We start from the raw sequence: 144,179 nt of genomic DNA, 5'->3' as shown, positions 1-144,179 counted from the left end.
CTTACAAGTATGTCTGATAAGGGGTTAATGCCTGAAATATATAAGAAACTTGAACAAGCTCAATAGCAAAAAATACTGAACCAAGAATCTGAATGGACATTTTTCCAAAGGAGATATATTGATGGCTAAAAGGTACATGAAAAGATGCTCAGAGTGACAAATCATCATGGAAATGCAAGTCAAAACCACAATGAGATATCACCACACACCTGTCAGAATGGCTATTATTTAAAAAGAAAAAAAAAAACAAAAACAATAAGTGTTGGAGATGATGTGGAGAAAAGGGAACCCTTGTACACTGTTAATGGGACTGTAAATTGATGCAACACTATGGAAAACAGTATGGAGGTTCCTCAAAGCACTAAAAGTAGAACTACCATATAATCCAGCAATTTTACTTTTGGGTATTTATACAACAAAACAAAAACATTCATTTAAAAGATATATGTACACCCCTGTTCACAACAGCATTATTTACAATAGCCAGGGCACGGAAACAGCCTAAGTGTCCAGTGGCAGATGAATGCATAGAGATGAGGTATATATAGACAATGGATATTATTTAGTCACAAAAAATAACGAAATCTTACCATTTGTGACAAATGGACTTTGAAAACATTATGCTAAGTGAAATAAGTCAGACAATGAGAAATACCCAAGGTCCTGGCCAAATAGCTCAGTTGGTTAAAGTCTCATCCCAATACACCACCAAGGTTGCAGGTTCAATCACTGGTCAGGGCACATACTAGAATACAATAATCAACCAATGAATGCATAAATAAGTGGAACAACTAATCCCCTTCTCCCTCCCCTTCCTCTCTCACTCTAAAATCAATAAATAAAAAATATAAAAATATAAATATCCTATGATCTCACTTATACATGGAATTTAAAAACAACAACAATAAAACAAGCACATAGGTACAGAAAACAGATTGGCCATTGCCAGAGGCAAAGTGTGGGAGTGCAGGTGAAATGGATGAAAGGGTTAAAAGGTACAAACTTTCAGTTATAAAATAAGTTATGGGGATGTAATGTACAGCATGGCAAATATAGTTAATAATACCGTATTGCATAATGGAGAGTTGCTGAGTGGATTTTAAAAGTTATCACAGGGGAAAAAATGTATAACTATGTATGATGATGGATAATGGGTAGACGTATTATGTGATCAGTTTCACAATATATACAAATCATTGTGTTGTACACCTGAAATTAATACAGTGTTATGTGTCAATTATATCGCAATTAAAAATCAAGATCAGGTGACTATATTTATGTGATCTATTTCTGGGCTTTCTATTCTGTTCCATTGATCTGTTTGTCTATTCTTTCACCAATACCACACTGTTTTGATTACTGTAGGTTTATAGTAAGTCTTAAAGTCAGTTAGTGTCAGTTCTCAAACTTTGTTCTTTTCCTTTAATGTTGAGTTTGCTATTCTAGGGTATTCTTCCCATATAAACTTTAGATTGCACAAAATGACTTAGGGGGATGATTGGGATTTCATTGAGTCTATAGACCAAGTTGGGAAAAAATGACATCTTGATAATCTTGAGTCTTTCTCTTCATTTATTTAGATCTCTTTTTCTTTCCTCAGAGACTGAAATTTTCTTCATATAGCTCTTGTACATATTTTGTTAAATTTATACATAAATATTTAATTGGGAGGTGGGTGCTAATGTAAATGGTAATGTGCTTTTACTTTCAGATTCAACCTTTTCATTGCTGGTATATTAGAAAGTAATTTTGACTTTTGTCTGTTAACCTGATATACTGCTATAGTCACTTACTAGTCCAGGAGGATTTCCTGTTTTTGTTGTTGATTTCTTTTTTTCTACATGGACTGTTTTATTTCTTCCTTCCCAGTTTGTAGAACTGTCATTTCCTTTTCTTATCTCACTATATTATCTAGAACTTCCAGTAAGATATTGAAAAACAGTAATGAAGTAGGGGGACATCCTTTCCTTGTACCTGATCTTAGCAAAAAAGCTTCAAGTTTTTCACCATTAGGTATGACATTAGATGTAGGTTTTTTGGTATTTTTTTGTAGATGTTCTTTATAAAGTTAAAGAAATTTCCCTTTATTCCTAGTTTTCTAAGAGTTGGGTTATTATTGTTTTTTTTTAATAGGAAAATAGCATAGCTGGACTGACACTCCAAAATTTGTCTTACCTATGGAAGGCAGCAGCTGAAATCTCTGTTTAAATTTTTTGAATTTACCTGGGTTACTTTAAATATTCCCTGGTGTAGGGAGAGTTCAGAGAATTTGAAATTCATCCTCCCTGGACCTCTCCTTTATGAGACTTTTTTTTTTTTCCCAGCTATAGTGGTCACTCCAACCTCTGTGCTTTGTTTTTTGTTTCTTTAAAGTCAGTATGACTGTGGGTTTCAATCCAAGTTCTAGCTCCCTCACTGGAGCCTACCTTCAGGATAAAAACTATATATATATATATAATTTTACTTATATTATTTACATATATAATATATATACATATATTCACCTCAAACCTGGCTGGTTTGGCTCAGTGGATTGAGCGTCAGCCGGCGAGCTAAGTGTCGCTGGTTCGATCTTCCAGTCAGGGCACATCAGAGAAGGAAAACTCTGATTCCAAAAAACCTCCGCTGCCTTGCGGCATACCTCTTCAGGGGAAAGGCTAAGGGAGTAAACCCCGACAGAAAATCCGGAGCCGGAGTCCCTAAGGCGGTTTGACGTTGTAGTCAACACCGGCAACTCCTGCGGCGCACCTGAAGCCAAGCTGTATTGACTCCGTCTTTCCCTTGGATCCCTCAGCTGCGAAGAGAGGGGGGGTCTGCTGCATGGGCAACAGCAGACCCTCCATATCACCCTGCCCAGGCTCTGTAGCTTCAGCTTCACTGGAGAGGACACTCCAGCGTCATCGCAAGATGTCGATTCAACACGGGAGGAGACAGATACCGTGTCACTCCCGAGTCGGACTGCACAGCCATTCTCGGCGGTGCAGATAGACTCTTAAGAAGCTACACCATCGTCTCTCGAGACGGACGGCTGCCGACGACGATTCACCTCTTGCCACTTCTTTCAAAGGTTGACTACCCTCCAGCTTCTGCCTGATTTGGGTCACTCTCCGATTCATTTAGATAGTTGTTTTCTAAGCAAAATTTTAAAATCATGAACTATATTTGAATGATTACTCTGATACAATTGCAGAGAATTGGGTTTCATGAACAAACATTGGATGCAAGGAGCCCCAGGTAACAGACTGATGATGACCTAAAATGGAACAAGGATCATAAGAATATAGAATGCAAAAAATCGATGACATCTACAAGCTGATAGTGGTGAGCTTTGTGACTCTGACTGCCACATTTCACCCATCCAAAATTTTGAGGGGAGAATTTTGTGACTTGGCTTCCCAAAATGTTGCCAGTTTGGTTTATAAAACCAAGTTTTTTTAAAAAATCATAAAATTTTGTTCACCACATAGGGAGAATCAGGAAAGAGGTTGAAATAGTAACAGCCAGAATTATCAACTGTTTGTCACCTAAAATTTATAAATGAGGCAAATATGAAAAGAATTACTTATAACCTTAAGCAAAAATATTCTTGTTCCATTTCATCTCATTTTCTTTGTTTAATTTTTTTTATTGTACTTTTTTTCTAGTTTTCCATTCACAGAAAATAAATCCATTCATATCTTGAAGTACCATTCATATTCAATTACAGATTTTTATATATATCTGTGTGTAGGAATTTTGTCATCTACTAGCAATTAGAGACCTAACTACAAGGACTTAAACATTGAAGAGTTTATTCTCTCACATAAAAGAAGTTCAAAAGTGGGCTCTCCACAGACAACAGGAATTCAGGCCTTTCTATATTTCCACAGCTCCTTTCTCACCATGGTTTCCAAGGTCACAGAATGGCCACTGGATTGCAGCTATTATATATCCATTTCAGGTTGGAATAAGTAGAAATGGTGAGGACTAAAAGGACTCAACCAAGCTTTATGTCAGTAAGATCCTTCTAATAAATACCAGCCTATAACTTCTGCCAATATTTCCTTGACCAGCACTTAGTTGCAGAGTCATTCCTACCTACAAAGGAGGCTAGGAAGTACTTTTTTTAAAGCTGGAACAATTGGTACCTTGAATAAAACTGAGATTATGTTACTAAGGATAAAGGGGAAAATTGATACTGAATGAGCAGCCAAGTTTCTCTGCCACAAGTACCAAATGATCTCATTGGATTTCTCTCTTTCTTTCTGTGTGTCTCTCTCTCAAAAAAAAGGAGGGGTGACTATAACGACTCATTAGCAAACTTCAGGTATCTCTATATAGGCATACCCAATCTAAAACCTCAAGTGGATTGGAAACAGGCCTAGGCCACTGTCCTGCTCATGGTGGCTAGACAGCTACTAGAAAGACTGGGCTTACAGTCTCCCACTTTAGCATTCCCAGTGGAAGGACACCATCTGTTTCTTAATAATTTTAGAATGAGTCACAGGAGGGACTCATGGTCCTTGGTATCATGTGCCTATTCCTTCAATCATTGTAGACAAAGCATGTTCTGCTCTGATCAATCAGATCTGCATCATAGACCCCATCCTCCAACTAAACCACATGAACTGAGTAGGGGCAGGCATATTTTCCTATATTAAACTCAATGCCAGAAATAAGAGTGACTGGATGCCAGGGAGGCAAAAACAGCAGGCCTGGTGCAGAGGATAGAAACTTTGAAGGAAAGAAAGTTATTTAGACACTTTTAGTCTAGAAATAAAAATATAGGCAAAGTTCTGGTAATCTATAAATCCCTGAAAATCAAGCCAGGGATTCTATTTCTGTTGTTTTTAATAATATTCAATAACACAATGTGCACAGGAGAGAAGTATGCTACAAGCCAATGCTGGTAATACTGTGAGCATTATGAAAGGCTTTCACAGTTCTAAAACAACTACCAAAATATCAAGAGGATTTTCCTAAGTATGCTATTTATAGGGATATTTATTTGTGGTAACTTCTTTAATACCTAAGTCATGGAGATTCAAAGTGATGCACAATCTTAAGTTAATCCTTTCAACACTCTGTAATAAAAAAAGATTATAAGGAGAATGGAACACAAAGCAATGATGCGTGACATTCCAAGGTCACCAATAAATCAGTGGCCAAACAAAGCCACAGACACCAAAAATATATGACTCATTCTGCTCTGTATTCCAATACTTTATTTTAGTTTATCAGAATAATTGGTCTTTTCTTAGCATTTTTTTTGTTGGTGGTGGTGATTGGCAGAAAATGAAAATGGCCATATGTTTGAAACTCAACATCAGCTTCCCTAGGGAAATAATAAACAAAAGAGGACAGTATAAATACTCAAATGAAAAAAGCAAATGGGCACAGCAAGAAATCTATGGAGGAAATTTGCTAGTAGCTAAAAATAACTAATAATGGACTGTAAACTGTGGTATCAGAACTTTCAATATTTGCTGTGTGAGTACACTTAGAACTACCTTTTACTTTGCTTTCTTTTAACGTAATGTCATACTTACAGAAAAGTTTTAAAAATAGTACAAAGAATTCCAGAATAACTGCCATCCACATTCCCTAAATATTAACATTTATTGTACTCACAATCTTCTTCAGTCTGTCTACACATGTGCCCATGCACACACACACACACACACACATTTCTGAACCACTTGAGTTAGTTTCAGATAGGATACCTCTTTTCTGCTATATGAGGTCTGTCCAGAAGATATCCAACCATGTAATATGAAAAATAGAGACATTTACTGAAGAAGATACAGGATACAAGAAACATTGCACATAGGACAATGTGGCTATGGACACCTTGTAGGTACCTTGGGACCTCATACAGTTCTCTCAATTGTTATCAGCTGCCCCAATGTTTTTCTCATTGACTGTCTAAAATCTCTTCCCTTTCAAAGGTGATTTTAGTTTTGGGAAAAGCCAGAAGTCACAGGGTACCAAATCTGGGCTGTAGAGGGGCTGAGTCACTTGGGTGATTTGATGTTTCTCCAAAAAGTCTGCATAAGATGAGATGCACAAGCGGGTGCATTGTTGCGATGAAGCTCACAATCACCAGTTGCTCACCGCCTTGGCCTTCTGAATCCTCCAAATAGTTTTTGTGGAGGAACGTTCAAATCTAATACAAAATTTGATGCAGGTTTGCTGCTCTACTCACTCATTCATTTTGAATGTGACAGCCACACAGTACACATGCTCACTCGATGGTGTCTACCACCCCCACTGACTAGCACAGTGAAGTCGTCATTGTTCATGCATGCTCATTCCAGTCCACTCTCTTGAGCTGCCAGGTTACATTGATGCCACACTAACCATTCTTGTTTTATTGACAATGGCTGGATTTTTTTCTGGAAAGACTTTGTACACTTCAGTGTGCATTTACTAAAAATGAGGACATTTTCTTACTAACTACAGTACAATTTTCAAAATTAGGAAATGAATACTGATACAACACTATTATTTACTCGACAGCCCGTATTCAAATTTCACTAACTGTTCTGATAATATCAATTATAACAAAAAAAATTTAGGATCATGCATTACATTCAGTTGTTGTATCTCATTACTTTTCTTCAATATGGAAGTCCTGAGACTTCCTTTGCATTTCCTGAGGCTGACAGTTTTGAAGAGTACAGGACAATTGAGTGTCCCTCAATTTAGGGTTTATCTGATATTTTTTCATGATTAGATTCAAGTAATGCATTTATGGCAGGAAAACAACAGAAATGATGCTGCGTTCTTCTCGGTGCAACCACATTAGGAAGAATATGCTGCTGATAAATCTCAATATGAGTGAAGTTAACCTTGATCATTTGGCTAAGGTGGTTTCTCTACTGTAGCAATATTATGTTACCTCTTAAATGAATAAAAGACTTTGGAAAAGATACTTTGAAGTTATGTAACTATCCTGTTAATCCTCAAGCACTTACATGCTAGTTTTAACATCCTTTAATGACTACAGCCTGAATCAATTAGAATGAGTATCTTTTAATTAAACTTGTTTCTAAAATGTATACTAGTCATGTTATGCTAAATGTTAGCATAGTGACAGGGGGATTAAAGTGTTCCAAAACTGACTTATGGTGATGGTTGCACCACTCAATAAAGTCACTAGTTGAATCACTGAATTTTACTCCTGAAATGGGCAAATTTTATAATATGTAAAATATCATAAAATTAAAGGGATAAAAATAGGTAAAAAATAGTTAAGGAAATAATAAAAATGATTTGAGTCAGAACACAAAACAAGACCAATGACTAGTCAATGTCATGATTTACATAAATAACAAATAACATTTCTAAATCAAGGGTTCTTAACCTTCTTTTATATCATGGGCGTCTTTGACAGTGTGACAATATAGGATTACAAAGGAAATCAGTTATATTGAAACAACCATAAAATATTATTTTTGTAATATGACAATATACATGCTTTTAAAAATATGCTAAATAAAAATAGGTTTTAAATATAGGCAAGACAAAGTTAAATTTTCTTTTTACAACACTTACCAGTGTGGTGGCTGTCGTTGCTTAGTATGAATCAGAATGAGAAACTTTTCTGATGGCAATCTGCATGTTATATGAGACATCTAGTTGACTTCTAGAGTTTGGGTTTGTTTTCTTTTTGGTTACAAGTGTTGATGATCTAGATTTTCCAAAATATATTCTCATACGTTTAATTAAATTTCCCATAGCTTGCTTAACAAGAAATGAATAGATTCTCTTAAAGAATTCTAAAATTCTCTAAAGCTGTTTGAGTTAAATTTGTATTACGAGGCTATATAAATTTACCATATGGAAGCCCAGAGTTGCACTGAAGTTGACTAGTTCCAGTGCAAGAGTGTCTGTGGACAGGGAGGCTGAGAAATGATACTGATACTCAAGTGTTTTTTTGAGGAATTGAGAAACATAAATGATACTTTGAAATATCTGCCACAACTTCATTGTGATTTGAAAGTATCTGTGATTTCTATGGGTGACAAGGTCAAAGGTATTAAGATTTTTGCCAATATTCATACTTAAAGAATTTTCTAAATTTAAGTGTTACTGAAAATAAAAATGTATATATTTTTTACTCATCAAATTCAAGCACACTCTGAATTCTATTCATGGCCATTTGGGCATCCAAAGACTTCAGGTTAAGAATGTATGATATAAACAGATAAATAACCCTTATATTCTGCCTATTTGGTACAGTTACAGAATGCCCAAAGACAACATAATACCATCTATAAAGGCAGGATGTTTTGAGTCTAAAGATTCAAAAATAGAATCCTAATTCAGTTTCTTTTAAAATTCTTCCTCACAAAATGCGGTCAAAATACTTAGTGCTATTAAGAAAAATTCTGGTGATGAGACATCTCTTTCTACTCTTTCATTTCTAGGCATTAGTCCAGCCCAAGGCTTTTCTGCCTCATCATTTGTGATAGGAAGTAATTGATCTTCCTTTTTCTTGTGTCCAGTTTGGGGCTGCCTTTTTCTTTGTTATTCTCATCTACACTCAGATGTTGAATTCTTTTTCTTAAACTCATTGCAAGCAGGAAAAGTCCAGTTATGTGTTTTGAGCAGTTAATTCTTTCTTATTACAAAACTCATTTAGTCCTAAAATGTTATCAGGTCTTTCAGTTTTCTGAAAGAAAAATATTAGACATAAGGTTTCTGTTACCTAAATATGTTTTTAAAGATTTCATTTATTTATTTAGAGAGAGGGAAAGGGAGGAAGAAAGAGAGTGAGAGAGACACCAATGTGTGTTTTTGGTTCACGGGCAGCACTCAATGCACTGAGCCACACCAACCAGGGTTGTTATATGTATCTATATATTAATCAAACGAAAAATTTCTGGAAATAGGAATTAGGGTATAATAAAAGTCATACTCCATGGCAGTCAGATTTGTGCTTTAATCCATTTTATGCCAAACTGGGCACTTCTAACACTCTCTCTGAGCCTCAGCTCTCCTTAGGTGGAAAATGAATGGCAGGTAATCTGCTGTCGAGTCTCTAAGGTTCTTTCTATGGCAAAAATTAAACAAGTCATGACTCTATCTACCACTGTCATCTACTGCCCAACAGTGATGCCCTTTCCTCACCGGCTGGTCTGTCCACTCCTTAGCCATAATGAGTATCTGTTGTTAACAACACAGAGCTGTCCCCACTAGGAGACTTGCCCTCTGCTCTTCAGTAGAACAGAACACTGAATCAGCCACATCCTGAGGGTTACAGCCCCAATCCAATAACTGACATGGAGCACAAAAATTGCCCCCCTTTCCTCAAATTGGGGCCAGAATTTCCTTGTGGCACTAGACAAAAGATGGTGTCCTGGTGAGACTACACCCTGCTAAGTTTCTTTCCTCTGTACTATCCTGCCTCCTTAACCCTCCTTCTCCTGAGATCATTCCCTTAACTCCTCATTTTAGCAAGAATCCCCACCTCAGGCTCTGTTTCTAGGGAACTTGACATGTTTAGAATCCTACAGTAGGCATTCAGCACATCTTTGTGGAGTGACTGAAAGAATGAAGTTCATCTGGTTAACAATAATCGTAAAAGTTATAGACAATGCCTGCGAGTACTTCACATAGTTTTCAGCATAACTATGTCTTGGGAATATTTTTTTCCCCTTGTTGAGTTTTTGTTTATTATTTTTTAATCCCCACCCAAAGACATGCTTATTGATTTTAGAGAGAGGGGAAGGGAGGAAGAGAGACAAAGAGAAACATCAATGTAAGAAATATTGATTGGTTGCCTCTCATACCCTCCTTGAGCCAGTACCAAATGCGCAACCCTGGCATGTGCCCTGACTGAGACTCAAACCCAAGACCTTTTGGTTTACTACCTTTTGGTTTTGGGGAGGATGCTCCAACCAACTGAGCCACACCAGCCAGGGCTGCCTTGGGAATATTTCTTAGCAAGTACTATAAACATGACATTTGTTTGTGTCCCTTTCTAATAAAAATAATTAAATATTTAATAATTTCCAGAAGGAGTTTTCCCCAAATGTTTATTCAATGTTCAGTAGAGAATGGGCTATTCCCAGCTACTGTAGTAAGTGATTAACGTAATGAACTCAATGTTTAGGGAAGAAAGGAAAGCTGACAGCTCATATTCCCAGGGTTCAGTACCGTTGATTAATTATTTATTTCTATTATAAGAGATACATTATAAACTTATTAGCAATACAGTATTAAGAATGTATGAGAAGACAATGCAGTAAGTGCTCAAATGTGAAGCTAACTTTCAATTATTCAATGATAAGAGATGGGTCGGAATAAATTATATAGTTTGTAGCAAACCACAGAGAACAGACAAAATTCACATTTATCAACAAATCTTTTAACTAATAATACAGTTTAAGTGGAAAAGCAGTTGTGTGAGTTTTGAAACTTCTTACTGAGAGAAATTCTCTATAATTACGTCTCAAAACAATCACAAATACAAGAGCTACTCCTGTTTTGTAAGAACAGTAAAATCCCAATACCACAGTTTGGATTCTAGCTCCATTGTTGTGTGGACCCTGTTCTCAGTTCTAGTTATCAATCTTTTGGCCTCAAACTATTTTCTTTCGGTGGGTATTTGTTGTTAATGAGCACGTGTTTGGAGATCATTAGGACATTCTCAGTTAAATGTAGTATGTTTTACTATTTTTGCTTTTGTACTTCTTGTGATAATGCTGGACAGAGAAAGGTGTTTTCCCTTAATAATTTTTTCCTGATTAAACTGCTTTTATACGTTATTGTGGAGTTTTATGTATTATAGTCCAAAAAACACAATAACATTTATTTTAGACATTCTGAAGAGAACACTCAATTTTCTCTTCTGTTTATTAAAGGATATATGTACATATATTTGCTTGTTTATTTCAGAATACAGGATCTACCATAGTGGTCTTGAACTCAATTGGGTCTGAATATTCTAGACTTCTTTAATGAAACAATTATTTCTTAAAACAGTGCCTAGCATACAGCAGGCATTTCTCAACACATGTTGAAAAATATATTAAAAACCCCTCTGTTTGTTTGTTAGGTCTGTTATGACAAAGTAACACAGAATGGGTGGGCTTAACAGCAGAAGCTTATTTTTCAGTTTTGAAGGTGAGACGTCCTAGATAGAGGTGCCAGCAGGTTTGGCTTCCTCTGGGGCCTAGCTCCTTGGCTTGCAGTTAGTTGCCTGCTTTCTCTGTTGCCTCCTTATATAGCCTGTCTCCAATAAAGTACTGGAAGTTAGGACTTCAACATGAATTTGGGGGGCACACAATTCAACCCATAACATTTCTTCATATTGGTCTTAAAAAGTGTTAATTCTTATCAAGTTTATATACTAAAAGGAAACAAAAATAAGTGCTTACATTATTTTAAAATAAGAGTTATAAATTATAGAAATCAACCTTTTTCTAGTCATTTGGAAAGTTATCTATGCTAATTATAATTTAGTAGTTGTTATAAGCTAGATTAATGTTCCATCTGAGCAGAAGCAATTATTAATGAGGCTGATGAGATAAATTGAGCTTCCATTTCCCAAACTCTTCACATGAATAGAATATAGACCTCTAATTAAAATACATCCAGACCTTTTCATTAATATCCCTTTTATAAAGGAAACATCTAACAGGTAAGAATTTGTATTACATTACATGCTGTATTGTAAGATAATTAAACGAGTATTATCTTTCAAGCATACAAAGTAAATTATAAAATCACACGCTTTTCATGACTGAATATTTCTTGACAGTCCCTTCTAGACTGCAAAGTTTCTTTTGCGATCTCAGCTGACGTTATGGGAATTCCCCTGTAGGTAAGTGACTGCTTTTCTCTTGCTGCTTTTAGAATTCTCTCTTTATCTTTAATCTTTGGCATTTTAATTATGATGTGCCTTGGAGTGGGCCTCTTTGTATTCATCTTGTTTGGGACTCTCCGTGCTTCGTAGACTTGCATGTCTATTTCCTTCACCAAATTAGGGAAGTTTCCTTTCATTATTTTTTCAAATAAATTTATAATTTCTTGCTCTTTCTCTTCTTTTTGGCACTCCTATGATGTGAATGCTGGGATGCTTGAAGTTGTCTCTGAGGCTGCTTATACATTATCATTTTTTTAAATTCTTTTTTCTTTTTGTTGTTCTGCTTGAATGTTTTTTGCTTCGATATGTTCCAAATCATTGATCTGATTCTTGGCTTCATCCACTCTACTGTTGTTTCCCTGTAGATTGTTCTTTATTTCAATTAATGTATCCTTCACTTCTGATTGGGTGTTTTTTTTTTTTTAATGTGTTTTATTGATTATAACTGATTGGGTTTTTTTAATGCTGTTGGAATCTTAAGTTCCTTGAGCATCCTTATAACTAGTACTTTGAACTCTTTATCTGATAGATTGCTTATCTCCATTTTGTTTAGCTCTTTTTCTGGAATTGTGATCTGTTCTTTTATTTGGGCCATGTTTCTTTGTCTCTTCATTTTAGCAGGCTCCTTATGTCTGTTTCTATGTATTAGGCAGAGCTGCTATGACTCCCTGTCTTGGTATCAGGGACCAATGTAGCAGGTGTCCTATAGGGCCCAGTGGCACAGCCTCCCCTATCACCCAAGCTGGGTACTCAAGGTGTGCCCTTCATGTGGGCTGAGTACACCCTCCTCTTGTACTTGAGCCTCAGTTTCTGTTGGAAGATCAATGTGAGGGATTACTCAGGCCAGTCAGCTGCAAGGATTTTCTGTGACCACTGCCCACCAACCACTGCCCTCCATGGAGGATCAGCTGTGCAGGGGTAGGGTGGTGGTGCTGCAACGTGGTCTGTAGCTGTCTATTTGGGGCCGAGATTTCTTTTTAATAATGAATAGATGTTGAATTTTGTCAAATAATTTTTCCATATTAACTGGTAATGACAATGTGATGTTTTCTTTAGACTGTGAGTATGGTGAATTACAATGATTGAATTTCTGTTACTGAACCAGCCCTGTATTCCTGCATCCCCACTTGGTTGTAATTTATATTCTTTTTGTATATTGTTAAATCTTATTAGCTAACATTTTGTTGAGGATTTTAGTGTCTGTGTTATTTAAGGTATGAGTCTGTAGTTTGCTTATAATGTCTTTGTCTGGATTCGATGTAAGAGTAATGGCTGGCCTCATAAAATAAGTTGGGAAGTATTCTCTTCTATTTTCTGGAAGAGACTGTTATTACTTTTATTTCTTTTTTAAGTGTTTAGTAGACTCTCTAGCAAAAAGAACTCTGGGCTGGATATTTCTTTTTCAAAAAATTTTAAGCTGAATTTAATTTCTTGAGTAGTAGTAGGACAATTCAGGTTATGTATTTTGGCTTAGATAAGTTTTGGAAGTTTGTGGTTTTCAAGGAATTAAGTCTTTTTTATATTATGTGCATATGAGTTATTACATTTATGTGCATACAGTTATTTATAGAATTCCTGTATTATCCTTTTATTGTCTGCAGTGATATCCTCTCTTGCATTCCTGTTAGTATTTTTTGTGCCACTCATTCAGTCTTGCGGGAAGTTTATTAATTTCACTTATTTTTTTCCCAAAGAAGTAGCTTTTTGTTTTACTGACTTTGTCTATTGTTTTCTGTTCTCAACTTCGTTGATTTCTGCTCTAAACTTTATTATTTCCTCCATTCTCCTTGCTTTGGGTTTATTTTTCTCTTCTTTTGATAGTTTCTAAATTGGAAACTTATGTTATTGATTTGAGACTTTTCTTCCTTTCTAATATAAATATTTAATGCTATAAATACCTTAGTAAGCACTACTTACCTTCTATTTTTAAATTTTAAGGTTTGCTATATATTAAGATTATTAGTCCTGCCCTTACTGGTGTGGCTCAGTGAGTTGGAGACTGTCATGTGAGCCAAAAGTTCCCCAGTTTGGTTCTTGGTCAGGGCATATGCCTGGGTTGAGGGCCAGGTTCTTGGTTGGGGGTCTGCAAGAGGCCACTGATGGATGTTTCTCTCTCACACTGATGTTTCATTCCCTCTCTTCATCTCTCTCTAAAAATAACAAAATAAAATCTTTTTAAAAAGGTTATCAGTCCTTTGTCATATATGCGATCAATATTTCTCCCAGTTTCTCTGTTATACTTTGTTTTTGTCATACATATTTTTAAAATCTTTATGAAAACAAATTTATTATTTTCTTATTGCCTCTGATTTTAACTCATGATTAGAAAGCCTTTGATTATATCAAGGGTAAAGAGGAATTCACCTATGTTTTAAGCACTTTTGTGATTTTTTAAATTTGTATTTAGATTACTAACCCATTTGGAGCTTAATTTTGTGTATTATATAAGATATAAAACTAATTTTATCTTTTTTCAAGTGGCTGCCCAGTTGTTTCAGCAACCATATATTAAAATGTCCATCTATAACCCAGTGATTCAAATAGGTACCTTTCTCATATATTAAATTCGATAAGATTTTGAATTCCACTCTGGCTGTTATATTTTATGTAACTGTCCTATTTGTCTATTCATGTCCCAATACCACACTTTTAATTATAGAGGATTTATATGAACTATGTTTTTAATATCTGGTAGGACTAGTTCCAGCTTGTGGTGTTTCCTTTTCAATGTTCTCTTGGTTATCTTGTCTTTTTATTTTTCTGTAAGAACTTTAAATCAGCTTGTCTAACCCCCCAAAAAGCTTATTAGTATAGCTATTGATTCCTTGTTAAATTAAATCTTGTTCAATTAAGTCCCAAATTTAAGGTCTATTTTAATATTCTGACTCATTCAGTTTATTCTAATCCTTTCCAATTTTGTGTCATCGCAGATTTGAAGGGCATGCCCTCAACATCATATAATGATCCATGCCATTTATCAGAGTGTGATACATTAGTGGGCTAAAAATACTATTGTGCTTTAATGTCTTAGACATGTCCCTCCCAAGTGACATTGACCTGTTAATTTTCTGGGTTGAGTGTTTAAGCATTTTCTAATCAAGCCATCCAATCAACCCATATTTCCCTAAATGGTTTGTAAGTGCATCGTGATCCATTTGTCAAATCTTTACTGTGGTTCAGGCCACCCTGAATAGGTCATTTTCATTATCTGCTCCAAAAACAAACATGTAAGTCCTTCCTTTTAAAAAAATTATGAACTCAAAGGCCTAGAAGCAGTTGGCTTAATTGATTAGCAAATGGCTTATTAAAAAATCAAATTATGGTTCCAGTTTTTGGGGAAAAAGATATCTTGATATGGGATCTATCTTACAGAATACAGTATATACTATCTCCCCCGTAAAATATGACAGTAGGAATCAAGGGGTAGAAATAAGCATAACTTCTCTTATTACAAAACGTAATATCCCACTTGCAGAATTTAATTTCATGTCTCAGTTTTGAGTTCCACTGGTTTGGAGGTTTTAGTTCCAGGATGGAATGCTTCCACCAGAAGACAAAATAATGGTTCTATTGAATTGGAAAATAAGATTGTCAACTGGTCATTTGAATATGTTATGCCATTAAATAAACAGGGGGAAAAAATGTTGCTCTACTGGTTGGAATGACTGATTCTAATTACCAAGGGGAAATTGGGTTGCTACTATACACAGAGGCAAGGAGTACTATGTCTAGAACCCAGGGAATTCTCTGGGCTACCTCTTAATACTTTCATGCTCTAAGATAAATGGAATATTCACTCAGCAATCAAAAATAAATAAATAAAAGATGACATTATTGAGAATACAGACTCTTCAGGAATTAATTCTGAATCATTCCATCAGGTAAAGAGCCCTAACCAACTGATGTTTTCCCTGATAGCAAGGGAAATATGGAAAGAATAGTAGAAGGAAAAAGTCATAGATGTCAACTACAGCCTCATGACCAATTACATGGACTGCCGTAGCTTTGTATAATTTCTATTTGCTTGCTTTGTGTATGCATTTATTTATATATATTAGTGATTTTCTCCTCTCTCATTTATTATTTTACATACAGTTTTCTGAAGGTTAAATTTATAATTTACCCTTTAGATAACAAATTATTCAGGGGGCCTATGGCTGAATTACAATACAGTAATTACAATAACCCTTAAAACTTCCCATTTTGGGGAAGAGAGTGAGAACTTTACATGTCTGAAGAATAGCTTCATCTTGTGCTGCGTGGAAAACCTGAGCTGTTTTGTTGTTGAGTGGAAGTCTAAATTCATGTAGAAAAGTGTATATGGAAGTTAAGTAGCCAAATGGTGGACTTTACTGTTAGCAATTTGTCTCTCTCAGCTCCAAACCCATCGTTTTTTGCTCAGCTTTGTGATAGGATGTGATGCCCAGCTGAGCCCTCTAAACATATCTTATTCTTCTGTTAGGAGAATTTTAGACTTTGCCAATAAGGAGCACTGGTGTGATCCTCCAGGCTACAGCAGTAGAAATACACTTTTCTTCTAGATTCCAGTTCACTGATGTTATTATTCAGAGCAGGAGATTAGCAGATGAACTCCAGCCATTCCCTGAGGCCACACTCTCCCTACCAGAAGCCAAATCTGAGCAGCTCTGGCCTGCCTACACCTTCTGGCAATGGTGTGTCACTTCTAGAGACCAGCTCCAGTCCACTCACAACCTCCAGCAATAGTGGGCCCCTTCTTTGACAGGTGCCAACCTATACTCTGGAAACTTCTTCAGCCACTCACAGGCTGGGTATTACTAAGGTAGCTGCTTCCTCTCTGAAGAGATCAGAATCTCAGCCTGGGGTCAGGGACAGCCTTCTCCTAGTGCTTAGTTCCTTTGTGTCTGTGTTTTCACAGCCTACAGAGAGTAGTTGCTTTTCTTTTTCTTTATTCTTTTTAAGATTTTATTTATTTTTAGAGAGAGGAGAAGAAAAGGAGAAATAGGGAGAGAAACATTGATGTGTGAGAAAAACATCCATCTGTTGCCTCTTGCACACGCACTAACTGAGGCTGGCCTGCAACCAAGGCCATGTGCCCTGACCGGAAATCAAACCCGCTACCTTTTGGTTTGCAGGAAGACACACAAACAACTGAGCCACACCAGTCAGGGCTAGTAGCTGCTTTTTTAATATCTGATATTTTTGGACTTGCTTTGGTAGATGAGCACCTTCTATTATTTAACGATTCTTTGTATTGAGCTTTTCAAGTAACTGGTGTGGTTTCTGTCTCCTAGATCCTGACTCATAGACTTTTTGAGAAGGAAATCATTTATTTTTTACCAATTAAATAACCTTTTGTTCATTGGATTTACTAGGAGGGGAATCAATATCCTAAATCAGACAGTAGTTTGCTTTATAGTGTACTTTTTGTTCCCTGAGCTTCTGTGCCCCAAAAGAAGACAATGTGCTATGGAACCTGATATTATCTGTTAAAAAATACATCATAAGAACCTTTGCACTTGAGAGGATCAAGATTTGTGAAGCACTGTTGTAAATAATTGCCTAAAGTCCTGATATAACAGCTACAGTGAAATTTATGATGGTTCATAAATTTTATTGGTTGGTACAAATGACTCAGCAGCAAGTTCACTAAGTTTCTCTTTTGATCTTTTATTTTCGGAGCTATTTTAAGAGATTGTTGTAACTCTTAGTAGTTAGAGAAAAATTATATTCTTTTCTGCAACAGGTCCTTTTAACAAAAGGAGTTGTGACTGATCTCTGAAATCTAAACAATGCAAAAATTTTGGATGACTTCTTAAAGAAAAACTTTTAGCATATAACAATGAATATAGAAGCTGGTCCCTTGGGGTAAGACTGAGCTTCCTCTTCCATTAAAGCAAGCTACAATCTAACTGGAATACTAGGGTAGTGGTCCTCAAACTTCAGCGTGTGCCAGAATCACCCTGTAGACTTGTTAAAACACAAATTCCTAGGACCCCATCTAAGAGTTTCTGATTCACTTGGTCTGGGGCAGTGCCTGAGAATCTGTATTTCTAACGAATTCTCATGTGATGCTCATCTGGGTTCCATAATTTAAGAACCAATGTTCTACGGCAGCCACTCAGGACTTATTTCCTCTGTCATCTCCCATTTCTCTCCCTTTCCTCCTATTTAATCCCAAACTGTTTGCACCTGCAATTGTCTTGGGCTTCATCTATTGGTACTATATTCTGCTTTCAATTTCTGTAACTCATTTTCTAACATTTTTTGAAACTTGGCACATTTTTTTCTCTTTCTTTCTTCAATCATCTGGCCTCAATATCTCCCATTGCTATGCGTTTCCATTGCTGGCTTTAATGCCCAGTGTTGTTATACTAATTTCATTGCAGCCCCCTTAGTCAATGCCCCTCTTTTCCTTTCCTCTCCTCCCTCTCCTTTAAGCACACAGACACTCTTTGCTGCTGCCAGTAGTGAACTAGGTTGTGGGATTTGGAGAGATCAGTTTAGAACGTGTTGATCTTTGCAAGCTAATCCATGCTGGGAATGAGAAAGACGTGAAGTTGTTCTTTAATAATCCAATTTAGAATCCTCCTTGGGATCAACTGTTTTAGAATTTGTGGAATGATCTTTTCTCTTCTGAATATTGTATAATCTTTATTTTACTCCTGCCCTGAATCCATGTTTCACAGCTGCTCAAGCATCACTTATACCCATGCAAGTTCTTGTTCACACTGCTTTGCTTTTCTTACCCAGCCTTGTCCACCTACAATGTTCTATTCATTTCTGAGATTCAGCTCAAGCATTGCCTTTTTTTAAGAGTCCTTCCCAGATGTCTTCTCCTGGAAGCATAGCTAATATGTAACTATGCTTTATGTCCTGCAACTGACATGGAACTTACCCAACTTAGGAGACATCATCTCATTTAGAAGGTTGGCATGTTCTTTGAAATCTCTTCTTTAATTGTGGGTTTCTATTGTTTATTGATATTCATTTCATGATTGTCCATCAAAAGATTGTTCTCCTTGAGGGAAAACATTAGAACAGCATAGGAAAAGAGTATGCTTTCCCTGGGTCGTCTGCATATCGGTTGTGTTTAGATTTGATATCTCCTCCCTGACTCCTATGGTTCCTGATGCTTTTCCTCACTTCCAGTTTATGACCTCACCTTTGTCTCTTGGTCCTAATTATTGGTATCACTTCTCTGATACTAACTAGAGGAACATATTTGCTTATATAAGTCCACTCTGAGTAAGCCTATTTCTGGGACCATAATCTAGAACGATAAGTTAGTTCCATAGAAATTGGCTTTCAAGAGGCCAAAAGTGTGCACTCTGACATATTGTATGTTATATATTTTGTGTAAGTTCCCGTGATGCATTGTCAGCAAAGAATAACAGAAGATATGAAGCTAGGGCAGCCTTTCTCAAGAGAGAGAGAATTAGGCTTTATTACATGAAGATAACTATTCATGTAGTGCATTAACTTCTTTGCTGTGTAACTAGATAGAGTGGTACTAATTATGTAATCATCTTGGGAGAACTGAGAAAATTGTCATTCCAATAATCTTTTCATGCTCATGTGACCAGAGAATGTGGCCTCCTGACTTCCTCAAAAGAATGTGTTGGGTGGTGGCAATGGCTTTGTGATTGTCCAGGGTAAGGTCCAACCATGTCAAAGAAAGTACCCCTGGGGCAAAAACAAATTCAAGCTCAAGTTTTAGGGTCCCTTACTTGCATAAGCCTTTCCCAAGGCCTTGGAAGAAACCAGAAAAGTTTCGAATTGGTCAGTTTTATTTCTTCTTAAGTAGGGGCCTCCTCCCAAACCGAGTATGTTTCAACCCCACAAAACCTGGATCTGCTGCTGCTCTTAAACTGCATCTACCTGAAACTCCAGGATAATTACCTTAGATGGCTTCCAAAAGTGCCTTAAGCAAACTGTATTATATGAACCTCATTTATGTTCTAGGTACAGTTTTTCACTAGGTCACATACACCATCTTGCTACCTGGTCTATAGGTTATATAAATATGACTAGTGCTTATCCATGTACGGTGGTACCACAGTTGTGCCTCATTGGCACTATCTAACAATGACCACTCTGCAAACATGTGTGAGGAGTGGCAGACCTGGCCAGGACCCGCCATTTATAGTTCCCCGACTCAGGAGCTGGCCTTGTTTATTTATTTATTTTATTTTATTTTAATTTATTTTTTTCAAATATAACAGAAAATGAAGAAAAGAAAGAAAGGAATGGGGAGGAAGGAAAGCAAGGAGAAAGGGAGAAAAAGAAAGAAATAATTTGCTAAGTATGGTATTTTAAAAATAATCTTAGCTCCTTCTTTAGGCATATTGCTGTCCTTTGATGGTGTCCTTTGTTAGGTGTTTTTTATTTCCACTATATGTATAGACATACACACATGCACATGTGTGTATGGAAAATATCACATTCAAAGCTATATATATAACTTAAATGTGAGATTACCAGAAAACTCCTTGTGAATCACAGTTTTTATATTTCCCATTGACTCATGCATATACTAAATCAATAACACTATAGTGTAGAGCATCTACTCAGCATGAGTATGATTACCAGTGCCTTTCGAATTATGTAATGAGAAGTAGATTTCTGGAGTTTTAAGCCCTCTTGAACTATATAGGAGCCTTATATATTTTCCTCTAAATTTTCTGAAATATTGTTTCTTGAACTTAGGAAAATTGATGTAATTTAGATTTTAGTTTTGCTAAAATTAGATTATACCCAGCTTTTCTCTCCAGACCTATGACAAACTAAAATAACAAATTCAAGCTCTCTAACACTGTCTCTCTTACATCATCTCCTGCTATTCCCACCTTCACACCTTATGTTCCAACAAAATTAGGTTGCTTAAAATTGTCTAATCCAGTTGGCTCCAGGGCTAGTGATAGGAGTTAAGTACATACACAAAGGCATATCTTCCACATGGGTTTCTCCACTTTATGGGAGTTTAAATCACTAATGAGCATGCCAAAATTTTTAACATAAAATATTGGTAAGGGGATTTTCAAGTCTAAGAAAAGGTGAAGGACATTTAATTATGATAGCAATTTTAAACCAAAACAATAAAATAAAATGAAGAAATATATGTGCTGGAATTAAGATTCTTTAAAAACATCACTTGACATTGCAGACTAGTGCAAAGATCAGTTGCTTCTCCCTGACTGGTGTGGCTCAGTGGATTGGGCGTTGTCCTGCAAACCCAAAGGTCACCATTTAGATTCCCGGTCAGGGCACAAGACTGGGTTGAGAGTCAGATCTCCAGTTGGGGGAGTGCTAGAGGCAACCAATCAATGTCTCTCTCCTTCTCTTTCTCCCTCCTTTCCCCTCTTTCTAAAAATAAATTTAAAAAATGTTTTTTTAAAAAAGATCAGTCGCTTCAACTTTGCTTGCACTGACAATCCTTGTCATTCCAGGAGATGTATTATATGTAAAGCTAAAAGTAAACAGATCCTAAATAGAACTCCTAGGATTGCAGTTCTAGATCTTATTTTGGACAATCACTGATAGCATTTAATGGGAAATGCAGTCGACTGTCCCATAAGAAATAAGATCCTCCTGTACTATTTTTTCTACCAATGTAAAGATAATATTTTAACTGGGAAATAGAATAGAAAAAGTTATATACATTGTGTGCAAAACAAAGTTATTGATTTTAGACTTACTTATAGCTCATGTTCAAATAAAAGAGGCCTACAGGAGAAATGGTAAAAAAAAAAAATAGAGGTTATTCCTGTCTCTTTAAAAGGTCACTAAGGAGAAAAGAGGATGAGTCATAAACCACCTTAGCAGAGCTGAAAATTGGGGCAATTCCCCAGAACTCTGTGTGGGGAAGTGGGGGTGTAGTGTGTTACTACTTAGCAAACAAGCACCTGGCAACAGCCAGGCAGTGACTCAGGACAGTGACTGTTCTGAGGGAGGAAGTGGCTCAGTCACTGCTGGAGATGGGCCTGAGACCTGAGTCTGTGTGATCAGTATAGGCCAGCCTCCATTGTCTTCCAAAGAAAAGGTCAGACTGTTTACCCTTTATTCTTCTTAAACAACACTTCAGTCACTTCTGATTCTCACAGTAAATGAAATTCCATCTGCATAAATATGTTGGCTAACCAGCTGGAGAGAAGGGCGAGGCTGTGATGTTTGTCCCTGATCAAACTGTTCTAGAACTTCATGAAGGGAAGTTAATAGAGTTAGATTATCTTAGGGACAAAAAAAGAGAGAGCGAGTGACTAATCTGAGGCTAATTTGACAGCTAGATAACATGCAAAGATTTTTGGCTACTTGGTTGATCTTTCAAAAAAGACCTAAAAACCAAAAAAACTGAGAGAACTACAAAATGTAAGTTTAGCCCAGTTAACAGAAAGGGTCATAAACAAGAAAGATACTGAAAGAAATCATTTCAAGTGATGAAGTGTGTGGAACTCAATTATTATTGTACATAGTATCAAAACAAACTGAGCAAATACCTATTATCTCTGTGCAGTACTTGGATTACTTCTGAACCTAAGGAATCCTGTAGCCAGAAAATTAGAAGACAAAATGAAATCTAAATTTATCTCTTGGTATTGGTGAGAGCTCAATAATAAGAAGATAGTCTTATTTTGTTTGAAATCATTCTCTGTCCATTAGATTGTCTAATGCCTACTGTAACCTAACCTACACATTTGGTTTTATCTGAATTCAAAAATTGTTGTTTCATAGATTTAAACAAGGGCAGTCCTAAAGCTACTTTGAGAAATCTGATCTTACATTATTTCTGGCGATCTTCTTAGAAAGTGTGTAAGTGTATCAGTTTCTCATATTTCTCCAAAGAAAGTTGTTAACCATCTTTTCCTGACTTGATGCCCAAATACTAATATCCTGGTGCATACTTAACCTCCCCCAAGATATTGAATCCCTATGTTACATGAACTGAAAAAAATTCTGTAGCCTTTACTGGAAATAAATAATAGAGGTTTATTCAAGGGTCTTAGAGTTTGCAAATGGAATACACAGCTAGGCAAAACCCCAGAAGTGTTCCAAATAGAAAGAAAAGTTTAAAAGTTCTTATAGTAAAAGGTACATTCTTGAGAAGTATCAGTCCTGCATTCTTAGCCCCAAGATTGGTCCAGGATGGATATCAATCAGATATCAGGCAGTCAGGATGATGAATGCCAGATGGTCTGGAAGATGGGTGCCAGAGGTCTGGTCAGTCCCAGCTGGTCAGTCTGGATAATGCATGTCTGATGGATGTATACGTGAGTACTTCAGAGGGGGTAATCAGAAGGTTGCCTGGAGGTCCAGATGTATAACCAGGCACTGACACAGACTGGAAAGTTCAGAAAACTTTTAAGTTTCCAGGCCAGTTAAACAAGAATGAAGTTTTCCCACAGGACTCAAATTTCATAATGTTAATTATTTTAGCAGCTCAGTTAAAATGACACCATTTTATATGCTTCCTATCTTCACTCTTTTTTCACCTAAAAAGGAAAAACAAAAACAGAGTAAAATGAAAAATGACAAAGAGCTCTTAGAAATTAACAATATGATAGATAAAAGAGATGAAAAATTCCCAGAAAATAAGACAAAAAGACAAAGAAAAAGGCAAGTGAAGAAAATGTCACATCGATTCTAGGGATTAACATAGGAGAACATCTGAAGCAAGAGGAGTTCCAGAAAAAGAGAGCCAGAAAACTTCCTGGAACCGAGGCCATGAGTCTTCAGATTGAAAGGACTCTTTAAGTGAAAAAAGATGTCCACACCAAGGCATATGGTCACGAAATTACAGAACACAAGGGACAAAAGAGTCTTGAAAGTGTCTTTCAAATCAGTTCACATGCAAGGGAATCGGCACAGCATCCAACTGGCTAGCAGCCACTTAGCCTCTGAGAGAACAGTGAAGCCAGTCTTCAAACGTTTTTGAGACGATGATTTTTCTCCTAGACAAATTACTAGTTAAGTATGAGGGCAAATAAAAGCATATGAAGACCCATGAGAAAGCAAATATATAACTTTTGTAGGAAACTACTGAAGAATATACTGCAACAAATGAGAATGTACCTGTGATGGCAAACTTTAGGGACATCAGAAAGCGATTCAGCACAGGTAGGAGGCAAGGGAAAGTCCCAGAGTAATAGCGAAACGACACCCTAAATGATAGTTGAGCAACAAAACCAACAATGAATCAATCAAGATTTGGGCAGAAGGATGGCTGCAGCCTCTGGGAAAAAAACAGAATTGACAGATTATCTGATATGTTTGAGCACCTGAAAAATATTAATGTTAGGGAGATATGATGGAACATGTATAAATTTTTTTCACAAGAAATTGAAAAATGTGCCTGCTATTAATGTTCAGAAGTGACAAAATATGGCAATTATGGATGCCAGGAAAAATAGTGTTTTACAGGAAAGAACATGACTCTGAAGTGTCAGCAGTTACACAGACATGCAGATGTAATACCGAATACAAATTCAACAAAAAATTGCATTATAACTATCTTGGGAAAATGACAGATGTAAGGAAAGTACGATTGGTGGTAGAAGAGATGTAAATCTTCATTTACTATTACAGGATATTAACAAATAAATTTGAAATTGATAAATAAGACAGATTACTTAGAAATATGGAGGTAAATACCGGGGGGAGTGGGGGAGAAAGATAAGCATTAAAAAGTTTCATCTGGGAAATGAGATGAGCAAGGGATTATAGTAATCATAGTAAGAATACTGTAATTTTATTTTATTATTATTTTTTTATTCCTCACTCAAGGATATGTTCACTGATATTAGAGAGAAATTAAGAGATTGAGAGAGAGAGAGAGAGAGTGAGAGAAGCATTGATGTAAGAAGGGAACATCGACCAGTTGCCTCCCCTATGCACCCTGAACAGGGATTGAACTTGAAACCAAGGTATATGCCCTGACAGGGAATCAAATCCACAACCTTTTGGTGTACGGGACGACACTCCAATCAACTGAGTCGCCCGGCCAGGGCTACTGTATTTTTAAATGGCTATTACTTCACTTAATTTCTCATCCCTTTCTCTTACATGTACACCCACGCGTGCGTGCACGTACTCACTTCTATGAATTAAGACTTTGATTGTCCAAGTGTGTCTTGACAAGATAGAAAACCAAGAACAAAGACTAATTTCAATTTTTATCATAACTTAGCTTATGGACTTCTTTACCTTGACAGTTAAATGATAGCCAGATCTTGAGTGGAGATGATAGTTAATCATCTCCATTGGAAGCTCTCTCGGACATGGCTTGCTGGGTCAAGGTTAGGATGTGAGCGGGGTTGGGGCTGTTGGGGGGTTGTTGGGGATGTTTTGGGTAGGAGATTACAACTTAGGGTGCCCAGAGTAGAGGAGCAGAAGCACATAACCAGCCTTGCCACTAGCCCAAATAGTGTGCAATTTAGAAAAAATCATTTTACTGCCACCTGCCAGAAAATTGTGGAAATAAATTTATAAATCAATAATGACTATGGATGTGAACAGAGCTCTATAAAATCCTGCAACAGCTCTGCCTCTAACTAGAGGTGAGAAAACTGATACAGATTTGAGGGCTCTTCCTGTTTCATAATTTCCTTAAGATTATTAATATACCTAGGAATTTTAGATGACTCCTTTCCCCTAAACTAGAAGCTATAAAAATGGGATATGTGTCTTATTCATTTCTACAAAGCTTAGAATAAACACAGATAATTTCACAAATGAATGACTGATGTATTAAAATTTATAAAATCTTCACATTATGTTAACCAAGATTGTATTCCTTTCACCTTTGAGAAGTATAGAACCAGGGCTCTCATGACAACCTGTCTGGGTTTTTCTCTTTTAAATTAAATTTATTGAAGTAACATTGGTTAATAACATTATATAAATTTTAAGTGTAAATATTATAATTGAATATCTGTGTACTCTACTGCATGCTCACCATTCAAAGTTTAATTTTGAGTCCCAATGCAACCACTTTCTGTAAGTGACTTTAAACAAGTAACTTAACATCCCTGAGCTCAGTTTCTTTATATAAAAAATGAAATACATACAATACCTACTTCATAAAGTATTTTGATAATTGAATAACATAATATGTAGAAAGTATTTCAGAAGTTGGTACATAGGAACCACTCAATAAGTTTTACTGTTCTTACTAATCCAACCAATATTACCTCACCTTTACATATGTGTGTATTCATAATGAACAGTTCTATCAGTTGGGATTTACATTTGGCAGCTAGCCACAAACAAGAAAAATAACAGGACCTTTAACCATTTTTCTGCTCAGGTAAAACAAGTTTGGGGCTGGGTGGTCTACATTTCATAGGGTGGGGCTGTAGTCACTGGAGAACAAGCCTGTTTCAGTATTCCTACCATGCCTTTCATATCCATGGCTTCTATTTTCACAGTTTTCTCATGGCTCAGGGTGGCCACTGAAGCTCCAGCCACCATGTCTGAGTTTCAGGCAAGAAGTAAAAGGAAGGAAAGAAAGTAAAAAGGGTTCATGCCAGTGAGCTGTCCCTTTCTTGAGAGGCCTTTGTAAATTCCACATCTAGCTGCAATCGAGAATGTCAAAAGGAGTCTTTTTATTGGCCGTATTGCTACTCGAAATAAAATCAAAGTTTAGTTATTAAATAATAAGAAAAGCAATACTGTTTTGGCAGCTAGCCTCTTTTATAACTGTAAATTAGGACCCTAACATTGCCATTATAATTACGGTTTTAATTGATTTAAGCACTACTCCAAAATCATGTTGTTTTTGTTTTTGCCCTGTGATAAAGATATGCTTGGGCCAGTAGAATGCAAGGTTCCTTGAAGTTTGTATGAAGATAATTCACTTCAAGGTACAAACACAAGATTTTTGTATTCCAAAAGTAAAACAGGTTGCCAGTCATTTATATTTTGCATTTCTTTCTGCCTTCAGGAAATATATATATAGATCTATACATGTGTTGTGCCATTCTGTATTATTCATGGATCGTAGGATATCTCTAAATTGGCATATAAATGATAAAGTCAGCCTACATATAAGGATCAACTCTTTTCGTGACCCAATCATTTAAAAAAATGGCATCTCTAATACTAAGCCTCAAAAATAAATATGATTTATAATTGACATACTTTTCCAGTGAGAATGTTCTAAGAACTAAAGTGTGATAAAGCATAAAATATGAGCAATTTACCATTTTCTTTATAAATTATTACATTTTATATAAAAGAGAGAGAATATAAGTAATGAAAATGAGGATTTTTGAGGAGAAAAATTATCATTCTCCTGGGAGAATTAAAGCTCAATAATCAACACAGACGTCACTGACTTAAAAGAATCTACTATGGTCAAGGCAGGTAAAGAGCCATCCTGGTTTGCCTGGGACATTCCCAATGTTAGCACTGAAAAATCCTAAATCCCGGGAAATCTTCAGGTCTGAGAAAACCAGGACAGTCGGTTACCCTATTTTTAGCTAGTATCAGGGTAGCTTGCTTAGTGTAGTGCAAGAGAAACGATTAGGATTTTTCAAATCTGGATGACAAAATCCTAACATACGATTCACTGTTAGGAAACACTGATTCTGAGTCAGAGGTGAGGGTGGATGTTTCTGGAAATGGGACAGAAGCAGACATAAGAAAGAAGCAGCTCAGCAGTTATAAGCTAATCAATCTTGCTTATAGTTTGTGCCCTGTCTGCTGCTGACAGTGAGTCTTGCTTGCAAATAAATATTAATAAATGAAGAGGATTTTCATAGTAAACTTCAACCTTAACTTTAGATATTAGAGGGTTACCAGATAATATATAGGATGCGCAGTTGAATTTGAATTTCAAATGACTTTTTAGTTTAAGTATGTTCCAAATATTATGTAAGGCATACTTATACATAAAAAACTATCCATTGTTTGTCTGTAAAAAAACAAAATTGGAACGAATGCTTCACAAATTTGTGTGGTGTGTCATCCTTGCACAGGGGCCACGCCAGACTTCTCTGTATCGTTCCAATATTAGCGTACGTGCTGCCAAAGTGAGCATTCCATTATTTATCTTCAATTTAGCTGGGGTTCTTATATTTTTATTTGCTAAATCTGGAAACCTGACCGGAAGAAAATCATACAGTGTGTCCATGGGCACCAGTGCAAACACAGTTTCTTTCCTTAATAGGGCTCTCTGAGAGGCAATACCACTTTTATCTTTCTTTTGTGAGCCCCATCGTATCTCCATGATTCTTACTGTTCTTTTCATGCATCTTAGCCCTCGCAGAAAGGTCCTGGGAGCTCACTACCTGCTTTGCTGAGAAAAAAAGAGGGAGTTCAAGGTAGAATTCTCAGCACTGTTCCTATCAGTCTCCCCCCAAATGTCTGCGGGTACGTACCTATCCTTTCTTCTTTAGCTCCTCTCTCAGAACTAAGATCTTCCTTCTGTTGACATCTTTCCTCTGCAACATTCCATGATCTCGGCTCCTTCTGCTTCTTCCCTCCTGCTGGTTCACTTTCTTTGGCATGTAAGCAGAGGAGTCTTTGATCTATAACCAAAGGCTCCCCTTGGCCCTCTAACTGCCATCCTCTGTCTCCTCCTTTTTTTTTTTTTTTTTGACATAAGCTCGTTGAGAAGCGGTCTGCACTGGTGGGTCCCACACCTGACTGATCAACAGCCTTACCTGGGAAATTTTATTGAACTGTTGGTTTCAAGATCCCGCTCCAAGGCCTTTTAAATCCTAGGGCGCGACCTTTACCACATCTAGCCATTTCTACCTCCTCAATATCTCTGGGCTCTATTCCTGCCTCTGAGTGCCCACTGTCCCATTTTTTTTGGTCTAGATAAGGGTGACTCATGCCAAAATTACTACCTGTCTCAGCTTTCCTGTGTGCCTCTAATCTTCTGAATACACTTCCACATAATCCTCAGATTAATTGATTTAGATTTGTATTTTAGCATTCCTGGTTGGAGTGCTTAACTGACTTCCCTTTACCTTTAGGATAAAATCCAAGTTCTTAGAATGCCAAATAGAGTTGTTAATTATATGGCCACTCCTAACTGTGCAGCCCCATTGCTCACCGCCCCTTTCCCCAAGAATACTTAACTACCTGCAATTTCTCCAGGCACTGTGCATCTTTCTCCCACGTTTTCCTTGTGCACCTTCAAAAGCCCTCCCGCCAGAAACTCATTTCGCCCACTTCTTTACCTCATTCATCCTTATCCTTTAAAATAATGAAATTACCTGTATGCCTATTTGCCTTGCTATGGATACTGAGCTCCTTGAGAGCAGATATCTGATCTATTTTTGTGACCTCACTATATACCACAATGCCGTAAGATATTGTTGTAGGTCCTTTATAAAAGAAAGAATGCCTGGATGAACTACTGAATGATTGAATTAACAATTTTTTTTTAAAGCCAACAAGTTATTTCCCAGAGAAGAATTAGAGTCAAATTAAAATTTCAAAAGACAACTGAAACTTAGAAAACTTGTCAAAACTTATTAAACTTAGAAGTGGACAGGAGCTCGGAGTTCATGTAGTCTATTTATAAATGTCTATCTCGGCGGTGCAGATAGACTCTTAAGAAGCTACACCATCGTCTCTCGAGACGGACGGCTGCCGACGACGACGACATATTTAAAAAATTTAAAATAAATTTTAACTCAAATTCACCCATACACCTTATCTCAAACAACTGAGTCAGTATTCAGCTATGTTTCCTGTTTGTTTGCTTTCTTAGCTGTTCCCTTGATTTTTGGCCTTTCCTTTGTTTATCTTTCTATTTACTATAAAACTTCTACAATGGCTACCAAATTTCCCAATGCATCCAGTAAGTCCAACTAGTAACCTCAATTCAAATGACAGTATGTCTTGTCTATTCATGCCTGTATCTGAGCCTCTGCTAAATTCTCCATCTCTTCTGGCCTATGAGTAGAATCTTTTATCTGAGCAGAACAATTTCTTTTTATCCATCAGTGCAGAAATTTATCATCAGCTGTTTATGTTTTCTTCACACTTATACTATTAATGATTTTTTCCACATTAACTAGAAATTACAAAATCTCCAAGCAAAAAGTGAGTTTGTATGTCAATAATACTTTCCTTCAAGATATACAGGAATCACTCACTATTTGTGCAAGCTAGGTTTGCAAACACATGTGCTAAATACTTGTTAGTCCTATTAAATCCTATGCTATTTGCAACAGTGTAGTGTGTTAATTTGTTTTTTCCCAAACTTTTAAAAATGTGTTAAAATACATATAAGATAAAATTTACCATTATAACCATTTTTAAGTGTACATTTCAGTGGTATTAAGTCCATTCATATTGTTGCACAATCATCACAACCATCCATCTCTAGAACTCTTTTCATCTTGCAAAACTGAAATTCTATGCCATTAAGCAATAACACCCTCCCCTTTTTTTACCCCTTCCCCTAGGCCCTGACAACCACCAGCCTACTTTCTGTCTCTATGATGTTGACTACTCTAAGTATCTCATCTAAGTGGAATAATACAATATTTGTATTTTTGTGACGGGCTCATTTCACTTAACACAATGTGCTCAGTGTTCATCCATGTTGTAGCATATGTCAGAATTTCCTTTCTTTTTAAGGCATATAATATTCATTGTATTTATATACCACATTTTGCTTATCTATTCCTCTTTCTATGGACACTTGGGTGGCTTCCATGTTTTATCTATTTGGAATAATGATGCCTGAACATGGGTGCACAAGTGTCTCTTCAAGACCCTGTTTTCAATTCTTTTGAGTATATACCCAGAAGTGGAATTGCTGAATCATATGATAATTCTATTTTAAATTTTTTGAAGAATCATCATACTGCCTCCCACAGTGGCTGTACCATTTTACATTCCCACCAGAAGTGCAGAAGGTTTCCAATTTCTTTACATCCTCACCAACACTTATTTTCTGTTTTTTGATAGTAGCCACCTTAATGGGTGTGAGGTAGTAACTTATTTATATTATTAGGATTATTTGGTCTGTTTTGAATAATTTGATAGCCTAAGTACTTTTGTTTCTATTGATTATTTTTTAGTCTATTTATAAAGCTTTGTTTTGTTCTTAGCAAATAATAGATAAAAACATACTGCTCTCATTTCCTGAATATTGATCTATAGTGTTTCTGACACAAAATGATTAGTGACCTTGAACTGATGACAATTTCAGAAGTGCTTTCAACCTTGAAATTTGATGTAAAAGTTGGAAAAACTAACTGGTTTCTTTTATTTGTTTAAGGACTATATATTGGATAATATTAAGAGTTCAGTGAAGGGTAAGGGGTGAGAGCAAGTAGGTTTTAGATGAAAAAAGATTGGTTATCAATTGATAATTGTTGAAACTGGACAATGGATTCAGGGAGATTTATTATATTAGTTTCTCTATTTCTGAGCAAATTGTAATTTTTCATTATAAAATGTTTTTAAAGCTGTGTTTAATCTGTTAAATTAAATTATTAAGTATTTAAAAAGATAACATTTGTTAAGTATGGTGAGAGTTTTTCAATTAATGCAGAAAAGAAAAATGTGAAATGAAATGTGTATATCACACTTACACATTGCTTTTCTTGTATTTGATCCTTAACAATAGATGATTGATCTAGTCCTCAAATACTATTAAATTTGGTCATATCAGAAAAATGTTCATTACTAAATATTGCGTAATTACTTAAATTAAGTTGAATCAGAAGCACATTACTTTTGTACTCTTGAATTGATGCATAGTCCAAACATACCACTTTCTGCCTCGAGACCATAATACAGCTCTGTCCAGTAGAACTTTCTGCAGTGATGGAAATATTCTGTGTCTACTCTGTCCAAGGTGGTAACCACTAGCCATATATGGCTATTGAACTGGTTGATATGAGCAAGTGGCTAGTGGGAGTGGGGAATGGAAGTTTAAATTTTATTAATTTTCATTTGTATTTTTAAGCATGTTTCATTAGAATATCTGATAAATTTTGTTTTTCAGTGAAGATACATCTCCCTCTGACAAGTGGAAAATAAAATCACAACAGGGAGGACTTGGAGTAGCAGGAATTCTCACTCACAGCTTGCGGGTGTGCAGATGGTACAGCCAATTTGGAAGACAGTTTGGTTGTTTCTTGCAAAAGTAAGCATAAGCTATGTGACTCAGTAATTGTGCTTCTTGGTATTTAGTTAGCCAAATGAATTGAACGTTTATGTCCACACAAAAAATAAATTAATTAAACAAAATCACAAAGTTATTCCATAAATTAAAAATTAGGGATTAGAATTCATACTACTTGACTTGATATACTTTATAGATGTTAACATTTAAACTGAGAAAGCATTATAAATAATTTGTCTATAAATAATGTTACAGGTTTCAAGTGTGGTTGGCCAATTATTATATGCATCTTGTTTTAAGATTTCAGTAGCATACCATACTAAGGAATTTTAATAGGTAATCAAAAAAAAAGTGATATTTATAGAATGCTTAGCATGTGATGCACTATTAAAGCATTTATATGTATTCGATAAATGTATATGAATTAATGTGTTAAGATTAACTCATGTAATAGTTATACCAATCCTGTCAGGTAGATACACTATTAATATTCCCATTTTTCAATGAAGAAACTAAGACACAGTAGTAGTAACTTACTCATGTTTATGCAGGCAACTGCTGTGACTGGGATTTGAACCCAGAAATATAGCTTAAGTCTGCATTCTTTATTGCTTTGCTATTTTTCTCTCTTGCAATGTGTTAATAGAGAATTTTTCATCACTTTGGAAAAAATCCTATGTATAGTATTATAAGACTAAAGGAAAAAAGGATATAAAATCAAATATAGCGAATCATTCACTATGTTTACTCCTCCAGGCCCCCAAAAAACTATGCTTAGGAAAAATAACCAGAAAATAAACATTTTTGTCTCTTTTTTTGTATGTTCAAAATTTCTAAAATCAGAAAAAAATGTTTATTATAGAACTTTAGCTATTTAAATAAACTTATAAAGCATATTTAAAAGTTGTCTATGGTTTATATTAATATTTTATATTAGAGGCAATCTAAATCTAGATTTTATAAAAGTTCATTAAAAGTTCTCCTGAGAAGTTTGGCCATTACTTTCCCAGATGCTCACCCTGAGAATTACATTGGTCTTAGCTGAATCTGAAAATGCTTTTGTTTCCAGTAAGTTATTAAGCCCATATTCCTTACAGATATGTTATTCCTTATTAGCCAGGTAAATAAAATTTAAAATTTTTTTCCTTGAAGAGACAAATCATTGGTACTTCCTAAAACTGAACTCCTTGAACTAACATTTTAACCTGAGTTTAGCAAATAGATTATGCGTGACATAATAAAATACAGGTTTCACAAATGATTCTTGTCATCCTTTAATAATTTCAGTACTGTAGACGCTAGAATTATCTTTTGGATGTGTCATGAATGACCTAAAGTGACATTTTGTGAAACAGGAGATACATTGCATACATCAGTCTAGATTCTCCTGAAAGTCATGAAACAGATTCTTGAATTGTCTTCTACAAACTTGAATCATTAGGTTACTAGTTGCCATTTATTGAATATCTACCATATGGCAGGCACTATACTAGGTATTTTGTTGTCTTATTAAATCATCATTCCAGTCCAGTGAAGTGGGTAATTTTATTTGTATTTTACAAATGAGAAAATTAATGTGCAAAGAAAGATTTAATTTGGCCAGGGCTGGTAAGCTACAGAGCTAGCTATCAAATTCAGGTCTGTCAGGGGTAATAATTGTAAAGATTAAACATTCTGATATGACTATTGACCTTTTCGAAAGAGAAAATTTGGAACAGACATGCACAAAAGGAGAATGCCATGTGAAGATGAAGACAGAGATTGGGGTAATTCTTCTACAAACCAGGAAATGCCAGAGATTGCCAGAAAACCACCAGAAGCTAGGGGGACGGCATGGAACAGATTCTTCCTTACACGCCTCCAAAGAAATCAACCCTGCTGACACTTGGGCTCTGACTTTGAGCCACCAGAACAGAGATAATAAATTTCTGTTGCCTACTCCACTCAGTTTGTGATTCTTTGTTACAGCAGCCCTGGGAAACTAATACAAGTCCCAAACTACAAACAACTCAAATGTCAATCAGGTGCATATATTCAGTAAAACAGGTTAAAAATATATGGTATATTCACACAGTGGAATATGTTCATGTAAAAAATGTACAAAACTGTAGAGAATTTTAAAAGAGTTTATTTGAGCCAAACTTACTACATATGCAAGAGAAAAAGATCTTAAATGTTCCAGAGAATAACAATTTTGCTGCTTCTTTTACACACTTGAAATTAAGGAGGGAAGATTACATGGAGGCAAGAGAAAACACTCTGGGGTCTGTATTACAGGATCACTGTTACTACACAGCAACAGATAAGAACTAACTACAACTACAGTCAACAACATCAATAAAGCTTTCAAATGTAAAGTTAAGTAAAAAGAATCATACTTGCCCTGGCTGGTACAGCTCAGTGGATTGAGTGCTTGCCTGTGAACCAAAAGGTCGCTGGTTCGATTCCCAGTCAGGGCACATGCCTGGGGTGTGGGTTAGGTCCTCAGTTGGGGCATGAGAGAGGCAACAGATCAATGTATCTCTCACACAGCCATTGCTTTCCCTTTCTTTCTCCTTCCCCTTCCTCTCTCTAAAAATGAATAAAGAAAATATATTTTTAAAAAGAATCATACTTAAAAGTGTAAATATAGTATGATTCCACATACACAAAGTCAAAATTATAAATTAGCCAAAACTAATTTATGGGGCTACAGTTGCTCTTTGTATGGGAGTAGAGACAGGAAATGAGCAAAAAGCTTTTCTAGGGCTCTGGAAATATTCTGTCTTAATTTATAGGTGCTGGTTGCATATGTTTGTTCAGTTTATGAAAAATCTTTAAGCTGTACAATTATAAATTACATACTTTCCTGTATGTACGTGTGGACGAAAAGCAGTTCTACAAAAAGCAACCTCACAGGGTAATCTGATCATAAATTCCTAACTGGGCAGGTCATATGAGTAGTCATGCTTCAGGCTTATAACTTTTTGAGTAAAAGGTTTATCTTTGCCTTAAACAAGCCTTGTTCATTTTTTTTCTGTTTCTCTAGGTTTTCACTCCTTTTACCTTGCCTTTTTCCAGACCCCTCAGAAGCAAAACCACTAAATTTAACACCTTTGAAATAATTGAAACCACCCTTAAGAGAACATATAATCTACTATTTTGTAATCCAATCCCCACCTTCCCTACTCCCATCTTCATGTAAAATCTTACTTATATTCTTTAATTCAAAATGTGTAAAAGAAGAAAACAACAACAACAACAAAAGAAAATATGCATAAAAGAAACTGCAAACTGACATTCTGAGAAGCATTTTCTCAGTCTGTTGAAATCTTGCTTCTGGGTGTATCCACTGTTTGGCTCAAATAAATTTCTATAAAAATTCTCTACAGGTTTTTCAGACATTCTTGCCGTAACACTGCCCATTGGACAGTGATCTTATTGCTACAGGATTCTTTCTGACAGAGCTGTGAAGAATTTCATCCTAATGTGTACATTTTAGTTGTTCAGGAAACATTTATTAAAGAACAAATTAATAAATATACATGTGGGTTTTTAGAATGAGTTACTGCAAGATGTGCCTCTGGTATACAGATTGTTTTGAACTAGAGACTAGCAAGACCGTGTGGGTTCAGGAGAAACTTCTGCTCCTTCCTTAACTACCTAGAAGAACTGGAATTAAGGGCCTTGCTCATAATTAGAGATTATCAGAGATAACCTCTTTTGACCTATATATAGGGCAGTGCAAACTTCTATTTACTAAGCATCTCTTATCCTCATCCTGAAATGACCATTTGGAGTCTCCAGGTACCTTACCTCACCCGTAGCTCAGAAAGTCATTTATACCCTTTTTTGGGATCTGTCTTTGAACTGGTCCAGTATGGGGGGTCTCTTATTCTTTCACGTATGTGGAGTTCCCGTATATATGTATGTAATTAAATTTGACCATTTTCTCTTGCTAATCTGACTCATTCTGTTTATTAGACCAGCTGAAAGAACCTTGAGGGTAGAGGAACATTTCTTCCTCTCCCAGACAACTAATGTTAGATATCTACTGTATTTCAAAAACTACAGTGATTCCTCTTATCAATGGGAGTTATATTCCAAGATTCCCAGTTGCAGCTTGAAACTGTAGGTAGTACCAAACTCCATACATATTGTACTATGTTCTTCCTATACATATATACATATATACTTATGTATGTATGTTATATATACCTATATAAAGTTTAATTTATAAATTAGGCACAATAATGTATTAACAACAATAACTAATAATACAACAATTATAACAATATATTGTAATAAAAGTTATGTGAATGTGATCTCTCTCTCTCTCTCAAAATATCTTACCATACTATACTTACCTTTTCACTTAAATGAAACACTCCCAGGCTCCTCTTTGGCATATCTGAAGTGCCAGCAACACTCTGGAGCCATTATTAAGCAAAATAAAGGTTACTTGAATTCAAGCACTGTGATACCTCAAGTTGATCTGATAACCAAGCTGGCTACTAAGCAAATAATGGGTGGGTAGCACATAAAAGGTGGAGACACTGGGCAAAGGGACGATTCATGTCCCAAGGCACCATGGAGTAGGACAGGGTGACATTTCTTCATGCTGCTCAGAATGGCACACAAGTTAAAACTTTAGATTCTTTCTGCAATGTTCTTTATTCTTTAATATTTTTGGACTGCATTGACCTAGGGTAACTGAAATGATGGAGTGAATTTGCTGATAAAGGGGGGCTACTACATACTTTTTGAGGGCCCATCTGTTTTTTTTGTTTGTTTGTTTTGTTTTGATGACGTTATTTACTTATTTTTAGATGGAGGGGAAGAGCAGGAGAAGGAGAGGGAAACACTGTGTAGGTGCCTCTCGAGCACCCCCAACTGGGGACCTGGCCTGCAACCCAGGCATGTGTCCTGACTGGGAATCGAACCAGTGACCCTTTGGTTTGCAGGCTGGAGCTCCATCCAATGAGCCACACCAGCTAGTGCTGTTATATTTTTTGAAATGCATGTTTTACTTGTCCCAAAGTAGCAACCCCTGAGAGGATTAGCAATTATATTAGAATTTATCCTTTTTGATGATAATACATTTAACTATAATACTTCTTCCAAAAGAAATTTTGACATGTTGAGTTTATGTTATGTTGTAGTTCTATATTTTTTATATTTATTAGTACTGTTTTGGAGAGCTGTTTCTTATTGGATGTGGTGAGAACACAAAATGTAGTATTTTGGATTTTGTGTATTTTGAGTTACCACATTTGAACAAAGCTGGAAGTAGAGTAGTAGGTAGCTTCATAGATATTGCTGTAAGGTTACACTTACCTCTCTGAACCTCAGTTTCCGTATTTGCAAAATGAAGGTGTTGGGATGAATGATCTGGAAGGTCCCTTCAAATGCTAACATTTTAGGAATCCATTAAATTCTCTTTTACAGACAATTGGGTTCTATGGAAATTTCAGGGGCCTACAGTGAGAAAAATCACCTCTCCTGTTCAAACAAAAAATAGTAATTTTGATATTTTACTCTATGTGCTATATATGTGTATATGTGCATTTTTGTAACATTTATGCTTTTGTTTTTAAAAGTATCTTAATGCTATGGTCTGAATATGGTTTGTGACCCTCCCATTTAAATGTTCAAAATATAATGCCCACATGGATAGAAATGCCAGAGATTGCCAGAAAATCACCAGAAGTTAGGGGAGAGGCATGGAACAGTTTCTTCATCACATCCCTCCAGACGAATCAACCCTGCTGACACTTGATCTCTGATTTCTAGTGTCCAGAACAGAGAGATAATAAATTTCTGTTGCCTATTCCACTCAGGAGGTGAGGTCTTTGGGACACGATTAGGTCTATAGGCACAGCCCCCATGAGTATGATTCCTGCCCTTATAAAAGAGTTCCTAGACACATACCTCATGGCCCTTTCTGCTATGGGAGAATACAATAAGAAATGGCAGTCTAATACCAGGAAGAGGGCCCTCCCTCACTTGAGCCCAACCATCCAGGCACCTGATTTTGGACCTCCGGGCTCTAGAACTGTGAGAAACTAAGATACTGGATAAAGAAGATTTGAGCTTGATGTCTTTATCTCTCTCTCTCTTGCTCTCTCTCTTTTTTTAAATGCCTTTATCTTTATTGTGGAAATCATGCCAGATTTCTCAGTGTTCACTCTTCATAAGCAGAATTTATAGACATTTCATGAGAACTTTACATATTATATTGCCAAGAGATACAGTATAAATATATTATTTTGTCTAGGATATAACAGCCAGATCCAAAAGAAACTCTCCTTTTTTTCATTATCTTGGCTACTTTGGCTCTGCCAGGCCATTGGTATCTTTCCCCATTTGAATCTTAAGGGCAGGAAATGGCTATGAATTTCTTTTTAGTTCTAGAAGAGCAGCATCTGGTAAGTCACTCTGATTACTGTCATTATTTTATCCCTTCAGTTATTTGTGAATGAAAAGTGGGCTATATAGTAAATCTGACAAGCTCAGTGACCAAAAGTAACCTCACAGGGTTATCTGATCATAAATTTTTAAAAAAATGTTTTTATTTATTATTTTGAGAGAGAAAAAAAGAGGAATAGAGAGCTAGAGAGAGAAAGAGAGAGAGAGAGAAACATCAATCTGTTGCTCCACTTACTTAAGCAATCGTGGATTGATTCTTACGTGTGCCCTGACTGGGGATTAAACCTACAACATTGGTGTGTCAGGATGACATTCTAACCAACTAAGCTACCTGGCTGGAGCTGATCATAAATTCTTTTTACTTTACTTTATTTTTTACACTTCTTTATTTTTATTTTTATTTTTCTGTCACCATTAATCCCCCATATGCCCTCTTCCACCTTCGCTCATACCATTCCCCTCCAAAGCCCCCCACCCCCATAATCACCACACTGTTGTCAGTGTCCATGAGCTTTTTCTTTTTTCTTCCTTTTTTGCTCAATCCCTCCACCCCTCCAGTACCTCACCCCCTGCCAACAGCTGTCAGCCGGCTCTCTATCTATGAATGTGTCTCTATTTTGCTTGTTAGTTCAGTTTCTTCATTCCACATGATTGATATCGTATGGTACTTGTCTTTCTCTGACTGGCTTATTTCACTTAGCACAATGCTCTCCAGTTCCATCCATGCTGTCGCAAAGGGCAGGAATTCCTTCTTCTTTCTTTCTGCTGCATAATATTTCATTGTGTAGATGAACCAGTTTTTTAATCCATTCATCCACTGATGGGCATTTAGGCTCTTTCCAAGTCTTGACTATTGTAAATAGCGCTGCTATGAACATGTGGGTGCATAAGTTCTTCTGAATTGGTGTTTCAGGATCTTAAGGTATATTCCCAGCAGTGGAATCACTGGGTCATAAGGCAGTCCCATTTTCATTTTTTTTTTTTTTTTTAGGAAATTCCATACTGTTTTCTACAGCGGCTGCACTAGTCTGCATTCCCACCAAGAGTGCACTAGGGTTCCCTTTTCTCCATATCCTTACCAGCACTTGTTTGTTGATGGCCATTCTGATTGGTGTGAGGTGGTATCTCATTGTTGTTTTAGTTTGCTTTTCTCTGATGATTAGTGACGTTGCACATCTTTTCATATGTGTATGGGCCACCTGTATGTCCTCCTCAGAGAAGTGTCTATTCCGGTCCTCTGCCCACTTTTTGACTGGATTGCTTATCTTCCTGGTGTTGAGTCGTGTGTATGCTGTTGTATAGGTGCTGCCAAAATAAAGTAAAACAATACAAAATGACACCAAAACAAGCAACACCCACCTCCCCTCTGCCCAGCCCAACCATATCAACAACAAGAGAGCACAGAATAATGCAAGTGAAGAGAAAATTGGAAGAGTAGGAAAAGGGGAAAGGGAAAAAGAATATGAGAAGACCAAAGAAAAGAAAAGTGATTATGAGAGGAGAAGGGGGAAGAGAGCCACTCCTCATAATGCATTGAAAGAGGAAAACAAGGAAAAGAAACACAATAATGGTAACAAAAATAATAAATGAGGAGAATGTTACAGTGGAGTAGTCTAAGGTAAGAGTAGAATAGGAGATATGAAAGAAAAATTGGAGCACCGAAAATAAAATAAAAATAGATAAAAAGCATAAATAAAACAACTATGTAAAAGAAAAAATAGCTAAGATAATGAAAAAAGAACCAAGTCGATTTATCTCAGCACAGTTTGGATCTTGCCTTCTGGTTTCTCCCTTTGGATCCTGCTCTGATGTCTGAGTCTGGGATAAGCCAATGTCTGGTGCTGTCCGCATCTGGCCTTTGGCCACCTTTTCAAAGCTATAGGCGGTCCATAGTTTGTGGCTGATTCCTCCAGGCTTGGCTGCTCCCAGGTGGGGCCAAGCTGCCCTGCAAAGCTGGCTTTTATCGGCACTGAGTTCAGGGGTGTGTCCGCAAATGTCCCAAGTCGCCACACGATCCACCTCTGCCAGTCTTTGCCCTCCGGCCTGCTGTCAATCTTAGCCTAGTTGCAGACCAGACCGTATCTGGGAGGGCTTCTGGCGGAAACATGGGGCTTATAGTTCCTGGATCTGCCATGGCAGGTGCCTTTCAGACTTCAGGGAAGATGGTGGGTTTGTTCCCCTTCCCTTGAGCCACTAGTCTGAGTCTGCTTGGGATTATCTCCCTGTACTCAGCAGGGTAGGGCCCCTGGTAAGGTTTCTGAGCCTAGATTTTGGGTCTTCCAGATGCCAGAAGGGTGTTTCTGTGGCATTCTTGTGAGAGGGAGCACCAGTCTGTTTCCCAGATTAGTGTATGGATTGGCCGCACCTTACTGCCAGTTTCTGGCAACCCCTGAAGTCTGTTTATGTTGCTGTCTCCTCAGCAAGGATTAACATGCAGGATGGGAGAGAAGGCAGGGGAAAAAAAGAAAAACCAAGACAAAACAGAACACCAAGTCAGAGCAAAACTGACAAAAAAGAAAGAAAAAAAAAGTTCTGAGTGGAGCAAACAGGTCTACAAAGGTTGTGGCGAGGGGATTTCCAGAGGGTGGGGGAGCAGTATCCCACAAGGTAAGGCGATTGATTTTCCCCCGGGGGAGGCTAACCCTTCTCAAGGAAGATGGTTATTATGGAACCCAGGTATATCCCGGTCCCCAAAATCCCACAGTCGCTCCCCCAAGACTCTCCCCAGTGCCTTCCACTCCAGACTCTGCTCTTGCAACTCCAGATTGCCCCACCCTCCCTTCATGGGGGCCCAAGGTGGGTAGCCACGTACACAAAATCTGTGCTCTGACCCTTAAAGGGGGAAAAAGAAACAAAACAAAACAAAGATGGTGGGTTTGTCAAATCTTTCCTAATTGTTGCTTGGTGGTGCCTCTTTTTCTGTCTCTCTCTGGCCCTATCCGCCCCACCCAAGTATATGTAACAAAGCCAGTAGGAAATAGTTAATATGAAAATTTATTTTAATTTCTAGGCTAACTCTCTGGTACCACCTTCCTTTTCCTCCTTTGCTCCTGTCTTTATCCTTTATTATATAGAAACCATTTTAGTTTGTAGTATTTAAACAAGCATGTGATAATTGTTTTTCTGTGTCAGCTTGGTTAGGTATGGTCCCCATTATTCAATCCTGCACTAATGTAAACATTGCTGTGAAGATAAAGTATAGATATAGTTAAAGTCCAAAATCAGTTCACTGATCTGGGTGGACCTGATTTAATGCGTGGAAAGGCCTTGAGAGCAGAAGTGAGCCTCCTTGAGGAAGAAGAAACTACCTGTAGACAGCAGCTTCTAGAACTCTTCCAGAGTTGTAGTGGCCTGTGCTATGGATTTTGGACTCACCTAGCCAGCCCTGATAACAGTGTAAGCCAATTCCTTGCAATAAATTTCTTTTCTTTTTTTTTTCAAATTATAAGAGAAAGTTTATTTAGAAAGTTACAAAGATAATAGACGTGAACCAGCTGGGCTGTGTAGGCTCAGGAAACAAGTTACAGAAGCAAAAGAAGGGCCCTTGGAGCTTAGGAAGGGGAAAGGCAAAGGTAACGTGTCTGGATGGGGAGCGGAAAAGAAGGGGGTGGGAAAGGCATGGGCATGTTGCCAGGAGGGAGAACCTGCAATGAATTACTTAAAAAAAAAAAAAAAAGATTTTATTTATTTTTTAGAGAATGGGAAGGAAAGGAGAAAGAGAGGGAGAGAAACATTGATGTGTAAGAGAAACTTCAAGCAGTTGCTTCTCAGGAACTGGGCCTGCGGTCCAGGCATGTGCCCTGACTTGGAGTTGAACAGGCCACATTTTGCTTTGCAGGATGATGCTCAACCAACTGAGCTATGTAGGTCAGGGCTAAATTTCTTAATATATATCTTCTATTCATTTAGTTTTTGGTTGAACCTTGACTGATTAAAAAAAAATTAGCTGTATTTTAGAGTCTTCCAATGCACTGGACAAGAACAAAAAGAGGGAAAGAAAGTAGTACTTGATTATCAAATTGCTCACATTAGATTTTCTCCTGTAATATAGAACTAAACAGAAGACAGAAATCTGGACTTCCGGCCAAGATGGAGGCTTACACGGACACGCTCGGTCTCCCTCTACAACTAGAGAGGAATACAACTACTTCAAAACAAAAGATAACTAGAAATTCCAGAAAATAAAACTACACAGAAGCCCAACGTACAAAGTTATAAACCAGCGGCGGCCTTTGGGCAGGTAAGAAGAGCGAAAGTGGGTGGTGCTATTTGCGGTAGCACCAGGGACAGTGGCAGGGAGAGCAGTCTCAGCTGCAGTCTAACCCTGGCAGCTTGCGACCCCAACGCTGGGAAAAGCAGCCACCGCATCACCTCCAACGGTGGGGCCCAGAGGGCGGGAGGACGGATCCCGGTCTCCTAGCGGAATAACTGTGGGAATCCATCTTGGACCCCCGCCCCCACACAAAGCGCCACAGCGCTGTGAAATAGGTTGCGGATAGCCACTGGTCGCTGGGCAGTGAAGACAAAGTGCGACAGTGTGGCAAGAAAGGTTGCTGGACCACCGCCGGTCGCTGGGTTGTGATGAGTACACAGGCACTGCCCCCTTTAGCCAGCCCAAGAAAACAAAATGCATCTGTCAAAATGAGGCAGACAACTATAGAAATCCCAGTGGCGCAGCTCACCAGGCAACAGATGAAGAACCTGACAGATGAACAAATAAGAAACCTGTCAGAGGCTCAGTTCAGGGCCATTGTTATCAGGTGGCTTACAGAATTAACAAAAGATCTGGAAAAAGATGAGAAAGAATTGAAAAACACTCATACTGAAAGGAACAAAACCTCATATGAGACAGATGGTGAGGAAATAAAATCCAGAGTTCAAATCAACAAACCAGAACATAGAGAAGGAGCAAACAGTCAACCAGTGCAGAGAGAGGAAACGGGAAGCAAGGATGAGAGGATCAGAAACCTCTGGGACAGCTATAAGAGATCGAATATACGGATTATCGGATTGCCAGAGGGCGAAGAAGAAGAACTAGAAATTGAAAAATTAAGTGAAAATATAATAAAGCAGAACTTCCCAAACTTGGGGAAGGAAATAGACTTACAGGTCCAGGAAGCACAGAGAGTTCCAAAACAACTGGACCCAGGGAGAACCACTCCAAGACACATTATAATCAAAATGTCAAAAGTTAAAGATAAAGAGAGAATCTTAAAGGCAGCAAGAAAGAAGAAAAGAATCATGTACAAAGGGGTCCCAATTAGACCATCAGCTGACTTCTCAAGGGAGACCCTGCAGGCAAGAAGGGACTGGCAAGAAATATTCAAAGTAATGAAAATCTAAAACCTACAACCACGAATACTTTATCCAGTGAAGCTGTCATTCAGAATAGAAGGGCAGAGAAAGTGTTTCCAGGACAAAATAAAACTGAATGAGTTCATTAGATCCAAACCACTGTTATATGAGATGTTAAAAGGACTGGTTTAGAAAAAGGAGGATCAAAACTATGAAATCTAAAATGAAAACTGCATCACAAGAAACAACAACAGAAGCTAGGGAATTGAAACAAAGGCAAACTAAATAGGCAATGAAAGTGGAAAAAAAACTATAGGTACGGGGAACATATTGGGGGGAGGTCAACAGGGAGGGGGAATGGGGAGAGGGAGGGAGATGATATAGGAATTAAGGATCATGGTAGGAGGGAATGGAATAGACAGAGAGAGGTTGAGAAGAACTATATGCACAACCAATGGACATGGTCTAAAAGGGGGGGACAAGGGGAGGGAGTGGGTCCACCGGGTGGAGGGGAGCAGAGGGAAGGGAAATTGGAACAAATGTAACACTGTAATCAATAAAACACATTTTTTAAAAAAGGAAAAAAAAAAGAAGACAGAAATCTCAGAATGAGTGAAATAAGATTATGTGACGCTGAATTGAAGTGCAAGTCTACAAATTCTTAAAAGACCCACGTACATGGTAATAGAGATAAATAATAATTATGTTTATTTTCATTTACTAAAACAAATAATAGTTTCTTGTATTTTCTAAATATACTTAGGAATTTAATGTATAAAAAAATAGCTATTGAATTTTTATTAGGCAGAGATAGAAATCTTCAGATAATGTAATTTTACCTCTTTTTAGTCTTTCTACAATTACAAAATCATACATTCCAAATGCAATTAACTGTTAGGATCTATGGCTACACTAACTATCAAGAACTACAGTATTCCCTCACTTATCACGGGTATTACGTTCTAAACCCCCCGTGATAGCTGAAAATCCACGAAGTAGGAACCGTACATTTATCTTAGTATTTATATATATTTTAAGGCTTTATAAACCCTTCCCACACACTTATAAACTGTTCCCAGTCCCTTACTAATCTTTTCCACTCCCTTATTAACCTTTTCCACACTTTTATAAACACTACTTATGTTTTTAAACATATTCTACACTCTTAAACCTACATAACTAACAACATACGTTTACAGTACCGCAAAAATCCCACAATATAGCGAAAAATCCATGATAAATAATTGAATATAACATTTTTAAAAATCCTGCGATACAGTGAGGCTGCGATAAGTGAACCACAATATAGAGAGGGAGTACTGTAGTTGAGTAGTACTTCTATGTTGTATGATTTCTGTTGTATAAGAAGTGATAAAAAAACTAAAAAATCACTGAAAAGGTAAAATAAATATGGAGCATTTGCCTGTGACTTAGGCCTGGTAGGTGGCTATCTGCAGGAAGTGGTATGTCTACTGCTTTTTAACTAATGGGAATCTCAGCAAAGATTCCTGGTGCATGCATATGCAGCTTAGCATATCTGGTTACAAGAGGAATATATGGAGGAAGATGAGAAATCAGTTTACTTTGGAGGGAATTGCTCTGCTCTGGGAAGGTAGGAGGGATTCCCAATGGGAGGCATGTCCCAAGCAAAGGGGACCTATGACCTGGTGGTATCACTCTACAGAACAATATTCTTAGTGGGAGGCTGTAGATACATTATATCTGCATGAGAAACTACTAACAGTGGAAGGTACTGAAAGTTATTCTGGAGATGAAACATCAACATATAAAAGGACATTTGTAGTCATTTAACACAATTTTGATAATATTAACAATGTTCTCTCACTTTACATCTTGGTACCTATCTAGGTTGGTTCTCCAGGAAGCAGATGCTGGAACAGAGCTATGAATTTAGGAGATTTACTGGGGAGTTAACATCTGTGAAAGGAGAGTTGTCACAACATACTGCAGAGCTGACAAAGTCTCTGCCAGTTCAGCAGGGGGCTCTGAAACAAAGATTACCCCTTAAAGCGCTCCAGTGCCAGGCAAGTGGCTAGACCTGTACCCCTACCTGCTCAGTCAATGACCAGGTGTCACCCTGAGAATAGCAGGTACTCAGGCTGAAAGCTAAAGGAAAACCCTACAAAAAAGCTAGAGTTTGTTGGTGGTACACCACCATCAGTTCCTTAGGTAACTAGAGTGGTCTCCACCAACAGATTAGGGATTAAAAATATTGGACATCATGTAAGGCCCCTAAAATAATAGAATATTATTATTCCCATTTCATCCCAAATAAATTGTGCCTAATGGGATAACTCTGGGCCTCTGCTTGTGATGGCCCATTACAGGTCAAACTGCCTTAGTTGTGAAATAGGCAAAAGGAGCTTAGAATGGCTCTTTTGGGGATGGTGAGAAAGAATCATTTGTTTCATAGAGATCAAGAAGGTGAGATTTAAGAGTCAGATTGGCTCTTTTTAATATGCATCGATATTTTATTTATTTATTTATTTTGTCTTCTGTACAAGTTCCACAGTAGTGATGGACAGAAACAACCGAGGGGGCTTCTTTTTGGGAGGTGGGGAGTGTTCGAGTTGGGTGCATTATAGCATGGTGCTCGACATAGTAGAGGCTCTGGAGTATTGCCACTTTCTAGTGATTTGGCTTTAGACAGGTTCCTCAACCCTCAGTGACTTATTTCCTGATTTGTTAATCAGGGATTACAATGGTGCCGGCACCATGGAGTTGTTGTGAGGATGCAATGATATAACACGTGCTGTCCCTGGCTTGGGGAAGGTCCAATATCCGTTAGGTATCATTCTACTTCACTTCTGCTTCTTTCTCTTTCTCCTCCACTGGGGGGTGAAGGGGAGTGTTTTCTTGTTGAATTTTTTCATCTGCTCTCTAGATTAGCAGAACGTTCACAAAATTTGGGAAGAGGGTAGTATTGAAAGAACCTATAACTCTAACAGGATTCAGCATGTCTGCTTTCAGTCAGGTCTTTGGTTTTCACTGCTGTGTTCTCAGTACCGTTCTGGGTGAGCTGGGTGTAAAAAATGGCCTCTGTCCAGAGCAGCAGCCTATTTGAAAAACAATATATAATGGACATATAAATGATTAATGAAAATAAAAGCACATATGAAATTAAATTCTAAATGACCCATACAGACCATAAGTGATGTAGAAATCTAATTTATTTTGCTGACATTTGCTGTTGGGTTTTTTTCAAAATGATTTATGCATTTTATTTTTTATTTTTCTTAATGATTTTTTTTTTAATTCAGTGACTGTTGTTTTGATCACTGAAAGGTGATATCATATGGGTGAAATTGTGAGGGTCAGCTCTTGTACAATAATATAATAAAATGTCATGTTTATCTTAGAATTTAAAATATGTTGTTAGCTCAAAAGAAAAGTTTAAAGAAATTTAAGTATATCATTACCTCTTAATATTGTTAGCCTATTAATGCTCTCTGCCACTAGATATTTTAAAATGGCAAAAATAGAAAGAACTGATGAATGCTTTGAATAAAACTATTAGGAAGTGTTAATTTTTTTTAGTTGTTGATCTCAGTAAGTTTGTCTTTACTGTACTTTTTCTAATTTAAGCAGCTAATCAGGCACATCCACTGGCCTTCTTCATTCCAGAAATCCCCTTTGGCGATTTAGGAGTTAAAAAAAGACAGCTGGGCCAAATCATGTGGGATCATATTGTAGTTTCAGCATATAGAAGGCAGGTTTTGGGGTTAAAATGTCCTCTACAAGGCCTATCATATTCTTCTGCTCCATAGAGAAACATGCTCTGTGCCCTGTGGGAGATCCATATACAGTAGGGGAGGCTTTCAAAAAAACAGGGTTCTATGGAAAGTAACCTCACATGTGACCTGATCATAAATTCCTAACTGGCCAGGTCATGGCGGGTAGTCATTACCTGGGCATACAACTTTAGTGAAATGTTTTAAGCCAGCCCTGCCCATTGTTCCCAGGCAGCTAGTTAACACACCTTTGAAATACCATAAGTAATACCCTTCAAAGGACAGGGAGAGCACATACTGTCTGTAATCCAACCCCCACCTTGTTTTCTCTAATTTTCTTTAAGCCCCCTTCCTAATACCAAATACATAAAAGGAGACGCAAAACTATTATTCCCGAGTATTTGAGATCTTGTTAATCGGTATATGTCGTCTATTAGGCTCAGATAGTCTCATAAAAATTCTCTACAAGTTTAGATATATCTTATGCCGACATAGGTCACAAGTGGTTAACCCGATACTGAGAGTGTCTTACAATGGCACACACGAAGTGATTCCTTGCTGTTAAACTCTTCCGAATTATTGATGTATAACCACAAAGACAGTTCCTATCATTATTTTCTTGTGTCCTTCCAATAACCTAGAGACCTAGAGGCCTCTTTCCTTGGTGAGATATACGTGTATGGCTGAAGGGTCCTTGTTTGGATTCTTAGATCTTTTAGTACCAGGAGGAAAACAACAACAAACAAATATTTTAAAGACCTCTCTCATGATGAGTGTTTTAGCAACGTCCTGGAGACGGGTCTCCCTGCATCGTCCTAGGCTGGGTGAGTAATACGAGCAAATGTTGGTAAAGGGGCGGCGCGTCCCCAGGTGTTCCAGAATTGCGCTCCCTCCCTCCTCCACATCTGTCTCTGCCCTGTGTGACTGTGCACCAGCCCCTGCCTGCGCGAAAACCCTAGAAGAGAAAAGGCCAATCAAGAACGGCGATCACCACATCCCCGCCTTTTGCCACCGCCCACTCTCGACAGGCTGACAACCTACACAGCTCCCAGCGACTGCTCTTACTTTTCCATCGCCTCCCACCCAACCAACGCCCCCTGCGCTCGCGCCGCGGATGGGACGCCGGAGGACCCAGCGAGCATGCGCGACCGTGCCGAGCATGCTCAGTAGCGCGCGCGGCGCCCCAGAGCTTCACCGAGGCGCCGCTGACGCTGACGCGGAGCTCTCCGCGGCGGCTGCGGGAGCGACAGGAAGTGAAGCGGCCGGCCCCGGTGACCGCGGAGGCAGACACAGAGGCGGAAGGACCCCTGCGGCGACGTCGTCGACGGGGGTGACGGAGGGGGCTGAGCACCTAGGGGACTCGCCGGCTCGGAAGCCGGATCCCGAACCGGCCAGGATGGATTATCACCAGCCGGGGACCGGCCGCTATCAGGTGGTGAGTACCTGGCCCCCCGCCCCGGCCTCCTGCGCCTCTGGGGGCCGCAGGGCTGTCTCCCGCCGTGCCCCCGAGAGTCCTTTTTCTCGGATTATTCCCGGGGGGAATGTGCGGTCCTTTTTTTGGGGGGGGGCTCTTATAGCAGGTCTAGCTTTCTTCACATCTCCTGTGGAGCCTGTCTCTGCACCCCTTCGAGACCCTAACTTCCCAACCCATCTCCTACTAGCTCCCCACCCCTCAACCACACCCTGTACGCCTCTGTACCACACCTCCTTCATTAAAACTTATATCTGTTTTATTTCTCGCTTTCTCGATCATTTTCTCATTCTCTGACTCAGACACTTCTGCGACATTCCACTGGATTGTCTGCTGGGAATGGTACTGAGTTCACATACCTGCTGGGGAGGTGATCGCCATCATAAATGGAGCGGGGGGAGGGGGAGGAGATGTAAGCATTACGTAGGTCAGATGTGGACTTGGCAAAAAAAAAAAAAAAGTGGATTTAAAAATCGGGCCACTGTAGAGAGTAGTCATTGTGCTGATCTGTTCTCTGAGCTCTAGTTAACCATGGCATTTTGTCCTTTTCCATGTTTTTTAGGACATGTTAAAAGTGACTATTCTGTTTTTCTATTCCCACTTTTTTTTTTTTTTTTCTGAGTGGGGAAACAGGAAATTTTATTAGAAAAACGCTAATCTTGTTAGAAAAGTAATTTTTTATTAAGTACAGAGTTTTCCAGTTTAACCGTATAAATCTTTGTATGTTGAAATGAATGAAAAGTGTTCCTCTATATATTCAGTGTCAAATTTTTAAATACATTTTTCCCTCTGTTATTCTGGTGGTGTCGTTAAAAAAATGGACTCAGCAGTAGTTGACTATTTTGTTCCAGCTGATGGGGCAATTAATAGTACTATTTGCGACTTTTTTAAAAAAAATATGCTTTATTGATTATGCTGTTACAATTGTCCCAATTTCTTTTCCCTTTGTTCCCCTCCACCCAGTGACCCCCCTCCTTCCAGTTGTTCCCCCCTCTTAGTCCATGCCCATTGGTTGTGCATATAGTTCTTGTTTGTGACATTTTACAAGTGTATACCTGTTAGTGGAGATTTCACCTTGAAAATCTATTTGCACGTGTGAAACTTGTTTGTGAACTAAGAATTTCAATTAATAAGTGCATTTTGACAAATATGAAGACTACTGAAAGATGAAATCCCAATGTAAGGTTGCATTTTTCTACAATTAAAGCTCGCGGTGCTTCTGTTTCATCTGGTTTACATCCTGTAAAACCTCCAAATGATTCATACTCCGAATTCTTTGGAAATGTATCAGGTTTTTGTTTTGGGTTTTTTTGTTGTTGTTCTTTTTCAGGACAGTTTGGAAAATATTGTTGCCAATATATAAGGTAGTTTTCGAGTTGTCAGTGTATATGGGTTTGGTGGCTTTATTATTTTTTTAAAAAGGCATTCTTATTTTTGCAGACATTAACAGAAATAAAATGCATTAAGTAAATATTGAATACTCTTACCAGTGGGACTTTTTTCTTTTATGTAATCTGTTTTCTTTCCTGTTCCTATTTGTTTTTCTTAATGGCATTAGCTGATTTGAATTCTTTCTCTTTGGGGAGTTTGCTTATCAGAATTAACCTTGTTCTCGTACAGAAGAGAGTACTCAAAAAACATTTTTATCTGATGCAGCTATACCTTAAAATAATTTGTTATATTGTCACATTTGCTTTCAGCAGTTATGACAAGTTAAGACTTAATTATTAGTTTTAAAAAGTTTCTAATACGAAGATATTGAAATTTGCTTTCTTAGTTTTAAGGTTTTTTGTTTTTTTCTCAAACTCATTTCAAAATAAATGGACAATATTATATCTTATTTACTTATTTTTTTCAAACTTGGAGATGTGTTCCAGCTTTGAATGGGTGGAGGTGTTCCTTCAGGGCAGAGGGCAAAATCAGTTCTTCTGAGGATACTACTCACTTTAGGTATGACATCAATTTGTTTTTTTTTGTAAGGCAACGTATTTGAGAATCTTAGTATAATTTAAATTTGGATTTTAATTCTTGTTTCTGCATAGTCATTTCATCTGGTTTTGTTGAAATGGCCTGATCAATAACTAGGTATATGCTGGAGAAGCAGCTGAATTGGTTTCCAGTAGAAACCAATTTATCTAGGGACCAGTCTTTAACTTTGGCTTATAAAGTGAACACAACTGTATGGCTTCCTTTAGCTCAATCTGTTTTTCAAAAAAGGAAATTCTGGAGAGATTAATAAACTTGAGCAATAATTTCACCTGTAAAGTTGGAGATGGGCAAGCATGCTTAGGAGTGAAATGGTATGCACTGTTAATTTATCACACATTGAGAGAGTTTGAATTTAGCTTTCCGTGTTGGAAAGTCATTCGCTGTTTGATGCCCAGGACCATCAGGATGACTTACTACCATTAACTGGTGGACAATTTTTTTGTGGAAAATAGCGTTTTCTATGGTCTCTTGCTTCCCGAGTTAAATGGGTCTGAATTTTGTTAAGTAAAGCATTGGATAACTACAAAAAGCCTTGGTTGTTACCCAATTTCAGAAAAAGCAGGGTGTGATAGGTAGTTTCATTGTGTTATGGGAAGTTGAGTTTTGTTTGGTAGGAAATGGGCGATGTTGACAGGGCTTGAAGCTGTTAGGCCACATTCTAACTTTGATATGTATTTTAAAGGATTGTGTGCTTGTAACAAGCTGACCAAGATTTCAAAGGTATTCTATGTAAAAGATAAATTGGCACTATATTTTTAGTAGTAGTTTCCCAAACTGTATTCCAGAATGATGTTAATAGTCTTAGAAGATTTGTAACATATAGTAGCATAATAAAACATACATTTGCATATTGAAACCATGAGAAAATCTGAAAATGATGGTTTGGACTTGGCTTACCTAGCTCTCCCTACACCTTGGCCACAGATTTTTAAAGAACATTTTAAGATTATGTTAACATTTCCATAATGTCAGTTTTCTATAAACATAATGAAGTATTCATACTGTGAACGTCTATGTACTTTGTTCTTTTTTTTTTTTAATTGATTTTATAGAGGAGAGAGACGGACATCAATTTGTTATTCCACTTATTGGTACATTCATTGGTTGATGCTTGTATGTGTCCTGACCAGGAATCAAATTTTGCTCTTTTATCTGGAGAATTAGAGTTAGTTACCCCTGATAAATCACCTGGGAAGGAGATTGATTATTAATGGTTAAAAAACATATTCAAGTAATCTGGGCTTATATTTAGGATGTGGTTTTTACAATTTGGCTTAGTTACTTAAATTCTTAAAGCCACAGTTTTCTCTTATTAGTATCTACTTCATTAGGATTATTATGAGAACTATACAATGTAGTATATACAATGTAGAGAGACTGGTACAGGAAAGAAAAATATGAATAATTAAACTATGGAATATTAAAAATATTCCAATTTTCACTGATGAGCACCTTTGTGTCTCTTGTTTTATTTGCCAACTTGAATATCAACTAGTTCTTTGTTATTCGTATGAAGAACTGTGAGAAGTCTTTAAGATTTTATTTTACCGTATTTCGTCGTCGTCGTCGGCAGCCGTCCGTCTCGAGAGACGATGGTGTAGCTTCTTAAGAGTCTATCTGCACCGCCGAGAATGGCTGTGCAGTCCGACTCGGGAGTGACACGGTATCTGTCTCCTCCCATGTTGAATCGACATCTTGCGATGTCGCTGGAATGTCCTCTCCAGTGAAGCTGAAGCTACAGAGCCTGGGCAGGGTGATATGGAGGGTCTGCTGTTGCCCATGCAGCAGACCCCCCCTCTCTTCGCAGCTGAAGGATCCAAGGGAAAGACGGAGTCAATACAGCTTGGCTTCAGGTGCGCCGCAGGAGTTGCCGGTGTTGACTACAACATCAAACCGCCTTAGGGACTCCGGCTCCGGATTTTCTGTCGGGGTTTACTCCCGTAGCCTTTCCCCTGAAGAGGTATGCCGCAAGGCAGCGGAGGTTTTTTGGAGTCAGAGTTTTCCTTCTCTGATGTGCCCTGACTGGAAGATCGAACCAGCGACACTTAGCTCGCAGGCCGATGCTCAATCCACTGAGCCAAACCAGCCAGGGTTTTTACCGTATTTACAAGCTAATAAATTAGTATGATAATGTTTCATGATTAATGGCAGAAAAGAGGAGACTCCCCAGGTCAGAAACAAATGACATTATTATTACTCATAGCATAGCAAGCTGCATGATCATCAGCATATTTGTGTAGGTTTTCCTTGCAACCAGGACCCATGAGGGTGATGTGTCTAGATGGATGCATTAGTGGATCACAGCTGAGGACTCAGGAGCAAGGGTCTCTCACTTTTTAGCAGGTGGAAAACAATGTAGCAAACAACAAACAAGCTAGTTCACCTTTCCCTGGAAGGGCAGTTAATGTATTGTGGGAACCTTGACCTTCTTTGTTACTTAATGTGACTTACTGCAAGAATTCACTCAGTATCAGGAAATAGATAAGCTTTGTAGACTGTGACACTCACCAAGAATGTGCAGGGTCACTCAGGTCCATGGTGGACTGTCTTGCCCAGTGGAACATGTTCTAGATGAGATAATAAATGTTGATTATTAAGTGCAGTAATTTACTTTTGTTTTCCATTTTAAAGACGTTTTGTAGTCTTTTACTGTATGTTGTTCTCTAGTTATTCTTTTCTTGGCACGGCTCAGTTCCTTTGATCTTCACTTGTTTGTCTCCTTTGAACTTATCAATATTCTTTATCTGGTTTATATTCTTACCACACTGCTTTTACATCATCGAGGTTGCCCATTGCTTAATATAATAGATACTTTTCAGTTCTTGTTTTGCTTCATTTTTTGTTACATTGACACTTTAAACTTTTTCCTTGAAACTCCTTCCTTATTCCTGATAGGAAGAAACTTTCTCCTCTTCTTTGACTTTTCTTCTCTTGGTGAACTTAATTTGTACTTCTTAAATGTTGACTATTGCTATTGCATGGACTGTTGTAATAGCCTATTTACTACTTCATTCCTTCATCTGATCGTTTTCCAGTGTCTTTCATTTACACTGCGTGAATCATACTCGTGACCTCTTATTGAATTCCTCTACATTTAATATTAAATCTTTCAGATATGTAGAAAAGTTAAAAGTACTGTACGGTTGGTTACCAAGTAGGGTCTACAGTTACTAACAGTTCTATATTTGTGTTACTGTATATCTGTCAATTCCTCTTATTTTTTGATGTTTTCAGTGTAAGTTGCAGGTATACATGTACATCACTGTAAACCACATGCTTATCATTATCGTAGAGTTTAAAGTTTCTTTATGGTTCTTTCTCTTTGGCGTAAAGCTGACGTATAGTGAAATGCGTAAGTCTTACATGACCTGTTGGGTGAGTTTTGACAAATGCATACACCTGTGTAACCCAAATGACTTTCAAAATATAGAGAAGGAATTAACAAATGGAGTTCCAGGTTTTGTTTTGGTAAATAAAGTTTTATTGTAACACAGCTAGACCCATTCATTTACAATGGCAGGAGTATTTGAGGCAGAGCCCACAAAGCCTAAATCAATATTTGCTATTCTGCCCCTTATAAAAAAGTTTACTGACCTCCCATATAGAACATTACTATCACCTAGAAAGTTTGCTTATGGCCCCGCTCTTACAATTACTACCTACCACATGATCGTTATTCTGATTTTTTTTTTTTCACTTCAAATTAGTTTTGTCTATACTAGAATCATATAGCATGTCATCAGCAAAGTTTTTTTCACTCTGCATGAAGTTTTGGAGATTGATCCATGTTATTGTGTATATCAGTGGCTCATCTCTTTTTATTGCTGAATATTATTTTAGTGTATAAATTGTATGAATATGCTACTGTTTGTTTATACACAGCTCTGTTAATGGACATTTGGATTGTTTTAGTTATTGGTTATTATGGATAAAATGTTAGGAATATTCTTATACAAAATTTTGTATGTGTGTGTGGACATCTTTTCAATTCTCCTGTGTGGAATTACTGGGCAATAAGGTTGATGTATATTTAGTTATATAAGAAACCACTAGACTTTCCCCCAAAGTAGTTGTATCATTTTGCACTTCTGCCAACATTGAATGAAAGTTTTGGTTGCCTCACCACCTTTCCAAAATTTTGGTATAGTCGGTCTTTTTAAGTTTAGCCATTCTTGGAGACTTATTGGATTTTTGAGGTATAAATTTCTGTTCTAAACATACATGTTCCTTGAATTGACCTTCCTCTTTTCTGCAGTGCCATATCTTAGCAATTCCCACTCCCCCTTAATTTTTAGGCACTAACTGATGGAGCCCAGGACCTACTTATTATTAGTTCTTCAACCATAATATATTCTCTCTTACTCTCCAGTCTCATTTTTCAGATTTATCATCTAAAGTTCTGTACCATACCCTTCTGGTTTGTTTGCTTCATAAAATCCTGTTTTATTGTTTGTTTGTTTTTAAGATTGTATTTATTTTTAGAGAGAGGGAAGGAGAAGGAGAAAAAGAGGGAGAGAAACATCAATGTGTGGTTGCCTCTTGCACGCCGCCAACTGGGGACCCGACCTGCAGCCCAGGCATGTGCCCTGACTGGGAGTCAAACCAGCACCTCTTTGGTTCACAGGCTGGTGCTCAATTCACTGAGCCACACCATCCGGGGCTAAAATCCTGTTTTTTAATGTAAAAACTCCTATGAAACTGTACTTGGAAGAAGGAGGCATGGCAAGTTTCTTGCATTTGTCATTAACATCAAGGCAGAGGAAAAATAGATAATCACCGTATTAGAGAACTTGTCATACTGGATTATGTTTTTGTGTGTCTTTGTACTTCTACACTGGTGCTTTTTCTCACAGCTGCTTCAGCAGGGTTCTGTGAATGTCTCATTTTTATTTCATCCTCAAAGCATGTTTTAAACTTCTAAAAACTAATTGAGGAAATTCAGATGTGTATTATACTAAGTTTTCATAGTTTGAAGACTAGTATTTTGTTAATTTGTGTTGCCAGTGTATTTTGTTTTTGAATGGACCTCAGATTAAAGTTTCTTTGGCTTTTTCTTTGCATGTACAGGTAGTGATATTAATTGTAAGGATGTCTTTGATTTGATTGATTGAGTGCAGCTCATTTAAAAAAATCATACAAATGAGTAAACTACACTAACATACCTGAATGATGCTGAATCAAACGCAGGCCATTGCTTAGGAATATTTAAGCAGTATGTGATCTAGTTATATTCGTGCAGTAACAAGTTAACGCATTGTCATTATATCATGAAAATACCACAGTATAGATAGTTCATATGCATATTTTATGTTTCAGGTACCCCTTGTCAGATTTATGCTTAAGATAATGACTGTATGGGAAAAGTTTTTAAGATATCATTGATTAATTGTGGGACAAAGGTCCTATAAGTCATGTATTCACTTAATACATAGTAATTTATGCAGCATCTCAATCTACCAAATTCTGTTTTAGGTGCTGGTGAACAAGACAATTAAATTCTTGTCTCATGGCTCATAAATTGGTGGAGGGAGAGGCAAATAAATAACTAAGCATAATTTCAGATAGTGATAGTTTGTTTCAAGAAAATGAAGGAGTTTCATGGAATAAATAATACATTTTATGAATACTAGTTAGCAATAATACAACATTAATGACTTTGGTTATGTCAGGAATACGCTGAGAACTCATGCTAAGTGCTTTACACTCATAAGCACATTTAATCTTAAGTTTAACTTAAGTTTAAATAACTATGGAATACATTCTGCTTACATTTACTAAGTGTAAATTTACTGACAAGATCATTGCAATTAAGACTAGTCTACCTGCCATGTGATTGTAAATCATCCTATGTCTGTGTTTTCTTTTTGTTGTTGTTCTGAATTTTTTATTTACTTATTTATTTTTAAAGAGAGGCAGAAAATGAGGGAGAGAAACAGCAGTGTGCAAGAGATATTCAGATTGGTTTCCTCTTGTTTGCCCTCAACTAGGGACCTGACCTGCAACCCAGGCATGTGTCCTGACCCAGAATCCAACAGGTTACCTCTCAGTTCGCAGGCTGACGCTCAATCCACTGAGCCACACCAGCCAGGGCCATGTCTGTGTCTTCATGCCATGTTGTTATGGTTTCTTCAAAAGTTGGATCACTTAGCTGGAATTAAGGTGTGGGTAAAATTCTTGTTAAAGAGTTGCTAAATGCAAGTTGGGAAATGTTGCAGTAGTTTTAAGATTTACTATCAGATTATTTCAAGATTTTGACTTGCTTGCTTTTAAGATTTGTTGGAACATGCACAATTTAATATTTTAAAAGTTTAGGAATGTGCTGTGATTTAGATTGTCTATGATCTCCAGACATAGACCCAATTTCTCCAGAATTAGCCATTACATTATATAAAGAAATTGTGCTATTTGGCAGAGGCTTTGAGAATAAGAAAATAAACTGAATGGTTTTTACCTCATTACTAACTTTGAAGCTCTAAGCACTTGTCTCCTGTTTGGATCTTGGACTGAAGAAGTCCAGTAGTGACAGTTTTTATAGAACATTTATTCTTACTTGGGTGGAGCTTTCATTTATATCAGCATGACTTTTTTTTGTAATTTCCCCAAAAGGGGAAGGGTCTTGAAATAACACTTGCGAACCTTTTAAGTTTTTGTTTGTAACCTTTAGAAAACAACACAAGCCTGTGCTTAACTCGTCCCTTGTTTGATTTATTATTGACTGCACATGAGCTATAAATATTTGCTCTGTAATACTTTTTGTTTTTCTGCCCCACCTCTCTCCATCCACTGCTTTAAATCATGGTCACTCTTGCCTTCTGTCTTTCGAACATATTCTTCCACTTTCTCTTTTCTCCTTCCTTCCTCCAGGACTAACATCCATTCTTTATTCAGCTCTGTTTAGATGTTCTTTCCTCCAGAAAGCCTTTCCTCACCTTCTGCCTCCCTACCTCCATTTCCCACCCTTTCATACCAAGTTCTGGGTTCTTTTAACACTTCATTATCTCTGTCACAGCCCTTATTCTGTGGCATGTGTTTTGTGAACTTAGTGGGCAGTAGGGTTTAGTTCTCTCCTCAAAAGAAAACAATCTTTAACTGTTTATAACTGCTTTAATTCTGTATTTTTAAAAAATCCTCATCGGAGAACATATTTATTGACTTTTGGTGAGAGAAGGAGGGAAAGAAAAAAACACTGATGTATTCCATCTGTATTTTTAACATATGCATATATGTATATTCAGCTACTTGTTGATTTATTGATTTTACTTTTGTTTCTTACATGTCCTGCTTTCCCTTCTCAGATCATGATCTTCATAGTCTCATCTATTGGGTTCAAATCTTGGCTCCTCATTTACAAGCACTGTAACCTTGAGGCAGTTTACCACTCTGAGCCATATCTTCCTCATCTGTAAAGTAAGGATAGGATAGGTACCTACCTCATAGTATTGTGAGGATTAAATATATGAAAAGCGTCTAATTTGTAGGTAAATCAGAAATTCGTATTTACATTTTATGACTGAAAATATTGTTCACAACTGAGTCAGGTAATGTGTTTTGTACAATATTTTGAATTTATCATGGAGTTGCCTAATTTTTAAGGTTTTATTTTTCTGTGTATCTGTTGTTAATTCTTTGCATATCCTCTGGTGATTTTCAAAAGTTACTCTTCAGCTTTATGTTTTACATGATCAAATGCATCAGATAATTTTAAGTTACTCTGTTTTGTTATTTGAAGACATTCTTCCTAGAGCCCTCCATTCTCACTGCTTCCATCTGTACTGTCCTGTAGGCCTGGTGCACTTGCCTTCATCACTTTGCTTGGTGGAGCCTCTATTTTTTGAGTTCTTAGTCTTTCTCCATTTTTGGTTTATACCCTAATATTAGTGGGACTTATTTTCAGTAGGTTTCTTAAGAAAATATGCCTGGGAGTTGAAAAAAATAAAACTAAGGTTTGAATTTGTTGACATCAAGTTCATAATCTCCTGTTATTTTAATATGTATAGGTCTGGTGATAACCCTTTTTTCATTTAGGGATTTGCTTTCTCATTTTTTTCTTTGATAGTCTAGCTGTAATTTTTGTAGTTAATGTAATCATTGGTATGGCTGGTTTCTGCCATTGTATTATTTGTTTTCTGGGGCTTTTTTCTTTTCTTTAAACTTTTTCTATGGCCTTTTGGATCATTTGATTTAATTTTTTTTTTCAGTGCCCCTACCTTACTATTTCCATTGCCTTTTTAGCTATTCCTCTTTACATTTTTTGTTTTTTCGCTTGCTAAGATGACAATAAACAGTGAAAAGTCAGGTTGTATATTTAACATTAATGTCATATCGCTTCATGTAAAATGTAGAACTTTATAACTGTATAGGTCTCTGTACCCTCTACACCCTCCCAACCTTGATGTTATAGTTGTCATAGGTATTACCTATACAGTCATTGCAAACCCCAACAATGTTACCATTTTTGTTTTAGATAGTAACACATTTTAAAATATTTAGGAAGAAAAAAGGTTTTTTTGTACTTATCATTCCCTATGCTGTCTTCATATCTGAAGAAACGTTTCTCTTTATTAAATATTTTCAGCCTAAAGAACTTCCTTTACCATTTCTTAAAGTGCAGATCAGCTGCTAATTGCCTTATCTTACTCTTATCTGAAATGTCTTTATTTTGCCTTTATTCCTCAGTATATAGATAGGTAACTTGGATGCAGAATTTTTGACTTAGGTTTAAGATACTGTCCCAATTTCTTCTGACAGCCATGGTTTCTGTTGAGAAGGGTGTAGTTACTTGAATCATTGTTTCTCTGAATGTAATATATTGCTTTTCTGAGTCTGCTTTCAATAACTTTTTTAATCTTTGATTTTTAGAAATTTTATTCTATTGTACCTAGGTGTGGTTTTCTATGAATTTGTTTTGTTTTAGCTTCACTAAACTGAATTTATGAATTTATTTCCTTTACCCCTTTGAAGAATTATGGACGTTATTTCTTCAATTTTTTTTCCTGCTTTAGTCTCCTACTTTGTTTCTACTTTGTTTCCTTTAAGCCTCAAATTAATGTTTTTTTTAATCTTTTAAATTTTTATAACGTTCATGTGTTCTTTGTTTGCTTATTTAATTTTCAGTCCTTCTCTGTTCTTTAGAATGGTTAAAGTCTATCAATTTAAATCCACTGGCTCTTCCCTCCGTCATCTTCATTGTGCTATGGATCCCATCCATTGGATTTTTTTATAACACATTTTTTTTTAATCATTACAGAATTTCTATTTGATTCTTTTTTTTTTTCCCCCCTATTTCTCTGTTGAGATCCCCTGTCATTTCATTGATTTCAAGGTAATTTTGCTTTACTTCCTGGAGTAGCAATAAAAGCTGCTTTAAAATTCTTGTATGGCAACTATAATCTGAGTCATTATAGAGCTGGCATCTCTTGATTGCCCTTTCCCTAGGAATGATTTATATTTCCTCATATTTTGTATTTCTAATAATCTTGTATTTTATCCTGGATCTTCTGAGTGTTGTGCTATGATCCTCTGGAGGATATAGAAATTTTGTTTTAGAGGCAATCAACCAGCGTTAGATTGTAAGCACTGTTCAGTGGTTCAAATCTAAGCTTAATTCTTGGATCTTTACTAATCTGTTTTGGGTAAGTCCTACACATGGCATTGTTCAAGGGTTAGTGATTGCCCTTCACCTTCTGGGCTGCCCAGGCTTCATTCCATGCTTCCTCTGGCTAGAAATAGCGAGGTTTTTATTGGGGTTTTAGCAACCTAAGCTGCGGTCTCTCTCAGCTATGGTTCTGCCTCAGAGCAAAGCTGAAAAGTGAGGGGGCAAAAAAAAAAGGAGAAACTCATCTGTGCAAGTTGCTTTTCTCTAAGTTTTAACTTCCCTCTGCATCCCCATTTTCTTGAGAAGTTCAGAATGGTTAAGGTAGTTGTTTTATTTTTTATATTTTATTCTACATTTCTAGTTGCTGTCAGTGAGAGGGTTGGACTGTAGGGGCCTACACTGTCGTGATGGAACTTGAGCTAACTGTAGATTTTGAGATTTTTGTTTTTCTATTCCCTGTATTAACTTTCCTCCTAATATTTTTGTTTTTGTTTTGTTTTTTCCTGTTGGAGGTGGGGTTTTTTGTTTAATTTGCATGTTTATTCTCTGCCTGTTTATGTGCTATGAGGTGTGCTTTTGACTTATTGATAGGTGGGCTTCAGTGTTGTGTTATTTCTTGGTAAGCCAGCCTTTTCATCGAGGGCCTCCCAAATGCCAGTGTCTACAGTTTAGTTAGGAAGCTATGGCAGTAGTTTAGGTAAGGGACAGTGGTGGCTTAGATTAGAGTAGTAGCATTGAAGAGACATAGATGTGTAGATTCAGAGGTGTGTGTGTAGTGTACTTACAGCATGAGAAGTAGTCGTGAAGGTCATCTTGTGGCAGGTTAGGTTACTACATGTAAGTCTTCGTTGGAGGCATCTTGAAACAGCCTGAATTTAGCCTGCTCACCCGTGCCCTTTCCTTCCCCCTCTTCTTTCCCCACAGGCGTGCATCTCCTAAACTCTTAACAGATCTCACAAGACTTGCAACCAGGAGTGCAATGGGCCGTGGCAGCTTGTCCTGGGTTAACCCACTGAACCTGTCTCCAAGGCTCCCATTTCTCTGACTTCTCAGCGAGCTAAAAACAGCCCCACCTTGGCTTATTCTTTCCGATGGCATTTCTGGAGAGCCAAAGCTGCCCCGCGTAGGCCGTCTCCTTTGGCTTCTATCCTAAGCCCTTCCTTGTTTCACTGTCCCCTCCTTTAATAAATGTACTCTCAAGATTAAAAAATATATGTAAGAGAGAAAGAAAAGAAAGAGCCTGAATTTAGAGACAGTAAAACCTGATTTGAATCTTTCTTTACCCCTGACTAGGTGTGTCAATTCAGTTATTTAAAGTTTGTTCCATCCTACTCACCTCAGAGGGTTTTTATAGGGACTAAAGTAGATGGTACGTGTAAAGTGCTTTTTTTTATTTTGTAAAAAAATTAACATTTATTGGGTTTGTACTATATCAGGCATTCTGAGTATGTACAGTGTTAATTTTTGTACTCTTTAGAAAAATTATATGAGAAAATAGACCCTACTTTATGGTTGATAAAAATAAGGCTCAGGCAGGTTACATAGTAAGTGCTGGAACCTAGGTTTGAATCTAGAAAAGTTTATTCCAGTGCCTGTGTACATAACCAGTATGCTTCTTACTCTTAGCCCAGTGTTAGTGATTCAATAGACTCAGAAGTATTTGTGCCAGGGTTTTGTTTTTTTCATTTCTCTGTACATAATATATTCCTACACAGTGCTGTTTTTCAATGACCTTGTTAAAAGCAAAATTAATGTATAGTGAAACACTTTCACATTGTTTTCAGTGTATTAAGCATGCTAAAGATTTCTCTTTAAAGCACAATTGTCTTTCAAAATTTTAAATTAAAAATTTAGATTACCAGGTTTTTTTCCTCCTCCAAAACTCCTTGGTAAATTTGTTTTATTATGTATGTTGACAATTGGTATTTGAATATCATAGAAAACTATTCACTCAGCTTCTCTCTGTGTAGTATTTTGCTCTGGTTTCTTCAAAGGCACACGGTGTAATATATTTTTGTCTTGTGCATCTTCTAGTGCAAATCAATGCAGTAATGGAATTCACGTGTGTACATTTTTACTGGACAATGCCAATCATGTCAAGTTTTATGGAAAGCCTTGGTGTAACAGTGTTCTTGTATTGACAAGTACCTTTAGAAATGAGGCATTACAGTGGTCATTGTAATATGACAATAAGTATCATTTATACTGGAATAAAGAAACATTTAAGTATTTATACAGGAATAAATATATATGGGCACATGATTGCTAACATTTTGAGAGAAAAACTGTGTGTGTGTGTGCACGGGTGCACACGCATGCGTGTATTTGGCTTCTGATATTATGAAGTTATTCAGCTTATGTGTACACATTTATCAGCCAACTTTTGAGGGTGTGTTTTGGCATATAACCCTTTGATGGATGAGCCCTTTAACTGTTGCCTGCAATGGCATGTTGGCATTTGTTATGCTTCCTGGATGAATCATCAACAACAGCATGTCTTAGTAATTGATACTACTGTATATAGTTTTGAATGAGGATTCTTTTCTTAGCTTTTCTGTGTTTACTGAGGGAAGAACAAAACTTTCTCTGAAGAAAGGTGGTGTTTCGGGCCTGGTCCTCGCTGATCTTGGCTCCCTGGTTTACCTATGATAGAATATGTAAACTTTTATTTTCCTTTATTCCCCCTCTTGCAGCCCATGCCTCAGAGCTCCTAGTTGTTAGACGCTCAAAGTTCTAGGGATTGATGGGTTGGGATTTATACCTATTTTCTGTACCCAATATAGTAGTTACAACATATTAGTAAACGGGTTGAGTGACTGATGACTGACTGACTGAACGAAAATGAATGAATCACAGGAAGATAAGGCTCAAAGACCCAATCAAGGTTATGCAGCTAGGAAGTGCTGGATCTAGATTTTAAATTTAGATCTGGCATCAAATCAAATTATTTTCTTTTCTAGTCATATATAGCAACTACCTAATCATCCAAAAGAATGATACAAACAAGAAAGTACATCATACTAATTTTTTAAGTGACAAATGAATGCTTGTAATAGTAACTTTAAAAATATCACATGGAGTTAGTTCCCTTATGCCCTTGCAGAGGAAACCGGTTATACACCATTTAGCTTCTATCCAGCCTGTGTGTCAGCAGCAGTCTCCACAGCTCTGGATTCTATCTTCTTACACCACAAACAAGAATAAATTCTAAGTGGATTAAAGACTTAAATGTTAGACCAGAAACCATAAAAATCCTAAAGGAAAACATAGGTAGTAAAATCTTGGACATTGCTCATATCAATATCCTATCTGATATATCTCCCCAGGCAAGGGAAACAAAAGAAAAAGTAAACAATTGGGACTGCAACAGATGAAGAAGTTTCTTGCACAGCAAAGGAAATCATCAACAAAATAAAAAGACAACCCACAGAATGGGAGAACATATTTGCCAGTACATCTGTTAAGGGGTCGATATCCAAAAATTATAAAGAACTTAAAAACAACACCAGAAAACCAAACAATCCAATTAAAACATGGGCAAAGGACCTGAATGGACACTTCTCCAAAGAGGACATACAGATGGCAATAGACATATGAAAAGATGCTCAATGTCACTAATCATCAGAGAAGTGAAAATGAAAACCACAATGAGATGTCACCTCACACCTCTCAGAATGGCCATCATCAGTAAATCAACAAACAACAAGTGCTGAGGAGGATGTGGAGAAAGGGGAGCCCTTTTACATTGTTGGTAGGAAAGCAGATTGATGTGGTCACTGTGGAAAGCATTGTGGAGATACTTAAACAATTAAAAATGGATCTGTCTGCCTTTTGACCCAGTGATCCCACTTTTGGGAATATACTTGAAGAACCACAAAAGACTAATTTGAAAGAACATAAGCATCCCTGAGTTCATTTCAGCGTTATTTACCATCACCAAGATACGGAAGCAGCTCAAGTGTCCATCAGAAGATGAGTGGATAAAACAATTATGGGTCATTTACACAATGGAATAGTACTTGGCTGTAAAAAAGAAAATTTTACCCTTTACGACAGCATGGATGGACCTGGAGAACATTATGCCAAGAGAAATAAGCCAGTCAGAGGAAGACAAACACCATATGATTTCAGTCATATGTGGAATCTAATGAACAAGCTGAACTAACAAGCAAAATAGAGACAGATACATAGCAGGACAGCTATGGGGTGGGGGAGATTAGAGGGTGGAGGGATTGAGCAAAAAGGAAAAGGACTCACGGACAAACAACAGTGTGGTGATTGTAGGGGGCGGTGAGGAGGGTGTAAGGGGGCTAAATGGTAATGGAAAAAATACAATAAAAAATAAAAGAATGAAACAAACAAGACAGTACACGATACGGATTTTTTAAATGACGAATGCTGTAATTGTAACTTTAACAATATTACGTGGAGTTAGCTGCCTTATGCCCTTACAAATGAAACCAGTTATACACCATTTAGCTTCTCTCCATTCTGTGTGTCAGAGACGGTCCCCACAGCTCTGGATTCAGTTTCAGGTAAGACTAAAGTTGACAAAGGAAAATCAGGACCCCTAGAAAAGAAGCAATGAGTAGTCGAAGGTGGGAGGAAAAGCAGAAGGGAATAGTTCTCTGGAAGCTGAAGAAAAACCAGTTAGAACACACTCAGTTGTGTTGAATGTATTAAAGATTTTTGGCAGAGTGAGGGCTGAAAAAAAGGTTTTTGGACTTAACAATTAGAAGGTCAGTGTTCTTAGCAAGAGCTGTTGGACTGAACGCCAAATGGTAATGGATTAGAGAGGAAATGTGCATTGGAGGTGCACAGAATGATGATATATTTTTCCCCCCCCTCAGGATGTTTGTTACTGAAGGAAAGAGAGAAGGATCAAAATAGTTCAAAAAGCACTAAAAATGTTTCTTATTTTAGCTGGGTGCAGGTTTTTCCTTTTTTAAGTATGGCGTGAACAGAATATATGTGTGGGTAGAGAGAAAGAAGTTAGTGGAGAAAAGGGAGAGATGTTATTTAAAGGAAAAACGATCCTTTGGGAGGCAGGATCTTCTCGGTACAGTTGTCTGGCATTTAGAAGCAAAGAATATAAGTTAGGATGGGTGCCATAATGATAAATTTAGAGACGAAGGGAGAGGAGGAATTTTGCTTGAAATCCTGTTTTCCTCTGTGAAGTAGAAAACAAAGATTTTAACTGAGTTTGATGGTTGGAAGTGGGGACTAGGAGAGAGGTGGAGCTGAAACACCTGCCATGGTGATGACGCGTTCTGACAGTCCTGTTGGGATCAGAAACTAAATTTGTACTGGCACCAGTGTACACAGTTATGGATGTTTTCCTCCTTCTACAAGGAAATAGTAGACAGACTTGTCCCAAATTGGGTCTCAGTGGGGTAGATGTGACAGAGGATATGGGCGCTAGAAAGTAACCAGGTGGCAGCAAATGCGGAGCCCAAAGAACAGACATAATAGAAGCAAGTGCGTGAGAAAAGTAAAAGCCAGGAGATTGTGACCAGGAAGTAAACTGTAGAAATATAATATTTTCTAGTAAAAACAGTTCTAGTTCAGGTCAGGAAAGAACTGATGTAGTTACTGGACCACTCAACTCTGGATATTATTACTTCCTCTCTTATAGTTGAGGCATTAAGTTGCTTTATACATCTTGTACTATAAATAGCATGATTTAAAGTAGCGGGGGTAATGTAGGTGCTATGGAGCTGGTTTGTAAGTCTTCTTCACGGGGGATTGTTTGGACCCTTGTAAATATTAATAAGATCAGGATGAGAGAGGGTCAGGCAGGCTGTATAGGCAGTATGAACTTAAGAGAGGCTTGATCTAGAATTGACAATTTCAAGAAAATCTTCCTTGTCTTCTTGTTTCCAGATAAGGGGGATTTTGTGCAAGGATTAACATTCTTGTTTGAGAGGCCTTTAAGGAGTATAGTGCCATCCAGGGAAAGTTGGATTTTGATTAAAAGTGTAAAAATCAGTTTGTAAAGTTACTGAGGGTGTAGAGGTTTTTAATGATCATGTTGGGCTTCTAAACAATAGAATGGAACTTGTTAGAAGCTGTATTGTAGAGTTTTCAGTTAATCTGTTTGTTTTTATACAATAAATTTTGGTTCCTTACCATGTTTTTTCTTTAACTTTACTTTAAAAATAATTTTAAATTTATAGAAAAGTGTGGGGAAAATAGTACAAAGAATTCCTGTATAGCGTTCACCCAGTTTCCTTAAATGTTGACATTTTATTACATTTGCTTTGTGATATTCTCTCTTTATATATACATACACACACACATGCACATACATATGTGTATATACATTCATACACACTATATATATATTAAACTTTTAAAAATCCTTACCTGAGGATATGTTTTTATTGATTTGAGAGAGAGAGAGGGAGGAAGAGAGAGAGGTCTCTCCAGAAAAAGTCCAGCCATAGTTAATATAACAAGAAAGGTTTGGGCGACATCAGTGTAACCTGGCAGCCAAGGAGAGTGGACTGGAATGCACATGCATGAACACTGATGACTTCACTGTACTAGTCAGTGGGAGCAGTAGATGCCATTGAGTGAGCATGTGCACTGTGTGGCTGTTGCATTCAAAATGAGAGCGTAGAGCAATGAATCTGCATCAGATTTTGCAGTAAGCTTGAACATTCCTCTGTGGAAACTACTCAGATGATTCAGAAGGCAACAGCTATGGGCAACAGGTGATTGCCAGCCTCATCACGAAATGCGCCCTACTCCTGCTTCATGTCTCCTGCAGAGTGTTTTGGTGAAACATCAAATCACTGAGGTGACTCAGCCCCCCTACAGCCCACATTTGGCATCCTGTGACTTCTGGCTTTTCCCAAAACTAAAATCACCTTTGAAAGGGAAGAGATTTCAGGCTGTTGATGAGATTCAGGAAAATATGATGGGGCAGCTGAAGGTGATTGGGAGAACTGTGTGAGGTCCCTAGGTGTGTACTTAGAAAGGGATTAAGACTCATTGTCCTATGTACAATGTTTCTTGTATCCTGTATCCTCTTTAATAAATGTCTCTATTTTTCATAGTACATGTCTGGACATTTTCTGGACAGACCGTGTATACACACATACACACGCTCTCTCTCTCTCTCTCTCTCTCTCTCTCTCATATTACTTGGCCATGCAAAAGAATGAAACTTAACATTTCTAATAGCACATATGGACCTAGAGGGTATAATACTCACTAGTCAGTCAGAGAAAGACAAGTACCATATGATTTCACTTATATGTGGAACCTAAAGAACAATATAAAGGAGCAAACAAAACAGAAACAGACTCATAGATGTGGAGAACAGACTGATGTTTGCCAGAGGGGTGGGGAGTTGGGGGGCGAGGCCAAAAAAGATGAAGAGATGGAGAAGTACAGATTGGTAGAGAATAGGCATGGGGATGTACAGTATAGCACAGGAACTATAGTCAGTAAGATTGTAATCTCTATGTATGGTGCCAGGTGGGTACTGGAAATATTGGGGGAAACACTTTATAAAGTACTGTATTTTTCACTCCATAAAACAAACTTTTCTCCCCCCCAAAATGGGGGGAAAATGTCTGTACATCTTATGGAGCAAATATTGTGTCACAGACCTGTCAGCGGTGGCAACAGCTGTGAGAAGAGGAAGCGGTGGGCGCACGCAAAACCGCTGGGGATGCTTAAATGTCCCACTTTATTGCTGAATCTCAGGGCATCTGGTCAGTATGAAGGTAGCAAAGAAAGTGATAACAGTGATTGTGAGCAACTGAGCTTCATAAATTCTGACACTAGCGATGATGAGTTCTTGGGGTTCCCAGAAAACTAGAAGAGTACTTGAACCTTAAAGTCGCTCCTCATTTGTTAATTACAGTGATAATGGTTCTTAATACCGCTGTTGACTGCTGTTCACTTTACATGGTTGAAATAGCATTCTGTTATATTTCATTAAATATTTTAGTACAGTATTCTCTCACTTATTGTGGGTAGTACGACTAGGGGACCCCCCCCCCATGATAGGTGAAAATCTGCGAAGTAGGAACCTTACATTTATTTTAGTATTTATATATATTTTAAGGCTTTATAAACCCTTCCCACACACTTATAAATCATTCCCAGTCTCTTATTAACCTTTCCCATTCCCTTATTAACCTTTTATACACTTTTATAAACACTACTTATGTTCTTAAACATATTCTACACTCTTAAACCTATGTAACTTTAACAACATATGTATACAGTACCGCAAAATCCCGCAATATAGTGAAAAATCCGCGATAAATAATTATGAAAAATCCTGCCGCAATATAGAGAGGGACTACTGTACACCATTTGGTTCAGAATATGTTTTTCCTTGTTTTCCTCCTCTAAACCTAGGTGTGCCTTATGGTCAGGTGCGTCTTATATTGTGAAAAATACAGCATATGATTCTCTAACCACAGTGCTGTATACCTGAAACTAATACAAAATGTTGAATTGAAAAAATAAATATTCTTTTAATTAAATGAAAAAAGTGACTATGGAAGTTCTATGCTATAATGGGCAGAGACTGTTAACTTAGTTACTGGGTTTTATTGTTGGCATATACCAAATGTTCGCTGTAAACTACAAATTTGTAAAAATAAAACTGAAGTTGCTAGGTAGGGCATTTGAAATAAATTGGTATATTCTACTAATTCCAAAGCTTTATTTCTGAGGTCATTTGTAAAAGTATCTGTAATTATTTTAGTTATTTGAATAAATTGTGAGAGGTTTTAAAAATGAGTAGGCCATTCTGGAGAGAACATTTATGTATTAAGGAATTGAACTTGTGAGGAACTAGAGGAGAGCTGTTTGTAATACAGGATTGTTTTCCTTAGTATAATTCATCTACACTTGCAGCATTAATAGATTGGAAAAGTGGTTTACTCTTTTTGAAAACTTTGTTACTTGTTTTAGTTGATGTTGCTTAGTGTGTATCTGTACTTTACTTTTATTTGTCTTTTCTTGCTCATCTGACATTTTTCCTCTTAAAAAAGTATCATTATAGGTGACTAATTAGGAATTCTCTGGGTACCTTGTAATGGGAAACATTACACCAGGGCAGAGCGCTACCGGTCAGGAGCGTGGTCATCTAGTGCCTGCTTGGTATTGTGTTTTTTTATCATTAGGAGTTTTACTTTTCTTTGTAATACACAGTGATTGATACATGGTAGACAGTATTTACTGTGGGATTGGATTAATCACAATCTATTTGTAATCATGAGTATTTTTTTATAAATTCTTAACAAACTGAAGTTTGTTTTTATTGTAAAGGAAGTATAAAAATTCTAAAGTTCTTACTGACTGATTAGGTCTCTTTAAATTTTTTGTTCATCTTTCTAAATGCTGTATTATTTTCTTTATAGCTCGACAAAGTCTTTAAAAAATGAGTGTAAATTTAAAAAAAATAAAAGAATCTTATTAAAATTTCTTGTATCCTTTGTTCTCTAGCTTCACAATGAAGAGGATAACTCAGAGTCGCCTGCTGTAGAGCAACCATCAACTTCCAACCTAACACCACAGACCGTGCGGACTGTTCCTTCAGCATTAGTACTCGAAACGGACTCTTCTCCTCCACCTTATAGTAGTATTACTGTGGAAGTACCTACAACTTCAGGTATTGTTGTTTTTATTATGAAACAACTGGTAATGGTTTTAATAGCACAGGGTTTTGGTTCATTGTTTTTTACTAGTATCATTTTGTGTAATAATCTTGTCTGTTAATAAGCTTCTTTAGTTTTATGATTTAAAAAAGTTTTCCCAAGAAGAGTTTGTAAAATATTTACATTATACATTACTTGTCTCATATTGTTCTTTTAAAATCTAATTTAGCCCTGGTCAGGTAGCTCAGTTGGTTAGAACGTCATCCCGATATCCCAAGGTTGCAGGTTCAACCCCAAGTCAAGGCACATGCAAGAATCAACCAGTGAATGCATAACTGAGTGGAACAACAAATAGATGTTTGTTTCTTTCTCTCTTTTCCTCTCTCTAAAACTATTAACTAAAAATTTAAAAATAAATAACTAAAAATTTAATTTAAATGTGTAGCTATTTAAACTTTCTTATGAATCTATTCCCAGTGGACTAGCATATAACTTTTGGAAGAAATAAACGTATATAAACATACATATATAAATCACACACATGTATACATACATACATCCATATATATGTGTGTGTAACTACTTATATAGTCATAAAACAAGGTGTTACTGATCATGAGTGTGAGTTGTGGTATGTGTTAATGGAGGTATAGGCTGTGTGCATGTTATCCCATACACATGGTAATAATTCTTGGACACAAGGCAGTGATTCCTGCTTGCTGCCGTTCATCTTATCCTTTCAGGTCATTCTAAAGAACCACCCTCATTTATTTCTCTGGTCACAATTTGCATTTTCCCCAGCAGCACTCATTTAATCATTATAAGGTTTTAAATATGATTTTGTAAACTATTATAAATAACGTCTAAATATTTTATATTATGAAATATTTTAATCAGTTATTGAAAAACGTTTTAATATAAAAACGCTTTCATCAGAGTATATCGTCTTTCTTATCCTTTATTCTATAATTACTGTCATCTGCTTCTCTCAGACTCATGCTAGCTCTCTGTGGGTATCATTTTTGCTTGTCCAGATTTTATTTAGACCATAGGGAATGTGTAAAGACCCAGTATTTTTAGACTAATTTTATTTGCTTTTTTGTGCAATTAATGAAAATTGTCTCCCTTGCTCCTGTTTGTATGTTCAGCACCTGGTTTGATGTACAGTTTTTATGTTGATTTCTATCAGTTTTATTTATGTGGCTATAAGATTTAACAGCTGGATTGGTGCTTTCTAAAATTTATTATGGGCTAACTCTTCTTCATTATTGTATATAGTACAATGAATTTGTTATCCTAGATTTTTTTTAAAAATCTGGAAGGTACTAAAAGTGAACTTGCAGCCGCTTTGTTCTGACTACCATTGCTATGCTGTGTATCAAACTACCTCAAACTTACTGGAATAAAATAGCAGTCATTCATTATTATTAATTCTCGTGGTTTGGGGGCTAGACTGGGCTCTGTTATGCAGTTTTTTCTCTCAGGGACTCATGTCATTTTCATTGGTGGTAACTGGGCTTGGAGGTATTTTGCAGGCTTTCTTATGCCACGTTTGATGATTGACTTGGACCTTGACTAGGGCCTCTGATGAGGCTATCACCCTCACCTATATGTGGCCTTTTGTGGCCTGAGCTTCCTTACTTTTTTCCTCATTTTTTAAAAAATCTTTTTTCTTTGTGCTGCTCTGCTTGGATGCTTTTTCTACCTTGTCTCCCAAATTGCTGACTCAGTCTTCTGCTTCATCTAACCTACAATTTATTCTTTCCATTGTGTTATTTTATTTGAGATACTGCATTCTTTTATTTCTGAGTGGTACTTTTTTATGGTTTCTAAGACTTTTTTCATGCTGTTGAGCATTCTTATAATCATTACTTTGAACTCTATATCTGATAAATTGCTTTCCTCCATTTCATTTAGTTCTTCTGCTGTGGAATTCTCTTTGTCTTCCCATTTTGGCTGCCTGTTGGTGTTTGTTTCTATAAGGTAGATCAGGACACACTCGGGCGCAGACCCATGTCAAACACTGACTGGGGCTGGCCCTGGGAAACCTGTTTGGAGCTATCAGCGATTCACCATTTGTGGCTTCTTCTGCTGGGCCTGGGTGTGTGCAGAAAGGACCAGGCTGCACACGAAGGCCACCAGGCCCCAGGGAGGGTGTGTTAAAGTTTCATCTCCCAGAGATCTGCCTCCACATGCAGGTTGTCGTTAGGCTTAATCATTGAAAGAGCCCCCAGCTGTACTCCTCAGCAGGGCTTTAGCTCAACAGGATCAGGTGAGTGGGATTCCTGCAAGTGGGGCTATTGCTTTCTCCAGACTGATACCCCATGGAGGGGACTGCCGTGCCTGAGAAAGATGGCTTCTGCATTCTGGGGAATGACTCAGCACAGGGATCTTGGCAGCTGAACCTTCAGTTCTCTCCCCAGAACCACCAGACTCTCCTCACATGTCTCTAGTCCACTCTGCCCTCTCTTAACCAAAGCCCAGGGTAAGTGGCTGCCAATGAAATTTTGCGCATTATCCCTTTATGGTAGTGTCTGCGTCTCTAGCCATCTCTCCCTGGTGGACAGAAACCCTGCTGCTTTTCACAGCCGGATGTTATGTGGGCACCGTTCCTAGTTCTGGGGGTCCGGGCTGAAGAGCCTGGTGTGGCATTTAGACCCCACACTTCTCAGGGAGAACCCCCACCCAACTCCCCAGCTGCTGAAATATCCCTTCGTTACTTTAGCTGCAGCCGGCCCTCTCATGCCTCCGGACTTCCTGCTGGTCTCCATGTGGTGATACGGTTTCTCTTTTAAGCCCTTGGTTATATGGCTGGCTTCTTTCTAGCTAGTCTTAAGTTGGTTATTTAGGATGATGGGTTTTTTTTTCTATAAGTTAGTTGTAATTCCCTGTGGTCCTGGGAAGAGGTTAGTGTACTTCTACCTACTCCACCACCATCTTGAACCCCCTTATTGTTATATTTTAAGCATGGGGAGTGCCAGTTTTCTGTGGACGTCATGTCCTTTGATAGGTTACTTTATGGCTCATTTCATCTGAGAGCAGTATCAGTAATGGGTGACATTTGTATACGTAATGCTTCATAGTTTACCGAGTCCTCTAGAATACCCTTCTATTTCATCCCTTAATAGTTAATAATAGCCTTGCTGAGTCAGGTTTATTGATTAGAAAGTGGAACTTCATGGTTTTAACTGATTTGCTTGAGATGACATACATATAAGAAGGTGAGACTGGAGCTCCCAGACTTTAAATCCTCTGGTTGAAAACCCCTGCCTTAAAAGATAGAAGAAAAATAAGTAAAATTAACAAGTGAAAATTAAAGCTCTTGTAGTTTAATGTTTCTTCCCACCTTTCATCTATTATTGGTGGGAATGTATTTTCTATCTTTGATATTAAAACGTCTCAAAAACTCACATATCTTGTTAATATAAAAGTTCTAATTTCCTTGGATAATGTTTCTTTGTTCTAGCTTTAAAAATCATTTTATTACTACTGCCTTAAAATTCATAACTATTATTTTCACTTAAATTTTACTTCTATTATAGTCTTGGGAACTAAAGAAATCAATTTACTTGACTACTTATTGTGTTTTTACATCCTAATAATTAGTCTTTTCTAAGAATTTATGATTCTTATTCCTTTTGGTAGATAACATTCAGTATTATATTGTTACTACCGCTTTTTCTCATTAGATTAGAAATAACCTAACTTCAGATCCTTACCTATTTTAAATAGCATTAAAAAACCTTATTTTAAAACCTATATACATAAACACAATGGGAAAATTTTTGCTAAAGTAAAATGTGTTTTCATGTTGTAAATGCAAGACATTATAGTAAAGATCGAGAATATTATGAATCAATTTAAAAAGTGTAAATACTATAGTTATAATAGAGCAAAGCACAGAAGTGATGCCAAACATTGTGGTACTATTTTTAGAATGTGCCTGTTTTTTCATGTCAGTAATTTCTGGCTTAAGTCTAATCAGCTGATTGACCTTATCATTTTACTTATATTACTTATGTTGGTAATAAGTGATAACTGTTTTCATTTTTTTTAAATAAGTGGTTTCTACTTACTATTGCCGTATATTCCGGAGATCATATTTTAAAAATAGTTTAAAAATTGGGGGGATTATTCATAAAAAATAAATTACTGAAATAGGTCAATATGGGAAAAACGAGAGGAGGAAGGGACAAGAATAAAAGTTAAACATCATCAGTCTTTGAGCAAAGTAATACTGAATTTGCTTATGAGATTAGGGCAGTTGCTGAAACTGATGTGTAGAAAATTAACCTTTTACATGAGCAAAGTATTTGTAGTCAGGCAATCCCAGGGTTCTGCCACTCACTCGTTGTGTAAAACAGGCAAGTCACTTAACTTTCTGAAACTCCAAGTTGCCAGTGTTAACATACATAGAAGTGGTAGGTTAAATGGTTAGTACTATATGTGTTTATTATTATTTATGGTACATCTACTTTTTTGTCTGTGAGATTATGGGCAAGTAAATTAAATTCTTTGAGGATAGCACTGTTGCTTACCTCTTACCTTGCACTCCTATCCAAAATCTTATTTTTAAGGTGCTTGTCTTATGTGTCAGCCTTTAGATAATATTTATCACTCCCTTTTCTTTATAATAAACATAGGACTAAAATAATATATATGGTTGTAGTAATTTCTGTGTTATATTGCTTATAACATAGGACTACAATCGCAGTAGTAGTCTTTAGTGGCCTGTTGTAAATTATTAAATTATGTTTTTGACTATAAAAATTATATCAAGTAGTTCCTTAGAATGGTTATCCTTTTCTAATTCATTTTCTTCAGATACAGAAGTTTACAGTGAGTTTTATCCTGTGCCACCTCCCTACAGCGTTGCTACCTCTCTTCCTACGTACGATGAAGCTGAGAAAGCAAAAGCCGCTGCAATGGCAGCTGCAGCAGCAGAAACAGCTCAAAGAGTAAGAAAATTCCCTTTCCTTTGGGGATATTCAGATTTTAAAAAAGACCTGATTAGCACTTGAGTATAGGCATACCTTGGCTATATCCAAGCCACTGCAATAAAGTGAGTATCGCCTATAAAACGAGTTGTAATCTTTTTGTTGGTGAAGAGGTTTGTCTTTAATTGGGGTTTTTTTTTTTTAAAGCAACACCTGTGAAGCACAGTAAAGCAAAGTACAATGAAAACGATGTGAGCCCGTTTATTCTGTTGTAAATGAATCTCAGCTGGGTGAGCTGAAGCCCATTTCCTGAATCTGTTCTCACAGGAAAATTAAGTGTCCAGACTTGGAGATGCTATTTTTCTACTCTTTTTTTCTATTTCTCATGTATAGGGTTGCATGTATATTATGGAATAATTACACAGGTTTATTAAAATGAGCTGATTTTTAATATTTCTATGAAAAATATTTGAATTGCAAATAATTCACTTTATAAAACTAAGAATATGGCTTGTTCTTGTTTATCGGTTTCATGTTATAACCTTGTAGTGGGTAGAGTTTGTTTTTTTAAACTTGTTTTAAATTGTGTGTAACTTGTCTTTTGACATAAAAACTGGCATTTGATAAATTGTGAGCAACTCTAGGACAAGGAACTTGGGTTTACATTTCTAGCACAGAGCTATTATCTGGGGCGTATTTGGTATTTGATAAATGACAATTAGTTAATGAATGCTTCTTTACATTAGCCAATGTGGGAAATTGAGAAGAAAATACCAGAGGTTTTCTATTACAGCTCTTCATTTTAAAATATTTTGGTGTCTTTTATCAATAGTAGGATTTTTATTTTTATTTTTTATTGTATTTTTTTCCTTTACTCTGTTGTAGGATTCTTAAGTCAGTGTTTAGCATAGTTGAAATTATTGCACAGACACCATTTTTATTTTTAAACATTTTACCTAAGTATGTTTGTTATTTTATTTGTTGAATAAAATTCCATGGAATCAATATACTACAGTTTAGTGGCCAGTTCTCTCTAGTGAACAGTTAGATTATTTTGAAGTATGTATGTGTTTTCTGGTATAACCTTGTAAGGAGTATCTTTGTGCATATGTCTCCTGTCTTTTTAAAAATGATGTCTTATGATAAAATCTCTAGACTGGTGTTTCAAAAGAGGATGAAATATTTATATCCTTGCCATCACATTTACAGTTTTCTTGAGGCCGGAAGGGGTGGGATGGAGTTGGGGGTGGTGGTCAGGGCTCATACTATAGTGTTTATTTCTTGAATTAACTTGGAATTATATAAAATTTTATTAATTGTTGCCACTCATTGCATTCACCATAGGAGAATTGCCTAGGATATATGAATGCAGAGTTTAAGGAATCTTTTTGCCCAAATACGAGCAATATGTTTTTTAAAACATTTTCTTGCAGGAAAGTAACATATGTAGTAAAACTACCATGATTGGATGAAAAGAACATCGTTTTCTGGATTTAACCCCTGTCTTGACTTATGTAAATATGTGATCTTGGGCAGGGCACTTAGCTTCTCTGATCCTCTATATGGACTAACACAAAATTAAAACATCAACACCCAGCTGAGGTTATGTATATATAACATGGAGATAATGTGTATGTATATCAGGTCCAGCCACTTATTTGATCAAAACTGGGAGACCTCTCAGTTTACTCAGTAAATATGAAGTCCTGCAGTGGACTCCCTGACCTCTCATTTCTTCTATTTCTCTCTCATTCACTGAAGTCGAACCACTCTAGCATGCCAGGTGTGATCCTGTCTTAGGACCTTGCAAATAAGGTCCTCATGAGGCACTGGCTTGTTTCTTTGCAGAGTGTTTTGAACAGTGGAAGACTCTGGGAGAACTGTGTGAGGTCCCAAGGTGCCTACTTTGAAGGGTACTGAGGTGTTACTGTCCTATGTACAGTGTTTCCTGTATCTTGTAGCATCTTCAGTAAATGTCTACTTTTCATATTACATGGATGGATACTTGCAGGATTCGGTGTATTTGAAGAGCTGGAATTGCTGGGTCAAAGGGTGTGTACATTTTTCTTTTTGAAACATATTGCCACCATTAATTATGAAAGTTACTGTTTTGCACTTGACACTAATGCAACAATGTCACATCTATCTTTCTTACTATTATTTTAATTAGTTCATTGTTATTCAACTTTGATCTTTTTGTATTTACCTTTGCCCATTAAAAATTAACACTTGCCAGACATACACATTATCTTATTTGACTATACAGCAGATTGAGGATATTACTTTATTTAAATTCTTATTTTTATATTTAAGATAAAGTTGTGATTATTTTAGTGAGCTATTCTTACATCAGATGTTTTACAAATTCAGGAGGAAGAGTGTCCACCAAGAGATGACTTCAGTGATGCAGACCAACTCAGAGTGGGTAATGATGGGATTTTCATGCTGGCGTTTTTCAGTAAGTGATCTTCCCTTTCCAAAAACTAACTGCAAAAACTAACCCCTCCCTCTAAATATGTATTTTATATATATATGTAAATATATATGTTTCTTTTTTGCATATGTTGGCTATGTGTATTATAACAGTGAAGAAAGACAAATATTGTTAGCATGTGTTTGCCTTGTTTAAAATGTTAATTGTTCCTGATACTAGCTAGCTAAGTGTGATCATGTGTTACAATACAAATCCTAGAATTGGTTAAATACATTTCAGATAACTATATATTGTAATCATCATTACAATCAGCTAGATGCTGATTTGCTGATTGTAGGATGATATATAAGCATGTTTAAGCTAAATATGGTTTTGTATGAGAAGTGCTGTATGTTTATTCAATATTGTAGGAGCACGTAGAATGAAACTTTTGAGGCAGAGGCCTTCCATTTGAGTGTCTTTAAGCCAGAAGAGAGGTTGGAAAAGGAAATATTCTGGGCAACTCGAACAATGTGATTTGAGACACATAAGTATGAAAGTTTAAGTCTTATTTGGAGGGAATGATATTTAGAAGCCCAGAAACCTGAGTTACATTTTGTAACATCTTGCAAAGTTCTTAATTTAATATTTGACTTGGAAAGTAGACTTAAGATACTTGAGGGAAGACTGTGTTTAGTCTTTATGTTTTCAGTTTCTTATTGGCACATTGTAAACTCAGTAAATAAGATTGTGAAGCTCAGCAAACTATTTAAATTGCTAAAATATGTTTTGGAAACCTGTATTCATACAAGTAAATTTATTAGTTAATGATATAGCTAATTTCTGCCTTTAACTTAGTTAAATGACCAAATTTTCATACATTCTTTGATAGAATGCTAATTTAATTCATTTTAACATATGATTTATTTTCATAATAAAACCGAGAAGTCGTTTCCTTATTTAAAGTACCACATTCAACTTTAAAAATAGAAAATATACACTTTTTGAATTGAGTTACTTTGGAGTCTGGAAAATCACTGACCTTTTCTTTCATTTTGAAATGGTTACTTGCTTCCTTTTATTTCATTTTCTGAGAAATAGAAGTAGATAACCACTCAGAAGTGGGTGGGTAAATGGGCTGGCTGTTATATTTTTCTCTTCAAATTTACTAAATTATATTCAGGTTGGCGCCAGCTAATGTAATGCAATACTTAAATCTCGTGGTTTTAGTTACGGTGTCTAGTTAAATACATTGTTAGATAGAAATGAACGAACACTTCGGCTACAGGTAACTACTGTTATTCACTGTTAGGCTAGTGAGCCTTATTTTTTCCCTTGGCTTTAGAATAGCATACTTCCCACATATTTTGATTCCAGGAGTCATGTAAGTACTGGTTCCTTAATTAGAAAAAAAAAGAACTTAAATTTATTGTATACTGTGTATAGTACAAATACCTGTTTCTTAGGAATAAAAACATGTTATCTGGCACCATCTAATTATTTGAGCTTAGTTCTTATTTCTCCATTTCTGTAGTTCGCTAAACCCTGTTCTCTTTTTATTTTTTACTTTTTTAGATTTGAAAGCATTTCACTAGTGTTACAGTGTTATAAATGTGTGATAAACTAGATACTTGATTGACTTTGTTTTTGGCCAGTGGTGGCATATTAATTAATGTAAATAAAGTTTATAGTTAATATATTCATGTAAATTATCTTATTCTAAATTTTGTCTGAGTTATGCTTTTACACTTTATATTTTTAGACTATTTCATAGCCTAAAAATATTTCATTAATATTATTAGAGTAAAATTATAAATTATTTTATATCTTTATTTTTTACATATTTTTTTCTGGTGGGCTCTAGGCCAGAGCTTGAGTTTATTTGCTTTATTGAGCAGAGATTTATTTGTGTTCACTACCACCTAGTGGCTGTTCTACGAATTGTGTTTTGCTATATTTTCCATGCTCCTTAGACTGTCTAGCCAGCTATATTATCTAGTAGTTTCCATATAACTTTTATCCAGCTTTTCCAGGACTTAAACTTTATATAACTCCAGTTCAATAATTAACATTTGCAAATTAATAAGTATATACAAACCTGCCTGCCTTGTCTTACAAAGAAGGGTACTCTGAAGGTGAACATGGAGACGTGTAATCGGAGCAACACTAAGCATTCTTTTCCAGCTCTCTGAGTTTACTGCCTTCCTACCTTGCTGCTTGCTTCTCCAAATGTTACCTACGGAATATAGGCTTTGTAAGCTTGTTGCTTCTCTGGGTTTCGTCTTGGCCTTGCTGCATGGGGAATAGGTGCCCTATATATTTTTTAAGCTTCCTTATTTACCCTAGGTTTCCAGGGGAACATGCATGAATGCAGAGTTGGAAGAGAAGTATTGTCTTTCCTAAGCATGTGTAGTGTTCCCCTGCCTCTGCTACATGCTATTCCTTTTCTAGATATTACAGGTGTACACTTATTAAGTTTTCCTTTCTGCCAGCTCTGACATATCATAGAGGGTCCATAGTTGAATCCAGAAATAATTCTGCCCTTAAAGACCTATTCGGCTTTACTTTCAATCTTACAGGCTAAGGGGCATAAAATGTGAATTTATCTATGCTCAAGTGGTCAGCGACCTCACTGTTTTCTTAGAGGTTAAACCAATTAGAGATAGTTAAGTTATATATTTGCCTGTTTGGTCTGTCATAACAAAATATCACAGACCTGGTGACTTACAAATGGAAATCTATTTTCTCCGAGTATTGAAGGCTGGAATTCTAGTTCAAGATCAGGATGCCAGAAAATTTGGTTTCTGGCTCAGTTTTTCTTTCTGGCTCGCAGATGGCTGTGTTCTTGATGTGTCCTCACATGGCCTATTCTTCTCTACATGTATGTGGAGAGAGAGCTCTCTTGTGTCTCTTTCCTCTTCCTGTATGGACACCAAGCCTATCAGATTAGGGCTTTACCTTATAATCTCATTTAATCTTAATTACCTCCCTGAAGCCCCTGTCTAAATGCAATCACGTTGGGAGTTAGGGCTTCCACCTGTACATTTGGAAGGGGCGCAGTCAGTCCATGACAAGTTACGGCACCTGAGCACAGCCTGTAGTCCTCCATACCACTGGCAGAGAGCAAAAAGGAGACATGATGGCTCAGTAAATACTTTTTCTTTCAGACTTTATTCCTCGTGTGGGTGCAATGATGTGTGCAATAGATTTGAAGAAATTAATTGGATGGTACTTGAATATATACTAAGAGGTTAAATATATACTTATGGAATATTTTGCAATTTTGGATGTTCTCCATCAATGCTTCCTATGTTTTAACAACATGGCATGCTTACAAAATGATAACAAGCTTACAGCACACTGAGATGAAGAAGAAGGTGCTCAGGGCTGGTGACAGTCTGTCCTCTGCCCCAGACCTCCCCTGCCTGCCCTGAGGCCTGAGGAGAGAAGTAATTCAACCTGTCACGCATATATGGCATACCAGCTGGGAATCTGCTGCTCGGTGTTGATGTAAATTCTTTATTTTAAAAAGTATAAAGTTATTTTTTTGATTGGCTGTTTTCTGTTTCCCCCGACAGCTAACACAAATATTAGCCAATTAGATACAGAGCAGTTATGTCTAATATAATATTCTGTGATGATGGAAATCTTCTACCTCTCTGCTATCCAATAATAAGACAGCTACAAGCCACATGTAAATCTTGAACATTTGAAATGTGGCTGATGCAACAGGGGAACTAATTTTTCATCTTATTTAGTTTTGGTTAATTTAAATTCAAATAACCACCTTTATAGAGGAGGATGAGTTCCTGGGGCACAAGGAACAAGCAGTGTGGCTAGTGGCATTGAATAGCACAAATATGGAGAAGAGCAAAATACTGATTGAAATCTAGGTTTAAAAAAAGGAAGTTGAAAGTTAAACCTTATTCCCAATAATGTAGCTGAAATTTTTTTCTAGGAGAAGATAGAATCTACTCTGTATGGTGAAGAGATCATTTTGTATGGGCAGTAACAATAGCTAACACTTCAGCAGTTACCGTGTGGGAGGTTCCCTATTGTGCTAAGTTCTTTACTTCATTATCTCACTTAATCCTCTTATCAACCTTGTGAAGTGGGTACTCAGAGATCAGAGGACTCACAGAAGTCAGCAGTGAGTCCAAGGTCACATATCTAGTGAGTATATTGCAACTCAAATATGGGCCTCTTACTTCAAAACTTAATCTATTGCATTGTTTAAACATAGATAATCAAGATAATCAAAAAAGCTGAGACTCTGAAAGCATTAGGAAGGAAGAAATTATTAGAGTAGGGAAATGTTTCAGAGAAATAACTTTCATTTAAACTTATCCTAATATGCTTCCTCTTTATCTTCAAAATTCTAAAAAATCAGAATTCTCTAGGTAATGTACTTTGTGTCAGTTTGAAGTATATAGAGGAGGAGGATGGGCACTGAACAGAACCAAACCTAGGCTCAAATTGATCTTGGGAAGTTTTATTATTATCACTATTATTTTGATAATGCTGACATCTTGGACACAAGTAGGGCACTCTGATTCTCTCTCAAGGACCTACATCAGAATGATTTCAGGACAAGTAATAGAAAATCATTACTCAACTGTTGTAAATAGTTAGGAGATCATCTCACAAGACAAGAAGTTGTGGATGAGCAGTCTAAAGGCACAGAAAGTATCAGTGTTGTGGCTCTGCTTTCCTTTGCTTTTCTTCACTTGCCCCGCTTGGAGGGAGGGTTTATTCTCAGACTGGTAGCAAAAGATTACAGCAGTAGTTCTAGGTATTATATCCAAACATCCAGAGGAAGAAGAGGGGCCATTTCTTCTTTGGTTCTTACACAAACGTAGGTAATAGTATAATAAATTCTTCCATGTAGCCATCATCCAGGTTCAGCAGTGGCCACTTAAGAGCCACTGTTAGTTCCTTAACCTATATTCAATCCTCCCTCCCCTTGCTGTGTTTTTAAGAACCAAGGAATGTTTTTCAGAAGTCCTGTTTTTAAAAAGGAAAGAAATTTCGTCCTCCTGTGATTTTCCCCAGACTACTTGGGACCCATCCTTTGGGGCTAAGTGTGGGATCCAGCCTTCCCTGTAGTCTGAAGAGGTGGGTGGGTTCCTGGGGAGAGGTAAAATAGGTTTTGTTAGAGAGGAGGAAGAGGTGGTGAACAATATCTGTTCCTGGAACTTTCTTTTATAATTTATTTGGCTCATTTTTAATACTAGCTGTTTGGCTGACTAATTGCTTAGGCTAGGCTTCTTGGGTGAGATTACATGAAAGCTATATTATGACCTGGTTTTTAACTGGTTTAAAAAGTGTTCCACCCATTGGTGATAAGCTCTAAAGAATTGATTCCTGTTGATTAAACTGACAAGAAACCAGCTTACCATTTGTTAATGTCTAGGAAATTACTTCTATTTACAAAAAGTAAACTATAGTCTATAAAGAAGGCTTAATTGGTACAGAGATAAAAATGAAAGGGAACTGCTGTTACCATGAGGCAGTGAAGAATTATTAATATCAAGGCTCTGTTAATTTGTTTCTAAAGTATGATGTTTTAAAATAACTATTTCTCTTGCTTTTAGTGGCATTTATTTTCAACTGGCTTGGATTTTGTTTATCCTTCTGTATCACCAATACCATAGCTGGACGGTACGGTGCCATCTGTGGATTTGGCCTGTCACTGATCAAATGGATCCTTATCGTCAGGGTAAGTGTCTTGATAACCACTACCACTTTTATCTTTAAAATTAAAATATATGAAGTTTCCTATGAGTTCATGAATGTTCATTTTATGCATATGAATTCAATTATTTTGAGACTTATTCTTAACTTTTTCTTCTTAACTTCTAGACTTAATTATTATAGTGATCTCTGTGGTGTAAACATTTATAATTGTATTTATAGGAGAGCTTGTTAGTATAGTAGTCTCCCTTGCGGTCAGGCACAGTCTGAAAATATTAATTGGAAAATTTGAGATATTTTCAAAGAGAGAGATGGAAACATTTACCTAAGTTTTATTGTACTATAGTCTTATAATTGTTCTGTTTTGTTATTTTTGTTATGTCTTACTGTGCCTAATTTATGCATTAAACTTCATTATAGCTATGTACGTATAGGAAAAAACATAGTATACATAGAGCTCGGTATATCCACAGTTCCAGGCATATCCCGTCGTGATAAGGGGGCACTACTGTGTATGGAAGGAACTTTGAAAGCGGAAGAACTTGTTTGGATCTCATCTTTTTTGTATCAGTGTTCTAACTTGGTTTTGAAATGCTTCTGAGTATCTTCATAATCTGACAATAGCTGTCTTTCAAGGTTTTTGTGGGGTATGGAAATAATATAATTAAGGTACCTTGCCTAGTTGCAACACACATATATATGTGCTCAGTAAATCACAGCCACCAATATTGTTACATAGTACAGGCTTTTCTAAACTTCTGTTGGTTAGTAGAATTGTCATGGACTGAAATATCTTCTATTCTTTATGTTTTTTTTTTTTTAATAATATAAGAGCTCAACAGTAAAGTATAGGCCTTTGAACTGGCTATCAGAACTCATCTTTTCCCCTTATGTTTTTCTAAGCCTTCTCATTTTCCTGTTGTTCCTGGATATCACCCTCTGTCTACCTCTTATGTACACGATTGCGTAGGAAGACAACAAGGATAAATCCTTTTTTTCCTCCTATCAAGAATTTTTTTATTACTTTTATTAGCATAATCTCCCCCTAGCTCTTTACCTTTGCTTCTTGAAGGCCTATTTTGGGTTTTTATAAAGCTTTTCCTAATTTTCTTAGGATAAGACATAGGAGAATGATCAAAAGTGCCTTTTTATTGTTTTAATAAGTCTTTTTTAAAAGTTACCCACACATTTAAATGCTACAATATACAATTAATAAAATATATACTTTCTATTAATCGTACTTATTTAAACATTGATTTCTAATTGAATGAGTCAGATCCTCTTCAAATTTTCGGTAGAATCACAAACCCAGTATGTCAGCTGCTCTTAAGTGATTCAGACACTTCAGTTATGCACCTACATTGTCAAATTGATTAAAACATTACTCATCACAAAAATATTTTGAACTATGGATTTAATGTTTCTATTTTAAAATTAAATTTATTGGGGTGACATTGGTTAATGAGATCATATAGGTTTCAAATATACATTTCTGTGCTGCATGATCTGTATATTGCATCGTGCACTCACCACCCACAGTCAGATCGTCTTCCATCAGCATATAGTTGGCCCCCCTTACCTTTGACTACTGCCCCACCCCCTTCCTTCTGGTAACCACCATACTATTGTCTATGTCTGTGAATTTCAGTTTTACATCCTGCATATGAGTGAAATCATATGGTTCTTAGCTTTTACTGATTTATTTCGCTTAGCATGATATTCTTAAGGTCCATCCATGTTGTTGCAAATGGCAGCGTCTCATCTTCTCTTATTCCATTGTGTATGTGGACCATATTCTCTTTATCCAGTCCTCTGTCGAAGGACACTTCGGTTGTCTCCATGTCTCAGCCACCATGAATAATGCTACAGTGAATATCAGGGTGCGTATATCTTTGCAAATAAATGTTTTCGAGTTTTTCGGGCAAATACCCAGAAGAAGGATTGCTGGGTCATATGGTAACTTTATTCTTAATTTTTTTTTTTTTTTTTTTTTTTTGAGGAATGCCATACTGTTTTCCACAGTGACTGTACCAGTCTACATTCCCACCAGCAGTGAATGTTGGTTCCTTTCTCTCTCCTACCTCTCCAACACTTGTCTGGTTGATGATAGCCCTTCTAATAGGTGTGAGGTGGTATCTTACTGTAGTTTTGATTTGCATTTTCCTAATAACTAGTGGAGTTGAACATCTTTTCTAATATCTGTTTTCCATTTGTAATCTTGGGAGAGGTCTCTGTTCAGGTCCTCTGCCCATTTTTTAATGGGATTATTTGTTTGGTGTTGAGTTGCATGAATTCCTTATATTTTTTGGATATTAACCCCTTTTTGGAGTTGTTGTTTACAGATATCATCTCCCATTTGGTTGGCTGCCTTTTTGTTTTGTTTTCGGTTTCTTTTGCTGTGCAAAGCTTTTTAATTTGATAAATAGCCTCCTTCATTTAGTTTTGCCTTTATTTCTCTTGCCTTTGGGGTCAAATTAATAAGATTTGACCAAGGTCCATAAGTTTAGTACCTATGTGTTCTCCTATGTGATATATTGTTTCAGATCTTATATTTAGGCCTTTGATCTATTTTGGATTAATTATTGTACATGGGGGCAAACTGTGATCTAGTTTCATTTTTTTGCATGTGACTTTCCGATTTTCCCAGCACTATTTATTGAAGAGGCTTTCTTTTAGTCATTGTGTGTTTTTGGTTCCTTTGTCAAAAATTATTTGCCCATATACATGTGGTTTTATTTCTGGGCTCACTTCTGTTCCATTGATCTCTGTGTCTGTTTTTCTGCCAGTACCATGCTGTTTTGAGTATCATAGCTCTGTAGTATAATTTGAGTCAGGTAGTGTGATACCTCTGACTTCGTTCTTTTTTCTTTGGATTGCTTTAGCTATTCGAGGTCTTTTGTGGTTTCACAAAAATCTGATTTCTTTTTAAATTTCTTTGAAAAGTGATATTAGGATTTTGATGAGGATCTTGTATTTAATCTGTATATTGCTTTGGATAATATGGTCATGTTGATTCTTCCAATCTATGAACATGAGATAGCTTTCCATTTCATTGTGTCTTTTTCAATCTCTTTAAATAATGCTTTGTAGCTTTCATTACACAGGTCCTTCACATCCTTTGTTAAGTTTATTCCTAGTAGGTATTTTATTCTTTTGGTTGCAATTGCAAAAGGAATTGTTTTACAATAATTTCTTTTTTTGAAGTGTCATTGTTAGTATATAGGAAAGCAGTGGATAATGTGTTTCTTCATTGTTTTAAAACTTATCACTTCTCAGGGTTTCAGTAATCTTATCACAGTTTTTGGTTATTAATCAATTGACCCTTGGTTGGGACCTGTGGATTGGTTTCTTCTAGGATGATTAAAATTTGAGCCATTGTAAAAATTGCCTTCTGGCAGAATTTTGTTCTGATTTTATTTTTAAAAATGTGAACTGGGTTCCCACCATGAGCCTAAATCTGTTAGGTGTTATGGAACATACAAAGATAAAGAGAGAATACCTGTCCTTGCAGAAGTTATCATGAAAATAACCTCAAAAGAGTTGAAGCCAAGTCCAATCTTGGTGATATTAGTAATAAAGTTAGTTACTGTTATTCAAATGGTATTTCTCATCTAAGTTATAGAACCCAGAAAATAATTTGAGGACTGTTTTTTCAATTCTCCTAAGGTTGTAAATTTCTAATGTCATTCTAGATTCATACAAAAGAAATTAGTCCATTATATTTAATATATGCCATTAGGGCATAGATCCTAATTCTCTCATAGAACCCTAGGTTAGATGATCTAGTAATCAACTGCAGTTAATGTGATAAGATGGGAACTTCAACTTAAAGACTGGAGTTTCTCAGAGTTTTGAAAGGATGTATTAGCATCAAGTTTGATCACCAGGACTATTTAGTTTCCCTTTAAAATATCTTTGCTGCGTTAAGGTTAATATTATACCTCTAGTACTCAATATATATTGAGAACTAAACTAAACATCAGAATAGCAAACAAGCAAACAAGCCCCCAAAATGAGGATAGTGTAAGAAGCCTCTGGGACAACCTCAAGCATATCAATATTCTCATCGTGGGTGGGTGCCATAAGGAGAAAAGAATGAGCAAGAAATTGAAAACCTGTGTTTTCAAGTGAGAAATGATCTAAGAAAAAAATCTTTAAAAATCTTTTGTATTACTTTGTAAAGTATATGCTTGTCTACCCACTATGCCATACACCTGAAATTAATACAAAATAATATTGAATGTAAACTGCAATTGAAAAATAAAAATTCAAAAATCTCTTATATGAAATAATAATAGCTGCCATTTATTGATGAAACTAAAAATAAAGAGTCTTAATAGCTTGCTTAATGTCCTACAGTTCGTGTGTGGGTTTGAATCCAGCTTGTTCTCTCTCTTTTATAATTACAGTTGACATACAATAATACATTAATTTCAGGTGTACACCACAGTGATTAGCCATTGTATAAACTTAATGTGTTTATTCTATGAACTATCATACCTATCTGACATCATAATGGTTATTAGAATATTACTGACTATATTTCCCATGCTGTACTTTACATCTCCATGACTATTTTTAACTACCAATTTGTACTTCTTAATCCCTCATCTTTTTCACCCATCCCCCCCCACACCCCTTTCATTTAACAACTGTCAAAATGTTCTCTGTATGTATGAGACTCTTCTGCTTGTTTGTTTTTTAGATTCAATTGTTGATAATTGTTTTATTGCCATTTTATTCACTTTTTAATTTTTCTTAAAGAAAACCTTTAACATTTCGTGTAATACTGGTTTGATGGTGATGAATTCCTTTTGCTTTTTCTTGTCTGGGAAGCTTTTTATATGTCCTTCAATTCTAAATCATAGATTTCTTGGGTAGAGTAATCTTGGTTGTAGGTTCTTGCTTTTCATCACTTTGAATATTTCTTGCCAATCTCTTCTGGCCTGCAAATTTCTTTTGAGAAATCATTTGACAGTCTTATGGGAGTTCCCCTGTTAGGTAACTGATTGCTTTTAAGATTCTTTCTTTGCCTTTAACCGTTTGCATTTTAATTAAGATGTGTCTTGGTGTGGACGTCTTTTGGGTTGATCTTGTTTGGAACTCTCTGTACTTCCTGGACTTGTATGTCTATTTCCTTCACTATAGGGAACCCGTCCGCATGGCAGTGGCGAATGTAGCTCAGCCCCGGTTCAGAAAACCGACAGGCATGAGGTGGCACACAAGAGCCAGGCACACAGGAGCCAGGCCCGCAAATCGGCTTTTCTGTGGGAATCAGGCCTGCTTTGTAGCTGTACTGCTTAAAACTTGCTTTTGCTAAAAAACTTCCTTACCTTGAGCTGAAAAACCATAGATGTTTAATATATAACTTCAAAGTAACTTCTCAAGGTCTACTCTGAACTGTTTTAAGGACAGGATGTGGCCAGATCTCCCATCCTTATTGTTTCCTTGCATGCGCAACATTCTTTTCTTTATTATCTATAAACAACAACTATCTAAAGCAACCTTAGAAAGAGATTGGCAACTTTGTTTGATGTGATCTGCCCAGAAGGAATAAAAGCATGTCCAGGCAAGGGTTGTGGCGCTCTCACTGATTTAGTGGCCGTTCTGTCCCTTTTCTCCACCGGGTTAGTGCGGTCTGTGTGATTTTGTTCGTTGCATCCACAATGCCACGGACACTGCTGGTCGGAGTCCGCGACACTTCACCATGTTAGGCAAGTTTTCTGCCATTATTTTGTACATAGGTTTTCAATTTGTTGTTCAGTCTCTTCTCCTTAGGGCACCCCAATGATGCAAATGTTGGTGTGCTTGAGGTTGTCTCAGAGACTCCTTACACTCTCCTCATTTGGGGGTTTTTTGCTTTTGTTTATTTGTTTGTTTGCTGTTCTGGTTGTGTGCTTTGCTTCCATATAGTCCCAATTACTCTTGATTCTCAGCTTTATCTACTCTACTGTTGATTCCCTGTAAATTATTCTCCATTTCAGTTAGTGTGTCTTTCATTTTTGACCGATTCTGTTATGGTTTCCATGTCCTTTTTTATGTTGATGAAATTCTAAGTTCATCTACTCTTTGCATGAGTTGATTGGGCATCTTTCTATCCACAGTTTTGAACTCTACATTTACTAGATTGCTTGTCTTCATTTTGTTTTGTTCTGCTCTTTTATTTGGAACGTATTTCCTTGTCTCTTCATCTTGGCAGCCTCCCTGTGTTTGTTTCAGTGTATTAGGTAGAGTTGCTGCATCTCCCAGGCGTGACAGAGTAGTCTAATGTAGTAGGTGGGTGTCCTGTAGGGTCCAGTGGCACAGACACCCTGTTCACCCAAGCTGTGCACGCAGATGTCCCTCCCCACCCCAGTGTGGGCTGTCTGTACCTTCCTGTTGTAGTTGAGCCTTCATTGTTGTTTTTGTCACTTCAGTGGGAGAGGTTTACCCCCACGTCAATCAGCTGCGACAACTGGCTGTGACCGCCATGGAGGATCAGCCGTGCTGGGGCCCACCCCACAGAATAGGACTTGACTTCACTGGGATTCTGGTGCCCGCTGAATCTGCCCCTAGAATGTGTTGCTTGTTGAGGTGTTTTGGGTGATGCTTCAGCGTGGTCTGAACCTGTCCACCGGGTGCACTGGCTATGGGGCCTCCTGGGAGGTGCATGCCAAGATCGGCCACTGCCTGTGTTCTGCCCAGGGCCGCCCAGCATGAGTTACTAGGTGATGTGCAGATGGCTGCTATTTGTGCGAGCTATGAATCAAGGGCTGCTGCTGCAAGTGCCAGGCCTGTGGACACCGAGCGAGAGGTATGGGGCGTACCGAGGCCAGATGCTGCTTGTCTGAAGGATTTGGGGAAAGTCTGAAGCATGAGCCAAGGCCAGGGCATTTATATGGAAAAGCCGCTGGAAGCAGCTTGGGTGAGTCTGCAAGTTGGATGGGGCAGGATCTCAGGAAATAGCCAGGACAAAGCGAAGAGTGTAAGCCAGGCCGATGAAGACTTAGACATGGCACCACTGTGCTGGCTCCATGGGGGAAAGGCTCAAAAAAGGAGCAATGGCCTCTGCCAGCACTTCTGCCTGGGAGAAAACTGACCCTCCAGCTCTCATCTTGATGCCAGACAGGTCCATTTTTTCCGTGTCTGTCCCTGGTGGCTTTTGAGCTGGTGCCCCAGTGCTGGAGCTCCGGGAGAGTGAGTCTAAGTAAGTCTGTGTGTGGGCCCCTTAAGAGGAACTGCCCGGGCTATAGCAGCCCTTCCTCTCCTGCAGCCTCCATCCCCACTGGTTTTTACAGCCAGAAGTTATGGGGACTTCTCTTCCTGGGGGCCCTGGGATCCCTTGCTCCTGAGGGGGTACTTATGCAGCTGAGATATCCCTTCTGATATCTCAGGAGGTGTGAGTCCAGCCTGTTCTTTTTCTGACACTTCTGCCAGTCTCAGTGTAGGATTCTGCTTGATTTCAGGTGGTTCTGAATGATGGCTGTTCTCTCTTTTAAGTTGTAATTTTGATGTGGTTGTGGGAGGATGCAAGTACTGCGTTTTCTAGCTTGTTCTCAATTCAGTGCCTGTTCTCCTAATTCTGTACTGACTCTGTACTTTGACTTTTATTATAATGCTCCGAGCAATAAATATTCCTCAGGAGGTCAGTGCTGAGAGACAGCTTTTCTCCTGAAAGCCTGGTCATTTCCTTTATTAGACAATAAGTAATTTATAAATTGTACTGCTGCTTGCTTTTTTGTTTCTGAGGTCCCATGAACCTCAGATTTAGTGTGAATATCTTTAGCCCAACATTCTGATATTATTTTTGCCTAAGGCTGTGATGTTTTTATTGTTTCTTTTAAAATGCATAAGTGTTTTACTAAAAACAAGTCTATTTTGAAAATCCACAGGATGTAAACAATAAAATACTGGTATTATATTAATAAAATAAAATTAGATAAATTCTTGCTGGTTAATTTATTTTTCCAAACTTTAATTTCTGCTGCCTGTGTTTGGCCTGTGAACGTGATTGATTCACTTATTTCTTTCTTTTTTTTTTTTTTAAACAACTTGACTCAGACCTGTGATTTTTAATATTTTAAGATATTTTTGATAACTCAATAATGAGTCCAGAAGCTTATTTATCTTTTTTACATAATGAGTCTTTTTTACTTCAAGGCAAAGGTAATTATATTCTTTCCTTGCAAGTAAATAAACAATAGCTTTAGGTAAATACAGTGGGTGAAGAATGAAGAACCAAAGCAATACATGTATTGCTTTGTGTTATAGTCTATAAAACCTACTGAAGCCCTTTTATTTCTAATTATTAATCTCTGTATTAAAGGTAGTAAAGTTCAATTCAACTTTACAAGCTATACTTCCCCAATTTTCTACTTCTCCCTTTATTGTACATATTTTAAAGGTGCTGGCGTTTGCGCGAACTGCATCTTTAATGATACTAGGAACTTCTAAAACTTTGAAATTTCTAAAACTGAGAATTTATATCATGGTTCATTTATAAATTATAAATACCTCCCGTTGAAATACTTAAAAGGCTTTATAAAGCAGGTTTAGATAATCTTTCTTAGATATCTTTCCTCAGTAGTATCATTATTTACAATTTGTAGGCATTTTTGTTACAACAAAGCTGTAGGATTTTTAGGCTTTTATGGAAATTACCAATGAATAGTTGGAGATAATTACATATAAAGTTGGAAATGGATACTTTTAATTAATTTCAGATTTGAGGACAAATCTGCATTGAACAAAATCATTTTTAGTTAAATCAGATTCAGTTTGGAGGCCAGTGGAAACAGAGTAGATGAAACAAGCTAATTTTTAGTGGTTTTAGAGTAGATTTTATAGTGAACACTTAAAAAAACTGTTATTTGAAGCATTGTTCAGATACTAAAGGATAATCGGGAAGGATTTTCTGAAGTAGCTCTAAAGAAAATTAGGATTAGAAGAAACCTTTAAAATAATAAATCTTGATGACTATAGAGTCTAATCAAGTAAAAGTACCTGTGACCAATATTATGCAACTCTGCCTTCCATCTGTTTGTTCATATTATCATTTCACAGAGAATGTAAATCTGCCCACCATGGCCACTGATGAGAACTGTGGAAATGCCACGTCAAGGCTCAGTTAGCTGCTCTTAGCTCACTGTTGGGAACTGAGTGCTGGAGCATCAGTTTGAAAATAAAAAAGACTCGTAATGAGTTGGGGTCTTTATGTGCCTGGTATTCTTGGCAGTGATTAACAGTAGAGGGTGTACGGAAGGTCAAAAGCTCTTCTTTTTAGGGGTCAGAACATATCCATCTGATAAGATTAAACTAATGTGGCTTTTGGTGTTATATCTCAAGTAGCAGGTTGCTGTAGTGTATTTGGGGTGGTAGTGATGGTTTTGAGAGATTGTGAAAAAAGAACTGACATGAGAACTCTGTAATGAGAAAATGTTGGATTTACGTATATAGCATTTACCCTTTTTCTTACAAGCAGATGGAAACTGAATTTTGTTTCCAAAGTATTTTACATGTTAGTTATGCATAAAAGGTTTTTCTCTTGGTTTTATATGTATGTCATGAAGTAATTTTTCTTCTCTTTTTCTTTTTGTGCTATTTTTAAGTGCTAAAGATTATTTGAAGTAAGTTATTCTGAAACATGCTAATCTACAATTTTCAGATTTAAGTAAACATGCGATTAATATATTTATGTTCATTCCATAGTTTTCTGATTATTTTACTGGATATTTCAATGGACAATATTGGCTTTGGTGGATATTTCTTGTACTTGGTAAGTTTATTTTTAATGCATTTTCACTTCGATTAATTTGCATTTAGTTTAACTTTGGTGTTTCCTAAAATTATAAGATGTAAATAAATTGTGTTACAACTTATGTGGAAATAAATATTCTATTGTAAAAATCTCATATCCGAACACTTTGTATCATTATCTCTGCTATTCAAATAATTTTACGTAAGTCCTCCAGATTTCTTAGATTGAAAATCCAGAGCCATTTATATTAAACAATCACTGGTTTAATAAGAATTAAATACTACAAAACCTGAAAATCCTAATATGATTTAAAAATAATTGCCTTTAGTATTTATCTTGAAAATATACATACATGATTTCTTTTAATGTCTTTAGAAAATGTTGGGAATAGGATAGTCTGATATTCTGTCCATCCTGTTACTTTTGGATCACTGAAACGTTCCTCGTACCTTTGAAATGTGCCCTGCATTAATCATTAATCTGCTAGGCATAAGGAAAGGTTTCGTGCCTAATGATCATACCGTACTTCTGTTGCTGTCTTCTTAACAGGGCATGTCTTTTTATTAATATTGATGAATTTTGGATACCCAGTTTTTGTTCCCTTGTGTTTTTTACTTTAGATGTATTATAACTAAGTTAATCTTAAAATCACATTATACCTTTAACCCACATTTCAAATTGATTTACCTGCATGAAGTATATACATTTTGATTCTACTTAGGTTTAAAAGCCCACATTCTCAAATAGAATAATTGTACTAGAAAAGAATAACATTTCAGTAGGTGGCAGTCTTCTCCTGAGTTTTTATTTAGTCCTGCTATTGGATCTTTAGGATCTTTTTAGACACAAATTTGTAGTGGTCAGTTAGGGTCACCAGTTAAGGTCAATAAAGATTCTGGATTCTTTAATAATTATAATGAAGTTATTCGAGAGTTGTGATTCTGTTAGGGAGTAAGATTAATACAGGGGTCAGCCAGGTTTCATATTGTTAGTTGTATTCTGACTGCCTGAATTGTGTTTTTTAATTGAGTTTCTTAAAAGTGAAAAAATGTATAAAGTTTATTAAGTAGTTAAGCATTTTAATTGATATTTGCTTACATACATTATTAAGAGATTGAGGAATCTTTAGAAGGCAGCTGTGAGGCAGAGTGGAACTCAGAGGACAACCCCAGTTTCACATCAGAGCCATCAGCTAGAGTTTAGGGGAATGTGAAGATTTAGTCCATGATAAAAATGTTACTCTTACATATACTCAAGATGATGAGCACATCATAGAATTCAGAAATAATAGCTGCTGCGTGATTGGTTTCTAGATATGAACTGGCTTATTTTAGAAAATTCCATGAGCAGAACAAAAATATGTCTTAGAAACAGTGGCTTCATAGACACAAGAAGGGGCTTCACGAATAATTTTGGCTTATATGAGTCAATAATACTTTTTTACATTTGGGTCACAATGTCCATTATCTTTGAACAGCACCTGGAAGGATATGGGGTGAAATTCAGAGTGAGAGGCACCAGCGGAAGGAGATGCGATGGGGTTTAGCTGAAATGTATACTGCTTATTTAAGTCCTTGCTTGTACCGCTCTTCTGTCTGTCCTCTTTTTAGTGCTTTGATTACTTGGATTGGGCTACAAATTTAGTTTGAGACTTTGCATTTTAAACTGACAAACGCTTCCTCCTTGTGAGGAAAGTTGCATGCATACATATCTTCTAGTTTTGTTTTTGTCCCTGCAGTTACCTGGTTGAAAATTTACAGGAGTTAATGTATGTTTTCCTTAGAATTGTTTGCTTAAGTATATCAAAGACTTAAGTCTACTAATAATGTTACCGCTTTTTATACTTAGCTAATAATTATTAAAGATACCTGTGATGTAAGTGGCTGTTATTTAAAAATATTGTTTTACCGAGGAGAATACTTAGATATGAGATATATCCCAAATCTTTTAAGAAATTACTAGAATGGCTGCTTCCCAAGTCTTCTTTCCTGATTCTTCTTAATTCTTGTTATAAATTATAACTAATAATAACTAATAATTAAAATTATTTACAGAATGCACACATCTTCAAATATAGATTTTACCGATAAGCACTTGATATTGCTAGACAGGTTTATTCGTTTTATCCCACAGTTGTTAGCATTAACATGCATATATTCTCTCTTGAACATTATCTTATAACAGTGGGCATGTTTCCTTAGTAGCTATATTAATTGCAAATTTAGTAAAATGGGATTTCTAGGAGTTGAATCAGTTTAAGGGCATCAGGTAGTTTTGCGAGTTAAAGAAATCATTTAGTAAATTATATTTTTTTCTAATTCTGGGTTTTCATGGCTGGATTTGCTTTAGTTTTTACTTTAGCTATATCTAGGATTAATAAAATGAAATAATTTTTAGGTAACAGTAAAATTTTACCATATTTCCCATGATGAAGCTATCATTGTACTGTACAATATACTATGGAATGAATGAAATTCTACAGATAAATTTCTTAAGCCAAGAGAATCGTGTTTATTATTGTCTATTTTAAATATATTATGCCCCTTACTGTATAAAACAAAATATAGCTGTATTATTTCAACCTTCACAGGCCTGCTCCTTTTCTTCAGAGGATTTGTTAATTATCTAAAAGTCAGAAACATGTCTGAAAGTATGGCAGCTGCTCATAGAACAAGATATTTCTTCTTATTGTAGAGGTAAGACATAGTAATATATTAACTTTTTATTCCTTTTATTTATTCAAATTCCCCAGATGCATATTAAATGATTAATGTGTATTAACATTATTTACTCAAATGTAGCATGTTTAACATTTTATACTGTGAACAGTCAGCTTACTGAAATGTAATAAGTTATGAATTGTTGAAGATAACTGAGATTTGTAAAATTGAATTTCATAAATTTTAATTTTTTAAATATATAATGAGTAAACTGAAACTTTGACCACATGATATATATGAAGTAAGCACAAGAACAAAATTTGAAAGCTTTAAAAACAAAATATGAGGAAGCATGTGCACAGAAGGGATGGGCATTTTGCATAAAACGATGTGAAATCCATATAGACATCTGGTTAAAAGGACAAAAAACAAATCTGTGATTGAAAAGCAATTTGCCATGCACTGATCTTGACAAACTGGATCAAGGAATGAAAGTTGTATGAAAAAAAATAGGAACTCTGTTATTGTTTTTTTAATGTGTGACGTTTGTATCAACGATGAAGGCTACACCTGGAATGAAGGGAAATATAAAGAAATGAGCAGAGGTTGTCTTTCTAGTTATCCAATGAATTTCTGGAGACTGTGTATATAGTAATATCATTTATTTATTGTGCAGCTAGTAGTATCTTCACATAAAGAGACCTCACATCTCTACTCTCTATCCTAGCTGTTAAAGCAAGTACCATACACTTCATATCTGTAAGTGATTTGAACTTTTAAAGTATTTGAACAGCATAATCAGAATATCTGCCAAAATACTTCTGTATATATCTATGAGTACAAAGTGTTTCAAGGTTGCTTATACTAAGTATATTCTTTTAAAAAATTGTGCAGTTTGTGATTTGGTTTCTTAAATTTTATTTTAACTTATATGAGTTATGTAAGCTAACATAATTTACTTATTTCCTAGATGGTCTTTTATATTCTGATATATACTATTCTCTCATTTTTATCACAATAACATTGTATATTTGCTATAATATTGCTATAACATGGGTTTTTATTGTATAATCATTTAGACAAATGGCAACAATATATTTTAAGACTAATTCTTTCTTTGTCTCTAGACTACATCAACCAGACATTCCTTTCTTACACCAATGTGAAATTTCCAGATCATCTTGTAAATCTACAACTTTAATAGGATGGAAGACTACTAATAACAGAAGACGAATTAGTTAAGAAAAGATAGAGCTTCAAAATTGAATGGCAGAATGGTTTATGCTTAAAAGCCATTTCTGTTCATTCTCTTAAATATTTATATTTCATTTGTTTTGTGCGTTTGCGTATGTGTCCCTTTGAAAGATTTGCATATACTTGAAAGACACCACAAAGTTGTATCAGTAAAGTCCCCTCGCATTTGGTTAATCAGTGTTTGATATAATTGAAAGAGTTGAGTGATAAACAGTCTTCTAGCATGTAAATGCCATTGACTTCTGACCTGACGTTTAGTGTAATAAAATTGAAATCATTAACCATGTCAAATGCTTTAGTTTCTGGCTCTTAGATTTATCTAGTAACTACACATGAAACATCCTTTGCTATAAAATTTTTTAAAACCTGCAGTGCTGACTATTAGAAAAGCTTTGTCAGATTTCTTAACATGATTTTACATCATTATTTAGCAAAACTCTTTCCGTAAATAACCATGCATAAATTACTTTCTGCATTGTTTTCTTAGAAATTGTGTCTAGATATCTTTTCATTATTTTTAAAATGAGTGAACTTAATATATAGAGAACATTTGGGAATTAAAAGATAGTTTGTTTTAGGACAGATTTTAAGAAAATATGGGTATTTCACATATCCTTGACAGGAAAAAATTTTTGAGAGACATGACAGTTTTAAGGGTTCTCAGATGAGAAGCTTGGGTTTTAGCATTGCCCATCTTAGAGATTCTTACAGGAAACGATTGTATTAGACTATTATATTTATTTCATTTAACACATTTTTGAAAATTAATGTTTGAATAAGATATTCTCATTTGCATTTGTCTTTTAAAAAGCCAATAAAAGTATCTTTTCAGTATCATTGTAATAAATTTTAGATGTTTAGTTTGTTAAATTTAGCAAATAAAACCTGTACTATTAATAACTCTAGCTTTGTGATTGTAGGATTAACTTGTAAAAATCATATCCTGATAATGCAAATATGTTTTAAATTTATGGAAATGCGTCTGTGGAGTGTAGGGCTGTGGGGTGTGTTTGTGTGTGCAAGAATGTATGTGTCACCATTATTACAACTGGAATCTACATTCATAAGCTACTACATTTGCAAATCATTATATGTCTCATTTATTTTTCTTTTCAGTTATATCTTTGCTTTTGAGTGCCAACATTATAAACGATCAGAATTATGTCATCTTTTAAACTTAAATATCATTTAATACAGCTAAATAAAACATATAAAATTGATTGTTTATTATTAGACACTGACTACTACTAAAAGATATACCTAAACATATTCAGGGACATTTTTCCATTTCTGGAAAAAAGTTTATTGTGCTTTATAACTTCTTTTGTATTTATCTGTATTTTCTGATTTATTTCATTGTCTTTGATAATAAAACATACATTTTTGTTTTTGCTAATTGTGCCTCCTATTTTTTGTTTGCTCTCATTCAGTCTCCTCTCCAGCATAGAATTTTATTGTTGATTTAGGTACCTGTGTTACACTCCTTGACATAGAACATTGGCATAGAGTAAAGAAAACAATAAATACTTAATTTAGTTGCCTGATCTGGAAATTAATTAAAATTAGAATGTACTTATAAGAAATGTAAACTCACACTAGATCCCTTCTTTATCTCATATTAATTTTCTGTAGACCTGTACTGTTCTTTTAATAATTTTTAACTGAATTAAGCTATGATGCATGCTAATTTTAAATTATTAGATCATATATTAAATATCTATTTATTAAAATTGCATTTTAATTTTTGTGTTATTTATTCTTGGTTTCTGAATATGGGTATGTCACTTTTGATCCAACATCAAAATTTCACTTTTTGTTTTGATTTTTGTTCCTCAAATCTATAAGATTCAAGTGTGTATGTATTGTATGTTATCTAATTCTCTATAATTGGTACAATTCAGTGGCAGCCTTAAATCTCATCATCCAAGCAGGGGAATTGGAATATTATTTTTTAAAACTTAACACCCTCTTTTAGATTTATCAAATCCTGCATGTTTCCCTTCTATTTCCTGTGAGCTTGGATAGAACAGCTGCTAGTGTGTTTTGGGGACACATCCACCTTTGCACTCTGCCTTAAAGATTGAAAATCAAAACTCTTGTTAGGGTATCTAAATTTTTGAGTGAATGTGAATTTGGGCTTGAAAGTTAATGAAAAACAGTTTATTAAATTATTTCTATTATATTTGAATAAGCTAGCTATGGCCAGATAGTCCATTTTTATTTGTTTATATAAGCTGATACTAAGATAAAAATATATTTTCTGTGTTAAGGATAGATTTTAGAAATTTAAAAGGACCTCTATTATCCCCAGTAAAAATGAAAATTCTTGTTTACTAGAAAAAAATATTAATCTATCCCTTTTTCTGAGTCTATAAGATATATCCCATGCCTTTGACATTGTTTATGATTTTCACTGTTAAAACAGTAATTACTAATATTTTCAGTAAAATCTCTCCAAACAGTAAAAGTGGAGTCCAGAAAATTCAATTGCAGAAAAATTCAAGGTTCCTTAATTTTTTTTAAGTAGTCTGTACTGTCCCCAAAAGCACAAAAGTAATGATAGTGCATCTGGTGCCATATTTAACTAGATCGACAGAATATCCTGAGCTTGCTGAGAACAGTCTTAGTTATTTCATTTGCTCAGCTTAATAGGCATCTTCTCACTCTCAAATTGTCCTAATTTGGAGGATTAACTATATGATTATATATATATATATATATAAAAATAAACTGTACACTGGACTGACAAGTGACTACCTAAACCCTCTGCCCTTTGAGAAAAGGAACTGGAGTATTACAGCAGGAGCCAGTTTTCGTCACAGCCTTTCCTAGCTAAATCATTGGTTTGGTTTGTAGGATGTGTGTAGTATTTTTTTTTAAATAGAAATTGTATTTGAATGATTCTAGCTTATGATAAATAGTAAGAATGAGCTTTATTTTTAAACTGCTGTTACATGTTATTTCAGTTGCTTATTATTTCTTCAAATAGTCATATGAAATATTAGTGTATCATTTTTTAATACCTCATCTTGATAAAGTTCAACATTTAGATGATATTGTGCCATTCATTATTATAGGAATGTCCTTGCCCATATATAAGATATGCTGATGTGTTTTACTTATTAATAAAGTTCTATAGATGTGGAAATGTGAACCTGTCGATGCATCCTTTTGAAAATCAGTTTGATTCACAATATATTACAACCACCGTGGCCTCACTTAACTTTATATGGCAAACCACCCAAGATTTGCGATGAAAAAGGTAGCATGAAATGAGGTTGGAGTGTGCAACATTAACTTATTCACTGTAATTTATATGTTAGAAGATAGATTGAAGTTAAATTTTAATCTATACAAGAAATCCAGCTTTAAGAAAATAGTTTATGTTCATTTCAGCTTTTCAAAAGATCAGTGGTTACTGTAGGTAACACCTGCTTTGGGGGACTTGTAATCTAATTTGGGACATGACACCTGAAGTGTAGAAATTTTCCTCAAGTTGTTTTGTGTTTTTGTTTTTTTTTTAAAGAAATCAAAAAGCTTCTTTTATACTTCATAAGAGTTAAAACAGTAATGTTTATCTTGAATGCAGCATGTTTGCTTGTTTTAACTTTTCTTTCTCGATATTTCCAGGTTAGCTTTTGTTCAAAAACCATTTAAAAAGTCCATTAGCTAAATAGGGAAGAGGTTATAGTAAACTGATATCACACACTCCTGTTTCACAGCATCTGTTGTTTCCCTCTCTCAGGCTTGTTAAAAAATACCACCTTCCTACTTCCCCACACCCCGTGTGTGTGTGTGTTTAATTAAATCAATGGTTTACATTCAGTGACATAAGAAGGGGCTATCATTAAAACATACTGGAGTTTTTTTTTCTTTTAGCTTTAACCAGAAGCATAGCAAGATCAGCAAGTAAAACAAAAGTTTGCCCAAAGCTCAGAAGAAATTTGAAGGGTAGCCTCTGTGTCCTAAATAGGAAAAGTTGTAAGTAACTTTGTTGGAAAGTATGAACTCTTCAGAGGTGTAAGAATAGTACATGTGTGTAAAGAACTGGTGTGTAAATATATTCCTTTTGCATCAAACTTAAGTTTCTCAACCATTTAAATTTCTGCATAATGATTGGGTTTGGCTTTGTAATCTATGGTACTTGGGCTCTAAAATTTTGATGCCCATCTTATTCATTCAGAGGTAAGACCTGAAGACTCCTCATTGCTAGCCAGCACTGGTGACCACTCATTCTAATATAATCGGTGGTGATGACGTAAGTGTGAAGTATCACTTCCTCAATCCAGATTTTTAAAATGATGAGCAGACTATGGAAAGCATATGTAGGTAGGGTCAGTTCGTTGAGTTAGGAACTTTTAAAAGATTTCTGAGTCTCATATCTCCTTAATTCTATGGGATTTCCTGGGATGAATCTTTGATTGAATGACTCTTGGAAATCTCCAGAGCTGTGACTGTCATTCAATATGGTGTGTCATAATCAATTGGAGTTCAGGGGAAAATTAACATTCCAGCTCCAATTTCCAGTGTTTCAATGCAATGCATCTTACATCTGCCCCATGGCAGCACATTTGCTTCTCATAGTCTGAGGTTCCTGATAGGTTTGGGGGGTCGGCAGAGGTAGAGAAGGCCAGCAGCCAAATGCTGAACAAGACGGTTTATTGAGTATGTGACAGGGCGGGCTGGGGTCTTAAGAGTCAGACGCCAGCAGCCAGGGGTAGGGCAGGGTGAGTGAGTTTTAAGGAGTTCTGAGGCTTGGAATGCAGAAACAGCACAGGATAGGCCAAGTTGCCAGGGGTTTCCCAATATGGCCAGTGGGTCCTGGGCAGCTTATGGGTTTTCCTCTTCCACAGCCAGCAGGTTGGCAATCGGAACAGCTGCAACCTCCAGATAGCAGCCCAAGGCTTGGGCTGTTAGCTGGCTCACTGCTACTTCTACCTCCCAGTTCTGGGATTCGGGTCTCAAAAGTACGGCTGATTCGTTTCTCATCATCTGTCTCTGTATCTAGCTCCTGGCATTCACACGATAGAAAGTTACAAGTGTTAGGATCAGTGTGTCAGTCAGACTTCTTGCAGGGAAAGGAAAAGGCACATAAAGTGGGTCTTGTAAGAGTTAATGAGCATTTCTTTTTATTTTAAAGATTTGATTTGTTGTCAGGAGGAGAAGGAGAAAGAGAGGGAGAAAAAAACATTGATGTGAGAGACATCAATCAATTGGTTTCCTCTCCCACGCCCCCTACTGGGGACCTGGCTCACAACCAAGGCTTGTGCCCTGACCGGGAATAGAACTCATAACCTTTCAGTTCGTAGGCCAGCGCTCAGTCCCCTGCACCATACCAGTCAGAGCTGAGCATTTCCTGAGTGCTTTCTCTCTGGCCTCTGAATGAGAGCCCTTCCAGTTTTCATGTCTTTATACATGTAACACGGCTCTGCACGGCTGTGTCTCCAGGGCAGTGTGTGTGCACGGGGAACTGTTTGAGCTGGGAAGTCACCTATTTCTCCACAATCCTGTAAAGCAAGCAGAATTGGATTACCGTAGAGGTGATTTTTCTTGTCTGAAAAATAATTTCTTCTCACTAGCATCTTCCCTTCTCTGCTTGAGGGATCTGTAGATTTAATATTAAGAGAGGCAGCTTTGTGTAACAGAAAGACCGAGTTTTGAGGCCGGATTAACCCCGGACTCAAATTTCAACTTTAATGCAAGCTGAGGCGATTTGCTTAAGCAAAGCCTCAGTTTCCTCACCGGTTTTTTTGGGAAACACCGGATGTACCTCAGGATTAGGTGAGATTTCTGCGAAAAAAAGTTAGGCATTATCATCACGTCTACCTGAGTGCGTTTCCGCTCTGCCTGTTAATGTTAGCAGATGCCTCCAGGGCTTGGAATGAGCCTTTGCCTGTTGTGGGCATTGTATGTGCCAGCCCCTTTGAAAAGCATGATTATAGTAAGATCATGTTGACCTAGCCTTGGCCCCTTAAGTCTTCTCCGTGGCAAGTGGAATTAAAGCAAAAGTTGCTCGGATGACAATTGGTATTAAGGGACACAGTCATGCAAAGAGAGGAAGGGAGTTGCCTGTTTGCCGAGCAATAAAGCAAGCACATCAGCTCATAGGAAGCTCACATGTGTCTCTCCTGGTCTAAGTCGGAAGGCCTGTAGGCCAGTTCCTCAGAGTTGAATTGCGAATGGATGAGATTCTGGTTGAGAAGTGATCAGAAAATAAATCAGTGGGCAGCCCAGTGGCTCAGTTGGTTGGAGCATCATCCCATACACCAAAAGCTTGCGGGTTTGACCCCCCAGTGAGGGCGTGTATGGGAGGCAGCCAATAAGTGTTTCTCAAATCAATGTTTCTCCTTTCCTCTCTCAAAAAAAAAACAAAAACATTTTTAAGTTGGTGGGTGGGTTGTTTCGGATTCTAGGATAAATTACTTCACCAGCTTTCTCCTATAATCATGGGATCTTAATCTTGGATTTATTTTTAAAACTGTCTATTACTATGAAAGGGAAGTACTTAGATGAGAGTTAAGTCCTCTAGACTCTACCTTAATCATCATTTGGGTCAGTTAAACTTTTTGAGTGCCTGTTCGTGGTCCTTAAAGGGGTGATGCTGTTGCCTCTACACGATACGCCTCTCCTACCCTATTCCTCTTTGCACCGTCTAAAAGAGTGTAAGTTTCAGGTCTTTGGAGAAGCCTTTCTCCTCTTGGATTCTGGTCCTCTTGGTTCCCAAAGCCCTGTGCGTGATCTCTGTCCTTGATTTTGGTGTTACTAGCCTCAGTGGTAGATACATCTTACTCAGCTTTGTGAGCTTCCCCCACACCCAGCACTGAAGTTGAAGAGTTGAGTGGATGGATGGATTGGTGCTGGCGACTGTCTCTGTGTGAACCGGGATGTGTAAAATGCATTCTCCCCTTTCCCTGAGTCTAACGGAGGAAGATTCATAAACAGGAAAATGTGCAGTGTGAGGTAGGGACAAAAGTCATGTGTCCAACCAGTTGAACTCTGGGAGAACCAGGGCATCCTTCACTACAGAGGTGACATTAGAACCAGATCTTGAAGAAGAAGTAGAAATGTGCAAGAATGTTTAAATGTGTCATATTTTGCCATGTCTTGCCTGCATGATGCTCTGCCCTCCTTCATCCTCCTCAGAAGGAAGTAACTGTCCTTTTAATTCCCATGTCACTTCACCTAAGCCTTTTTTTTTCGTCACTTCACCTAAGCCTTTTTTTTTCAACCACTTCCTACCGTGTGTCACAGTAATTGTATTCATGACTCATCACTCAGCTTGAGACAGGATCCATGTCTACTGCATAGCCTCCAACATGCCTTCCACATAGCAAACACCTTTTAAAAAATGCAGTCCGACATTTTTCTCATGTCATTGTGAGCCATTCACTTTGCCACTGCGGATACTATTATACTAACTTCGGAAGTCAACAGTGGAATAGCCAGCCACCCTTTTCTTCAGTTGCAAAGATCTCCCATCTTCTCCCCTATCTCCTTTCCATGTTTTTCAGCTCCTGTTCTCTCTCCAGGAGCGACCACTGTTAACAATCTTTTCCTTAATCTTACAGACGTTTTCCACATAACTTTTTTTCCAAGGATGATTCTTGTGTTCTATGATGTCAGCATGACTTCTGGTCCCATTACAATGTTGGAGATGGTGTGCCTTTTTCTCTGTATCCCATGAGACAGTTCTCAGGAGAGAGGACTAGTTCTTCTTGCAAATGTAGTTTATTTCTCCGGAGAAACCAACATTTATTTCCTGGGTTCTTTAGTCTCTAGATGAGGGTGACTTGTGGCTTCAAGGCCTTTGGGAATGGGGCTATTTCAGGATTTGATATTTGCAGCATTTAAATATCCTGCTTTATGATCTTATAGCTACATTTTGGTGAGAAGTTCTCTGGAACCAGGTTATTAGGAGGTAAGGATTTGGGATTGACAACATCTAGCCTGAATAGGTTTATAGAAGTCCAAAATGATTTTGGGTTTAAAATTAATTTCCCTTGTTTCAGAACCTGAATTGTGTCCCAGGGTGTGGCAATTACTGTTCCCTGGCAAAACGGACAGATGTTTAGAAGCCCTCCTTGCCTTTTCCCAAATTCTTGCTGCCTTGAGCTCAAGTGTGACATCTAGAGTGGAAGCAGCTATCTTGTGCCATTGAGGCAACAGTTGAGAGACTAAGAACAGAGGACTGCACCAGGCCTGGGCCTGCCCACCATCAACTTTTTGCTCAATGAGAAAAATAAATTCCTATTTACTTATTTATTCTTTAAAATATATTTTATTATGTTGTTACTGTAGTCCCAATTTTTTTTTCCCTTTGCTCCCCTCTGCCCAGTAACCCCTTCCCTCCAGCAATCCCACCCTTCTTAGTTCATGTCCATGGGTTGTGCATATAAGTTCTTTGGCTTCATCCTTTCCTATATTATTCTTAACTTCCCCCTGTCTATTTTGTACCAACCAATTATGCTTCTTAATCCCTGCACCATTTCCCCATTTCTCTTCCCCCTCCCAGCTGATAACCCTCCAAATGATCCCCATACCTATGATTCTGTTCCTATTCTGGGGATTTTGTTTTTATTTTTTAGATTCAGTTGTGAGTTTGTTGTGATTTTCATGTTCATAATTTTAATCTTTTTCTTAAATAAGTCCCTTTGACATTTCATATAATAATGGCTTGGTGATGAACTCCTTTAGCTTTTCCTTGTCTGGGAAGCACTTCATCTGCCCTTCCATTCTAAATGATAGCTTTGCTGGATAGAGTAATCTTGGTTTTAGGTCCTTGCTTTGCATCACTCTGAATACTTCTTACAAGTCCCTTCTTGCCTGCAAAGTTTCTTTTGAGAAATCAGCTGATAGTTTTATAGGCACCCCTTTGTAGGTAACTCTCTTCTTTTCTCTTGCTGCTTTTAAGATTCTCCCTTTATCTTTCACCTTTAGCATTTTAATTATGATGTGTCTTGGTATGGTCCTCCTTGGGTCTAACTTGTTTGGGACTCTGTGCTTCCTGGATTTGTATGTCTGGTTTTTTTTTGTTTTTGTTTTTTTTTTTTTTGCCAAATTTGGGAAGTTGTCCTTCATTATTTTTTCACTTATGCTTTCAATTTCTTGCTCTTCCTCTTCTCCTTCTGGCACCCCTATGATTCAGATGTTGGTATGTTTAAAGTTGTCCCAGAGATTCTTAAGCCTCTCATTTTTTTTCATTCTTGTTTTCTCATTCTGTGCTGGTTGACTGTTTTTTTCATCCTTATGTTCCAAATCATTGATTTGAATCCCAGTTTCCTTCCCTTCACCATTGGTTTTGTGTGGATTTTCCTTCATTTTATTTAGCATAACCTTCACTTCTTCCCTTATGCATCTGCCATACTTAAGCATATCTGTCAAGCCTGTGAGCACCTTTATCACCAGTGTTTTGAACTCTGCATCTGTTAGGTTGACTATCTCCTTGTTGCTTAGTTCTCCCACTGGAACCTTGATCTGTTCCCTCTTTTGGGCCATACCTCTCTGTCTCCTCATCTTGACAGGGTCCTGTGTTTGTTTGCCTCTGTGTCTTAGGTAGAGCTGTTGCACCTGTTACATTGTAAGGAGTGGAGCCTTAGGTATTCATCAGTACAGGGCGACCCGTTTCACCACGTTGTGGCGCTGTGTGGGGGGGAGGGGCCTGCGAGGGAACAAGGCCGCTTGCTCAGCACTCACCCCTTTTCCAGGAATTTCTCCCACTTCTGTATGGGACTGGTGCCCCTCTAGCTGTTGCCCTGGCCATTGTTCCCAGAGTGGGTGGACCTGTGGACGTTCTAGGATCATGGGGGCCCTTTAAACAAGCAGACTGCTGAGAGACCAGCAGTTTCTTCCCTGCCCCAACCCTCACTGGTTTGCACAGTCAGAAGCAATGAGGCTTTATTTTCCCTGGTGCTGGAACCATGAGCTGTGCGGTCTGGTCTGGTGCTGGGAGTGCTCCCCAGGTGTTCCTCCCCACTTTTTAAAATGACTGCACTTTCTGCTGCCCTGCCACTGCCGCCGCTGCTGCCACCACCACACCGTGTCCTCTCTGCCCCGACTCCACCCCTCCTACCTGTCTGGATGAGTATTCCTTCTTTATAGTCTATCTATGTTTGTTGGACTTCCACGCAGCTCGGTTTTCTGGAGCTTCTGGTTGTCTCTAGTTTTGAGGTAGTTGTATTCCTTCTTAGTTGTGGAGGGAGATGCAACATGTGTGTCTAAGCCTCCATCTTGGCTGGAAGTCCCTATTTGCTTAGTTATTATTAGCCAGGTTTTTAATTATTAATATTTAGGAGCAATCTAAATTGACACATAGGCATAACTATCCATTTCCCCAGAATTGACAGGAAAGCTGTTCAGGCCATCAGAAGCCCACAACACGAAGAAGAAGGGCTGCAAGTCTTACCTGCCCACAGCAGTTGCTGACCATCCCAGCTCCTCACTCCTGGTTTATTGATTGTCAATCAACTCATTACAGCAGCATTGTATAAGCAGGGGGTTTATAATTATATTATTCGCACCCTTTCATTCTCTTCATTTTTCAATTGTGAGTCCCACTGAGAGACTAACTTCCCAACGATTGCTTCTAGAGATGAGCTCAGTGAATATGTCAGCAGCCACACGTCAGCTGCTGCCTCAAAGATTACTCAGTGCCACCTATACTGTCCATCAAGAAAACATTGCCAAGGGAAGCAGGTGCCATTTTCCACTCTTTTCTTGGGAAAAGAACAAGAGAATGAGCCAGGTGAAAGAGTCACTACAATGCCAGCTCCCAAATGCATGACCTTGTTTTTTTATTTTTAGAAATGAAACAAAATCTTTTTCTTCTTTTGCACCCAGTAGGGTTCTAGGTAAAGACCCTGCTGCTCATATAGGCCCAAAGAACACACAGTCTCCCCTCCCACCTTCCTGGAGTTCTGCCCTTTGGAGGTCTAGTGCAGAATAAAGGATTTTCACATGCATCCGCTGTCCACGCCACGAGAGCCTTGCACAGACACTTCCCTGTAATGTGTTTGCAGTGATTACTTTGAGTGCTGCTTCATGCTCCCCTTACATATTTTTAGAAATACTTATCTGTCCGCCCCAAACTCTCCCCCAAGGAAAAAAAATTTTTTTTTTTTTGCTTAGAGAAGAGTTAAAAGAAAGAAAATATAAAGAAGTCCTACAGAGATAAATACCTCTTGCTTGTTAAGGTTCTAACAACCCTCTTAATTCTGTGGAGCAGAATGCTGTAGAGATGGATGGAAAAAGTCTGGGACTGGTAACACCTGCTTGTTAGCAGGGATTACAGCCTCCTTTTCCCTCTCCCTCTCTCTCTTCTTTGTTCCTACCTCCCGTCTTCCTGCTCTTCCTTTTTCCCATCCTCTTTCTCTCACCATTTCTTTGCTAACATAACCCTAGTTTATCATTGTCTGAAGTCCAGAGTAAAGACCAAATATAAAAAGTTCTGGAAGAGAAATTACTTGTAAAGTGAATTCCAGCCTGTGTATTAACTTCTGCCATTCATCTACATTTGGCAAATCCCTGGTCTTCAAATTCTAGGACAATGTTTCCAATAAAGCTAAAAATCTTACCTAATAGTGAACTAGAATTTTTCTTCATTAAAAAAAAAAGAAATTAACATACTGTTGGAAGATGAGGAGGAAGTTCCTCTCCTAGTTTTGATGTTAGTGGGAATTTAATTAGCGTTAACTCCTGACTGCCCTCCATCTCTTTATTAGCTCTTCCCCATGGGAGTAATATATTTGTTAGACAAATTTGAAATGTAAACACTCGAGTATGCTGTGCTCCGCTTCTCTTCTTCCTCTGGGGAGCTAGCCGCTCACAGGAGTTCCAGCTGTGCTCTGTTCTCCAGGGCAAACTCTGCTTCTGCCCAGGGAAGGCAGCCAAAATCACAATACCTGGGTAGGGTAATCCTGCCCAGTGCTGGAGTTCATTTTACCAAGTTATGTCTTTCAATATAGTTTTATTAGTAATAAAATTAATAGCTTAGTTCTTCATGTGCCACTTTTGTTTTACTTCTTATTTGTACATCATCCAGGTGGGGAAGAGAAGTGCTTTACTGGGATGCTCAGAAACTCACAACATTCCATTAGATCCGCTGTTGACTAGATGATTCATTAACCATCATCGATAACACATTACTGAAATGCAAGACTAACTCTTATAGGAGGATTTGTGGACAATTCCAGTAGGCAGGAAATCATTAAGGACATACTTGAACTCACGAACACCATCAACCAACTGGATAAAATTGATATCCATTAAATACATCTGGCCACAGGGCACACCTTAATGCCTGCTATCAGACCACAATAGAATTAAACTAGAAATCAATAACAGAAAGAAAACTGGGAAAGCCCAAAATATGTGAATACGCAACCCACTTCTAAATAACACACAATTCAAAGAGGAAATATCGAGAGAGATTTACAAATATTTTGAACTAAATGAAAACACAACTTACCAAAACTCATGGTGAAATTTTGATGCAGAATGTAGCAAAAACGGGTTTTATTTGTAAGAGGAACAGGAAAACCATGTCTACTCCATTTCCTAGAAACAGGAGTCCTCTGTTGAAAACCTTTAACCAGTCTTGTTTTTCCTAAAACAAAACATGAATAGAACTGTACCACTATGAAATTACCATAATTTGTGCTCAAAGTCCATTTAACTTCAAGCCCAAATATTTCTCTATCAAAGCAATTCTGACCAAATATGTGAAAGTCTATCCTAGATGAAATTGCATTAAATCTATAAAGTTGGGCAGAACCAATATCTTAATATTAATCATCCTATCCATGAACATGGGCAATCCCTCCAAATATTTAGTTTCTTCTTTAGTTTTATAATTTTCTTCATATAGATTTTGTACATATTTTGTTAGATTTATATATGAGTGTTATATAATACAGACCTCAGGAAAGATGGAGAAAATAAGGCAGACGAGTTAAAGACCCCTGGACTCAAAGAGCAACACAGGGGTGCGTTCCCTGACTTCTCTTGACCATGCATATCCCAGACATGGAACTGAAGAAACCAGCAACTTGGAAACAGGCCCAGACACAATTAGTTTCCAGAAAAACAGATCTTTCTACCAAAAGAAGAGAAAGAAGTAATCTATTTAGACAATAGCCACTCTACCGTAGCCAAACACACAGAAAAACTGTGGTCTCATTCCAGCCTCCAACAACAGAGTGGGGAGCCTAGGATTCCACACTCTCCAGGCTATAAGAAGGCACCCAACCCTCTGCTGGGTTGTGAAGGGCACACTGGGAGCTTACACTTGGGTGTCAGAAGTGGCCTAGTGGGGAGCCAAGGTTTCCTCAGTGTCAGTAGACACCACGTGGGGAGCCGGGACTCTCTTCCCTCCTCAGCAGTAATGAGGACGCCTCCTCCATAATTGTAGGCCAAGTGGGGAACTGGGACTTCTACTCTACCTGGCAGGAATAAAGCAGCAACTCCTTTTCTCCACCAGAGAATGGCAGCTAAAACAGAAGGCTTAAGTAAGATCCAGAGTCTCTTAACACAATATGGAATGTCCAGGATTTCAGTTGTGCGGTTACTAAAATTTAAACCAGAACAACAGCTACAAAAAGTTAAGAAATACTCATATGATTGTTCAAGTAAATATTTAATCTTAACCTACGCTGAAGAAAAATCCAAATGATGGCAGTCATTGTTGGTTAGTTATTTCAGTGTATTGCAAGAATATTAATAGAGAGAAGCAGGTGAAGCCTTACGATTATGAAGCCCTGAGCTTGATGCTGTGCTGAAGATATAAAAGATAGAGCTTTGGTGATAAGAGCACGGACAGAGAATAAAATAAAAGGAACAAGATTATCCAGAGAACCGTGAAGTACTGCAGTGGTCTTGAGTTAGGAGGCTAGAGATTCCGCATATATGATGGGACCTGTATACTCTGAAATTTATTTAGAAAAATCTGGAAAATAAAGCTAGCAAGATTTTTGGAGGAAAGGATATTTTTTAGCTTTTACAAGAAAATAGTTTTTCTAAGTAAATAATCTATTTAGTTGCCCATGTCAGTAGAAATTAAAAGTGCTCTTAGAAATCTTTAAAATGTTCATCTTCATTATACAGTTTTGTTAATTATCTGCAGATTTTTGGGTAAATTTTTTAAAAAAATTTTAAATGGGAAAGATGACATTCCTAAATTTAAAAAGTACTACTAAATTTCTTAATTTATTCTACCTCATTCTCATTCCTCAGGTCTGGAATTCTTTAGCATTCCCATATCTGTAAAGAATAGTGAGAAATAAATAACTTTAATTTTGTGACCAAGCTTGTCTTCTTTTAACGGCTGAGAAGAAGAAAAAATGATTACATGTTTTTACTTAAGGGTAAGTAATGCTTGAATGGGTATCTCACAGAGTAATGGCTTACGTAAGCTTTGGGCTCTGCATCGCGCTTCTCCCGATGCACCATGCTCTACAAAACCTACCCTCTTGTTCATCCCAGGAGGAGCCTTCCTGGGTTTACCAACAGACGTTTAATGAGTGACCTATTTGCAAAGCTCCCTTCTGGATTGGCACATACAAGTTGACAGAGAACCTTTCCTTGTAACTTCACTTTCTTTGTATTTCCCCTGCTGAATCTTACCAAGGAGGGAAAAACACCACAGAGTAAACTCTTAAGCAGAAAACAAACAACACACACACACACACACACACAATCCTAGCATTCACAGCAACCGTCCATAGCATTTTGTACAGTCATTTCTTGGTACCCATGGGTAATTGGCTCCAGGACCCACCTCAGATACAAAAATTTGTAGGTGCTCAAGTCCCTTATATAAAATGGCATCGTGTTTCATTTAAGCTATGCACATCCTCTCACAAACTTTAAATGATTTCTAGATTATTTATAATACCTAAAACAATGGAATTTCTCTGTAATGGTATACTGTATTGCTTAGGGAATAACGATGAGAAAAAGTCTCTACGTATCCGTTCAGTACAGATGCAGCCCTCACAGACCTAACTGCATAGCATCACTTGAGCAACACCGAAACATTTTTTCCTGAATACCTCATTTTACTGCACTTTGCTTTATTGTGTTTTACAGATGTTGCTTTTTTTTTGTTTTTTTTACAAACTGAAGGCAAGAACCTCCACCAGCAAAAAGATTACAACTTGCTTTATTGCGGTCCTCGCTTTATTGTGGAGGTCTGGCACCCAACCCCAAATATCTCTGAAGTATGCCTTGATTTTCCATGTGCAGTTGGTTGAATCCATGGATGTGGAACCTGTGAATATAGAAGGCTGACTATACAGTGATTTCAGAATGAAATAAATTAGACACATTGATTTTTTTTTTTTAAACCAGTGTCTGCTTTAGCCTATGTGGAAATTTTTAGACATAGAACAAAAACTTCTGGGAGCATATGAGATCTTGCTCCCCAGCATGTTTGACTCTAACAGATTCTTATAAAAATTCTCTAAAGATAAAATGAAAAACGTTCTCACTCAATGCTAGAGCTTGCCTAATTGTTGAAGGGTCAAGTGATACATAATGATACTTGGAAGCAAAAGTAAGAACAGGTTGGGATCGCCTATATTTTGATTTACGGTAGACAACTAGAAGGCACTAATGCTACTGGCCATCTTTTCAGACAGTTTTTAAAGAGGAAATATTGTATTACTTGTGCACACACAGCAAATCCATGTCCTCCTCAGTGTTATTTCCTTCTTACTGTCCCCCACCCCTGGAATTTACATACAAGATGTAAATTAAATTCAAGTCTCAATGAATGAAGATGAAACACGAACAAATTATTTAATTCTGTTTAATTAGATCAGCCATTATTACAGCCTCCTAAATGTGCATGGGACTGGACTGGATTAAACTGCATTGAAATGCTGGACGCAGGCAGCCTGGGTGGGGCTGGTCCAATACAGATCAGAACGTTCAGCTTTCAGAGGAAATTGCAGCTGTTACTTCAATGGAAAGAGCTAAGATTGTGGTTGAGGCCATCAGAATTCTTGCAATTCTGATCAATATCTACAGGCAGGGCAGACTGGCCAAGTGAAATCGTGACTTTGGATTTTTTATTGAAAAATAGTTGTCCCACTCGAAATTTATTTAAGAAATGTGTTAACTAACATCATTATCTTTAACAAAGGACCCTCATAATATGTCAAAATTAAAGCTCCAAATAAAAATGAATCAGACATTTCACGAATAAGTTTGCAGTTCATTGATGCATCATTACTAAATATTCTATATCACTTATTTATGGTAAGTTAAAAGAAAAATATTTTATATATTTAATACCATACTTATTTTTAAATGAAATATAATTGCAAACTTTTCTTTAAAGCAATGAGGTAATAACCTAAAATATTAATCTATGTTTCTTTCCCTGGTCTTCCTGTGAATCATACCACACACAACCCCACCCCCGCCCCCAGCGAGGCAACTGGGGAAGTAATATTAGCAGTTCTCAGTGTTAAGTTATTAGAACAACAATGCAAGGACTAACTTAGTAAGGGGAGTGGCTAACAAAAAGTAAGTGCTCAGTTTCATGTTCTCAAATGCACATCTGACATTCATGACAGGGATAATAGTTGAAGAGCAAAAGGGTTTTGAAAAGTAAGAAATCAGAACCAAAAACCATCACTCAAAAGAACTGAAGTGTAAGACTGCACCACAAACAGGAGGCAAAGAAGAATCTCTGACAGGTCCAGGTAGCCCATCGACTAGATCACATACCATGATCTGGGGCAAGAAGAGAGAAGACCAGAGAGCCGTGGTTAGCGGGTGATATGAAGAACGAAGGAATCCATACACATGCGCGAAGGTACGGAAGTGCATTGTAACTCTGTTTCCTGGGTGGCAACTGTGAGAAGGCCAAGGCTCCAGATTTCTTCCACATTATGGTGTGGGTCATAGCGTCTAAGCAAGATGGCAGGGAAAACATCTAAAGCCTTGCCTTGTCCCTGAGATGGGCACCGGATCAGGCGGAGAGGACTGTTTGACCTGCAAAGTCTCAAGGTTAAGACGAGAGACACTGACAAACTGCAAAAGAGTTTAGACTGCAAACTAGACGGGGCTGTGACCATGAGATTATGGGACTACAGCTGTCCTGTACTAGTGACCGGTGTCAATGAGAACTAGCAGGAAATGCCAGCATCAGCAGATGACAGCAGGGTCCAGAAGCCCTCGGACCCCCATTTCCTATGCCTGGTTACTGTGGATTATTCTGAATCTTGGATGCAATCTGAGAGAAACAGAAAAGGGATGCAAAAAAAATTCTAAATTGGCCAAGGAAATTCTTCTTGACTAGCATTAAATTTATGTCATTAATGAAATGAGGGCTCAAAAATGAAATAGTTTTTCCACTTGAATTTGTAGCCTATGGGATTCAATATCTTTACATAACTATTGGCATAAAGACCTAGTCAAAATTTTATATCAGAACCTTACACATTCACATAAAATGAAATATCTTAAAATACTCACGTATAAAAGTTTAAATATCAACCTTTGGAGAGAGGTTTTCCTTTTATAGATCAGTTTCATCAAGATTTAATACATTTGGAAGGAGTTTCCCCTCAAATTTTAACAGCATTCTTGTGGCATAAATGTCAGTGCTGTTACATACAGTAGTTTCCTTTGTGGAGGAAAAAAAAATATTGCAACATAAAACTAAATTTAAAGGACCTTGGCTCAAAGGAACCAATAGATTAGAATTGTGCTTTTTCTCCCTTTGTGAGAAAATTCATATCCCAAATACTGAATCCCTCTGTCTGTTTCTTAGAGAAGAGCTCTCCGCCCATACTGGAGAGATGCTCTTCCAGCTGTCATGTTTCTACAGTCCTCTGGCCACAGCTCATTGGTCCAAAGGTGCACCACTGACCCAGGCTGAGCCAATCAGATTCTCTCTTCCAGAAATTCAGAACTTAAAGAGACAGAGGCTAGGAATTTTGGGGAATGGGGACACTGTGAAGTCATTTGGTGAGGTTTCCAGAGCAGCCCTGAGTGGAGCCTTGAAAGCTTTGGATGTCAGAAGCTTTTCTAAAACCTTTCCGTTATTTCTGATAGATTGGTTTCTGGTACTTAGAACTACAAGTGTGTTTTAACTGCTACCTATAACGATATCTTCACCTAATGAAAATAAATAAATCTACTTTAGGCAACAAGACCTTCCTTTAGTATTCTGCATAGAAGTAGTGGTTCCTGTCTTAGGTTCTGGCCTCTATTTCCCTGACTGAATACACAAGGATGTACAAAACACACCCAATAAAAATCACAATGTGCTTTCTGAAATCAGCTCACAAGGATTGTTAAGCCACCCCTTACCCCTGTTTTGTTTGGTTTTTAAGAAAAAAGAATTTTAATTTTTTAAAACTTTATTTCTTAGACAATCACAACTACTTACCAATGACATGTGTGCATCTGTTGGGTACTACACAGCTCCTCAAATCTCAGAATCAGATTTGACACCACCATCTTTATTTCCTGTTCCATACTGATTTCTCAGTGGTGCTTCTTCCTTCCTTCCTTCCCTCATTCTTTCCTTTCTTTCTTCCTTCCTCTTTCTTATCACAGAAATCACTGAAAACTTAGCTTCACCAAAATCTGGCATTATGGAAACACATGTGTGACCTAATGCAGAAGCTGTGAAACTACTTTGAATGACTAGTTTGTGCATTGTCTCATAAATGTTGCTGTGTTTCTATCAAAAATTTAAACGAGCCTGTGGTTTCCCTGTGCATTGGCTGAATGCAGTACCTGGGAATTTAGTTCTGCTCATTTTTGTTGCATATATGTTGAAGCTAGGCCCCCAGGCATATAGCGTTATAATTGTTATAGTTGCTCATAGTGGTTTGGATACTTTATCGTTATGAAAAAACGTGTCTCTAAATATGTCCCTTGCCTTAAAATATATATTGCTTGAGATAAGCATTTCTTAAGGTTGTACCTGTGTTTTAGTGAAACTGTTCTTGATAGCATTTTAAACCTGCTCTAGGGAATATCCATATTTGCTAATGTATTTCTTTATAAGAAAACAGTAGGACTACTTGAGAGTAAAATTAAGATTCCAGGGTACTCTTTTATTGCTTATTCTGTCAATTCTGTGAAATGCTATTTAAATAAAATAAAACAGAGTTTGGAGATGGCATAAGTGCACCCTCCTGCACAGGGCCACTGTTTGGTTCCCTGCTCTGATCCCTGAAGTGACCTGTCTGAGATCAGTGGCCCAATTCTTACTCCTTTGGTGGAAACTCCTCACTGTAGTAATTCTATTACTTTGGATTTTTCCTTCCTTTTTTTATTCACCAGAGACTATAAGCATACTATTTAGGTAGATTACAAAACAAAAACAAAAACCATAAATGTCTTACTTATAAAGTTCTATTTATAAAATTCAAAAGTTGCAGACTGAATTGTGAGCTGCCTGTTTCCTGTACAGCATCTAAAGAACGTAGGTTTAGGTTTTTGTAAGAAAATATCTTTCCTATAAATATTATCAAATTATTTCAGAAAGTGGCTTTGAGTTTAGATTTTAACTTTTTTTGCAAATATTAACATGATATAAAAACTTTGATGACAAGATCCATTCATACGAAGTCTTTTGAGGAAAATTAACATTGATTAAATAATTTGAACAAAAGTATATGTAGTAATTCTATAACTATTAGTTGATTATCAAAAGATCATTATATTAAGTATAATAACCTTTCTAAATATTTATATTGTGTGATATTTATTGGTAAAATTAGAGAGAACTTTAATTTTAATAAAGAGATATGGTTTAAAGATTTAATTTATGTTACATACAAATATATGTTATATATCTACTGAGAGTGACTATCTTCTGACAAAAGACATTTTTTACACATTTCTTATATCTCGTACTTAGAACTGAGCTTTTGGACTTGACCATGTTATTGCTAATATTATAAATCCACAGACATTTTAATTTTTTTTTTGTTTTGTTTATTGATTTTAGAGGAAGAGAGAGGAAGGCGGGAAGAGCGAGAGAGAGACAAAAGAAAGAGAGAGTGAGAGAGAGGGAAACATCAATTTTCCCCCCACTTATTTATGCATTCATTGGTTGATTTTTGTATGTGCCCTTACTGGGAATTGAACCCACAACCTTGCTCTATTGGGACAACACTTTAACCAACTTTGCTATCTGGCCAGGGCCTCCACAAGACATTCTGATGCAAAAGTAAAGAATGAAAAAAAAATTAAAAAATTTATAATAGAGTTTTATAAAAGAGTGATGGCTGGTAATGTGGGGTTGTGGTAAAATTGAGCATACTTATGTAACTTGTCCATGTGCTGTGTGCATTTAAAACTAAAGATCATAAAAATAAATAAAACCCTCTCCTCTGTTAGGTCCATAGATGTTGATTTTTTTTCTTTTACTGGGGAGAAGAGGTAGAGAATTACAGACAGAAAAGAGTCTGAGCAACAGTAAGAAGATGAGAGAAAGCAACACATGTTAAAATCCTAAGCAGTTCAGTGTTGCTGAGCAAAAAGTTAGAGGCAGGGTGTAACAGAAGAGCCTGGAGACCTAAGCAGGGACAGACAACTAAGTTCTGTACAAGAGATGAGAGCCAGAAGGGCTGAGGAGGTCAACATATGAGAGGAGAGAGAAGAGAGGAGACTCTTGATGGATCAAGTGTTCTATTAAAACAATAGGTGATAGAGTTGATTCCTGGGTAGGGATGTAGGAGAGTTTATAGGGGTCAGTTGAGCAGGTATTTGCTTGATGCCTTTAATCTCTTCACTTACAAAACACATTATTTTCCAAGTAATAGTGTACTTACCGATGGCAATAATATAAGTGGGGCATGGATGGACATTTTTCACACTTGTGTTATAGAAAAATATGTTGTATAGCACAACAAGGACCTTCTGAATGTTGTTGCTCAGAAATAAATTAAAAATGCAAAAAAAAAATGATTTAAAGAAAAATATTAAATACATAAGTGGTAGTCCCAAGGTAAATGACTAGGGAAAAACTTATGGAGGTGCCATGTGACGGAGGTTGGCAAACATTGATAGAAGAGGTGAAGTGGGGTATTGACAGGAAAGACCCCAAGAAGGTTGTGGAGCTTGAGGGGTGTGGTGAAGTTCTGGAATAGCCACGGAAAGGCTGGGCCATGAAGTTCTAGGACAATGGAAGAATTAATGGGTAGTGTTGTAGGCCCAGCCAAGGCTGGAGACACGTGACTTTTGTACTCCAGCCAATCTGTGTGGTTGTGAGACTTGTCCCAGCAGCTCAGTCACCTGCAGCAAGAAGCAAGAAGGCAGAATGAAGTTTTTCTGAGAGGGTTTGATCCAAGGTGGGATGTGCAGGGGAACTGAGGGAACCTCTCAGAAACTGATCCAAGTGACCCACCACAGAGTGCAATCCCACTTCTGGGTGTACACCCAAAAGAACTGAAAGCCAGGACACAAAGATCTATTTTCACACCCATGTTTATAGCCAAAAGGTGGAAGTGAGTCAATGTCCATCAACTGATAAACAGATCAACAAAATGTTGTGTATACATACAATAAAATATTATTCAGTTAGACTTCCGGCCAAGATGGATGCCTAGACTGACACACTCCATCTCCCTCCACAACTAAGAAGGACTACAACTACTGCAAAACCATAAATAACCAGAAGTTCCAGAAAATAAAGCTACATGGAAGTCCAATGTCTGAAGTTATAAAGAAGAGGTGCTCATCCAGATGGGTAGGAGGGGCGAAGCTGAGGTGGAGAGGTCAAGCTGTGCTGGCAGTGGCAACTGCGGTGATGGCGGCGGGACTGCAGTAAGTGCAGACACCCATATTTAAGGGGAGGCAAGAAGCGCCTGGGAGCACCCGTAGCTTCAGAACAAACCGGTCAGCTCACGATTCCAATGCCGGGGAAGGCAGACCCCCATTGCCTTGGACTGTGAAGGCCAGAAGGGGTGGGGATGGAGAAGAAAGCTCCCGGTCTCTCAGCGGAAACTGAACAGCAGAAATCCATCATGGGTCCCTGCCCCCATACAAAATGCCATGGCGTGGTGAGACGGGTCGCCTGGTTGTGATGAGTGCACAGGGCTCTGCCCCCTATAGCGTAGGAGGTGTGACAGCTCTGCTCAGTAAGCAAAGGTAAACACAAAACTGTCAGGATGGCACAGATTATGATAGAGATCCTGGTTATGTAGCTGATCAGCCAGCAAATACCTAATCTAATGGCTCAGCAGATAGGAAATCTTTCTGAGGCACAGTTCAGAGCTTTGGTTATATGAATACTTACAGATCTAACAGAAGATCTTAAACAAGATGGGGAAGGAATGAAGGCTAGTCCTGCTGAAATGAGCAAAAACACTTATGAAACTAGTGGTGAGGAAGAGAAAACCAGAGGTCAAAACAACAAATTGGAACATAGGGAAGGAATGAACAGTCAACCAGCACAGAAAGAGGAAACAAAAAGTGAAGAAAATGAGGAGAGGCTCAGAAACTTATGGGACAGCTCTAAGCGGGCCAACAACCAAATCATAGGATTGCCAGAAGGTGAAAAAGAAGAACAAGAAATTGAAAAATTATGTGAAAAAAATAATGAAGCAGAACTTCCCCAACTTGGGGAAGGAAATAGACTTACAGTTCCAGGAAGCACAGAGAGTTCCAGAAAAACTGGACCCAGGGAGAACCACACCAAGACACATTATAATCAAAATGTCAAAAATTAAGGATAAAAAGAGAATCTTAAAAGCAGCAAGAGAGAAGAAGAAAATTACATACAAAGGGGTCCCAATAAGACTGTCAGCTGATTTTTCAAAAGAAACTGCAGGCAAGAAGGGACTGGTAAAAAATATTCAAAGTAATGAAAAGCAAAAACCTATAACCACGATTATTCTATCCAGTGAAGCTGTCATTCAGAATAGAAGGGCAGAGAAAGTGCTTCCAGGACAAAGTAAAACTGAAGGAGTTCATCAGATCCAAACCACTGTTATATGAAATGTTAAAGGGGCTTGTTTAGGAGAAAGAGGATCAAAACTATGAACATTAAAATGAAAACTGTATCACAACAACCAACAACAGAATCTAGGGAATCAAAACAAAGGCAAACTAAGTAGGCAACGAGAACAGGAAAAGAAATATAGGTATGAGGAACATATTGGGGGGAGGTCAGCGGAGTTGGAGAAGGGGGGAAAGGGAGGGAGATGGTACAGGAATTAAGAAGCATAGTAGGAAGAAGTGGAGTAGACAGGAAGACGTTGAGAAGAACTATATGCACAACCAATGGGCATGGACTAAGGGGGGGTCAACTGTAGGGAGGAGGGTAACTGGGTGGAGGGGAACAAAGGGAAAAGAAATTGGGACAACTGTAACAGCATAATCAATAAAGCATATTTGAAAAAAATATTATAATAAAAACAATTAAAAAAAGAAAAAGAAATATTATTCGGCCTTAAAAAGGAATAAAATCCTGATCTAGGCTACAACATGGATGAACCTTGAAAACATTATGTTTCGTGAAATTAGGCAGCCACAGAAGGAAACATATTCTGCTTCTATGGGTTACCTAGTGTTGGAGGAAGTCACGGAGAAGGCTTGACCTCTTGTTCACCTGTGAGCTGGTCCCTGGCCAGCAGAGGGTCCTCCCCCTCTCCTGGCCCTGGAATGCACATACCACCCACCTTCCTTCGAGCACCCAGCCTTGAGAGGCAACGTGCTGCTGACACCATCGGGACTGAGGCCTTGATATAAACAATGACAACCCTGGAGGGAGGGTGTGGAAACCCACTCATCTTCCGCTGCCCAGACAAGCTTCCTCAGTGCCCTTGCTTCTTAAATGTGCCACGGTCACAGGTCTCCCTTTGCCCGTTGTGCTTGGGGCCAGTTTCAGGTTTCATCCGACTTTGCACATCAGTACTTCACAGAGTCAAATGCATAAAGACAGTAGAACTGCAGTAACCGAGGGCTGAAGGGAGGGGGAGAAGGGAGCTACTGTCGAATAGGTATGGGGTCTAAGTCTAGGATGATGAAACAGCTCTGGAGCTAAATGGCAGCGGGGGTTGGACAACATTGTGAATGTACTCACTGCCATTAAACTGTACGTGCAAAAGTGATTAAAATGGTGAATTTTATGTTGTGTATATTTTACAATGGCAACAACACACACAAAAAGACTTTGAATGTATTAATTCAATGAGAGATAACGAGTACAGGAACATAGTACTTGAATACTTAACCACCTCGGCTACTGATAATGCTGAGGGAACTTAACTCTCCACTTCTTTAGCTTTTTTTTAAGGCCATTTTTTTTTTACAAAATTTATTTATTTATTTATTTTGGTGGGGGGGAGAAACATCGATCCATTGCCTCTTGCACACCCCCAACCAAGGACCTGGTCTGCAACCCAGGCACATGCCAGGACCGGAATCAAACTGACAACTTTGTGGTTTATGGGAGGACACCCAACCCACTGAACCACACCAGCCAGGGATCTACTTTGTGATCTACTCCTCTTTTAGAGAGACTCAGTGCAGTCCTGGGGTGTGTAACAGGTACTCGTTCTGCCTCTCTCCCCTTCTCCTCAAGAGCTTCAACCCACTGAAAACATGTGTGCCTCCTTCTTGAGCCACATTTCTTGTCCCCATTCTCACAGGTAAAGCCCACAGGTAACCATCGCCATCGTTAGCTCCCCAATTGAGGATCCAAGTTTGAGCCAGAAAGGGCCCAGTAGTATAACAAACGAGACAGGTCATATTATTCTGAAAATAACTTTCTACTTTGTGTTTACTCCCCTTAACACGAAGCTAGTAGGAGGGAGGGGCCGTGCCTTACTCAAGTGTGTATATTCTTAATGCCTGACCCTCACTGCACCTGACACATAGGAGTAGATGGCTATTCAGCAGATTTGTCCAGCTGAACTAGAGCTATTCAAGTAATTAAATAAAACGTTTAGTAAGTACTTGTGTTTGTTATCTATTGCTGTGAAATGAATTACAGTAGTTCCTCTCTACATTGCAGTTCACTTATCGCGGCCTCACTGTATCGTGGGATTTTTTTAAATATTATATTTAATTATTTATCGCAGACTTTTTGCTACATCATGGGATTTTGTGGTACTGTACAGTAAATTCTAAAATAAATGTAAGGTTCCTACTTCGTGGATTTTCACCGATAGTGGAGGGGGATCTAGAACGTAATACCTGTGATCAGTGAGGGTTCACTGTACCTCAAACTTAGCGGTTTAAAACAACAATAATCATATATTATCCTTTATAGGAATAGACAGACATTCAGCAAATTTGTCCAGCTGAACTGGAGCTATTCAAGTAATTAAACGAAACACTTAGTAAGTACCTGTGTTTATTATCTATTACTTTGAAATGAATTACCTCAAACTTAGTGGTTTAAAGCAACAATAATCATATATTATCTTTTACGAGTTGGTGGGTCAGAAATTCAGTCATAACACAGGAGAGGTGGCTTAATGATGCTGGGGTTCCAAGGGGAAGACTGAAGACTAGGGGCTGAACCATCTGAAGGCTCATTCATTCACATGTCTAGTGCTTCATATTGGTATCACCACATCTGGCTTTGCATGTGGCCTGGGGTTCTTCCCAACATGGTAGCTGAGTTTCAAGGGTGATTATCCTAAAAGAGACATATAGAAAGAGGCAGGAACCAAATATTGCCTCGTACAAATTAGCTTCAGAAGTCACACAGCGATGTTTTTGCAGTATCTGGGACAGTTATAAGGTGTGCCTAAGTTCAAGGAAAGGAGACAGAGACCCTAATGGAGTCATATCAATGTCACTTTGTAAGAAGAGCATGTGAAATGGGTCCTATATTAAATGTGGCCATCTTTGATGGCCACAGGGCCTTTAATGTGTCAAGTACTGTGTTAATGCCTTTTCCTAGGCTTAAAAAAATATTTAAGTTCTTTACATTGAATACAAATCAATGATAGTAACATTCTTTTGTTCTTGTTCTTCTACTTCATGTTCTCCTATGTTTAAAAAAGCAGAGCATAATTGGCCATCTTTCTTATGGCTCAAGGCTGATTTCCTTACTAGTTTGTTTGTTCAAAAAGTATTTACTGAACACCAACTGCCAGGCGCTACATTTAGGTGCTGAGGAGAGAGGCAAACAAAACAGAAATGGTTTCTGGCCACGTGGAAGTTGTGGCCTGCTTAGTGATGGAAGAATTGTGGCCATTGTTTTATTTATGTTCAGAGTCAATACAGAGTCAAACAATAAAATTATAGGTTGATAAGAACATGAAGGACTTTTTCCTGAAGGCCACCCTTCTTTCCTGGTGGGCCATGTTGGCCAGATGGTTGAACATTCTAATTTTCAAGCTATCTAGGATATAAAAGAGGAAATTCTGATGATCTAGTCTCATGGCAACTTAAGCTCCTTTTTCTCTTACTGGTTTTCTGTGAAGCTGCAAAAGTGGTCATTTCACTCATTACAAAAGGTTGTTGTTTATTAGGTATTGCCACTGAGTCACTTATTAGCTCTTCCTTTTTCTGGCTAAAATTTCTCAACTTTTAAACTTTTCCTTATAGGGATATTGTCTATATTGTAATCATTGTACTATTTTGTCTTCTCTCAGTAGGGACTCTGAGACTGTACACAGTATTTTGAATAAAGCCAAGAAGCTGAAAGAGTGATAAGGCCCGCAGATACTGTATTTAAGTGAGTGCACACTGATAACACTGACTTTTAATGTGACACCAAGTTCACTGATTTTTCTGTTACTCTTCTTTGTAACGTAAGTTCCAACTCATTTTTGTAACCTTGTTCTAATCTCTGCTTTGTTCTTAAATGTCCATGTTCAACCCAACTACTGGAATTAACACTTTAACAATTGAAACAGGCTCTGAGATTCTATTTTTTATCTTGGTAATTTAAATATTTTATAATTCTTTCTTACATAGAATTGAAAGTTTGAATTTAATATATTTACATAAACCAGTTTTATACCCCTTTGGTCCTAGTTTCATTCAGTCAGCAAATATTTATTGAGCACCTATTATGTACCAGGTAGTGTGCAAGGTGCTAGGGGTCTCTTGCCTAGCAGAATCAGGCATGGTCTCTGCCTCCTTAGAATCTGGTGTCAGGTAGGGGAGCTAGACATTAAATAAATTGCAGACCAAGGAAATGCTCACTTAATAAGAAGTAGAAAAGTGTTCAGTTATGAAAAGACGTGAAGGTTGGGCCAGAGAGCCTGATATTTTAATTAAATGAACTATTAATTTTCTAAAAGTTTTAGATTTACAGAAAACCTGAGAAGGTACGACAGAGCATTCCCACATACCCAGCACCCAGTTTCCCCCGTTATTGATAGTCTGGCAGGGTACATGTGTTATAGTTAATAAACCACTTGATCCATTATCATTAACTGAAGTCCATAATTTATTCAAGTTTTCTTAGATGTTACTCAACGTCCTTTTTCTGTTCCAGGAATTCCATCTAGAATATCCTATTACCTTTAGTCATCAAGTCTCTTAGGCTCCTCTAGGTTGAGTGACAGTTTCTCCGACTTCCCTTGTCTTTGATGAGTGACCTGGACAGTGTTGAGGAAGACTGATCAGCTCTTTGTAGAACGTCTCTCAACTGGAATCTGTCTGATGTTTTTCTCATATTAGACTAAGATTATGGGTTTGGGGGAGGAAGGGCACAGAGGTAAAGTGCCATTGTCATCACATCAAATCAAGGGTACACACTGTCGACATAACTTAGCACGGCTGATACTGACCTGGCTCGCTGCCTGAGCTTGCGTTCCTCCGCAGCGACGTTGCCCCCACCGTTCCACGCCATGATCTTTGGCGGGAAGTCGTTCTGCACAGCCCGCACTTAAGGCGTGGGGACTTCTGTTCCACCCCTTGAGGGCACAGCATCTCCATGAATTGTGTGAAAATTTTCGGCATGACTGATTTGTTTTTTTCTCCCCTAGAAAGTTTATTTTAATAAGCAGCTTTGTCATTTGCTAGTCCTGGGACCTCTGGCAGGTTGCTTTAGCTTGATGAGTTTGTTTTCTTATCTTTAAAAATCTGTCTTCTTCACATATATTTCTGAGACACGGTAGACCAACATGGTTTGTGCTTTATGAACCGGGACCATATGAAGGTCTTAGTAACTGTTCCTCTTAGTTTATATTTCTGATCAGGTAGTGTGCACCTCCCCCAATGCCACCTTTCCTGGAGGTGATCCAGGCCACTAGTGGGTGGGTGGGGGGCAACTACAACCTCAGGGAGTGGTTGCTGGCTTAGGACAGACCCTCAAGCCCTCGTGGGGGTTTCTGCATTACTTAGAATTCCTTCCCTTCCTGCCAGGAAACCTCCGCATCTGGGGAGATGGCTGCAGTTAAGATTACCCAATAGAGCCTGTTTAAGGCTATTAACCAGGTCAGAGGTATGAGGAGAAGGGCTTTTTCTAATCAGGTAACATGAAGAGAGGCTGAGGTCAGGAATGTTTTGGTCCAAGGATTTCCACAGCGGCCTCTGTCCCCCTACTCTTTGAGGCTTCCTCTCTCTCTGCTTCTCCCTAGACTCTCTTCAGAGTATTTTTGGTTTCAGTTTTGTGCAAGTTCCTCGGGCAGTTGCAGGTTGTTATTAGGATGATTGTCTTTATAAAAGACACTTGAAAGTCAGGTTGGAACAAGGCACATGCACGGTCTTTGTAGAGGATGTGAAGCTTGTTGACTGAAGGCCTGCCTGCCAGAACAGGATCCTTCTGCGCACACCAGAAACAATCTGCTATTGTCTCCGGGGATAAAGTGATGCCAATAAAAAATGAAAACTCCACGCCAGGAGGAGGAACATGGCATTAACTGCTTCACCACTAAAAGTAATTACGGGAAGGAGAGAGAGAGAGAGAGAGAGAGTGAGAGTGTGTGTGTGTGTGTGTGTGTGTGTGTGTGTGTGTGTGTGTGTGTGTGAACCCTCTCCTTTGTTTTTGTTTTCAGCTTGAAAACACACAGAGCACAGATGTGGTGACCAGAGTAGTCTGTCATCATCCTGGAACTATGGAGGGAGTGGTTCGCCCCCAGGTGCACTTGTCAGGGACTGAGCCCTCCCTTCCCATGGAGACTGCTCGATGCTGAGGTGGAGAAGGGCAAGCTCTGCTTAGTTTTCTCTACACTTGTCTGGGTTCTGGAAACTGTGACCTCAGGGACAGGGCTGTGCCAGGACTTAGGGAAAGGGAGGGGCAGCGTGCACAGCTTTTGGGGCCCCTTAAGGGAAGAGGATAAAATGCAGTACCCAGGGAGGGCCCCCAGGATGGAGAAATGAGAAGAGAGAAAAGACCAAAGCCAGTAAACTGAATTAGGTGGCCTAAGGCTTTTATTCATCCTTTAATTTGCAACTTTTTAGCATGGGGGCATGAAAAGGTAGGAGGGGAAACTAAAATTCCCAAAGCCACCCCCTCCCCTGTCCTGTGTTCTCCCTTAACTTCTGATCAATAAAAATAAAGGGATAATAATGAAATTTATGTGGGAACTCTAGTGTTTTTTTTTTTTCCCAGAGTCTGCGTCAGAGCCTGACCACCCCCCCCCCTCGCCCCACCTGCAACTCATAGGAAACTCAGGTCATATTTTTGTTACTGGTGGGCAGTCAGTTGGAGCCCCAGGAGTCTCACCCCTGGCCAAGATGGCAAAAGGGAGAGGGTCCCCGTACCCCTCCAGGACCAGATTGGGGGCAGGACCAGGGGAAGGCAGAAACATGCATCATAGAAACCAAAATGGTACAGGGGGAGCTGCTGGGCCAGAGAGGCCTGTCAATCTAGCCCAGCGAAAGAAGGGATATATCCTATATTATTTATTATTTAAAAAACATTCAAGTACTGTGCAACGATTCGACTCCAGGAGTTTTAGGAGGTACTTGCTTTATGTGAGCAACCACTTATGGGGTAAAGAAATAAGCTTCTAACAAAATTTTTAAAAAATAGCTTCTGGGGGAATTGTCTGAGTTCCTGCTCTTTACAAAAGGCCTCCCCACACAGAACAACAGTTTTCAGAGGAAAAGCTCATCTCTGAGTTACCACGATTCCTAGCCAGGTCCCATTCTAGTTTCACGCTTTACCTATTTCTCTGTGATCCTTTCTAAACTCCCTGTGGTGGTGGTCAGGGTGGGGGGTGGGGTGGGGAATTAGCCCTTCCTTTAGAGTTTGGGTCTCATAATCTCAATTCCTGAATCACAACTGGCTCTGGTTCTATTATGTTTTTTTCTTCTCTTAGTCCTCTCCCTTGGTGTGTGTGATAGATAAACTTTCAGGGAAGGCTGGACCTCTTGTGTGAAAAACTGCAGGAACTCTAGATGGTGTTCTCTTTTTTCTTTTTTTCAGAGAGAATATTAGGTAGCTTCTGGAAGGCAGTTAGTAGAGGAGCAAATCACCTTAATTCAAATAGGGAGCAAATTGATTTGAGTCTGAGTCTCCGCCTAAGGCTTTGACTGTTTGGGGGTTGCCCTTACTTCTAAGGCATAGGAAGTCTCAGAGGGAAACCTGAATGTTTGCCTGGGTTCCTCCCCTTTGGTGGCTGCTGAACTCTCTCTCTTTTTTTTTAATCTCCCCAGCACAGTGAGACAACCAGTAGGTCTGCTTAGTGTGTACAGCCTCTCAGCAAGCTCTTTTGGGATCAGCTTCCCCAGGTTCGGCCTGTACCACGGACAAATGGATGACTATCTTAAGAGAAAAAAGTGGCTGGACTACCAGGCTTATTTCCTTCTGTTTCCCTTCTCTGTAGGATCTTGGCTTCTGTCAAGGGACTTTTACAGTCTTGGACTCCCATTTTTGACTCTCCTGTCCCATGAGACTGCTCAAAATATTGCTCAGTTTCTCTGCCCGTCAGCAACCACTTTCTGCCCAGCCTCTAAATTAATTTTCCTTCTTTCAAGAGTCTTGACCCTTTATGGTTTCGGCTACTTTTGTAGTTTTTCAACACCATTAAGTCGGGGTGTGTGTGTGTGGCCTTGTTTTTCTATTTTTAAAAAATTACTTTATTTTGTTTTTTTAAGTAGGAGAACTGGTCTGTTATAAGCCGGATAGCAAAGCCCTGCCCTTGTTTGAAATGCCACTGATGGAACTTATCTGCAGTTTCTTTTTCTTCTGCCTTGTTTGAGCCTTTATTTTTAAACCAAGAAACCAAAAAATATACTATTTGATTCTACTTATAGTTTAAATATAACATCTAATATTTGGGATTCTGTTTATACAGAACAGGAGTTCAGATTTCTTGCTTCTCCCATTATGACTTAACAGAGTAGGTACTCGAGGATAACTGTCGAATAAATGGATTTCAGAGTTTCCATCTTACTGGCAAGAAATCCCCCACCCGCCCCCTAGGAATCCAGCTGAATCACTCAGGGTGTCAGCCAGACAGACATTTCCTGCCTGAGACAGGACAGACCATCTGCATCGCACTTGAGGCGAAGGAGAAAGGAAGCCAGAAGACAGGTCCCATCTGTTTCTTCAGCTGTAAAATGAATAGGATGCCTCTAGACAGTACCTGAGTCCTTTCCGACTCTAATAGTTTGTGCACCTGCTAGCAAACCAAGGCTCATTTTGGGGTCCCTTTAGTGAGGACTTTGTTAAAGACAGTGCCACATCTGAATGTTTTTCTCCTCAGGCCACTCACCTATTCAGTGGCTCTGTGGTAAGGGAGGTTGGGGTCTGGGTGCTGATGTTTGCACTAACTCTGTGCACCACTTTGTTAATTTCCTAAAGCTACTATAATCAATGACCATACACTGGGTCATTTATTATCCTAAACAACAGACATTTATTCTCTCACAGTTCTGGAGGCCAGGAGGTCTGAAATCAAGGGGTCAGCAGGGTGGGTTCCTCCTGGAAGCTCTGAGGGAGAACCGCCCCCTGCCTCTCTCTTGGCTCTTGTGGCTGCCAGTGTTCCCCAGAACGTAGATGTGTCATTACAATCATTGTCTCCCCATCACTGCCCCCTATGACTGCCTCCTCCCTGTGTCTCTCTGTAGCTGCTCCTCTGACGACGCCAGTCATTAGATTTAGGGCCGTACTCTAAATCCAGTTTGATTTAATCTCACGATCCTTAGTTATATCTACAAAGACCCTATTTCTAAATAAAATCAAATTCTGAGGTCGTGGATAGACATGAATTATTGGAGAGCACTGTTCAAATAACCATAACCATCAAAGTAAATCTTGTTTTTGTTTTCATTTTAGGACTAAATTTTAATAGAATGTGAAAGTTTGAACTCTTACATTTTAAACAAATAAAACCTTAAAATTACTGATTAATTCAAAATGGTTTTATGGAAATACTAATCTGTAACAACAACTTGACATTGAGTGCAAAGTCCCCATCATCTTTTAAAAAAATCCTCACCCGAGAATATGTTTTATCATTGATTTTTAGAGGGGAGAGAGAGAGAAAGAGAGAGAGAGAGAGAGAGAGAGAGAGAGAGAGAGAGAGAGAAACATTGATGTGAGAGAAAAACATAGATAAATTGCCTCCCACACATGCCCTGACCAGAGATTGAACCTGCAAACTAGGTATGTGCCCTGACCAGGGGTGGAAGCTGCAACCTTTTTGGTGTACAGGACGATGTTTCAACCAACTGAGCCACCCAACCAGGGCAAGGTTCCATCATTTTTCGAGCAAAGCGTATAAAGATTCCATGGGGACAGGGTAGCAGGCGAGAGGAGCCCAGCCAATTACAACAGCAGGCATCTTATCTTCCTTTTCTTGACAGGAGAGGAGCAGAGAACAGCCTGAATAGCTTTATCAAACATTGGCGGCCTGGCTGCATGAGAGCTGAGCAATGCCGGTCTCCCTACAGGTAGGGGATGGGTGTCAGCTTCTCCTTCAGCTTTCAGTGGTGTCTTTATCATCCCCAAGAGCAAGTTGAGTCCCCACCAGGATGATGGGAGTGTTCGGGCAATGGTGTTGCACTTCAGGATACCACTTTGCAGGAACATTTTTGAATTACACAGGACTCACAGAAGAAAAGCAAATTAAGAAAACATCTGTCTGCAGATAAGACAGGGAATGCGACCTGTCATAATCTTGTCCAGCAGTATCCCTACGTCCAGATTCCCCGGTTTTCCATCTACCATAATGATGTCAAAGACATCGAGGATGTGTTCTCCAGGAAATGCATTGGTTGTGTAACTGATCAGTAGGCAAGTTTTCTCTGTAGCTTCAGCTTCACTGGAGAGGACACTCCAGCGTCATCGCAAGATGTCGATTCAACACGGGAGGAGACAGATACCGTGTCACTCCCGAGTCGGACTGCACAGCCATTCTCGGCGGTGCAGATAGACTCTTAAGAAGCTACACCATCGTCTCTCGAGACGGACGGCTGCTGACGACGACGACGACCTACAGCCCCATTTCCCACCACCACACACCTGATGGTCTGCGTCGGGGCCGCTCAGTGGGCCATAGTAGCAGTGGCCAGGCATGGAGGTGAGAAGTGGTCAGCTTGGGGCATGGCAGGTGGGGGTGGGGGTGCACACAGCTACCACCAAAGCAAATCTTAAAACCATAAGCTTTATGAGGGCTGGGATTATGTCTGTCTGGTTCTCTGCAGACATATTCAAGGCATTTAATATTTGTTGAATAAATGAATGAATAAAGTTGAAAGAGGATCTCAGTGGTAGGTGGGCAGGACATGTTACCAGCTACAATCAAAGTAAGATGTTCACAATGGAATACTACTCGGCCGTAACAAAGAAGGAAATCGTACCCTTTGCGACAGCATGGACGGATCTGGAGAACATTACGCTAAGTGAAACAAGCCAGTCAGAGAAAGACAAATACCATAGGATTTCACTCACATGTGGAATCTAATGAACGAACTGAACTAACAAGGAAAACAGAAACAGACTCATGGATGGAGAACAGATGACAGCTTAGGCGGGGGGAGATTAGGGCGTGGAAGGATTGAACAAAAAGGAAAAAGGACTCATGGACGTGGACAATGGTGTGGTACTTGCTGGGGAGAGGGGGATATAAGAGGATTAAATGGTAATGGAAAAAAAATGCAGGAAAGTATCTGAAGTTTAAAAAAATTAATATGTTCATAGACCAATCTTCTAGGTTGTTTGCTCTTTATGAGTTTCTGATTCATTTATAAAGGATTTATGCCTTAGTGGGCTGATGGAAATGCAATCTATCAGCTAAAAGTGTATTTGCAGTCTTCTTAAAAAATTTCATCTTTATATTATATATTTATTTTCTTACTTTCTATCTTTTTATTTCTCTTTCCTTTGTTTTCTTCTATTTTGTGTTGATTTAGTACTACAGCCAGTTACAAGTCTTCTGTTTTCTTCTCAGTTCTTCTCTTCTTTTTTTATGTTTTCATTTTTTTCAATTCCTTATAATCACATATGCATCTGGAATAAAATATATATATTTCAAAAAAAATTAATATTTCAATAAGACTTAGATGAAAGGGATCCCAAACATTTAGGTCGATTTGAATCTGAAAAAAATAAAAAATGAAACTTAGTGATTTCATATTGAGTTTCCCCAAAGAAAGGAAAAGCAACTATTTTGTATTTTAAGTTAGTCATTAGAAGAAAGGAATTCCACATTTCCAGTATATAGCCTTTTGAGGCATTACTGTCTGCCTGCCTTCTAACCATTAAACTAGGACATAATGAGGGAGACACCATTATATATAATAAGCTGCTAGCCATCCATCTACGAAAGCCTCTTTCGTGGCGTTTCCTACAGAGTGAGATTGTACTGGTGCCTGCAAATATCTGAACTTGTTACACTGTTTGAACATCCCTATTACCTTTCTGAGCCTCAGATCTAGTTCTTTGATTTGTTCTCTCTTGAGCTCCTTAAAGCTTCTTCTATGCCAGTTTGGATAGTATTTAGTAATCTTGATGAATGTGCTCATTATCTAATTCGAAGTGACATAACACACTCCTGCCATGAACTCTGCCACAGAACCATACCCTGCTGAACTCCTGCGATTCATTTGGTACTAGATTAATAGCATTTATGTTATTCATAGATCTCAGTTGACCTTGATCTGCTAGAAACTCCCTCCTTTTTATCTCTGTTCCATACTGGGAAGGTTTTGTCCGACACTAACAATAGTTCTTTTGTACATCAAAGCGCCCCTCCCTCACATCTCAAGTTTTAATTTTCCTTGCATGCATAATACGCATCTCTCTTCTGTTCAATGTCTGTTACTTCTTACCTAAGGTTAAGTAATGGAAAATAGAAATTTCTATTTATTTTGCAAAACAAAAGTACTTAAAAAATAACCTTTTAGTATATGAATTTTTAAAAAGCAGCTTTATGAATGACAAAGTTCACAGAAATAATTTTTTCTTTTCTTTTTTAAATGTAAGAAATACAGATTAAGTAGAGATCTAATCTCATCTATCTCCATTTGTCCACTCTTTCAAATAACAATATTTATTTGCCTTGGAAAACGAAAGTGTTAACTACACTGAAATGCCCCTATTTGGGTTAAGTATTAAATATATATGTTTAAATATATATACAGCTGTATATATACTCCTTTTATGTGAAATGAAACAGACATTGGATAAAGGTCTGTGGGCAATAAATGAGAGTTTAACGGAGTGAGTCAATTCTTCCCTCCCTTTTAGGAGATTTCTTTGAAAGGCACTTACCAAAAGGCAAACAAACAAATAAGTAAAACAGGAAACAAAATCTAAAAACAAAACCCTAATAACCTAGGAATTACTCTGTAATGTGAATCTTCCCTCCTCTCGATAAAACATCTTAATTATAAAGTAACCCCTTCAAATAAGCTTTTCTTTTTCCTTCCTTCCTTCCTTTCTCTTTCTTTCTTTCTTTCTTTCTTTCTTTCTTTCTTTCTTTCTTTCTTTCTTTCTTTCTTTCTTTCTTTCTTTCTTTCTTTCTTTCTTTCTTTCTTTCTTTCTTCTTTCTTTCTTCCTTTCTTCCTTCCTTCCTTCCTTCCTTCCTTCCTTCCTTCCTTCCTTCCTTCCTTCCTTCCTTCCTTCCTTCCTTCCTTTCTTTCTTCCTTCCTTTCTTTCTTTCTTTCTTTCTTTCTTTCTTTCTTTCATCAGTGAATATTAACCTGATACCTAGTAGACCTGCGTAACAGTTGCAACTCAGTTCTCTAGCAGTTACTCTACTAACAACAGCAGGCAGATAAAAACTTTTAAAACCTCGTCTCATGGAGTCTGATTCAGAGTGCTCAAACCATCTTTTGTTTTTACTTGAAGAATTCAAATATTTATTTATTTATTTATTTATTTATTTATTTATTTAGTGTATTTCTTGTTCTGGTATATTACTTCCCTGTGAGGAGGCATTCTGTAACTATTTCTGAAATGAGAATTACCTACTTTCCTTAAAAAAATTTTATCCGAATTCTCAAATTTTAATGTGAATAAATAGCACCTGGACAGCTTTAAAAAACGCAGGTCCCTGGGAGCCACTTTGAGAAATGCTGACTTAGTACATCCGGGGTAAGAGCCCACGGCTGTGTATTCAGAAAGCAGCTCTGTTGATTCCAACGTGCTTGGCTACAGATCAACTCTCAGAAACATTGTTCTGAACTACTACGGAGCAAAGAGCTTAATTCTATGGCTGGGCACCTTATGGAGTCTGAAGGTTTGAAGAACACAGTGGAAATGTATTCTGGAATGCTAATGTTGCACTGGGACGTACAACAGTTTAAAATATAAAAAGTAGGTAGAAGAAAGAGTTCACAGACTGGCCTTTACTGCCTTGCCAAAGCAGGAAGGGGAAACCCTTATAGAAATCGGTATAGAAGGCAATATGGAATGAAGAGTGTTGTTGGAGGTGAAGGTGGCAGGACATTTTCCTCTTTACCTCTGTTGGACTTATTTAAAATGAGCCAGGTCCCATGATTAATCACACAAAATACTAGGACAGGCTCAAATTGCTCCATGAGAATAAAATTATTCACCAACCCTTTGATACTTGTTTTTCTTTTTTTTTTTTTTTTTTTTAATTTTATTTTTAAGTATTCCTATAATTGTGCCATAGGTATACTTTGGAAATAAAGAGATTCAAATCATTAGACAGTTTGAAACTCCAGGATAAATTGCTAATTTCCTCTGATTAACATAATTACTGTAGAGCCTACTTTAAAATTAGATCATATAGTTAATTTTTTTTAATCTACATTTTACTTCGGTTAATTACACGAGATAATATATAAGAAAGTACCTGGCACAGAATCTGGTATATGTTAAGTACTTAGATACAATTGCCTAGTTAGAATCTCCCTGCAGATAATTTGCAACCTCCTCAAACTCAATATAAGCCCAGCGGAACCATCTTTTCTGCCTCCTCTCCAAATGGTCCCTACACCAACCAGTTACTCAAGCCAGAAGCCTTTGTTCCATCCCTGAGGTCCTATGGCTTTCTCCCTTCCAAGTCTTATCTGACTCCCTACATACCTCTCTTTTTTGGGGGTGGGGGGCAGGGAATGAAGAACCATTTTTATTTTATTTTTATCTTCTCTTTTTCATTTTTATTGAACTTATTGGGGTGACACTGGTTAATAAAATTAATAGGTTTGAGGTGTACAGTTGTATAATACATCATCTGTATATTGTAGTGTGTGTTCACCATCCCAAGTCAAGTCTCCTTCACTCACCATTTATTCCCCCCTTTACCCTCTTCAGGCTCCGTCAATCCCTTTCCCTCTGGTAATCATCATACTGTTGTCCGTGTCTATAACTTTTGTTTTGTTTTTGGCTTAATCCCTTCACCTAAATATCTCTTAAATCATCCACTTTATTCATTCATTTCTCAGTGAACCAAACAGTAGGGAGTTTCTAGGCAGGTGGTATGTGCTCACCTTCAGGTCCAAAGAGATTAAACATGCGAAGAACAGATAGGGTCAGTGTGCAAGGGGAGGGTGGGGAGGGCAGAACAGGAAGGACCCTTTAAGCCACATTAAGAATTTTTGAAATTTTGTCCAAAGAAAAATGAGAGAAGTTTGAAGAGTTTCAAACATGGAAATGACATGATGAGATTGCATTTTACCAAGATTGCTGCTTTCCATCTCTCTGATCCCATTTGTCACAACACAAGACCAGGCTACAAGCATCTCTCCTCTGGAGCATCACACCTGGTCTCCTTGCCTCGTTCCTTCTCCCCTCAGACGCATGCTCCACACTGCAATTAAAAAAATGGAGCAACACACAAAAATCCTAGAAATCTGATTATATCACTCTCCAATTTCAAATTTTTTCATGATTTCCTAATGCCCTTAGGATAAAATGCAAATTCCTTCACAGGGAACCCATGGCTCAAGGCTCATGCTTACCTTCCCAGCTTCTTCTCTCAGCACGTTCCCTCGGACACACTCCAGGTTCCCTGAGCTTCTGCCACGTAGTCGAAGACACCATCTTGTACTGTGCTCCGACCTGCCTTTTCTCCATGCGTGCGCGCCAATCCTGCCCAGCTCTGTTTGGGGTGGCAAAAAAAATTTTTTTCATTAAAAATTTGATTTATTTTCCTCTATATTTATTGATTTACATTATCACAGATGTCCCCATTTCCCTCCCCTCGGCCTTTGCCACCCCCTCTTCCCCCTTCCCTCTGGCCATCACTGCACTGTTGTGTGTGTCTATGGGTTATGCATATATGAGCTTCACTTTTTAACTCTCGACTATGTGAGGTTCCCTGCTAATGGTTGCCATGTTTCCCAATTGTAACATTCATCACGTGTTTTTCTGGCAGACTTAAGCCCCACCAGTGTCTGTCTCATCAGCAAGTGCTTCAACCATAGATCCTGGAACATCACCTGCCACATGGCAGGCTCTCAAGAGACCTGGTAGGGTTTCAATACACACCTGCAGAATGAACGAGTAAACAGTACCTACCAGCTTTCCTTTCCCTGCCCTTTATATTGTGTCTTCCTTCCAAAGAGTTCATTGGGACAAGGAATATCTCCAAAATGATAAATCTGTTTTGAATTTAGATGACCCAGTCTAGTCCTATTACAATGCTGGAGGTAAAGGCAACCAAGTTAAAGTCTGGATAGGGATGTGAAATCTGATAGATGAGGCAAACAAGGAAAGACTTAATTATGGGAAATTACTTCTACTCTAAACGAGGGATGCCAATTGCTCTCCATAGGGTTGGACTCATTTTCATGTCCAGCAGCGGCAATCTAATTCCTAGGTCACCACACACTTGCCATCACTGTGCCTCAGCAAACTGCCTGAACTTTGCCAGTCTGATAATGACAAAAAAATGAATTTCAGTATAGTTTTAATTAGCCTTTTAAAATTATTCTCTGCTTGGAGATCTTTTTATATTTTTAAGAGACATTTGCATTTACCCTTCTGTGACTTGTCTATTTCTAAACTTGATTATTTTTACTGTTTTTTCTTATTAATATCTAGAAGGTTCAGGCATGAAAGAAATTAGATATTTTTTTGGACATAAATTGTAAATATTCTCCCCAGTTTGTTTTTGTATTTTGACTTGATTTATGGTATATATGCATATGTACATTTACTATGAAGGAATGTTCTCTTGTTATGTAATCAAATTTAAAGCCTTACTTTATGATTTCTGGATTTTTGTATCAATTTTAGAAAGACTTTTTCTGCTCAAAGATTACTTTAAAATTTTTCAGTATTTTTTCTAATGCTCTAAATGTTTTATTTTCATGTGTAAATATTTAATTGAACTGGGATTCCTTTTATTGTCAGTTATAAAGGAAGGAATCCAGTTTTTCCCCCTAGATGACTACTCAGTTGTTCCCCTACCTCTAATCAGTGGAGAATATTTTTTCTCCATTGATTTGAAGTGCCACTTTTATAAAATATTACATTTTACATTTATTTCTATAATTTATATTTTGTTGATCTATTTGCATGTTGATATGACAGAACCATACTGTCTGTAATAACTGTAGCTTTATCATTGATTTGATATTGAGAAAGGCTAGCCTTCCTGACCACCATCATTATTCCAGAAATTTTGTAGTTTTTGCTGTTTTGTTTTTAAATTTTTATTTACTTTTTCATCTAGTTTTTGTAATTAAATAATTCCATGTGTTTGATTATTAGAATTAAGCCAAATTTATAAGCTAAGTCAGAAAAATCCTAGTTGATATTTGCTTTTCTATCAAAGGGCATGGTACAATATATTATCCGAATTTTTTTGGTCCGGCTTTTTATTTTAAACTGAATATGTTTGATTATCTTCTTCAAGGCAAATTTATCTATAGAAAATAGAAAAAATATCATTTGAATTTTTCCTTATTTCAGTTTTTGGTCTTTAGATTTGGTCAAACTATTTCCTTGAAGTCACTCACCAATTTTGTAACTGACATTATCATGGGGGAAATAAAAGAAAGTTTGTTCTCATAATGTCTTGTGCATACTTGGTCCTGAGAGCTTGAGAGGGGGGATGAATCTTATTTAGCAATGCTGTCTGTTTTGTGTCCTAAGAGACTTGGCTGGGAAACATAAACTGTAAATACTGACTAAAGCAGTCCTTGCTGTTTCACAGCGGTGTTTTGTAATTTCTGCTGGTGTATCCGGTGACTGCGTTTTCCAAGAATTAATGTACCTTGGTGTGGCCTTGGGAGTTGATAGCAACTCCAGGTCACCCAGTTCAGGTAATATCACGGCATGCGGCATATTAACCTTCCCTAACCAGCCTCACTCTCAGGCCAACATTCAAAAAGGACAGCCTACACAGATACTTATTTAATTGTTTAAGCCTGGTCTTAAATTCTGCAAACGAAACCTGAACCTTTTTGAAGTCAACTCCCTGGGTAATAAAAACATCCTTATCAGTGTTACGCATGAGCTGTCCTCACACTGTCATTGTTTTGGGACGTACATAGATGATGGCCACATAGTCTTTGCAATTTGTAAGGAGCCACTGTGCAAATCTTATGAAATAGTTCTGACTTCTCTGCATGCTCTGACTTGCCATGAAGTAAAGAACTTCCTCGCACAGCTAACCAAACTCTCTTGATTCCTCACTGCTTTAAATTTCAAAAGTGCCTGTTTCTCAGAGAGGTTTTCATGGAAATGATCCCCTTGCAGCACTTACGCCAATGCTTCTATTCTAGGGATCAGTGTTTTCTTTCTAAGTTTAATTGATTGCACTTTGGGGACAAGTGGAAAATTTGAGGTTAGTGGCAAATTCATAACGCTGTTGGTTTGTGGAGATAATTTAATTTGGGAAAAACACCCAGACATGTATTTGCTACATTCTCCTTTCTTGCTGTGCAGCTGCACAGGGTCCAGGTTGGGTCCATGGCAGCCCTGAAAGTCAATGTGAATTCCATGACCAGGTAGAAGAAGGACCCGGCTGCTCCTATTTTATTTGACGCTTCACAACATTGGGGAACTCATCCTGCCATCTGCCTGTTAACCTGGTCAGCTCTAAGTGTTTTTGTTGTTGTTTGTTTTGATTTGATTGGTTTTGATATTGGGGCCTCTAGGAGGAATTGAAGGAGTGACTGTTCTGATGAGTTGGCTCCAAGTCCAGGACAAAACAGGATATAGGCTAGAAAAGGCCTCCGGGGTGGTCATGACCTTTGCCAGTGTGTGCAGGGAAAGGCGGTGCGTTCCAAGGACACGATGCAGGCCAGTGTGCCCGGAGACTAGAGGACAGCGGTCAGGGGGCCTAGGCATAAGATTAGATAGAGCATGTGTGCTGTGCAGCTTCTAAGGCAGCTCCTGCCTCCTACTATTCACTCCCTTGTGTGAGCCCCTCCCCTTGGGTGTGAGCTGTGCTTAGCGACCCACTTGTAACAAATAGCATGTGACAAAAGTGATGGCATATCGCTTCTGAAGTCAGGTTGTAGAAAACTTCGATCTCCTTGCTTTCTCTCTCTTCTCTGCCTCTTTTCAACCCAGTCTCTCTGGTGGAGCAAGCTGCAATATGGAGCTAGCCTAGGGAGAGACCCATGTATCAACAGTAAGGAACTGGGGGTGGTGAGGCGGACTGCCCAAACACCCCAGCTTGGTGGAAACTCTGTCCAGCAGAGGTTTTAGGACCGTGGATGAAGAGCGATAAAGTAACCTGGTACTGTATTTCGTCTGGGAGGAGGAAAGATGGCAAATCTCTCTAGTGGAGAAGAGCCCCGAACTCTCTTTTCTGGTGTCTTTTATTGAGAAAGGTATGTATGGGAGCATAAATCACCCATCAGCTTCAAACGCTTGGATTACTATCAACAATTCCTGATTATAGATAACAATGCAAGGAACACAGTGAACATTCTGGGTCAGGGTCCAGTGAACATTCTAGTGTCAGATGACTACCAGGTGCAGGATTTCATATGTTTTCCAGATTTCTCAATGTTACATTTTGTTTATAGCTAACAGGAAGATAAGAAAAGCAGAGCAAGCTTCAGAGCATCATGTACATGCTTTAAATCTAATTCCCACGGGAGCCCTCTGAGTGGGCTTTCGGTCATGCCTGCCTCGGGCCTTCTTGGTCTTCGGTCAAGTCTTATAGGCCTCTGAGAAGGGCCTAGCTTGCAGCTGGGTGACAGTTCCCGATACCACACAAAGCGGTCTCCCACAGGGTGGCCTTTTGACTAGACCCTGTGAAGAATGGAGGCCCTCCGAACAACAGCCCAGAACAAACTGCATCCTGCCAACTACTGTGTGAATGAGCTTTGAAGGGTCCTCCCCAGTCAAGTGCTGAGATGACTTGCAGCCCTACCCAACACCTTGAATGCAGCTTGGAAAGGTCCTGAAACAGAGGACCCAAAAAAGCTGCCCTGAGACTCTTTATCTACAGAAACTTCAAGATGATAAATGTTGTTTTAAGCTAGAGTTTTAGGGTAATTTGTTATGGTGCAATAGATAAATAATACAGGTGCGTAGAGCCAGATCATGTAGAGATTTATGGCCATGGTAGGGAATTTGGATTCTTTCTCACTGCAGTTCAGGATAGAACATGATCCCCTTTAAGAAGATAACTCTGGCCCTGGTGGTGTAGCTCAGTGGATTGAGGACCGACCTGTGAACCAAAGAGTCGATGGTTTGATTCCCAGTCAGGGCACATGCCTGGATTGTGGGCCAGGTCCCCAGTTGGGGGCACGCAAGAGGCAACCACACATTGGTGTTTCTCTCCCTCTCTTTCTCCCTCCCTTCCCATTTCTAAAAATAAATAATAAAATCTTTTTTTTTTTCTCTTTTTTTTTTTAAAGGTAACTCTGACTGCTGTGTGGGGAACAGAAGGTACAGGAGTAAGCGTGGAAGCAGGACAGCCAAAAGGAAGGCTCTCTAAAAAGTATAAATGTGAGCTGGTCAGAGTCGTGATATACTTGTCCATGTCGTTGATATGGTGGATCGGATATAGGGGCTAAGGCAAACAGGAATTGCAGATGACTCCCACCTTTTGACTTGATCTACTAGGTGCATGCAGGTGCTACAGGTTCTAGGGTAAAGAGGAATGATAACGGCCTCCATAAACATTAAACACTTCTAATAAAATGTCCATCGATTCATTCATCACCTCTGATGCAGCAATTCTGCGGAAATTAACACAGACATCAATACTTACTATGTGACTTTGATTTGGACATTTATAAGTCTCAGCAGTAATAGCAGTGTCATTGTCAACCATTGGCCATGACCACCTCTGTGAGCTTCAAGGACAAGCTGCCATTTTTGGCCTCGGCAGTGATAACAGCTGTCACTACAGGAAGGAGAGAGAAGGAAATGGTGGCTGCCAGATTGTACCCAAGAAGGCTCTTCTTGGGGCCTCTTCTTTTGTTGAGGAATCTGAAATGGTTGCATAATCTTAACTGGGATAGCACTGGAGAATACTGTTATTATGACCTTATTTTTACTTTCAGGATATGTCATCTGGAAAACAGGGTTATATTAAAAAGTCATTGAAAGAAGACTTCTGGATTTGTTGGAAAACCCTTGTCAGAAACATTAGCCATTGAGCCCCACAATGTCTGCATATAAAATCCTAGATGATATTTATAATATTTACTATTTTAGTTAAGAAATTGATGTGCTTTCACTTTTATGTTCAAAGCACTGATATAAGTGACTGTATTTTCTGTTTTAGCCCTATCTCTCAGGAAGGTTATAGATTTTACTCCTGTTTATGTTTTTAAAAAATATATATATTTAGAGTTAGCATATTTGTGCTCTTCTTAGTTATTCATTATTATTTTGGAATTTCACTTCTTAATCTTATTAAGATATTAAGATGTCTTTTACTGTGAGTTCTTTCAAGCTCCTTTTTTGTTTGTTTTTGAGAAATATGAGGGACTTAAAATTTTTAAGGTAATACAATATTGTGTTATAAATGTCCTAAGTATTCTCTATGCTGTGCAATATGACACAGATTTTTTCCATATGTCACTATTTTTAAATACTTCTCACTACTAAATGGGAAAAAGGAGAAATATTCAAATTATTAGATTAACTCTTCTTTGTGTTTTGCCTTTTTTTCCGCCTAATATGATGTATTGAGACACTGGGCATTTTGGGAGCTGAGTACTTTAAGAAAAATTATACAGCCTAGGAAAGGTTAGAGATTTTTTTGAAATAAGAAAGTTGTCGACTGAGTAGAAAGAGTTGAAAAGAAGTTCTGAACTAGAAATATTAACATGTGAACTCCAAATACTTGCTCTAATATACTTAGAATAAAATTTTCTTAATTGTGATATTAAATTTCTTTTTCCAAACCATTCTTTAGTTTTTAAAATTTCCTGGTATAGCAGGTGCCATTGCTTTTTCTAAATACAGTATGTATTTGCTGTGACCAGGTAGCTCAGTTGGTTGGAGCATTGTCCTGATACACCAGGGTTGTGGGTTCGATCCCCAGTCAGGACACATACAATAATCAACCAATGAGTGCACAACTAAGTGGAACAACAAATTGATGTTTCTCTCTCTCTTCCCCTCTCTCCTTAAAATCAAGCAATAAAACAATTAATACAGTATGTATTTAGTGAATAACCACTAAACTCGATAGCACAGAAAAAAAATACTGTTTCTTGAAATTTCAGATGTGATCAGATGAACTTACTAAATTAGTAATAGGAGGGCTACACACTGTATTATGTCACTATTTTAAAATAAATCCTGAACCTTATCCATTATTTTGTGTTGAAAATTAATTCATATTATATGAAACTCAACATTGAGATCAACAGATGGGCATCAGAGGACCCGGGAAGGGCTGTTCTTGTTAAAGAGCTGCTTAGGGATCTCTTCCTGTTGAGTTCTCCAAACCTTAAGGCTCTACAGGGTTCCCCCAGTTACTGTTGCAAAGTGCTCGGATGGGTTATCCACTGCCTGAAAAAGGAGTTGACCATACATTAAATGGCTGCTGCAATTGTGCCAACCTAAGAGATTTTTTTTGTCTCCCTAACACCTACTGCTTGTTGATTTTGTAGCTGTTGCACTTACTGGTTTTAATTTTAGTCTCCAAGTGCAATTTACTTTCCTTATTTAGAAAGTCCAAGACAGCAACCTCACTACAGTTTCTAAATAAAAGTTTCAATGATTTCTATAGTATGAATAATTAACTGAGCATATATTTTCTTTAAGTATATTTCAGACTGAACCAATACATTTTCCTTTTCAAGTTCAGTAAACTTGAAAAGGTTATATAGCTGTACTATATAACCTGTTAACTTACCAATGGAAAGTTCCAGACCTAACTTTCTCATTTGTTTTTTGTAATGAATGTGCTTAATATAAGATTATTCAATAAATGAATTAATGAGCAAAAAACAAACTAAAAAACAAAAAACCTCCCTTCAAATTCCAATCCTTTCAAGTCTGGCTCTATCCCTCCCTTTGTTACAAATTAGAAATTCACTTACTTGTTCAGGGACATTTCCCCCACAGTCTGAGGCATAGTTAAGCAATGATGTATGCTACCTAAATGTGACTTTAAGGTTTTATAGCCAAACCACAATCCTGTAGACTTGCAGTAGAAGATCTGTTGTGGGCATTCTGTCTCTGACCAGCTTCAAATGTATGCTAAAAATGTCTGAAGCGATCTGGGATATGTTTCATACTGAATCTTGCCTAATACAAATATAGTCTAAACTTGACCTGTTTCTTTGGAGTGTTGCTGTATAAAATAGTGACATACTATAAGCCACCTCAAGTCACAGGTGTCCTCAACTAGACCGGCATTGAACATTTTAAAGAGGGCTTTTAAGAATTAGTATACTCATTGCGATGTACTTATTCTTATTGTAAAAACTGGCACCTGCCCTGGCAGGATAGCTTAGTTGGTTAGAGCATCATCCCAATACACCAAGTTTGTAAGTTGAATCCCCAGCAGGCCACATACAAGAATCAACCAATGAATTCATAAATAACTGGAACAACAAATTGATGCCCCCACTCTGTCTCTCCTCTCTCTCTCTCTCAAATCAATAGCAGCCCAAGTGTCCATTAGCAGATAAACAACTATGGGACATTTATGCAATGGAATACTACTCGGCTATAATAAAGAAGATTTTACCTTTGCGACGGCATGGATGGACCTGGAGAACAATATGCCAAGTGAAATAAACCAGTCAGAGAAAGACAAATACCATATTATTTCACTCCCAGCTCTTTATTGTCTTTCCCCAAATCATCGACTGAGCCCAGCAACATGCATCCCATGTCTGGTAAATCGGATCAGGTCGTGCACTCCCTTCCACCAGTGCGCAGGCCCAGATCTCCACTGGTGAGGTTTTAACCATCGCACTGCTACTTGCACGAGAACTTTCTGTGCTCCCCTTAGCAGTGATGGGGTCCTTATGACCGGCAGGCCAGCTGTTCATCCTTCAGAACCCCGCTTCAGAGTCTGCTTCCTTGGACCACACCTCATTCTTGGAAAGGAGAATCTGAGACAGGCTCAGGTGCAGGAAGTTAAATGATGAGCGGGAGTTCTGTGGGGAACAAAGGAAGCAAGGTTGGACTCAGGGAGAAATGAAACTACCATGAGCTTGCAAGAAAGGCCTCAGCCAGTTCTAAGGCTTTTAGTGTCTTTAATTAACCAATCATTGGGTGAAGGTGAGTGGGCTGTCTTCTCTGCAAGGCCATGGTGGGAGATAGGCACAGCTGAGAATCAGTAGCATCAACACACCCAGTGAGTAGGGGGTGAGAGTTTCAGTCCCGGAGCAGGGTCTGGGCCAAGCGTCTGGTACATCCAGTACATCCAGTATAACCAAGCCTTTAGCCAGAGTGGGAAGGTGAGTGGTTCGTCTTTTGCTAACGAGTTTAATCTTTACCCTGCCGAATACTGTGCAGAAATTGCAAGTAGGCTGACAATACTAATAAGAAGAGTGTTCAAGGTGGGAAGAAGGTATCAGAAATGATGGGGAAAAGAAATGCTTATACTCCTGAACAAAAGCTGAGAGTGCGCAGTATTGGGTATGTTCAGTAAAATGGTCTGACTTCTTTAAAGCTAGGGATAGCAAAGCACCTTTATTTACAAAGTTCCTGCAGAAAAAATGACTTTTTTCCTA

General features: G+C 37.7%; 1 protein-coding gene, 1 non-coding gene and 1 pseudogene across 2 annotated transcripts; 1 reads left to right on the top strand and 2 right to left on the bottom strand.

The window, feature by feature from the left end:
- Positions 1–27,762: 27,762 nt before the first annotated feature.
- On the bottom strand, positions 27,763–27,869 carry LOC149995902 (U6 spliceosomal RNA). Its single transcript, XR_016507594.1, has one exon. It is a non-coding gene; the product is annotated as a U6 spliceosomal RNA (small nuclear RNA).
- A 20,531-nt stretch (positions 27,870–48,400) lies between these two features.
- Positions 48,401–98,154, top strand: NDFIP2 (Nedd4 family interacting protein 2). Its single transcript, XM_090258511.1, has 8 exons — positions 48,401–48,818; positions 69,913–70,078; positions 74,889–75,022; positions 77,372–77,459; positions 83,009–83,133; positions 92,796–92,862; positions 95,435–95,540; positions 96,632–98,154. The coding sequence occupies exons 1-7, from the start codon at positions 48,498–48,500 to the stop codon at positions 95,536–95,538; spliced, it is 1,005 nt and encodes a 334-aa protein (XP_090114637.1). The 5' UTR covers positions 48,401–48,497; the 3' UTR covers positions 95,539–95,540; positions 96,632–98,154.
- A 31,260-nt stretch (positions 98,155–129,414) lies between these two features.
- LOC149995900 (ras-related C3 botulinum toxin substrate 1-like) lies at positions 129,415–137,352 on the bottom strand (annotated as a pseudogene).
- Between the last annotated feature and the right edge of the window lie 6,827 nt (positions 137,353–144,179).

This window comes from Furipterus horrens, unplaced genomic scaffold (genome assembly GCF_987537825.1).
Source record: "Furipterus horrens unplaced genomic scaffold, mFurHor1.1.pri manual_scaffold_12, whole genome shotgun sequence".
In the NCBI taxonomy this organism is placed as follows: Eukaryota; Metazoa; Chordata; class Mammalia; order Chiroptera; family Furipteridae; genus Furipterus; species Furipterus horrens.
This window is presented reverse-complemented; position numbering and strand designations above follow the sequence as displayed.

Excerpts from the sequence above, each read along its gene's own strand:
- NDFIP2 (XM_090258511.1), top strand. The coding sequence starts at position 48,498 with ATGGGACGCCGGAGGACCCAGCGAGCATGCGCGACCGTGCCGAGCATG. Across the intron at positions 48,819-69,912 it reads GGACCGGCCGCTATCAGGTG|CTTCACAATGAAGAGGATAA; the intron begins GTGAGTACCTGG and ends TTTGTTCTCTAG. Across the intron at positions 92,863-95,434 it reads GTGGATATTTCTTGTACTTG|GCCTGCTCCTTTTCTTCAGA; the intron begins GTAAGTTTATTT and ends CAACCTTCACAG.